Source organism: Ostrinia furnacalis, unplaced genomic scaffold, assembly GCF_004193835.3.
Source record: "Ostrinia furnacalis isolate ACB-3 unplaced genomic scaffold, ASM419383v2 OfSCF5107, whole genome shotgun sequence".
NCBI classification, from domain to species: domain Eukaryota; kingdom Metazoa; phylum Arthropoda; class Insecta; order Lepidoptera; family Crambidae; genus Ostrinia; species Ostrinia furnacalis.
In genome coordinates this window covers 316,414-437,228 of record NW_021135346.1, presented here as the reverse complement: position 1 = coordinate 437,228, position 120,815 = coordinate 316,414, and the positions used below count along the sequence as shown (strand labels likewise).

Below are 120,815 nucleotides of genomic sequence, written 5' to 3'. Positions count from 1 at the left end.
TCGGGCACAACTATCGGCCAACTAAAAATCAACGGTGTGCGCCTACTCTTAGTCGCCTCTTACGACATCCATGGGAAGAGTAGTGGTGGGTTTTCTACTCTTGCGTAGCTGAAAAATATTTTTTCTCCTTTTTACACTGGTTAAAATACTGACTCGATTATTTTTTTTATAGTTTAATGAGTAAAAAGTATAGTTTTTATGTGTGGTTATTTTGGATGATTGTTTTATAGTTGTATTATAGTGTAAATAAATGGTAGAAACATTTATATGATGTCTTTTTATGTTAAATTCCTCTTTATAATATTAGTAGGTATAGATTTTCCTAGTTTTCAAGCAAAGATGGAAGCTTTTTAAATGGTAGGTCAGTGGTAGGTAAGTGGAGGTTTAACCCTTATTCAAATAAAGGTAGATATATTACCACTTCGTTTACTTTTAAAAAAGGATCCTAATATTCGATATGGTAATACTTAAAAATATCGTGGTCACTTATTTATATTTTTAAATATATTTTTTTACTTATCTATGCCATTTTACAACTTTTCAACGTCATTTGTCACTGTCAGGTAATGTCAAAGTCAACCAAACGGTTTTGTTGTGAAAAATTTCAAGTTTTTAGCGCGCAAATTTGGTATTTTTGAAACTTTGTGCAACGAAAATTCTGATAAGTGTTTTTTCGATTCAAATTCCTAAACTATAACATTTATTGTATAATCTCACTTTTAGGCAGCGTCTGCAATTGATTTATTCATATAATTTAGACATTTTAAAGAAGTGGTAAATAGTTTACCACTGTCCGATCCCGTCATGACAAAAGTTTGATGATATATAAAAAAACTGTTGTTTTTTGTATGTGCATAAATAAAACTAAATAAATATTTGGAGAAATTTTAAGTTTTTTTTATATTAACGTTTTGACGTTACCTAATTAGTGAATTGTTAGTTTCAGACTCAAGGTAAGAATAATAATTGTAAGCATAATAACATTAATAACTAATATTAACAATGTGTATTTTTTATAAAAACAATAAATTTTTTTCATTCCCAAAATATTTAGTAAAATGTAGGTAGAACCAAGAGGAAGTCACTAGTCAAGAACCAAAAACAAACCAAGACGGACAATGGTAACTATTTTACCACCAACATTCAATAATTGGTAGTCATGAATGGATAATGGTAAATTATTTACCACCCAAAAAACTACCCCTTCCCCTATTTTTTTATTAATTTTGATCAAAAATATGAAATAAGTGACCCACAATTACCCAAAATCCACTTCAACTTTGTAAAAAAAATGCATACCAGCTCGCATTTGAATAAGGGTTAATAGAAGGTCAGTCAGTGCCTGAGGTATGCTGCGGCACGGGGAGTGCTTTTGTAAAGTCAAAAATCAGCGAGACTTTGTAATTTTTTTGAAGTAAAGTAAAAATAATTTTGAAGTAATGCAAAAGTAACTAAAAATATCCAAATTCGAAATCGCTCCGCTTCGTCTCTAACGTCGCTGTTTAGGGACATAACGAAGCTATTTCGATATTGAATCTGTCACGAATAGTCCAGTCATTTAAGCTTAAATTAGGTAAGAATCTCGGAATTAGAGATACCCAGCTGTAAGTCTGTAAATACTTGTATATTGACACCCTAAAAGTTGTCTCAAAACCTACATATGGTAGGGTGTAAGCAACTATTAAATTTTAAGGTCAAAGGTCACAAAAATCGGTTTTTTGCGCTTTTTTTGGAAATATCTCATTTCCTATGGGTTTTTTGCTATTTGTATTTATTATCAATATTGTAGAATACTAAATTCTCTACAAATTTTGTTTATGTTTCTATAAGACATTTTGAAGTAGTATGACCATATTGAGGATATATCTGGGACTTTCTGTGGGACCTTACTTATCTAATTTTGCATAATGTTTTCTACGGCCGTTTACTGTAATCAATCCATATCCAAATCCGTCTGTCAACTGCCAAATTAAAATCTGTTTTCTATCAAATATCCACAGTTTTCGATGCCTTTACACTTTCTTAATGTTGTAATTCATCTTAAAACAAAAACATCGAAAACCTTTTTTCATAATCATATTAAGTGCACTTTATCAAGACACACTGTTTAAACGTAAATCAGTCTTTGTCGTCCTGAGAAAAATAAATAAAAGGTTACCCTACTTAGAAAGAGAGAGCCTGCCCACAGAGAGCGAGATAGTGATACATAGGTTGTGCTTCAAGTAGGTATTCTAAGCCTGGCCTCCATTTTATCTTTAGCTTCATGGATACGACTTAATGTCAAAAGTGACAGATGTCATCAAAATGACATTCGTCCACCATGATGGTTTTTGTGGTTGAGTATTGCTATTTTCTTAACAATCTTTTGTTTTAAGCGAATAAACTAAGCTATTTAAAAGAAATTGAATAATAAGAAACTGTTGTACATTTAAAAGCCCTTCTTTTTGGTAGGTGTACAGGTTGTGGGCCTAGGCTCCATACATTTTGGGACAACTCCTTTAATAGTTGCTTACACCCTACCATAAGTAGGTTTTGAGACAACTTTTAGGGTGTCAATATACACGTATTTACAGACTTACAGCTGGGTATCTCGAATTCCGAGGTGAACTTACTATAATGACTGGACTAGAATGTAACGTTGGAGGCATTCAAAAAGTGACATAGCGAAGCGATTTCGATTTTGAATCCAATGTAGATTCCTCCAATGCTAGGTACATTTGATTCGATTCGTTTACAAAGAGTGACAGCAAAGCGATTTCGATATCGAATCTGGCACGAATGTAGCTTAGGAGGCACATAGACAGAAGTGCGCTAAGACACTTTCGTCGAGCGATTTCGATACCTATTCAATCTGTCACGAATGTAGCGTTAGAGTCACATACAAAAAGTGACAGCGAAGCGATTTCGATGTTGATGATTGAACACCGAAATCGCTCGTAACAGATGTCACGGATGTAGCTTTGGAGGCACATAGACAAAAGAGACATGTTGAAGCGATTTCTATTATATTGAGTCTGTCACGAACGTAGCTTTGGAGGCAGATACAAAAAAGTGACAGCGAAGCGATTTCGATATTCAATCTGTCACAAATATAGGGTTGTCTTTTAAAATAAAACAAAATCTATTGCAAACTAAGTAGTTAGGTAAGTATATTTAATTAGTAATTCACAAAAATGGCGGCTGCACGCACACCTGCCTCAGATATTTAGTACATCCAAGCACCGGCGGCAGCGGCGGCAGGAGCGGCGTGGTCAACGCAGCCGGCACCGACACACCGCAACCGCACGCGGTGACCGCGGGCGAGCGTAGCTAGTGCAGCTGCTGTTCTTAGTCGTTTAAAGTTACTAGCATTGTGACAAAGCGACATAGCGAAGCGATTTCGATATTGAATCGAATGCAGAATTGGAGGTAGGTACCTAATTAAAAAAAGTGACATCGAAGCGATTTCGATGTTGAGTCTGTCACGAATGTAGCGCTGGAAGCAGATACAAAAAGTGTCTTGGCGAAGCGATTTCGATGTTGAAATGTAAACATCGAAATCGCTCGTGACAGATGGCACGCTCACGAATGTAGCGTTAGAGAGACAGACAAAAATCACAACAAAGCGATTTCGATATTCAATCTGTCACGAATGTAGCGTTGGAGGCACACACAGCGAAGCGATTTCGATGTTGAATCTGTCAGTAATGTAGCATTGTATTTTGTTAATATTCTAACTAGGCCTAGGTAAAAATAAAACAAAACTCTTGCAACTTATGTATAAGAAATAGGTATATTTTAGTGTATAATTCACAAGAATGGCGGCTGAACGCACACCTGCCTCAAATACTTGGTACACCCAAGCACCGGCGGCAGCGGCGGCAGGAGCGGCGTGGTCAACGCAGCCGGGACCGACACACCGCAACCGCACGCGTTGACCGCGGGCGAGCGTAGCTAGTGCCGCCGCTGTTCTTTGTCATTTAAAGTTACTAGCATAGGGACAAATGTCGAAGCGTTCAATGTAGATTCCTCCAATGCTACTTTTGATTCGATTCGTTTACAAAAAGAGACATATCGAAGCGATAGCGATGTTGAAAAGTCAACATCGAAATCGCTCGTGACAGATGTCACGCTCACGAATGTAGCGTTCTAACGAACGCTACGTACTACTTATTACACTTCGTTGTAATTTACGAACGAAGCGATTTCGATATTCAATCTGTCACGAATGTAGCGTTGGAGGCACACACAGCGAAGCGATTTCGATGTTGAATCTGTCAGTAATGTAGCATTGTATTTTGTTAATATTCTAACTAGGCCTAGGTAAAAATAAAACAAAACTCTTGCAACTTATGTATAAGAAATAGGTATATTTTAGTGTATAATTCACAAGAATGGCGGCTGAACGCACACCTGCCTCAAATACTTGGTACACCCAAGCACCGGCGGCAGCGGCGGCAGGAGCGGCGTGGTCAACGCCGCCGGGACCGACACACCGCAACCGCACGCGGTGACCGCGGGCGAGCGCAGCTAGTGCAACAGTTCTTTGTCATTTAAAGTTACTAGCATAGGGACAAATGTCGAAGCGTTCAATGTAGATTCCTCCAATGCTACTTTTGATTCGATTCGTTTACAAAAAGAGACATAATCGAAGCGATAGCGATGTTGAAAAGTCAACATCGAAATCGCTCGTGACAGATGTCACGCTCACGAATGTAGCGTTCTAACGCTACGTACCTACCTACTACTTATTATACTTCGTTGTGATTTACGAACGAAGCGATTTCGTTATTCAATCTGTCACGAATGTAGCGTTGGAGGCACACACAGCGAAGCGATTTCGATGTTGAATCTGTCAGTAATGTAGCATTGTATTTTGTTAATATTCTAACTAGGCCTAGGGAAAAATAAAACAAAACTCTTGCAACTTATGTATAAGAAATAGGTATATTTTAGTGTATAATTCACAAGAACGGCGGCTGAACGCACACCTGCCTCAAATACTTAGTACACCCAAGCACCGGCGGCAGCGGCGGCAGGAGCGGCGTCGTCAACGCAGCCGGCACCGACACACCGCAACCGCACGCGTTGACCGCAGGCACGGTTGCGGGCGCGCGGTACGCTGCGGTAGGAAGTGTACCGCAGGAGGCACAGGTGGGGAGACCGCAACCGCAGGCTGGGGTTATCACTGGGCTGACGCTGGTTGGGATTCTGGAATAGGAGGGAATTAATTTTAGGACATAGAAATGAAACGGCAGGGCCAGTTGTCTTCGTCACCATCTCACTGTTCACTCTGTACTGTTTTTGCAGTACACTTACCGTTTAGTAGTAGGTAAAGTAGGTAGGTACGTGTTTTATAAGGCTCTTTGTCATGGAGCCATCCCGTTTTTGCAGGATCCCGTTTATTGTTTTAATATTAACATTCAAACAGTCCGGTCAAAAACAGGACCCAGTTTAATTACAAGTTTGCACCTGTACCACGAAAAATCGCTCCTGCAAAAACCGGGATACCGTGTGCAGACACACACGTCACCAGTCCATTTGTATTGCAGGATCCTGCAAACCAGGATTGCTATTCGAAAGAGCCCATAATCAACTTGACATAAGTTCCTATTTTGTAGTATAAAAGGGTTTTATTCAACCCACCTGCAATCCAGTCCGCAGCCACAAGACACCGGCCCGCGGTCACAGGTGAGGGCAGTACGTCGCACATCGAGCACTGGCGGCAGGACTTCTACCAGCGGGTTGTACGCTAGCGGCAGGACTAGGAGATGACTGTTTTCTACTGGTTTCGGTACACTTGCGCGAAAGACACTAGAGCGAAAAGCCATTTGCGCGCACGGACACTTGCGCGAAAAGACATGAGCGCGAATGGACGTTTGCGCGAAGACACTAGCGCGAAAAGACATGAGTGCGAAAGACACTAACGTGAAAGACATAAGCGCGAAAGACACTAGCGCGAAAGACATAAGCGCGAAAGACACTAGCGCGAAAAGAAATTAGCGCGAAAGACACTAGCGCGAAAGACATAAGCGCGAAAGACACTAGCGCGAAAATACATGAACGCGAAAGACACTAGCGCGAAAAGACATGAGTGCGAAAGACACTAACGCGAAAGACATGAGCGCGAAAGACACTAACGCGAAAAGAAATGAGCGCGAAAGACACTATCACAAGAGACATTTGCGTGAAGACACTAGTATGACGAAGATAATAGTAAGACTATAGTTCCTGAAAGACTGAAGCGATTTCGATTTTCTTTTCTCGCTTGTACTCGTATCTTGGAAACGGTGCGTCCTAGCACAAAAATAACATCAAATTCACAAAACTAAGTAGATTGTCCTGGGAAAGGCTTATTCCACTCGACATAAGAAAGTGAGCAAAAATGATTATTATTATAATAATAAGAGCTTATTCCTTATTCAAACCACCTGCAGTCTAGTCCGCAGCCACAAGACATCGGCCCGCGGTCACAGGTGAGGGCAGTACGTGCTTGCACATCGAGCACTGGCGGCAGGACTTCTATTATAGGGTTGTACGCTAGCGGCAGGACTAGATGACTGTTTGCTATTGGTTTCGGTACACTTGCGCGAAAGACACTAGCGGGAAAAGACATGAGCGCGAAAGACACTAACGCGAAAGACATAAGCGCGAAAGACACTAACGCGAAAGACATAAGCGCGAAAGACACTAACGCGAAAGACATAAGCGCGAAAGACACTAGCGCGAAAAGAAATGAGCGCGAAAGACACTATCACAAATTGTATCACAAGAGACATTTGCGTGAAGACACTAGTATGACGAAGATAATAGTAGTTCCTGAAAGACTGTAGCGATTTCAATTTTCTTCTCTCGCTTGTATCTTGGAAACGGTACGTCTTAGCACAAAAATTGCATCAAATTCGCAAAACTAGGTTGTCCTGGGAAAGGCATTCCACTCGACAAGAGCTTATTCCTAATTCAACCCACCTGCAGTCTAGTCCGCAGCCACAAGACACCGGCCCGCGGTCACAGGTGAGGGCAGTACGTGCTTGCACATCGAGCAATGGCGGCAGGACTTCTATTATAGGGTTGTACGCTAGCGGTAGGGCAGGAGATACCACTGGCGGCAGCAGAACTGCTGCTTTGGCTTGCATCTGTCAAAAAGAATAAATTAAGCCCGAACCTTACTGGCCAGCGCGTGAGAAGTATATTATATGTAGGTCGAAACATCCATTTCAAATTGACACCATCGTTTTTATGAATATTTTCAATCATCATTAGAGGCTCGTGCTCCTGGCAGTGGAGAAACGGGACTATTCCCACCTCTCGTTCCCACCACTGCAACTCCTGTGTAGCCAGGATCTACAGCTTGACCGCCACAAAAACCCAACCAATGAAGGTCAAGTTTGTCCCAGGGGAAAGTTAAACTGTCCTAATCTAATCTAACAGTGTAGAGTCCTGGCAGTGGAGAGTAATGCCCTTATTTACAAACATTACTATGAGGTCTCACAGTTTGCGTGGACGCACAGGGTCACACACGACGGACCAAACAGAGCTCTCGTTTACGAATACTAGTGTAAGTTTTTAAGAAGCGTCTTTTAAAAAAATGTGATTTCATATTATTAGGGAATAGTATCAAATAGTCGAAATCTTACACTCGCTAAACCAATGCAGAGAAACACAAATATCAATCGGCACGTCATTTTCTTTCTAACTAAACAACAAATTACTAAATTAAACCTAATTCCAAAAGTATTACCAGTTATATACCTCAGATAATAAAATGTTACGACAAACTTAAGAATTTGTGGCCCATATCGAATATTGGGAAAGTTGTTTATCAAATTGAATCAGTAGTTTGAAGCAATATTATTAGTGACTTAACTACTAGGTTCCTACTTCTGAAGTTCTGAGGGTCTAAGTTCAATTTCCAGGCGAGACACGCTATGTAAAACAAAATACCTAATAGGTATCCCAACCTGTTTAAGGCATGCATGTAAGATAAGTATACAGGGTGGAAACGTTAAGTGACCTCACTCGATTATTTCTAAACTATATAAGATATCGAAAAACTGATTACTGATTCTGAAAGTACTTCACAAGCTCTTTCAAACGGTACCAATAATAGGTTACAGAATAAACTGGATCTATCCGAAACTTGAATGTTTCCAGCTTCCATACATTTAGTAACCACATAATATTAAAAACTATACAAGATATTAAAAAACTGGTTACTGATCCTGAAAGTGCTTCACGAGCTCTATCCAACGGTACCAATATAATAGGTTACAAAATAAACTGGATCCATTCGAAAATTCTTAGCCTTATTGTATTATTATCGAAAGGAATAGTTACTTCTTCTTCTTGTCAAGTCGACAACAAACCTATACGGTGTCAGCCCAAAACTCCGCTACAAGAGTGGCGTTGTCAGTATCCTTCATTATTTCTGCCTGCGTGCTGTTGCTTAGGCAGGCACACAGGGCACGACATCATGTGCATCATGTCGACTGGGGAACAAAACCACACTTGCACTCCAAGTTTGAGCCATCTAAGAATCACCACCTGAACAGATTGTCCTCAATAACGTTACGTGTAACGTGTTTATAGGGCACTTAAAGTTGACGATTGGCTCATAAAGTGTGAGACCAGTAAATGAGTTAATCTTTTCCGTAATATGTTTTTCACACATGTTTATATGTAAATAAATATCTTTATCTTTTATCTTTATCCGCTATAGAGGTGTATCATTTTTTGAGAACCTAACCACCGCGGTATCGTACCTACAATTTGGTTACCTACAGAACTAAAAAGATAAACTTAGGCACTACTTACTGATACCATTGATACAAGAACTTGAATTCCCAGTATTATAATCTAACTTATGTAATGTGAACATTTTATTTACAAACGATAAATATCTATATCGATACAAATAGATTTACATAAACTTATTACATTTTGATTACGTTATAAGTATTATAAAAGGTAGGTTACTGTATCTATCGTGTCATTAAATTTTGATAAACGGTAAGTACCTACATAGTTGATAATATTTTCTACAATATTGTGAAAAATATTTTTTTAGAAGTTTAATGCTAATTTTACGGCATTTACTATAGAACTTTTGTTTCAAAGTACTTAAATCAATTTTAACTAAAAACCCGACTAAGACCTTTCTGCGATATGATGGTTCTGCTTTTTAATTAGGTATTCGGGATATTAAAGTTATGCATGAAGATTATACTGATTAACAAAATTATTAGTTTTGAATGTATGCCAAATTAGTGTATGCCTAACGATTTTCTACGTATAGAAGATTATGCTATCCGTTGTTATGCATAGTAAAAAATTATGATTTAAAAAGTTCTGCGAAAAAAGGTAGAACCAGTACGAGGGACTAACGTAACTAGTAATTTGTGCTATTTAAAAATGTATCTTACGCTTAAAAAGGTTACTCTAGCATCTGAATTCATAAAAAACCTAATAATAGAATATCTTTTTTTTTTCAGTTAATATGGGCCGGCTATGCACCATCATATTCACACTGGTAGCAGCAACACTATCCACCACAATGGCGGCGTGCCCTAGAGCCAACTCGAAACTTCTAGACGATATCCTCTCTCCTGCCAACGCCGAGAGAGCCTTACAAATCCTTCGATTAGCAGCCGCAGGCGCAAGAGCTACCCCAAGCAATACTGGCTTCAATTTACTGGAAGACATAGTAGCTTCTAGGTACTTGCCTAGTACAGTATTGCCAGCGAAACCTCTAGTGCAAGAACTCCGAAGAATACCACTACCACGACGTCAGCCAGTGGTAGAAGTCGCACCAGCGTATACCCAAGAAGTTTATCCGCCGGTGGTGGCGCCAACAGTGGTTCAAGAGAGAGTGTATCCCGCCATGCCAATACCGCAACCGTGCGCGGTGGCGACGGCAACTCCTGTCGCGCCAGAAGTGTATCCTTCCGCGCCAGTGCCAATGGTCAATCCGTTCCTGCCAGCCGCGTCTCCTGTTTCCGCCATTGCACCGCCCACTTCAAGTCTGCTCCCGCCAATGGACCCGACTCAAGTTCGGAGTCACTTCTTGAGAAAGATACCGATTCCGCCGCCATCTTTGTAGTTTGTAGTTTCTTTATTTGTTGAGTTTGACTATTTATGTATTATGATTATAGTCTTTGGTTGTAATTTTACCAGCATTTTATTGCCCTGAAAGGTTTTTATGACTTACCTAAGTATTTTTTTCAAAGCCTTCATAGACCCGAACAAAATTATTTCAAATATGTACAGTCAGCGTCTAAAGTAGACAAAAAATTCGCAACACGTCTTTGTTACAGTTGGATTAAGGTTGTGTTGTCTTTGGTCACTTTGGATGTCATAGATTTATTTGATGCTGACTGTAAGTACTTCTAAGAATTTCTAGGTCGTTTGACTATGTTTATAAAATCAATACAAGGTGGACCTGATAAGGGTAGCAGGAAGGTGCTGGATGCAGGCCGCTACCAACCGTGCGATGTGGAAGTCATTGGGGGAGACCTGTGTTCAGCAGTGGACGTTCTATGGCTGAAATGATGAATGATTATAAAATCTACCAAGGATTAGAATTAGACTGAAATTCAACTGTACTTCCAGCATTTTCAGGATAGTTTCTTTTGAAACATTTATCTACACTTATCCAACTTCTAACTCCTCCTATGTTCTTCTGATTAAGTTCGTTGCGGTTAATTACAGTTTAACTTTTCCCCGGGACAAACTTGACCTTCACTGGTTGCGTTTTTATTAGAGGTCAAGCTGTAGATCCTGGCTACACAGGAGTTGCAGCGGTGGGAACGAGAGGTGGGAATAGTCCCGTACTTATTTAACTCATATGAGTGTGGTGAAAATTACCTTTCCACGTGCCACAATTTCAAAATATCTTGAGAAACAATTTTATCAAAATACCTGCTCAATTTCGAACCAAGTGGGTTTCGTAAATACTTTTAAAAGAATTTAGCAATAATTAGGTCAGTAGGAAAATTCTACGAAGTACATAAATAGGGCCAAATAATTGAAACATCAGTCTGTTTGTTTGGTTTCAACAATATGTTGTTGAAGATAGTGTTTATTGTAGTAATAGCCACTGTAAGTATGAAATGTATTTTTTAACTTGAGTATGAGCCAAGTGTGTAGAGTCGTAGTTTTCTTGCAATAAGCCATAAGTCAGACTAGGACCATGGTCTTACGCCCGTATTCACAAACATTACTATGAGGTCTCACTGCGCGTGGACGCACAGAGTGACACACGAACCAGTCACAGAGCTCTATTCAACGCTGTGCGTTCGTTTTGCTACTTCACTTAAGCAAGCATCGTTTGTGAATACGGCCGTTAGTATCTAAGCCAAGTAAAGAGTCGTGATTTTCTTGGAATGAGCCATCTAGGACTATGGTCTTTTTTGACGTCAGGAAATGCTTTGCTCATATCCACTGGTCGATGGGGACGGCCAGTGGGTTATGTGGGACTTTCCCCGCCTAGCCACTAAAGGCGGGGCCTACCCACTAAAACTCGACGGTTTCCACCAGAGCCCAAAGAAACGGAGCCGCGAGTTATTGTCCTGGTTGGACATTCGTCCGCAGCTCCGCCTCAGGCTAGAGGCTCGCTCACGAGCGAGCCACTCTGGCTTCGAGGGAACCCGCAATACTCTCCTCCAGTTATTTTTTATAGAGGTTTTCTCCTCGCGGCCCTGGTACAACAGGACCCCCGGCCCGCCGTAGCGGGTTACGGTCTGCTCTATGCCGCTGCTCGGTCAGCTCTGCTGATCAGAGAAGTACCGAGAGCGGCCCTCCAAAGAATGGGTTCGGGCAAACGCCCCGCCAGCCCCCAACTGTGGGGGTTTTTAAAGATTTCCCCTGCATCTTGGCCCGGGCAAATGCCTCGACGGTCCCCGGCCCACTCAATTGTGGGTTACGGGTTGCCCAACAGGCCCGCCGAGTTAACGAGACCTGCCGCGCAGGTGAGAAGTTAGCCGCCCGCACAGACCACGCGGACCGGACGTTGCCCAGGGTGCACCACGAGGAGGTCCCTCACCATCGCACCCCATGGTCATAGTCTGACTTGGCTCATTTGGCGAAATAATGTCTAGGTCGTTCAGCCCAGACAATAACTCGCAGTTCCGTCCCAAAGATTTTGGAGAACACCGTTAGATTTAAGTGAGTAGGCCATGCCCATCTGGCAGGGAGAGCCTCACATAACCCACAGGTTCCTCCGGGCCAGTGGGTATGCAATTATTCGAAATGCTGACCACAGTTATAACGCTTGTTCTCAGCGAGTCACACCGAGTACCTACTTAACTCTGTTACTCAGTGGGAATATTTTTCCCAACGATCGAGTCACACACGTTCAGACAAAATTATGTATTAGTTCATAATTTCGTTTTAGTTTGTAGTTTTTTTGTGCAATCTTTCTCCAGTTGAATGCTAAGATATACAATATCAATCTGGTATTAAAATACCTACCTACTTCTTTAGTAACATCAAAAGATTATCAATACTAAACATGTGTAAATCCACTTTGATTTAGATTAAAGAATTAGCTCGTCATCGGGTACCATTGCCCTTAGCTAGACAATAAACTCTACAATACGAGGTATTAAAAAACAGTTTTTGTTTGTGGTCTAGCACAGCGGTTCTCAATCTTTAGGGCCCGTAACTAAGTCCTGACAAGACTGAGAGAAATCAGGAATTCCAAGAAAACTACGAGTCTACTACACACTTTAGTCTTATTTTAAAGATTAGAGACGAAGAGAAGTTGGCATCTTTATTGCTCACCACACAAAGCTTTCAAAATCATAAATCAAAATCAAAATTATCTTTATTTATGTATTACTAATTAAATTAGTAGGTACTTACAAATCGCCAAATGCTCTTAAGGAGCCTATACCTGTCTCATTCTATTTTGCCCTACCAGCACTTTATGTGCCAATGCAAATATTCCCGCTAACTCCTCCAGCTGAGTGAAGTATTATACTTGTTACTTTAACAATCCCCTTCAGATACACCAACAATTATAGTCCAGCGATCGATGGGGATCGAACATAGCATTCCTTCAATATACAGTCAGTCTGACACAGTGGGGCTCTGGTCGCCCCATTAACTAAGTTAAAAAAGTTTGAGCATCGCTCGTTTCTCATAAAGTAGGGGTTAAAAGTACGCACTATTCACCTTTGACCTTTCGACTATTGACACGACCTTTGCAACCTTACCAAGCGTTATATTGAACATCAAATTCAGCAAAATAAATAAAAACCCACGCACAGTAATGTAAATAAACTCTGAAAAATCAAATCACGCCCACATTTACGAGTATCCATCCATTATCTACCATCTACAGCAGGGGTGGCCAAACTTTTTACCTGCAAGGTCTACTTATACTCGAAAATATTTCTTTCCTTATATTAATATTTCTGTCCTTCAGTCAAGATTATTTATTGGTCGTATCGAGCAGTCTGGAAATTCTGGAATGCATTCTCTCAGCGGTCGCAGGTTTTTTATACATAAGTACACAGGTGGCCCGCGCCCCCCTTTAAAGGTCTTTGCGCCTCCCCTAGGGGGCGCGCCCCTCACTTTGGGAACCAATGGTTTAGAAAAAGTAAAATAAAATGTCACTTTAAGAAAACGTTTTGCTATATCATTTTACTGTGACATCGACTCTACAGTGACCGTGAAATTAAATGCAATATTATGAATCAGCAATGACATTGAAATATCTGGGTCAAGTTTCTGAAAGCTTAGCATTTTGCATTTCTGCACAACAATGGAAATATTCACGTACTTATGTAATCGACATGTTTATGCATGACTTACGATCCCTTACGATCAAGTGATTTATGAGTATCAACTAAACGTTCAATCCACTTATTTCTATCTGGACAAATTTTAATGGCCTATCAATACTCGCCACCGGGGGTAGAAAAACTTTAAGGGACTCGACTCTACTACCCTCGCCTATGTAATACAGTAGGTAGACTAAGAGCTAGTGAACGCCAGACCTACTTTATTTCAAAAAATGCTGAAAGTTTGTCAGCGCATGCTCCCAACATAGGTAAGAACGTTACGCCCGTATTCACAAACGATACTTGCTTAAGTGAAGCAGCAAATCGAACGCACAGCGTTAAATAGAGCTCTGTGATTGGTTCGTGTGTGTCCCTGTGGGTCCACGCGCACTGTGAGACTTCATAGTAATATTTGTGAATACGAGCGTTAGTCAACAGGGTCAGATGCCCATCCTAGAGAGAGAACTACAGAGAAAATTTAATGATATACCACGTTCTTGCAACTCACGATGGCGAGTGAGCTTTACTTGTGTGTGTACATGTACAGTCGCGGAATGAAAAGGTTCGTCACCTTAGTGTCGGTTTTCGCTTGCACTAGGTATTATAATAGTCAAACCTGCCAACATAACAGTGCAAGAAACAGTGCTGCTAACATTTAAATAAATAATATGACGTTTGCTAACGAATAAGGTTTTGCTTGTTTATTTTTCTATCCCATCAGTGCAATGCAATGACAATGATGACATTGACCAATTGACAATAGTTTTTTTTTATTTAATAGAAATAATAATGGCAGGTTGAACCAACAAAAAGGTTTTAGTTTATCAATCATAATAATCTTCTTGACAAGATAAATCGTCAAACAACTGATCTGAATAATTTTGAACTTTACTGACGAACAGTTAAAGATTATTTTCTCTAACTCGAGATTATTCTGTAACATAGTTTCAAAAGGTAATATGTGCTCGCGATTCGTTGAAGGAATCAATCTGAAAACTGACGAACCTTTTCATTCCGTGACTGTACATGCACAGAACGATAGTGTAATGTCTATCAAAACTTTTAAAAAGACGAACAGTAGCGAGCCACCACACATGTAAAGCTCACTCGCCTTCGTGAATTGCTACAACTCATCATCATCATCATCTCAGACATAGGACGTCCACTGCTGAACATAGGCGACGACATCATAAAGGTAGCAGGAAGGCGCTGGACGCAGGCCGCTACTAACCGGGCAACATGGAAAGCATTGGGGGTGGCCTATGTTCAGCAACAACTATACTTAGTTTATTTTTATTTTTACAGGCACAATGTCAGCTGCTCACCATCCCACCTCTACCAATACCACCACCAGCGATCTCAGCATCAGCAGCGGCTTCAGCTTCAGCTTCGATAATTGAAGATATTTACCCACCAGTTTACCCGCCCTTTAATTATCCGTTCCCAAATTATCCCCAACCTACCCCCATTAATCAACCCTCTAAACCTTCTCCCCGCTCACAGTATCTTCTACCACCTCCTCAGCCAGTATTTGTTGACCAGCCATCAGAAATCTCGGTTTCATCGGTAGCTTCAGCTTCAATAGTTGAACAAATAGCGCCGCCAGTTTACCCCCCATTTAATTACCCCATCCCAAATTACCTCCAATCTGCCCCTGTCGTTACACAGCCCCCAAAACCACGTTTACCGTTTCCCCAAAATCAGTCACCAGAAATCTCAGTTTCATCGGTCGCTACAGCTTCGGTAGTTGAAGAAATAGCGCCGCCAGTTTACCCTCCGTTTAATTACCCCATCCCTAGTTACCCTAATAATTCCCCACCCATCATTGCACAACCCCCAAAGCCATACTTACCATTGCCCTATCCTTCACCACCAAAAACTGTTCAGCCGCCACCAGAAATCATACTCTCATCGGTCGCCACCTCTACAATAATTGAAGAAATAGCCCCGCCACCGTTTATTTATCCCACCCCAAATTATCCCCCTCCTTCCCCACCTATCGTTGTTAACCCCCCAAAACCGTTTCCCTACATACCTAAACCAAAACCTTTACCAATACCTCATCCAGTGGTTGTTAACCCGCCTCATCCAGTAGTTGTAACCCCGCCTGCCATAGAAATATTGCCGCCAGTGCCGCAAATTATCCCGCCAGTGGTTGTGCCAGAAATACCGCTGCCAGTGACGTGCCCGTATCTTTCTGCATTTGCATCGCCGTTTCTGCCAATTCTGCCACCAGCTTGCACTGAGTGTTGTCGTTGCCAGCATTTGAGGAAGATTCCCATCGCCCCACCAATGATTTAATTAATTTTGATCAGATTGTTTTATTAAATAATAATAAATAAATAAATAATAGCAAAAAAAAAACATTTTCAGCGGCTTCTGCACTAAGCTAAGGCTTGTATCGCAGCTGCCAAATAACACAACTAAAAAGTAAATTACAGTAGCAGTCAGACGAACAGTTTTACTTTTATTCTAGTGGCAAAATGATATGGGTAATATGAAATGTTGTTTTTTTATTTAACATCCATTGTTTAAAACATTGGGTGTCGCAAAATTACTCAGAGAAGATATTTTGAAATAAAATTATTATGACCTTTATTCAAGCTTTTTATTATTTTCCATAATTTAATTTCTCATTTCATTAATGAAGCCCACTGCTGGACGTAAGCCTGACTAAGAACATGATAGCTTGATTCATTCAACTTTTGCCAACCGTCTTGTCTGTCTTGATCGTCAGGTCATCAAACAGTATCTTATCAAAATTAAATAATGCAATAATGATGTAAGAATATTGAAATTTATCATTATTGGGACATGAATTTCAGATTGGTAATATTGTCAAACACTTTACATAATATTAATAAGACAAGATATTACATTAACTTTTATGTAATCGTAGATAAAAAATATTCAAAAAGGTAAAACAAGTTTATAAATTTTATTTAAAAGCAGTAGTAGATAGGTACCATAGTTTATTCTAGTAAAACAATGAAGGAGAATATAATTTATTGTTTTATAATAAATATTATATTGTTATCGGTAAGTGGTCGTAAAATTAACGTTATTTTTTAAAGATTACTTACTCCAATATACCTAAATTTAATACTTAGTTGTTGTTTACGAGTAGTACTTAAATTTTTCTATAAATCATGCATCGATTACAGCTCACATCTGCCGAATACTATGAGTACTCCAAAAGCGTCAAAAGGTACTACAAGAACTATCCAGAGATGACGTCATCTGCCTCCACGACTACAAATATCTACAGCACAAGCCCCCCACCTAACCCCCCTATGGCATATGCCAGTCCTGCCCCAAGTCAAAACGCACCAAATCCAGTGGTAGTTAAAGGGGCATACGCTACTCAAAATCCGTATGGGAGCCAGCCAGTCGTGTACCCGCCAAAGAGTGAATTTGCCCCGCCAAGCCATAGTTACCCTGCCCCGCCAAACGCTGGTTACTTGCCCCCGCCAAACGCTTACGTGGCCCCGCCAAACGCTTACGTGGCCCCGCCAAGCAATGCATTTGCCCCGCCAGTCACGCCGCCAAACGCTCTGGCATTCCCACCGCCAGTGCCAGTGCCGCCACCTATACCACCTCGCACTCCTGCTTCTCAGTCGAACTCTAGGTATAATAGGAATATGAAAATTCCTCCTCCTTTTGTCTAAGTTGTTTATTATTGTAAATTATACTTATTTATTGAAGTTTTTATGAGTTTCATTTTTTAGAAAGAGATGACGATATTATAGGGTTACTTAACCTAAGTTGAAGTTAACATTATAATACTTATATTGAATTAGTAACAAAGTCTTTATAATTTATAAACTACGTTTATTTGATAAATACTTGATAGTATGAAGTTGTAGAAGATCTCTTAGCAAAATGGTTCTTATTGGAGCCATGTAAAGCCATTTTAACTATTGGCAGAACATTTTTAACCATCGTAAAAAAGAAGACTTTAGATGCAGTTTTAGATGCAGCTAAAACACTGTAAATATTGTAAACAAAAACTAATCTGAACCTGAATTTTGACTAGATTGAGGCTTTTTGGGGTGAATTTCAACATTTAAAGCAATCATAAAAATAAGAATCTATGACTGAAATTGAAAAATCTTGAGCGAGTTTCGAGCATTATAATACGAACCCTAAATTCGTGATTGCTTCCTCGAATCAAAATCTATACCTACCAAGACATTACATCGTTTAACTCCACTGAAATGCAAACTTAATTTCGTTCAATTGCCAACTGTTTATTCCAAACAAGTTTCTAATTGTAATCAAGCACTAGTCTATAACTCGAGCAATGACCTTCTTTCCACATCGATTGGCTCAGCTTTCAGCAAGGACGCCCAAGGTCGCCCTTCGCTTGAAGGACGCTCGTGTTGTATCCAGGGCCTTAGCTAGGGGGTGGGGGGCATTATAGAGATTGCCCTCCTAAAAGAATATACCTACTAATTTCATAATAGAGCCAATGCTCTAATAATAAAATGTTATAATGACTATAATATAATCTTAATGTTTCTTTCTTTCTTTCTAAAATTGCCGTACCCCTCAATTACCATCGAATATGTTAGTTAATACAGTAAATTCATAATTTGATGTTTAAAAAAAACTATACTCGTAGAGCAGAGATTTTAAATAACTTAGGATTAAGCAATGAATCATGTAATTCTTTCGGAAGGTTATTTCATTGCGTCAAATGATTAAGTAATAATTACCCTCCTCCCCTTTTTACTGGTTGTTTCCCACCCTCCAACTAAGCTCGCATATGCTGAGCCTCATCCTTTTGCCTCTTTTGTTTTTTAATGTAATTTTTTTTGTTTATATTTCTATGTTTGTAAAGCATGTAAAAACGAGCCTATAAAGTATTATCTTATCTTATCTTATCTTAATAGTTAGTTAGCTACGTGGTGATAATAACACATGGTAATCCATACTTACTAAATAATAAATTAGCTCTATCTGTCTGTGAACCTGGATGAAAATTTGGTATAGAAATAGACCGAGAGCTGAAAAAAACATAGAATAGCTTTTTCCTTTTTTTTAAAGGGGACACGTGTGCGATAAACTAAAGTTTTTCTGTGACAGACTGATATTCATGAGTTTGAAGTGAAGCCGTGATTTTTGCTACTTGCCTCATTTTTGTTGTAACGACCGCTACCTTATTTTAATTTCGTCCTGGCTACGGCCCTGTTTCAGCCGAGGTTTCACGTGCTAGCGTTTCCCCAGGTACGTTTAAAAATAGATCTGACGTCAGTTCAAAGGTTTATAAAGAAACTGTTTTCTTTATAAAAGTAATTTGAATGGTACCTATCATGTTGAAAATAATGAGGGTTCTTGGGAAAATAAATAGTATTTTTTTATATTCTCGTCAGTCTTATAAAACTGTGATTGTTTAATTAATGTTCTAATTTAATTTGATGAGGACAAAGTAAGGTTTAATAACCTATAGGTAGTCGCAAACCACTTAGAAACAATATCTGTTACAAAAATGTAAACTTAACTAAGTAACAATTTAAGCTATTTTATGAGCCAAATATTGGTTTTCAAACAAAAAATATCATAATCGGTCCATTATTTTAGTTGCCCGTTCGCTTTAACAAAATGTTCTCTAGCATAGACATCTACATTTTTAATAGAAGTAATTTCGAAAAACTTTCCTACATTTCAATATTATTACTAGTACAGATAGATACTATCTCTATCAGTACAGATGGTAATTTCACAATAAATCACAATGTGAGTGATCGTGTTTCTCAAAATAAAGTAAAAGATAATTTCGCGATTCAGTTATAATAACACGTTCAAATGATAGAAGATATCTTACTATCGATTTAAATAATCGAGATAAATAAAGTTTAATCGATAAAGTTTACATAAAACAGTTATCGGATTTAAAAACTTCTCAGTCTTTGATATATCCCAATGGGGAGATTATTGAGTTGAAACCCAATATGGCGACTATTCAGCCATATTTTTTGCTGATGCAGTTGTTGTTTGTGCAGGTAAGCTTCATTTTTGATTTACCTAATACCTACAAAGTGTTTTAATTTTATTAGACTGAATTGCATCACCTTAACTTGATTCGTAACTAAGTAGAATAACTTTAACCGGTGTTTTTGTATTGAGTTTAACTTTAACCGGTGTTTTGCACACTATAGATAGTGACGTACCGGAATACACGCGGGCGAAGAGCAGTAAATATTTAAACTTTTATAATTTCCCAAGGCTGTCTGGTCTGTCTTTCTGTTACCATAAGCGTACTCTATCATAATAATATTCACAATAATAGTTATGAGATAGTTTGAGACTCAGGGAAAAACTAAAGAAAATCAGGTCTATTTTCATCTCTCATTCCCACCGCTGCGACTCCACCTGTGTAGCAGCTTGACCGCTAATAAAAACCCACCAGTGAAGGTTAATGAAGTTTGTCCCGGGGGAGAGTTAAACTGCCATTTTACCCGAAACGAAATTAATCAGAAGAACATAAGAGAAGGATCAGATACTTAAGTAGTTTTTATCCTGGTTTGTTTATTCCACAGAATGTGTTCAGCCAAATCGTGCCAATCGGCAATGGCTGCTTCTGCCAGAAGCCACCGGTGCCTCAGAACCAGGTGATCAATCTTCAGATCCCAAATCCTGGCTGCAACTGCCAAAATAATCTGCCATACAACGTGCCAGTCAACTTCAACAACGTGCCAATCAACAATTTTCCAGTCAACCAGCTGCCAGTTGTGAATGGCATAATAAACAACGGTGTCCAACTCAACAAGAGACCTCAATATCCTAATATACCAAACTTTAACTTGCCAATGGGTAGCTTACCAATTATCAATAATTTGCCTGTTAACAATGTACCGGTTTACAACAATATGCCAGTGGCCAACGTGCCAGTATTCAACAACTTGCTGATTGGCAATAATCTGCCAGTCAACAACATACCGCCAAACGGTCTCCAAATTAACAGACTGCCAGCGTTTAACAATATCAACATTGGCAATAATATGCCAGTAAGAAATAATCTGCCAATGCCGAATACTTTTATTCCTGGCATGCCAGTGGCAAATAACATTCCTGTAAACTGCTTAAACGGTAATGGGTTGGTAAATCTACAAAATTGTATACAAGTGCCGAACGCAGTAAATCTACCAATCCCAAATAATATACAATTTAAAAACATCAATCCACCACAGAATTTCAACGTCCAACCCGTGAACAATTTGGTATTTGGCCCGCCAAGCAACTTCCAAATCCCCAATTTACCTATTGGCCAGCCAAACAGTATTCAATTCACGGACGTGCCAAGCGGAATTCAACTGAACCAGTTGCCAATGCCAAATGGGTTCAATCAGCAAAATTATCAAAATGGACAGATAAATAGTGATTGTTCTTGTAACCAGCCAAGTATGCCAGTTGTAGTCGAGAATGGCTTGGCCAATCAGCCAAACAGTGGGCCAATAGTATCGATGAATGGACTACAGCTTGGCGGGCTTGGCGGACTTGGCAATTTACCGCTGTTTAATGGCCTGCCAGTAATTGGCGTGCAAGAAAGCGTTGTGAATCTGAACCCGCAGTGTAATTGCCAGAATTAATTTACGTTAAGCAACTATTTATTTTAATAAATATTTAATTTATTTGAATTATTGTTTTATTAACCACCTCTTCAGATATTTTACCGGATATTATATGGGGAAGCTTAGATAACTTAATCTAGCTAGGTAGGTACTTGAAAGATCTTCGAAATTGGCAAAACTTTTTCAGGTTGTACTTACAAGTAACTAAATTGGTTAACATTTTAATTACCTAGCCTCATTGTGTAAAGAAATATCTATTAGAATTTCTTAGATTATTCTAATTCAATTGAAAATATATTTCTCAAATGTATGGTGCATGTGTCGCAACTGAATTGTAGCTGATTGAAATGTTGTAAAGTAAATTCGAGGAAAGGCAACTAATCTTTTTCTATGTAGGTAGTGTAGTAAGTTCAATTCCAGGAAAGGCATACTAATCTTCCTTATATAAAAATGAATTGCTGTAAGTTAGTCTTGCTAAAACTTGAGAATGGGTGGGTCGATTTAGGTGTTTTATTTTTGTAAAGCTTGTCGTAGTCCAGGGTTTCATCAACATTATCATTTCAGCCACAGGACGTCCACTGCTGAACATAGGCCTCCCCCAATGATTTCCACAATGGCCGGTTGGTGGCGGCCTACATCCAGCGCCTTCCCGCTACCTTTATCAGGTCGTAGGTCCACTTCGAGGGTGGGCGTCCCACGCTGCGTTTTCCACTCCAAAACCTTGCTGCCCCATCGGCCGTCAGTTCTGCGTACTATGTGCCCTGCCTATTGCCACTTCAGCTTGCTAATCGGTCGGGCTATGTCAGTGTGCTATGGAACGGGCTATGCTCGGTGTTTCTTTACGAGATCAAATCAGAAATGAGGAGATCCGTAAACGAAGAGTCACAGGGAAGGTTTATGATGAAAAAAATTTATTTGCAGTAATATTATGTAGGTGAGATACAGGCCAAGAGCTTCCTCGTTGTGGATAAAAAAATAAATAAAAAAAATCAACACTGATATAAAGTTCACATGGTTCATTTGCAGTCAGAAATGATATTAAACTATGGTTAAAGTGGACCAACGACCTCACAAAGGTAGCTTGAAAGCGCTAGATGCAGGCCGCTACCAACCGGTCATTATGAAAATCATTTGGGGAGGCCTATATTCAGCAGTGGACGTCTTGTGGCTGAAATGATGATGATGAAACTACGGTCTTTGTTTTAAATTAGTTAACAGAGCAAAAATAAAGAAATAGAATGATGAGAAAACAATACAATCAGGTCGTCAGCCTATCGTGCAGGTGGCCATAGATGTTAAGTACTATCGTTCGTTCGTTCGTTACAGCCAAATGACGTCCGCTGCAGGACAAAGGCCTCCCCCAAGGATTTCCATAACGGCCGCGGCCTACCGACCCGCACCAAATCGTCGGTCCACCAAGTCAAATGCTACTATAAGTCAGTAAATACTACAATACTGATTAGGAGGAATTTACGTTATGGTGCAATATCGGATAGAGGCTTATGAAATTGTTTACAATGTGTAGTAGAAAAAACTGCATAATAAGCACGTTTGATGACACTATCTTGTGGCTTGTATCAGTTTTATAAAGGTATGCTGACACGATACATTAATATTAAAGTTACAAAATACAAAGAAAATACTTAAATAAAATTGACCCATATTGACAATAAATCCCTAAAATGTGATAGGCTTTGGATATAGGTTTTACATTATCATTTTAACTAGTTTCATTTAAAAAATATAATAATATTGCTTGATTATTCTTTTTTATTTTAACTCCTAAGGTTTGCTTCTTCACACCGTCTTGCCAAAGAGTAGGGAAATATAAATAAATAAATAAATAAAGTCCTTTATTGCTTCTACACCTTACTTAGCTAGTTACAATAATGTTGTTGATTGATTGACATAGAATAAGGAAGCAATTGGAGGTGGCTCAGCTAATGCTGTCTGAAAATTATTCTGTGACTCAGGCTGCATAAATATAGGCTAAATCTTTTGTTTCTGGTAAATTAGATGTCGTTATTTTATGTGGAATAAATGAACTGATGGCGAAAGTTAGCTATCCCCCGGGACTACTCAACCTTCACTGGTTGGGTTTTATTTGAGGCCAAGTTGTAGATCCTGGCTACACAGGAGTTTCAGCGGTGGAAAAGTGTGCTGGTATAAGTTCATTTGGAAGTTTTTGGAATATCTACAAAAATATACTTTCTAATAGTTATCTAGCACAAAAAATAATGATGCGTGAGCAGAGGGCATAATACTAAAACCCACAATTAAATTAATCCATTCAATTAATCTGGGTCACGTTTTCTCTGTAAACTGAAACTTAGAGTATATAAATGCTTGTATTTCATCAGCAATTCTAGTAATTGCGTATTAATCAACAATGTTTCGTATTCCATTCATTTTATTTTTGATCGGTGGGTCAATGGTAAGAATATTAAAATCGGGTCATTTGGTTTCTCTCTCTAATTTACTAGAGACAAATAGAGGATTTGACCTATTTTTTCCACAATGGTCAGAATAGATGGGAAACTCATACTATCATACGATAGACAGATAAGTATGTCTGTCCAATATTTTGTCACGCCTATACCAATCTTGATGAATTCATTTGGATGAAGATAATAGAGAAAGAAGGACCTATATGAAAGAAGAATTTTTAAAATACCTAGTCAATAAATAAAATAATAATAACTAGCTTTCCGCCCGCGGCTTCGCCCGCGTGGAATTTTGTCTGTCACAGAAAAACTTTATCGCGCGCGTCCCTGTTCCAAAAACCGGGATAAAAACTGATAATGAATAAACTCGGGACTCAAACTATATCTATGCCAAATTTCATCAAAATCGGTTCAGAGGTTTAGACGTGAAAGCAAGACAGACAGACAGACAGAGTTACTTTCGCATTTATAATATTAGTATACTCGTAGATAGTATATATTTATAGTAAGGAATCTGAAAAATAAAATTCATGAAGTAAAAACAAGAGTTACCCAAAGTTTTACCTTCATGAGGTCTTCTGCCCACCTTGTGGGTAGAGTAAACGTCCTGTGGCTGGCCTCATCATCTTATGATAATGAAGCTTTTGCCTTCCAATAATTTAATTACAATTTGAAAATAATAAATATCTTGAAATAATCAAACTGCGTAAGGCGGGAATTGAACCGACGACCTTACGCTTGCCGGGCGACGGCTCTTCCTTCCAACTGAGCTACTTAGACACTGGATGAATTAATTAAATTTGTAACCAAAAACTAATCACCATATTTTCAGATCATGTCCAAGGCTGATCTCCTGGGATCCCTGCCAGTCGATCCTCTGTCCATCGTCAGTTCAGTATCGGACAACCTGCCTGTCGGCGATGCTCTGGACTCGGTTACTGGTCTGACTGAAATAGTGGGCTCTCCTACGCAGGTAGGGCGAATGATTATGAGATATTTAATAGATACGGGACTATTTCCACCTCTCTTTCCCACCCCTGCAACTCCTGTGTAGCCAGGATCTACCTACAGCTTGACCGCCAATAAAAACCCAACCAGTGAAGGTCAAGTTTGTCCCGGGGGAAAGTTAAACTGGCATTGGACCCGCAACGAAATTAATCAGAAGAACATAGGAGGAGTTCGAAGTTAAGGTTCGACTTCCCTCCGTTGCAAAGCGGATGACAGGTAACCTTCATGAAAAGATAGATATGTAATAGACAGATTTGACAAAGAAAACATGTAAAGGCATTTTAGCATCATCATCATCAGGTCATTTAGTCTCCAACACAGGAAGGCGACCCTCCCGATCTGAGAGGGTCTCCAAGGCCAGGACCAGAGGCAAATAGAGGAATTTTTTTTATCCACGAGGAAGCTCTTGGCCTGTATTTCACCTGATGGTAAGTGATGATCAGGCGGAAGGTGGACCCGGGACCTCTGCGTCTGAAGTAGGTGGTCTTACCACTTATTTCTCCTATTCTCTTCTCCTCTCCTGGATTGAAAAGGCAAGGCTCAATTTTTTTTTAACTTCTCTACAATTTTTTTTTCTTTAAGAATTTGATAACGTAGTAAACCTTGGGGGAGGCCTTTGTTCAGCAGTGGACGTCATTTGACTGAAACGTGCGATAGAGATAGATAGACCAAAGGAAAAACATACAATTTTTTTTAAATAACACGTGCACGATAAAGTGTTTTTGTGACGTAGGCGAGCAAAAGCTTGTTTTCTATACAAAAATAGAGATTTCTTCGCAGTTGACAGGTTAAATTTGACTTTGACAGGTACTTGAAGTGGTGGGAAATCTGCCTGTAGCAGGAGGGGTGGTGGACAAAGTCACCAAGGTGACGAAGGTGGACCCGAAGACCTTGATCAGAACGTTGAAGCTCCTAGCACTCCTAGGGCAGCTGTAGAAGGGAATAAAGAACTTTCAGACTTGAGGACATTTTTGAATAAAGGTTATTTTAAGTAAGCGATTTGTTTTATTTTTACACTAGCGGCCGCCTGCGATTTCGTACGCGTGGATCCCGTTTTACCCCCTTCATCTATCTTACGCGGTTTAGATTTTATCATACAAATGTTTTTCCCGCTAACTCCCGTTCCCGTGGGAATTTTGCAATATCCTGTTGCAACTAAGCTTTAAATTTACTAAGGTACCTGCATGCCAAATTTCAAGCGTCTAACTTAAGTGGTTTAGATTTTTCATAGAAAAGAATTTTCCCGCTAATTCCAGTTCCCGTGGGAATTTCGAGAATTCCTTTCTTAGTGCACCTCTACGGTACCTAAGCTACGTCCCTTCCAAATTTCAAGTGCCTACGTTTAGCCGTTGAGGCTGTGCGTTGATATGTCAGTCAGTCAGTCAGTCAGTCAGTTTCTCCTTTTATATGTTTAGATTTAGATTGTAATTTGACGGAACCACTGGATGGAGGACGTAGTGTGTGGCTTGCACACACCACGTCCCCATTATGTAGACCGACCATCTGGTGAAGGTCGCGGGAAGTGAATAAATAAATAAGTAAATAAATATGTACCTGGACGGGCAACGCAGCAAGGGAGGGCTTTGTCCAGCAGTGGACATCATTTGGCTGAAACAAACAAACGAGATAGATAGGCCGAAAGAAAAACATAAAAATTTTTTTTTCACAAACATAACTATGAGGTCTCCCATTGCGCGTGGACGCACAGTGTGACCATTCAATCACAGAGCTCTATTCAAGGCTTGAATACGGGCGTCAGATTTTGAGAACGGTTTTGAATAATGGTATTAAATTAAGAGAATTTGTTTTATTTGTAGGTATATGGATGTAATTGGATAAATACAGACATCGAGTTAACTGCGCACCTGGTAGCAGTGACGTCAATGACAATATGAGAATACTCTTTGTTTTTGGTCTATCAAAATTATTATTATATGCGTCATACACATAGTTCTATGATAGCACAATTTATATAAAATGGTCAACATACTACATCTCAAGTTAATCTAATTTGAACATGGGTTACTCAACTGTTATTATTTTACTTTTATGTGGCTACAAGGTAAGTAATTATAAATTAATTTGTCCCTTCTTTTCCTTCTGTTTTTCTTACGCAAAAATTACTGAACGGATTTTGATGAAACTTTACAGTATTATTGTTTATACGGTATAGGGTATAATTTCATATGATCTGTGATGAATTTAATTTCACGCGGGTGAAGTCGTGGAAAAAAGCTCTACATATTGTATATTATTACGCTTTCACGCCTAAAGCCTACCTACTCAACCGATTTTGATGAAACTTTGTATACAGATAGTTTGAGTCCCGGGAAAGGACATAGACTAGTTTATACCCAGTTTTTGAAACAAGGAAACTCGCGATAAAATTTTTATGTGACAGATAAAGTTTCACGCGGGAAATCATAAAATTTAGTTTTGAGTTTAATCATTATTTTATTTTCAGGTAGCTTCATTCTCATACCCATTAATTACTAACCAGCGTTTGACAGTAATAACTCAAGAAGAACTAATAAAAAGAAGGGTTCACACGTTGCAAAGTCTGGCAACTGTCAGTCAACCAGTCAACCCAAGAATACAATACTGGCCGTTGCCAAGTCTGGCATTCCCGACGTACCCAAAACTGGAATTGCCAGAAGTGACAACATTGACGGTGCCAAGGTTGCCAGAAGTGAGGCCAGTAACGGTGCCAAGGTTGCCAGAAGTGAACAGGAATGTGAAGTACCCTGAATTGCCGGTGCTGAAACAACTGCCAGCAAGTTTGACGGTGGGTGAAAAGGTAATAAATATTTTAACTTTAAAAATTCGATTTTTTTTCCTTTAGGGCTTTTTCCCACGATGACATCCCGTCTTTGGCAGCTACTTTTTCCCGTCCAGTGTCACGCCAAAACCGATTCGTTCGAATTAGGGATTCAGTCTTGTCATTATAAATAATAATAAAATAATAAAAACGTTTATTTGAACCAAAAGTTACATTATGCATGTATTACTATGCAAAAGTTACAAAAAGTGGCATGATAATCGGGGGTCCCATGACTACTAAACTAGGTTAGAACCTGTATCTTAGTAGTCAGTGATTCCTCAACTAAGATTTAAATACAATGACTTGGTCCGATATCATTATACTGGACCAGTAAAAATGGGATTCCATCCATTATTTGCTTCCCGCGTAGAAAATCCCGTACCTGCAAAACACGATATAACTGTCGTGTGAACACAGTGTATGAAATCCAGTTTTGCGGAATCCAGTAATGCAGGATCCCACAACTAGATGCCATGGGCAAGGGCCTTTAATAAAACCTCAAGTATAAAATTTTCGACTTCTACAACCTTATTGAGGTATAATAAAGAATATTTTCTTCCTCTGCTAAACAAATCTTCTACATTTTCCAGAAAGAGACCAAAATAACTCCTCCAAGGATAGGAGCGGCATCCTCAAGCTTGCAAGGCTTGCTGAACGCTGCCATATCGAGGAACAAGCTGCAAGTTCAAACCACAGATTACAGCAAAGAAGAAGTCTGGAACCACTTTAAAGGTCTCCAAGATAGAGCTTCACAGTATCTTATAAAGTAATATAGAAATAAATACAAAAGGTAAGGGAACATTTTAAGCAATCTAAGGGCCGGTTCCACCAAGGCATAGCGGAGCGGAGCAGAGCGAAGCAAAAAGAAGCAGAGCGAGGCTGAGCGAAGAAGTGTTTGTTGGCTTCGTGGCGCAGAGCGGAGACGAAAAGGGGAAATAATGAAATCTATTTATTTACAGATACAGAAAATTGTATGGTATGGTGGTGAATTTTAGAAAAAAAAAACGAAAATCTTTGAATGCAGTTTTTATACCAAAAATAAATCAATGTTTTCTTTGAGTAAAATTTTTATCTACAGTATTAAGAGTAAGTACTTTCCCTCCAGGTGGCATTACGAAATTCCACACTGTTTAAGTTCGTCTGATTGGTTCTTCAATACACTTTTACGCTCCGCTCCGCTTTGGTGGAAACCAGCCTTAGACTTATCACCCAGCGAGCAAAAAGTCCTTGATTCATATTCCAACTGGAGCAATTGATTTTTTCAACCGAAAAAGCTTCTGAAACGTCTATTTTGAAAGAAATCAACATTAAGTAACAGAACTTACACGGAAATTAGTTACTATCTCAAACTAAATGTCACGTAACGTTCTTACATAACAATGATTGCTTATCAATTTGTATAAAAGGTAGTTATTTAATAATTCTATGATTATTTTCTAAGTTCATTTCTCATCATGTTGTTTATTATTTCTCTTGCAAGTGTGTTTGCTTGTCAGGTAAATTATTGTTTTTGTTTTTGTTTTTGTCCTAATTTTAGTGCTGTAGTACTGTAGTACTAAGCGAGACGTGCTATATTTTGACCTAGTGTTAAAAATAGACCAATACTTATAATTGCTATTGTTATTAACACTTTGAGTTACAAAATAATTTTTGGATTAGTTACCTTTAATAATGTGTAAATGGACTTATTATTATTATATAATTCAATCGTCACATCTTTAAATAGAATTTGAGTATCTTTCATCGTAAAACTGCGACTCAGTTAAACCTATTTTCTTTCTAAAACTGTCTTCTTTCTTTTCAGCTTTCGTCAGCTCAAATACTGTCTCTAGGACTTCAAAATGGACAATTTTCAGCACCAGTACTGCAAAACGTCAATCAAAATGTTCAACGAACGATAACTGTGCCAAGTAACAGCATTATACTGCAAAATAGCGGTATTAACAACTATGCCAGCAATCTCAACACCATTGGCAATATCAATTCAGGCATTGGCACCATCAGCACCGGGATTGGCAACGCCAATTCACTGAATTCGCTACAGTTGAGCAACGTGCCAGTGGCTTCAAATATTCAACTGGTGAAGAACCTGCCAGTTACTGGCGTTGTTGCTAATAATATTGGAAGCAGCAATATTATTACTGTGCCAAACAATTTGGTTGCTACGAATGTTGGTTCCAACTTTGGCAGCAACATAATTAGCGCCAATGTCGGAAACAATTTGGTTGGTGCCAATATTGGAAGTAATTTAGTTGGCGCCAATATAATCAACACCAACTTGGGGTCTAACGTAAATAATGGCAACTGGGTTAACGCCAATGTGCCAGTAAACTTGGCAAATGGCTTCAACATCAACACTGGCACGTTTGCGATTGGTAACACTGGTTTGGCCAATATTTTGCCAAGCGGACATACTTGTGGCATCCAAATATTAGGCGATGCTTTGCAAGTTGGTGGCGCCGTAGACGTGAATGGTCAACTACCCTTCTACACGACTGTCAGTGTAAATGGTGTCCTGCCTTCAAGTGGTGTCGGAGTGGTTAACTGTGGTTGTGGTGGCCAAGGATCATAATTTAATTTAAACTTGTGATAGTAATTTATTAAAATAAATGTCTAAAAAAATATTTGTTTTGACTTTTATTTTCATCTGAATCTCTGAAACGGAAGTCTCTTGGGATCTAGGCTCCGCTTTAAAACCGGGCAATCTGTGTTTATTTATTTATTTATTTATTTATTAACACCAACAAGACATACACCATTTTAGACAATATTATACATGCTTACATACTATATTATGCTTACATTATTATACGTGTTGGTGTACAACTGACGTCATAGGTTTTTAATGTTGTAAAAAGTATGTCAATTGAGTGTTGATGTCAACCACCTCAGTATACTAGAAACTTCATCAACTTTGCCTCCACCAATCAATTGACGTACTTTTTATAACTATCAAAACGAGACTCTCCCATAGATTTTCACTATTTTGTCAACTTAATCAAACTAGTTTTTTCAATTACAATGCTACCAAAAATCTTAATTTACAGGTAATTTAAAATTGGTTAACGCCCGTATTCACAAACATTACTATGAGGTCGCACAGTGCGCGTGGACGCACAGGGTGACACACGAACCAATCACAGAGCTCTATTCAACGCTGTGCCTCCAATTTGCTGCTTCACTTAAGCAAGCATCGTTTGTGAATACGGGCGTAAGTTTTTAAGACTAGAATGAAGTGCCTTTTAAAAAAAGTTGTTTAAAAAAGAGTGGTGGCAAATTCCCAATTACATAATTTGATACCACGCAGCGTAAAACTGAATCAGTCGACTAGCTAGACGTAACGTTTTCAAAGAAAAGTATTATGAAGTAAGGATGCTAAATAATGCATTAGTATTTAGAGACTAGAGTGAACGAACGAACGAACTCTATCGGACTTACTCGCACCTACTTATTTGACTAGGAAGGAATACCGAGTCTGTCCTGTAATTTCTTTCTGTAAACAAAGGTATTTTTTCCCGAAGTGATGGTAGGTAAAACTAATGTAGAATTTGAATTCGAATACATAGCTAGGCAGCACGTTGGGGCAGAATCAGAATAGTTCTCGAGTGGCGACCACGGGCTGGAAGAGCCTGGATGCGGGCAGCGCAGGACCGTTCATTGTGGAAACCCTTGGAGGACGCCTTTGTCCAGCAGTAGACGTCACTTGGCTGAAACGAACGAACATAGCAAGACAAAACGGGTAATGTCAACATAATAATTATTGTGATAATAAATTCGTGCCTGATACAACTATGTAAGTTTATTTTTCCAACAGTGCGTGACTTTGGGTACTGGACTTCTATGCCAGAGACCGCAGGTTTGCACAATACAAGGTGTTAAGTAAATGGGACTAGTGTCAGCTTATAAACCCATTCACCTAACACCACCCTATATGTATAACATTTATTATGTGCATTATGCATAAAATTTGTTTATATTGATCTGGGTGTTTTCTTCGTAATTTTATAGCAAAAGTTTCAGGTAATTTCAAAACATGATGTCACTTTATAAACTCGATCGCCTCCAGAGCTATCGTATTTTCCCTCTTCTTCTTCTTTTATTGATGGCAATCAAATCTCTGGGTCTTATTTGTGCCAATGCTAAATTCACTACCATCCGCTTAGCAATGGAGGGAAGTCGAACCTTAATTTCGAACTCCTCATGTTCTTCTGATTAATTTCGTTGCGGGTCCAATGACAGTTTAACTTTCTCTCGGGACAAACTTGACCTTCACTGGATGGGTTTTATTGGCGGTCAAGCTGTAGATCCTGGCTACACAGAAGTTGCAGCGGTGGGAACGAGAGGTGGGAACAATCCCTACCCTCTACGGAATCTTATTTTCCCTCAGCAGTTAGCACTAATGTAGAGTAAGTTACTCGCCCGTATTCTCAAACATTACTATGAGGTCTCACAGTGCGCGTGGACGCACAGGGTGACACACGAACCAATCACAGAGCTCTATTCAACGCTGTGCGTTCGATTTTCTGCTTCACTGCGTGACCTGATTTTATTTTTTAACAGTCTTTTCATTTAAAATGCTGCAAAAATTAAAAATTTAACTGTTTTTTTTTTCAAAACTAGTGTCAAAAGCAAGAAGCGAATTTCATTGTTATTTAGGTTTCTGGGTGAGACTTGCTTACACCTCCAGTCTGATCATCACCTTCCAATGCAGATGTATGAAATGCAGACCAAGAGCTTCTACAATGGGGGTAAAAAAGGTGTTTTTAAAAACCGTAGCTTATTTCTTCCAATCAAATAGCTGAGGTGATGGATTTTCCATGGTATTTTATAATAAGTTTTCTAATATTTAAACGGTAAAAGTAAAACAAAAAATATAAATAACAAGCGTTTTAATTTAATGAAATATTCGATAAATCACAGCAACACTTACAAATACACATGTTCACACCAAAATAATTCAAAACAAACAATTAATTAAAATAATTAATTAGTACACCCACATATATCGCTGGCTACGGAGACAGTGCCTTCTGCTGGGATATAGCCTTCAAAAGTGACGTAGCCAATGATTGGCAGCTCGCCAGTGTAACCTATATTGGCATCATTCACTAATTCTATCTCCCCTAGTTTGAAATTGGAGATGCCAGAAACTGGCAGGTTGCCAAGTGAAATAGTGTTCGATCCGCCAATAAAGCTGTTGCTGCCAACGGTGCCAGCAGCCAAACCTGCTCCACCGCCAATCGCCAAGTTAGTGGATCCCACATTGCCAATGTTGGCTCCAACAAAGTTGCTGCCAGCGCCAACAGTGCCAGCGGCTAAACCTGCTCCGCCTCCAATCGCTAAGTTACTGGATCCCGCATTGCCAGTGTTGGCTCCAACAAAGTTGCTGCCAGCGCCAACAGTGCCAGCGGCCAAACCTGCTCCACCGCCAATCGCCACGTTACTAGCTCCTGTATTTCCAAAGCTGTTAACAAGGCCACTGGCCAAGCTGCCACCAAAACCGCTCGCACTGGCACTGGCACCACTACTGGCTAAACCAACAATACTGGCTCCAGCGTTATTTTTGGCGTTATTCGCAGCCAAGCTATTGCCAATCTTCGCCGCCAAACTCTTGGCGTCCGCTCCACCATAGCTGCCAATGTTGATATTGTTGGAGACACTGTTGCCAGAGATTTTGCTGCTTGAGGCGAGGCTGGAGGATTTTCCCAGAGAAACTTGTGCGAAACCCTGGAAGAATAAACACAATTAATTTGACTTGCCACCACTCATTAAAAAATTAAGCGTGGTACCTATTGCAATCCATAACATTATTTGATTTCCGAAACTACTGAACTGATTTGAAAAAATTTTTCACCATTAGAATCCTACATTACTTCTGATGAACATAGGCGGTACGAACTTCGCCGGAGTAGCTAGTGTAGAAAAAATATTTACCTGAGCAAAACTCAAAGCGACGCAGACTGCAAAAACAAAACTTGCCATTGTCATTGTTATTCTATCCAAAATAAACAATGCAAATAAAATGCTTCGACCGACTTTTATACATTTAATTACATAATTAATTATACGTTATCACACAAAACTACATAAAATAGTTACATTAGTTACATAATAAAGATAATTACAATTATTGCAAACATTATGATTGTATTTTCTTAGAAAAAGACCGCTCGGTGTGGAAATCCTTGAAAGAGGCACATCTAGTTTAACATTTTGGCATCTTAAACAGTTATAATAATAGTGGTTATGCAATAAAAATGTAAAGTCTAATGTGCTCATCCTCATAACTGAGAAATATTACAAACTAGTGGCCGCCCGCGACTTTGTACGCGTGGATCCCGTTTTACCCACCTTAGGGGTTGAATTTTGCAAAATCCCGTCTTAGTGAGCCCCTACGTTCTAAAAGGAACCCCCATGCAAAATTTGAAACTTCTAGCACTTGTCGTTTCTGAGATTTCCTGATGAGAGAGTGAGTCAGTGACTTTTCGCTTTTTATACTTTTGCCAATTTGACATGGATGGATATTGCAGACTTGAATCAACTCGATTGCCTCAAGAAATTTTCATGCATCAGAAGGTGTAGTGGACAGCCGCTCGGGCGGGCAAAATTGACGAAATACCTTTTAATTAATTCAAATAGGTTTATTTTCATCAAAAATGCCCAGACGGCTATCAAAACTAAATCCACAAACTTAAAAACAAAAAGAATACAAAAAAAAACAAAATTTCAAAAAAAGGTTGGTATACCTATTGGTTCCCAACATCCTCCCCTCCTGTGGCGAAGCCTCATACTCTAGGGGTGCATCGACAAGTGGATCAGCCTGGTCAAAGGCCGACGGAGACAGCCCCCAGATGTGGACACTGCCACACGAATGATGCCTTCACGACCAGGAAAAACTCTGGTGACTTGGCCACGGGGCCAAGTACACCTGGGCAGTGATGGGTCCACAACTAGGAGCAGATGACGGCCAATGAGCGTTGACTTCTGGTGGAAGAGCCACGAGGCAAGAGGGACGGCAAATACTCCATCAGATTCACCTCTCCTTCAGTTCCAGAAATCTAATTGCTTTTTCAAACACATCTCTTCTCCCCCCATCTTTTCTTAAAGGTTATCAAACCTTTGTTTGTCACCTGTCATCCGCTTTGCAATGGAGGGAAGTCGAACCTTAATTTCGCTCCTCTTAATGTTCTTCTGATTAATTTCGTTGCGGCAGTTTAAATTAGCGACAGCTTAACTTTCTCCCGGGACAAACTTGACCTTCATTGGTTGGGTTTTTATGGCAGTCAAGCTGTAGATCCTGGCTACACAGGAGTTGCAGCGGTGGGAACGAGAGGTGGGAATAGTCCCGTAAACACATCTTTTCTCTCCACTTTGATGTAAACCGGGTCTAAGTCATCAGTGTGTTTGATGTTACTTAAACTTCATTTAAAAATAACATAACAATTCCAGTAGTAACTTTGTGTAACTCCGTTCTAAGAATTACGTTGTTACATAAATGATAAAAGTGTTCTAATTTTCTACAAACTAACAATATTGATAAAGTTTGTTACAAAATGATACAATGAAATGTATAAAATAGTGCACCTGTTTTGGTATCATTATCACTTTACAGTTGAATTTAATTCAAACATCATGTCTTCTTTTGCATTCTTATTCCTCTGCATTCAGGCCTGCCTGATCCAGGTAAGAACTTAAATAATACCAAGGTTTAAGAGTCCATGGATAACAATTTGTACGCAAATTCAAAGACACCGCTCACTTAAATCGAAACACTTCCCTTGTTTCGCCTTGTTTGTCCTTTTGAGAGGACCTTTTTAGAGATCCTAATAAGAGAAAACCTCCAGGCATAATCCAAAATTAGTAATAAACACCACATCACGCTTTGAGTGATTTAAGTGATTGAGCCTTCTCATGAGGCCCAAAGCACTTTGCCATGAGAAATGCTTTTAGTATCTACAAATGGCCAGGTTCAATAGTAACCCTTGACACGAAAAAAATAAAAAGAAAGACTAAAATGAGTGCCGTGACGTCCCCGATTTGTTATGCGCAATTTTGAGGCCCTGTAACTTCTTTATTTGTAGAGATATTTTCATGATTATTTCACAATAATAATTATTATTGGTTTTAGTTATATTTTCAAGTTTTATTAATAGAAAAAAAAATAGAAACTTCTCCATTAAAACAATTTCGTATCATTTCAGAATGCCTTCTCCCAAATAATCTCGCGAGGTTACAACCCCATGGACGTTGAAGTCGACGCTCTCAGCTACGGAATCTCTGGAGGCCTCAGCGGCTATGGAGTCGGCGCCTCTGGATACGGACTTGGCAGCACCAACGTAGGACTTGGCGGCGCCAGCGCGATCGGACTTGGCAGTGCTAACATTGGCGGCGCCAGCAGAATCGGTCTTGGCAGCGCTAACGCCATCGGACTTGGCAGTGCTAACGTTGGTGGCGCCAGCAGAATCGGACTTGGCAGCGCTAACGCTATCGGACTTGGCAATGTGAACGCCGGCGGCTGGTCTGCGGGCACCGTTGGCAGCGGCTTCACTGGCGGATACGCCCCCTCAGACGTTGCCGCCGTTGCCGCTCTGCCAGTCTCTGGCCCGTACGGCGGTACTGGCTACGGAGAGATGGCCGTTGGAGGCGACTTTGGCGCGGCTGGCAATGCCATCGTGACCGGCCAGCTGCCAGTGCTTGGTGCGGTGTCGTTCAATGGCAACATCCCCGCCAGTGGCGTCGTGTCCATCGCTGGCAACTGCCCCTGCGGTGGTGTGCAGTTGTAAGCCATAGCTTACCAATGAAAATATTATGTTTTGTTTGTTAAATAAAGTTATAGTTTTGTATTATTTTTGTAGTCTTAATTACCTGATAATGATAAACGAAATTGGACAGTGCGTCGATCGTTTAGAAAGGTTTCAAAATGAAAAACTATTTTTTTTTCTAATAGTCAATCTTTGACTTAAATTGTATTTTCAACATAAATACTTATAATCCTGGTTCCTTAACTAAGGACACCTTCATTAATAGCATTTGTAATCAAATCAAACCATTAGAACTGTGTTATTAATTTGTGTCGTATTGGCTAGGTCAGGGCTTACCAAAGTTATTTTTACTATGATGCCTTGGGAATTTAGAATTTTATGCGATGAAAAAATATAAAAATAAATATTAAAATGTATTCTAAAAGTCTTTAGACTTTTGTTTTTCGATGAATTAATGGAACTCAGTAATATTTCCACATAATTATATATGACAAGAATTTTTTTTATTAAAATGTTAAAATGTCAAGGTTTATAAATGCACTTACAGCTTTCTCGTACAACTAGCTACGCCCGCGACCTCCTCCTACGAGTGTAAATCGTTTGAATGATCCTATTGGTCGTAGCATGATAATATGTATTTCTATAGCCTATAGGCTTCATCGATGTGTCGAATGTGCTATCCAATACATGCAATAAAGACCGTAAGTTCATGCTAAGGCACGCAAAACTGCCAAAAATGCCAATTGAATATTAAGTTTAGGGAATAGAGGCCGTACTAGCAAGCGCAGCGTGCGACGTCCACCCTCGACACCTTCGAGGTGGATAAATAATCGATCCTGGATGCCTATTTTCCGTCTAGCCAATGAATGTTTAAGGTTATATGGGACTCTCCCTGCCAGAAAGGTGGGTCCTTCCCACTAAAACCCAATCGTATCCTAAATGACATGAAGCTGTTGATGATTCCTTTAGAATTTGTTGAAACTGGTGTGTTCATTCCTTAGCGACTTTACAAATTAAAGTTAACAAACAAAGATTTATACAGTACTACTAGAAATGCTGTGCTAAGCTAAGAAATTAATCTAGCTGATTAAGTTGTCTAAAGCTATCATTATATTATTTAACATTTAGTCAATAGTCAGCGAGAGAGAGCATTAAAATGTGCTGCGAAGCCCACGAAGATTGTAGTGTATAGTGTGAACGTAGGCTGCTCTTCCACCAAGTATGTGCTCAGCTGAGATTCCAAGGCTATGCTTGACTAGTTCCAGTAGCATCACATCGTTATCTAGCTTCGCTCAGTGTAACTCTACACATACAAAACATGATGTCAAGCCATGTTGCTTTCAAGGGATGTGTTGCAAGAAATATACGAGAGACGCAAGTAGGAACTGGGAACAGTGGGAACAATCTAAAAAGTGGAAACTCGAGGAAAAGTTACTTTGAACTCGCTGCAAGCAGTCAGAATCAACAGAGACCTCTCGTGAAGATGAGAACCATTTTTGTGTTGCGGCAGTTGGAGGTAAGTTAGCCAGTTCCACTGTGGTCTGTGACTGAGGATTCTGAGTGAAGCTCACTTCCACCTTCGGCCTGATCATCACTTTCCATCTGATCAGGCTTCGTTGTGAATAATAAAAAAGTTATTTATGTTTTGAAATTAACCATGGATGATGTTAAACACCTACTGAAACCTCAAATGCTGTAAATTTTAAATAAATAAATATACCAGGTATACAATAATAAGTAAATACAATACAATAATAAATAAATAAATAAATAATAAATAAATAAATTCTTTATTGAATAACTTATTGACAGTTTTTAACAATAGGCTAATATTAAACTATAATATGTAAAAGTACATACGTGCCTGAACTAAGAATTATAATTCCTGTATCTCAGGCAAAAAAAAAGGCTTACATTACTTTATTAATAGAACTATTTCTAGCAAAATATATAATCTAATATTTATACATAATAATATATAATTAAAAATTAAAATAATTAAGCTAAGTATATAAATTTTAATATAATAGGATATAATATACATAATATACCAAAACTAAATCCTGCCAAAAAAAGTAGCCCTAAGTGCAATAATTTAGATGAAAATATAAGTATAATGAATAATAAGTATTAAATAAGTATATTAATAATAAAAACAGATTAAAATAAATTTGATAATTAATAATCATAGAATAATTAATGCAACAAATCTAAAAATCTTCCTCTCTCCTAAAATGCAGTGCCCGACAGGGTCCATAATTGTATCTTACCTTACCAATAACACCTTTTGTAAACATTATGGAAGCAATAAACTATTGAGTATTGAGTATTGAGTATTGATTAATACTAGAACTAGCGGCCACCCGCGACTTCGTACGCGTGGATCCCGTTTTACCCCCTTAGGGGTGGAGTTTTGTAAAATCCTTTCTGAACGGATGCCCACGTCTAACATCTACCTGCATGCCAAATTTCAACCCGATCCGTCCAGTGATTTGGGCTGTGCGTTGATAGATCATTATCTTCACCTTAAAGGCCGGCAACGCACCTGTAACGCCCCTGGGTCTGCGGGTGTCTATGGGCGACGGTAATCACTTACCATCAGTGATCCGTCTGCTCGTTTGCCTCCTGTCACATAAAAAAAATGTCAGTCAGTCCTACCTACCTTTGAGCTATTTAGATTCCGAAACACTCACTAAACTTTCAGGAAATACAGGATTACTTACCTATAAGTTTATTTTTATATCCCCAAAGTACTAAGTCTCCTCATCCATTAAAAGTTGTGGTAAGTGTAAAAAGGTATCATCTTTTCATTACAACTTTGAAAAACAGAGAGTTTGGTTCACATTTATATTTAAGTGTGCTGTGGTTTTCTGAATAAAGAAAAATAAATAAAGTGGTAATAGTGTCAATTAATTTCTTAGGTATATTTCGTACTAATGAAACTATGTTATAATGTGTTGTTTTTCAAGAATCTCCTGATTTTGAACATGAGTATTGGTGTGAGAAAGTCAATCATCGAGATGTACTTATAGAGAACTAGCTGCCCGCCCCAGCTTCACACGGTTGCAATAGAATTTCCCGGCTTTTCTGTTCTAAAATATGCATGTTTTATACTTATAAACCTATCTTGAGTTTTGACTAAGTTTTGAGTCACTCTATCTATTAAAAAAAACCGCATCAAAAGCCGTTGCGTACTCCTAAAGATCTAAGCATACGTAGGGACAAACAGCGGAAAGCGACTTTGTTTTATACTATGTAGTGACTAGACTTTGTGTCATCAGCATCACTAGTTACAGGTGAAATTATTAAATAATAAAAGACAGAAACTTCAATTTACAGAATCTTTAATTGGTAGTCAAGTTTGTACTTAGAGCTGCACGCCACCGCAGGGGCAGTTGCCAGCGATGGACACGACGCCACTGGCGGGGATGTTGCCATTGAACGACACCGCGCCAAGCACTGGCAGCTGGCCGGTCACGATGGCGGTACCACCGGCGTTGAAATCGCCTCCGACGGCCAATCCTCCGTAGCCAGTACCGCCGTACGGGCCGGAGACTGGCAGAGCGGCAACGGCGGCAACGTCTGAGGGCGCGTATCCGCCAGTGAAGCCGCTGCCAACGTTGCCTGCTGACCAGCCACCAGCGTTGATGCTGCCAAGTCCGATGGCGTTGGCGCTGCCAAGTCCAATTGCGTTGGCGCCACCAAGACCGATAATGTTTCCGCCACCAATGTTAGCGCTGCCAAGTCCGATAGCGCTGGCGCCTCCAAGTCCGACGTTGGCGCTGCCATAACCGATTGCGCTGGCGCCGCCAAGTCCGATGTTGGCGCTGCCAAGTCCGTATCCAGAGGCGCCGACTCCGTAGCCGCTGAGGCCTCCAGAGATTCCGTAGCTGAGAGCGTCGACTTCAACGTCCATGGGGTTGTAGTAGCCTAACACTTGCGAGAAGGCATTCTGGAACAAAATAATTATTTGTTTAGTAATGTAGGAATAAAATACATTTTGTCAATCAATGTTCATTTCTTCCATTAGCTTTGAAGTCCTCATAATATTTTTTCTCTACCTCATCAAAAATTTGTTTGACACACAAGGACTGTAAACATTATTGCCACTTTATTAGAATGAGTCTTTCGCTGCAGTAATGAGTAAAAGTGGTGGATTGAGCCAAAAAATGCAAGTAAGTACATATTTTGCCAATAAGGATTCAAAACAGAGAGTTAGCTCTCAATATTCAAATTACATTTTTGATGATTATAGGATAAACTAATATTTAAAATTTTCTGTACCTGGATCAGGCAAGCCTGGATGCAGAGGAGTAGGAAAGAGAAGGAAGACATGTTTAATTCGAATCGAAAATTCTGAATGACAATAGGTTTGTAGGGCACGGTATTTATACATAATTGTTGAAATAACATGCTATCATACTTTCGTAATTTTCACTGTACAAGCTTCATTATCAAATCACGTAGCAGTGTCGTAGCTACTTGGTTTAGTTTCTGGTTAAGTATCTTTAACAATTGTAAAAATAATGTGGTACAACTTATGCAAATATGATAAGAAAACGTTGGTAAATTAAGTTTATATCAAAAATAATTAGTATATAAACTGCTGTGGATGATACAGAAACCATTATCGTCTTGTCAACCAAGTAAAAACAAAGATGGCAGCTAAAATTACTTTTGTCTGTGCTTTAGCACTCTTCGGACAGGTAAATTAACTTCATTTCAATAGGCTAACACTTGTTTCGACTTCTTGAGTGTTTTTTACGGTATCATCAAAATATGTATTTATAGTCTCAAACTAAATTAAACATGTACCGTAAGTACTACAGATCAAATATACACAACAACTTTTTTTTGTAAATAATATTGGTTGGTACTTAAATATAAAAACACACTGATTCAAAAATTCATCTCACCTCTGACCTAGTAAAATTTTCAATCACAACTCACAAAATGTTTTATTTCAGGCTGTCGTAGCCCAGTACTACCCGTCGGGCTCTTACGTCTCTGGCAACTCCATTGTTGACACCGACATCTTCATCAACGGTGGCGGCAGTGCCTATGCCTCTGGCAGTGCTTACGCCTCTGGCTCTGGCAGTGCTTATGGCTCTGGCAGCGCTTATGCCTCTGGCTCTGGCCTCGCTGTTGGCGGCGGCAGTGCTTACGGCTCTGGGCTCGCTGTGGGTGGACTTGGCCTTTCAAGCGGTCTTGGACTCTCAAGCGGACTTGGCCTCTCAAGTGGACTTGGCCTGTCCAACAACCTTGGCACCATCGGCGTGACTGCCCCTGCTACCATTCAGATTGGCAGCGGAAATTCTGGCTACAGCGTCGTGTCTGGCGGTCCTTTGGCTGTCACTGCCATCTCCCCCATCGGTCCCAGCGGTCTTGCCGTCGCTTCTGAGAACGCCATCGAAGGAAACCTGCTGGTGACCGGTCAGTTGCCGTTCCTGAGCGCTGTGGCCTTCGAAGGCGCCCTGCCCACTGCTGGGTCTGGTGTGGCCACTTGTGGATGCGGCAGTGGACAGGTTGGCATCGTTAGCGAAGGTTTCGGCCGCCCCTCCATCTACTACTGAAGTAGTGGTGACTTCAAATGAAGAATAAATGATTGTGGATACCATACATAACCTTCTCTTTTAATTTACCATCATTTTTAGCTTTCCCTGTGCTGATTTTAAACTCAAATTTCTGATTCATTTCATTGAAGTTCAAAGACAATTCTGGTCTATGGAAAAAAAACAGTTATATTATGATGATACTTTGAAATGAAATGCTCTTTGATGACACCATATAAAAAGGAACACAGTTCATGATAACGACACGTATTATGTGAGAATGATTCACTGGGTCTGGGTCACTACGTCATAATCGTCTAATAAACAATACCCAGTTATTTTTGTTGACGAAGCATAATGTATTTGCGATTTCTTGGTCAGCAGCATGCACAAAACAAACGGCACAATATTTATGTATGTGATAAAAGTTAGTTGCACATAAAGGAAACAAAAGACAAACTTAATGCCATACCTATGGCGTTTTCTCCCAGTCAACCTTTGGATTGAACAAAAAAAAAATAAAAAATATTACGAACGTGTCGCCAAAATTGATTCATTTTGGACGATGCGGAAAAGAGACAATTGCTCAATGGCACAGATTACTAATCATGTATGCCAGGGGTGGCCAAACTTTTGATCTGTGACCTACTATGCTCGAAAATTCAAAAAACCCTCCACTAAAGTGCTTTTGTACAGGTCCTTGGTCCGCTCTGATCTCGAATATTGCAGTCAGATCTGGTCTCCACATTACGATGTTCACATAAATGTTCAGAAACGTTTTTTGTGGCATTTTTCATACCAGACTAGAAAGGCAAAAGAGCTGCCCTCTTATGGAGAGCGACTGGCCTACTTCAAACTGCACAGCTTGCGGGAGCGGAGGATGCTCTTGGATCGTATGCTATTGTACAAACTCGTCAACGGAGCCGTCGATTGTCCCTCACTTTTGAGCTCACTTAATTTTAACGTACCGCTTAAGCTTCCACGTTCCTGCAAGTATGTCCCATTCGCAACAAAATGTAGTAAAACCAATCTGGGTTACCACGCCACCATGAGCAGACTGCAGAGGGAGTACAACAGACTGTGCAATGCATGTGACGTCGACATTTTTTATCATAAACCATTGAAATTCAGGCGCGCTGTGCTGAGGTCCCTTACAGCCACAGCAAATACGTAAATAATGTATAAGAAAATTATTCATGATGTTCATTAGGTACATTTCAAATTTTCACTGTGTTCATATTATCTCTTAGTTTTTATATTTGCAACTGTCTACATTGCATGCCGTGGCAGCCTTTAATTAAGACAGCACTTAATTTTAAGCACTTTTAGTTATAGTAATTTCATGTATGCGTGTTTGTCTTGTTGGTTGTCCTAATAAATAAAATAAATAAATAAATACATAAAATATTTCTTGCGGTCGGCTGCAAGAAGAATGAAATAAAACATTTTTCATTTTCAATCATTCTGTTCAGTTTATTTAACTTTCGCGGGCTACCAAAATAGTCTTCGCGGTCGATCGGTAAACCGCGGTCGACCTCTTGGCCATCACTGATGTATGCCAATGCACAATGGTGTCAGCTTCGGACTGGCCGAAATAGAACGCAGGCTCGAACCCCGTCAACCCTGGACTATTGTGAACCCACTCGTAATACATAAAGATAATTAAGTTCTAAGCTCTCGTGAGTCAACTCACTGGCCGGCCATGGTCCTATAGCTTATGCTGAGTAAAGTTCTTTTCCATGTTATACTTTACTCTAGCACTAATTTGTATTGTCTTAATTTTGTCTTTTACTGTCATTGTTCCTTATTGTTGTTCTTTGTAATGTTTGGTAATTTTAGTAATTAATATTTTAACCTATGTACTTAATAAACACAGAAAACGCGATGGTAACTAATTAATGTGTCAAGAAATAGTTACGTATTACGTTTTGAAACAAAAATAAAGGTGTTATGCAAGTGTTATTTAAAGAGCAAATTAATTACAGAGATGCTCATTGTCAACATAATTAACATAAAATGTCTAAGATCCAAAGCTCACGATGCGTTGAGTGGAAGTCAGCTTAACAGAAGAGTGAAATAATAAATCTAAAAGATACACTATAAACATAAAGGATAATATGCTTCCGAATAATAAACAGAGGCTACAATTCATATAATGTTTATTTCATGGTAAGTTTCAAGTATGAATGTTTTAGTTTTGTTGTTTTTACAACTTAACGCCACCGCAGGGGCAGTTTCCAGCAATGGACACGACGCCACTGGCGGGGATGTTGCCATTGAACGACACCGCACCAAGCACTGGCAGCTGGCCGGTCACGATGGCGGTACCAGCAGCACCGAAGTCGCCAGCGGCACCCAGGGTACCGTAGCCAGTACCGCCGTACGGGCCAGAGACTGGCAGAGCGGCAACGGCGGCAACGTCTGAGGGGGCGTATCCGCCAGTGAAGCCGCTGCCAACGTTGCCTGCAGACCAGCCACCAGCGTTGATGCTGCCAAGTCCGATGGCGTTGGCGCTGCCAAGTCCGATGGCTTTGGCGCTGCCAAGTCCAATTGCGTTAGCGCTTCCAAGTCCGATTGCGTTGGCGCCACCAAGACCGATTACGTTTCCACCACCAATGTTAGCGCTTCCAAGTCCGATGGCACTGGCGCCGCCAAGTCCGACATTGGCGCTGCCATAACCGATTGCGCTGGCACCGCCAAGTCCGATGTTGGCGCTGCCAAGTCCGTATCCAGAGGCGCCGACTCCGTAGCCGCTGAGGCCTCCGGAGATTCCGTAGCTGAGAGCGTCGACTTCAACGTCCATGGGGTTGTAGTAGCCTAACACTTGCGAGAAGGCATTCTGGAATAAAACAATATTATTTGTTTGGTAATGAAAGTTTAGGATTAAAATAAATTTTGACAATCAATGTCCATTTCCTTCATTAGCTTTGAAGCCCTAAACTTTTTCTTCTTCTTGTCGTGTTGACAACCAACCTATACAGTGTCAGTGTCCTCTTAATAATTTTTTTAAACATCAACAAAAAATGGTTGGAAACACTAGGACTGTACAAGTTTTTGCCACTTTATTAGGCTGAATTTAAGCCGCCGCAGTAATGAGCAAAAGTGGTGGATAGATCCAAACAATGCTTTCGCCAATAAGGATTCAAAATGGAGACAGGTCTCAATACATAATGTAAATTACCATTGATGATATTATAGGAAAAAGTCATATTTAAAATTTTCTGTACCTGGATCAGGCAAGCCTGGATGCAGAGGAGAACGAAAGAGAATGAATACATGTTTAATTCGGATTCTGAATTTTGAATGGCAATAGGTTTGTAGGGCACGGTATTTATACATATTTTTGAAATAACACACTATCATACTTTCGTAATTTTTACTGTACGCATCATTATCAAATCACGTAGCAGTGTCGTAGCTACTTGGTTTAGTTTCTGGTTAAGTATCTTTAACATTTGTAAAAATAATGTGGTACAACTTATGCAAATATGATAAGAAAATGTTGGTAAATTATAAGTTTATATCAAAATTAAGTAGTATATAAACTGCTGTGGATGATACAGAAACCATTATCGTCTTGTCAACCAAGGAAAAACAAAGATGGCAGCTAAAATAACTTTTGTCTGTGCTTTGGCACTCTTCGGGCAGGTAAATTAACTTCGTTTAATAAGCTAACACATGTTTCGAGTTCCTAGATGAGTTCACGGTATCATCAAAATAATTATAGTCTCAAACTAAGTAAAACTTGTACCATAAGTACTACAGATCTAATATACACAACTACTTTTTGTAAATCATAAAATATTGGTTGGTAGTATATTTAGACAACACACTGATCAATTCATCTCAACTTCGTTCGTCGTAGCCAAATTTTCAATCACTTTAAGGAAACTGACGAAATATTTTATTTCAGGCTGTCGTAGCCCAGTACTACCCGTCTGGTTCCTACGTCACTGGCAACTCCATTGTTGACAACGACATCTTCATCAACGGTGCCGGCAGTGCTTATGCCTCTGGCAGTGCTTACGCCTCTGGCTCTGGCAGTGCTTATGGCTCTGGCAGCGCTTATGCCTCTGGCTCTGGCCTCGCTGTAGGCGGCGGCAGTGCTTACGGCTCTGGGCTCGCTGTGGGTGGACTTGGCCTTTCAAGCGGACTTGGTCTCTCAAGCGGACTTGGCCTCTCAAGCGGACTGAGCCTTTCCAATAACCTTGGCACCATCGGCGTCGCCGCTCCTGCCATCAGCAGCGCCACTCTTGGCGGACTCTCAAGCTACAACATCGTGTCTGGCGGTCCTTTGGCTGTCACCGCCATCTCCCCCATCGGTCCCAGCGGTCTTGCCGTCGCTTCTGAGAACGCCATCGAAGGAAACCTGCTGGTGACCGGTCAGCTGCCGTTCCTGAGCGCTGTGGCCTTCGAAGGCGCCCTGCCCACTGCTGGGTCTGGTGTGGCCACTTGTGGATGCGGCAGTGGACAGGTCGGCATCGTCAGCGAAGGTTTCGGTCGCCCCAGCATCTACTACTGAAGTGGTGGTGACTTCAACTGAAGCAAATAAAGAATTTATGACTTTGGATATCATACATACATTTTCTTTTAAATAACTGGCATTTTTAGAGTTACCTTTCCCGATTCTGAACTGCAACCTCGTACTACCTTCTTTGAATTCTAATTTTACACATTTAACTTCTAGTTAACTACAATTTCATGAAAAGTTCAAGTGCAGTTCTAGTCTAAGGAAAAAATAACAGTTTTCTTTCTTATGGAATGCAAAGGCTTCTTTATTTTTGAAATGCTCTTTGATGATACCCTAAAAAAATTGGCCAAGTTCGTATCGTGCCACGCGCAGTATAGGGTTCCATAGTTGTCCGTCGTTACCACAATATATTTCAGAAGCAAGCAATTACCTCATCTAAAGTCACTTTTCATATTTTCTTCTTTGGATTTTTTATGAGTTATGAAATTTTATAATACATGAGTTAAACGACTATTACTCTTCAACTAATCAATATATATCTTAACCGTTATAGTTTTCCTTGAAAGTTCATAAAAAGAACTATTATTGTGAATTTTTCCAGATTTTTCAAGCCAACAGCTTAGTTTTTAGAGGGGGGGACTCGAACAAAAATTGGCACTTTAAACTTAAATATTTTACAAACGGATCCATAAACCGAGAACTAGTCTTAGAAACCCCTAAGCAAGTTTAAAAGACCTATCCAACAATAACCCACACGACACGATGGGGTAGAAGACGAAAAAAAATCATCCCCACTTTACATAAAATGGTTTTCCAAATTTTATTGTACCACTTTGTCGCCGTGATTATTATACATACCCCCACAAAATTACAGCTCTCTAGTGTCAATAGTTTCCAAGCAAAACCTCGGACGGATAGACAGACAGAATCGAAACTATAAGGGTTCCTTGTCAGGACTACGGAACCCTAAAAAGGAACACAGTTCAAGATACGTATATGACTGTGAAAATGATTGACCGGTAATATAGTAATTGATTACTCGTAAGAACTGGCAAAGCTCTCCCTTCAACTTATTGGAAAGAAGTCCTGAAGTTTTTAAATGGGGCAGACTACACAACACAATGTTAATAGCATTGTTGTGTTTCGGCAGATAAAGTAAGTTGAAAGTTCCTCTGTAGTTGAGGATTCCAGGTGAAGCTCGCTTCCACCTTCGGCCTGATCTTCACTTTCTATCAGGTGAGATAAGGGTTTCCTCGTTGTAGATGAAAAAATAGATGTGGAGGCTACGGGATTTACTGGGCATAAAGTACTTCAGACCGGCACACTACATTAGATTTAAAATTTTGTAAGAGATAGAATCAGTTAGTAATGCCCTAAAGTAGATAAAATAATAAATTAATAAAAAAGACTACTATAAATTATGCAGAGTTTTTTGAACCAAGGAAAATGGCTTGTCCTGGAGGCTATGTGAGGCTCCAACCCATCAAAAACTTTGGGTGTTCTTTCTGCCGCTTAGTGGTCGGCGCCACAATGACACAATACAACTAAAAAATAAAATAATATAAATTATAACAAAAGGGAATGAAACATACGTACTTACTTGAATACTAAAACACTAATGACTACATAATCGTGTAATGTAAACAATACCCAGTTATTATTGTCGACAAAGCATAGTTAATGAACCTACCTAAGGTATTTGCAATTTTATTTGTCAGCATGCACAACACAAACTGCTAATGGTACAATATTTCTGTATGAAATAAAAGTTAGTTGCACATAAAAGAAGGGACAATATTATTTGATCCTCTAAAAACTAATTGATCTTTTTTGTATGTGCACTTTTAAAAATAAATGATGTTTTTTATTATATTTTATCTTTATATTAATTATTGGGTCTATATTAGTTGATCTACGGATAAATTATGAATGATCTTCATTAAAGGTAACATAATATTTATTTTTAACATACTCTTTTAATATTTGGTAAACAAAAATAATATTTGATCCTCTTTTTTAGTTATTGATCTTTAATTTTGTTAATTTGATGATTTTTATATCAAGTTTGCCTTTTAATATTGATCACCTAATAAATACATTTCAATCTATGTATAACTTAACTTTAAAATATATTTGATCTAACAAAAAATATTATTGGTTAATATTTTTAATTAAAAAATATCTTTCAATTTACGCGGTACTTTGTGGTTGAGTGACAATCGTCGGTCATTGGTTACTGAGTTGGCCAAGGGCTTAGCGGCCAATAAGCAAGCAGAATGGTACATTGCCATGTTTGTTTAAATTACAAGCTTTGCTTAGTTTGGGACTAGAGGCGCTATGTAAAATAATTTCTTACTTCTGACATCCCTGAACCCGACATCATAATTTTTACCTCTTTATTTTTTTCAAATCGCAAGGTTTATTTTCTCTTAGTATACCGATCTCGACCGTGATCAGTGACCATAAAGTCATCTGTCAACGGGTCGATTAGACCCGATAAAATCACTAAACGATATTTGTTTACTTTTAGTGCGACATCGGGTCGTAAGGTAACTTATTAAATCAGATAAGTTTTTTTTTCCAAATATTTACTGTGTTTGACGAACAATTGCAAAACAATATTTTTCTTTCGTACTACTGAAAAGACCGAATATATCCATCCCGCACCAACGCATCCAGCACCTAAGGTCAATTCGACCCGATAACGCAGTGTGAACGTGTTAAGTATGCTTTTTTAATAAAAAAAAAACCTTGAACATCAAATGTCTTTAAATAGTTTCCATCCTTTGACTACAACTTAATAAAAATAAGTACCATAACATAATTATTTTGAAGATTATTTGTTATAGACAAAAAATAATTTATACAAATCGAACTATTTAAAAAAGTATCACAATATTGAATTTTTGGTGCTCATTTCTTTTATTTTTGAGGACCAACAAGTAACGATCAGATATAATTTTTACATCTCAAATTTTTTTTGCGTAGTTCAAAAGAGGTTAAAATATCGATCGATTTCATTTATTTTATGTCTCAAAGAAAGAGGATCAATCATTAAAATAGATGACCATTTAGATTTTTTTATTTGCCGTTTTCGCTAATTTAAAAAGATCATTTAAATACATGCCATAAAAGAAACAAAAGGGAGCTGAATGCCATGCCAATGGCGTTTTCTCTCAGTCAACTTGTGTACAAAAGCCAATTTTTTAACGTGTTATAAAATTTTATGAATTAGGTATTTTATCTGCTTAATCTTAATGTATAAAGAAATAAAAAAGATTATGTATTTTCAAACAAAAATAATGTTGTAATATTATTATGTAAATTATTCTTTGAAATACAACCTAATCACAGTGATGTTCATGTAGATATAACATAAAAAATATACCTTAGTCAGTAGCTAGCGAATTGCTGAATTTCATGCATCGAATTGCTGAATGTCAGCTTGAGTTTGGTAGAAAAGTGAAATAAAAGTCAAAGTAGATGTAAATGTGCTTTCGAATAATAAACAGATGCTTTAATTCATATAATGTTTATTTCATGGTAAGTTTCAAGTATCGATGTTTTTGTTTTGTTGTTTTTACAACTGTACGCCACCGCAAGGGCAGTTGCCAGCGATGGACACGACGCCACTGGCGGGGATGTTGCCGTTGAAGGACACCGCGCCAAGCACTGGCAGCTGGCCGGTCACGATGGCGGTACCAGCAGCACCGAAGTCGCCAGCGGCACCCAGGGTACCGTAGCCAGTACCGCCATACGGGCCAGAGACTGGCAGAGCGGCAACAGCGGCAACGTCTGAGGGGGCGTATCCGCCAGTGAAGCCGCTGCCAACGTTGCCTGCTGACCAGCCACCAGCGTTGATGCTGCCAAGTCCGATGGCATTGGCGCTGCCAAGTCCGATGGCGTTGGCGCTGCCAAGTCCAATTGCGTTAGCGCTTCCAAGTCCGATTGCGTTGGCGCCACCAAGACCGATTACGTTTCCGCCACCAATGTTAGCACTGCCAAGTCCGATGGCGCTGGCGCCGCCAAGTCCGACATTGGCGCTGCCATAACCGATTGCGCTGGCGCCGCCAAGTCCGACGTTGGCGCTGCCGAGTCCGTATCCAGAGGCGCCAACTCCGTAGCCGCTGAGGCCTCCGGAGATTCCGTAGCTGAGAGCGTCGACTTCAATGTCTATGGGGTTGAGGTAGCCTAGAGGCAGCACTTGCGAGAAGGCATTCTGAAACAAATCAATAGTATTTGTTTAGTAATAAAAAATGTGATCCTATGCCTTAATCCATTCATCCATGGTCCATCAATTGGAAGAATGCATTCTGGAAAATAATGGTTAGTTAATTAATGATACGTGTTTCAGCCAGACATAGCTCGCAGAATTTCTAAAATCAAGTGGCAGTGGGCGGGGCACATAGCTCGTAGAGACGATGGCCGTTGGGGCAGGAAAGTTCTCGAGTGGCGACCACGGGCTGGAAAACGTAGCGTGGGCAGACCTCCTACTAGGTGGACCGACGATCTGGTAAAGGTCGCGGGAAGAGCCTGGATGCGGGCAGCGCAGGACCGTTCATTGTGGAAAACCTTGGGGGAGGCCTTTGTCCAGCAGTGGACGTCATTTGGCTGAAACGAACGAACGAACGAACGTGTTTCAGACGGGATAAAAAAGTGAGCGATGGTCAGTAAAAATCGGAGATGCTTACAAGTTTCTTACGGTACTTCCAAGATTTTTATGTAATTATTGGCTTGAATAACTAATGCGATGATGATGGTGAAACGAGCTTTCCCAGAAAATGCCTGATGCCTCTCGTGCCTTGAAGTCCTTATGGTTTTATAATTTTGGGAACACAAGACTGAGACATCTTCTTTAACAATTGTTTTAAAAAAATTGGCTCAAAATTATTTTGTCTTCTTACCTGGATCAGGCAAGCCTGGATGCAGAGAAGTAAGAATGCGAAGGAGTTCATGATTGTTTCAAATGCTGGATTTTGAATGTCTTAAAGTTTCCCTAACACAGTATTTATAGAGGTACCACTGCCAATTTTGAAATTTGAAATTATCGCGTAAATTCTTATGAATACGATAGCCACATTGTATCAATAAAATTGCTTTGCTTGTCTTCTTTAATTGCATTATCAAAAGGTAGACATACATTTTTCACAACTCGAAACAACATTGCTTATTTCAGGGTCAACGTTATCAAAGTAGGTCGCAACTTTTTAGCTTTACATAAAAAATTCTAGGAAAAATATAAATGTCAAACAGAATGGTGCAACTTTTTGGTGTTATGATAACAAAATAATGTAAGTTTTAACGTAGTTGTAGTGATAGTCTCATAGCACAAAAAAGTATATAAACTGCTGGGGTCATTTCAGAAGACATTCTTGTTTTGTCAATCAAGGAATAGCAAAGATGGCAGCTAAAATTACCTTCGTCTGTGCTTTAGCACTCTTCGGCCAGGTAAATTAAATTGATAGTTTCTTTCTTTAAAACTACTGTAATTTAAATATTATAAAATATAAATAGTATGTAAATAATATTTTCCATGTTATAAAAAATATATTTATCTTTATTTCAGGCTGCCTTCGCCCAGTACTACCCGTCTGGATCTTACGTCACTGGCAACTCCATTGTCGACAACGACATCTTCATCAACGGTGCCGGCAGTGCTTATGCCTCTGGTAGTGCTTACGCCTCTGGCTCTGGCAGTGCTTATGGCTCTGGCAGCGCTTATGCCTCTGGCTCTGGCAGTGCTTATGGCTCTGGCAATGCTTACGCCTCTGGCTCTGGCCTCGCTGTTGGCGGCGGCAGTGCTTACGGCTCTGGGCTTGCTGTGGGTGGACTTGGCCTTTCAAGCGGTCTTGGACTCTCAAGCGGACTTGGCCTTTCAAGTGGACTTGGCCTGTCCAACAACCTTGGCACCATCGGCGTGACTGCCCCTGCTACCATTCAGGTTGGCGGTAATTCAGGCTACAGCGTCGTGTCTGGCGGTCCTTTGGCTGTCACTGCCATCTCCCCCATCGGTCCCAGCGGTCTTGCCGTCGCTTCTGAGAACGCAATCGAAGGAAACCTGCTGGTGACCGGTCAGCTGCCGTTCCTGAGCGCTGTGGCTTTCGAAGGTGCCCTGCCCACTGCTGGGTCTGGTGTGGCCACTTGTGGATGCGGCAGTGGACAGGTCGGCATCGTCAGCGAAGGTTTCGGACGCCCCTCCATCTACTACTGAAGTGGTGGTGATATGAAGTACCTATATAAAATAAAGAATTTTGTGGACTATGCATTCTTAATCTTTTCATTCAACAAAAAATTGTTTTAGCATGTTTTTTAATCCTGCCCCCCTAGACAAAACGCACTTTTTGATCGAATCGAAAATCGAATCCGTCAAAACTCCATACAAAAAACGGGCTTTTCGACCACTTTTCGACTGGTTTGCGATTATAATTTGCACTTTGAAAATTATAAATAACTTGAAAAAATCGAACTGCCTAAGGCGGGAATTGAACCCACGACCTTCCGCTTGCCGGGCGACTGCTCTTCCAACTGAGCTACTTAGACACTGGATGAACCCGTCGAAATTTTCAAGTGTAATACGCTGTTACGGCCAGCGTTTGTTTCATCAATGTTGAGTATACCTACCCTACATCTAACAGAAATATTGTTGCAAACATTTAACTGTCAGTTAAGATGAAACAGCTCTTTTTACATAGTTATTTAATTTTTAGCGTTAAGAGTCGCATCTCAAACTAATTTGAAAATTATAAATAACTTGAAAAAATCGAACTGCCTAAGGCGGGAATTGAACCCACGAATTGAATTTGCACTTTGTCTAGACCCACTGAAATCTTATTTTCTGTCAATTCTGACTGCTTGCAGCGATTTCAAAGTAACATTTCCTCGAGTTTGCACTTTTTAGATAGTTCCTACTTGCGTCTCTTATATTTCTTGCAACACATCCCTTGAAAGCAACATAGCTTGTCATCATGTTTTGTATGTGTAGAATAACACTGAGTGAAGCTAGATAACGATGTGATGCTACTGGAACTAGTCAAGCATATTATCCTTGGAACATAGCTGAGCACATACTTGGTGGAAGAGCAGCCTACGTTCACACTATATACTACAATCTTCGGGGGCCTCGCAGCACATTTTAACGCTGACTATTGACCAAATGTTAAATATTTATGATAGTTAACCGCCCGTATTCACAAACGATACCTATTATATTATGTGAAGCAGCAACGTTATGCGAAATAAGACATTTCTCAATGCGTTCCGTATGGCAAGCCTTTCAATTCATAAACAATACACCGCGCGGTTGACAGCGCGCGAAAGACGTTCCGATTTGATAGGTCTGCTATGACCTGTCCTTAGGAGAGAGCTAGGTAGTAAGACTTACATTCCCTCCCTGATTGATGACTCTTGATTTATTTTATCTGTTCTTGTCAAACTGAAGATAATCGGATTCCGATAGTTTAATATGCTGAATCACATTGAATACATCGATTAATCCCAGACGTTCTTGTTTTTACATAATATGAATTAATATTTTCTATGACAAAATAACTACGATGCAGCAGTTTCAATAGACGAGTGTTTTGAAACGTAATGAAATACCCACGTGTTTCAATTGACACCATCATTTCAGCCAATGGCATTTCACTGCTGAAAGATAAACGTTTTAATTGAAATAAAATAATATAATTAAACATTAAACCATCTTATTTTATTTTTTTATTTAAACTTTTGCACATAAATGGTACAGTGGCGGACTTAATGCCAGGTGGCATTCTCTGTCAGTCAACCACAGGTCAATTAGAGAGACTAAGGCGGTGCTAAAATATGACGGTTTGTACATAAGAATACATATTAATAAAATATGATAGACATACACATCTCTAAATATGTATATACAGGGTGTTAGGTAAATGGGTATATGAGCCGACACTAGCCCATGTTAACATGGGCATATAAATGGTATGGTGAAGTCAGAAAATTGATATCTTCGTTTTAATTATTTAAATTTTCATACAAATCGGATTTTATAAAATTTATTTAGTATGAAAATTTTAAAAATTAAAATGATGATATCAAATATCATGGGCTAGTGTCGGCTCATATACCCATTTACCTAACACCCTGTATAACTCAAAGGTGACTGGCTGACTGACTGACATAGTGATCTATCAACGCACAGCCCAAACCACTGGACAGATCGGGCTGAAATTTGGCATTCAGGTAGATGTTATGACGTAGGCATCCGCTAAGAAAGGATTTTAGGAAACTTCACCCCTAAGGGGGTAAAACGGGATCCACGCGTACAAAGTCGCGGGCGGCCGCTAGTCGATACATAACAATACGGGCGTCCTTATAATAATTGCGCAGAGCCTTTTTATTTAAATGTAAATTTTGAAATTGCTTTTCGCAAACTTCATTTAAAGAAATCAAAACTGCCTACCTACTCAAAAATATTTCTATGTCCTTAAGTGAGAGACAAAGTTGCTTGCAGCACTTAATCGTTGGTTAACAAAGATAACCTGTTTCTTTAGGTAACACTAGCGGCCGCTCGCGACTTCGTACGCGTGGATCCCGTTTTACCGCTTCTATCTTACGCGGTTTAGATTTTTTCATACAAATGGTTTTTCCCGCTAACTCCCGTTCCCGTGGGAATTTTGCAATATCCTGATGTTACTAAGCTTTTAGTTTACTAAGGTACCTGCATGCCAAATTTCAAGCGTCTAACTTAAGAGGTTTAGATTTTTCATACAAAAGGATTTCACCGCTAATTTCCGTTCCCGTGGGAATTCTTAAGTATACTATAACCTGCCTAGGAGTATGAAAAATAATTGTACCAAGTTTCGTTAAAATCCGTCAAGTAGTTTTTGTTTCTATAAGGAACATACAAACAGACAGACAGCCAAAAATTTTACTGATTGCATTTTTTGCATCAGTATCTATCACTAATCACCCCCTGATAGTTATTTTGAAAATATGCTACAGATTTATTATAAGTATAGATTATGGATTCCATGTAAAGCTTTTTTCCTCCCTTCCACCTAGAAAGCTTGTTTCACCTTCGGGCTTCGGCCATTCCGATAGGTGAAATGAAAGCCGAAAGCGTGTGGTTAAAAAAGAATAATAACTTAACCAAAACCTAAAGAATGAGCTTTTTATCCTTTTGCTTTTGTTTTAAAACAGTAATTCAAATCACAATGTTAAAGCAACAAATAATGAATTCATTAATCAAGGTGGATTGTGGAATATTTGACAGCTTTAATCAATGCGTCTTGGAAATTAAATAGGTAATTGACGTCGAAAAATTATTCAACACTTCTCGGAAAAAAACTACTGACATCATAACACTGTTATGCACTACCACAGAATAAGTAATAGTACAGGTACAGAAGGATTACTCCGCAAGACGATTTAAATAAATGCGAGTCTTGCTACGACGCGATACAGTGGAATTCAGCTCGCACAGCACTACGTACCTACAATTTTATTCACCTACAAGTTTTGTCTCTTTCTATCGCGTGCCTCTGAACTCTTCTTACGCTGTTAGGGTTGCTGTCTAGTGAAAAAATAATTAATCTACTTATTTGTAATGAGGTACAGTTGCTTCTGGCTACATAAATCGCTGTTCACGCATTTAATTTTAATATATGGGTACCAAAAGAAGTGCCTAGATTCCAATCAAGAATTTTGTAGCGTTGGACCTGTTTATTTCATATTTTGAGTGTTCAAATAGTCAGTTGTTTGACGAGACGTGTAAAAGCTCACATTTTCGTCACGAATGGCGATTCGACTATGCTGGTCAGTTTCCCTTATTAAACTGAAGACTTTTGGAAAAAAAGTGGCTGTTTACTATTAAGAATTAACCATTCTAAATTTCTCTAGTAACGTTTCTGTCATATAATCGGATATTTCGGAAAAATAGGCAACCGTAAGTTTTAAAGTGTTCCGAGCGTATGGGACTTTTGTTGGAAATGGTTCATCTTAAAACACCTCCATAGTCGATAGCTGTTTATTTTCAGGATCATTATGCATAGATCCTTAATTCGTCAACTGTCACAATTTTAAAAACGGCTTTTAAAGCTTTTTAAACGTATTTATCAAACATTTTCAAGGACTAAACGACTCAAGCGTCCTATTGAGCGTTTGAACATTTTTGGGACATCCAGCGAGTAAAAAACGTATTAACCATAATATGGTCATACAATATTTTATTACTGCTAGTGGAATTAATGCCTAGGATTATCTCAATCCTACGATATATCACATGACGAGGTTTCTGTTCCATTTTTCTGACAACATCAATGTTTTCCGCCACTATTAGTCATTTTGGACGACTTTCGCAAAGTTCACTGGTGAGCCAATGACATACAATATTATTTGTTAAACTAGCGTTTTACAATGGTAAAGGACAGATCTTTATCACCAAAAGATAAATTTAGCTGACCGCTTCAGTTTTGTATTGATTAACCACGTCGAAAGTCATAATAAATCTTCGCGCGAAAATTTCCGCAAGTCAATTCCATGTTTTTGTAGTCACGATAATTTTCAATTCAATGTTAATAATACAAAACGTGCTCAAATGATAAAAAGTTTTGAATAAGGTTGTAGGCAAAAATGTCAAACTTTTCATTAAAAGTATCAGATGTCGTCTAACAACACGTTATGTTGTCGAGGCTCACAACTTAAATAGTGCCCTAGGTATAATACCCGCCGGCGGGGCACTTCGCTGTAGGTAATTATCGGATGTACCGCGCGGAGTGAGCCAGGCCTGGCACTACCAACAATGGTTTAATGCGAAATATTATGTAACTGCAACCATTGTAGACGGAGGAATTGAGGTTTTAAAAACAAGCCACCATAAACTGAGCCTGGGCATCTAATGTTATAATAATTTCCTAGCCCACAATAAAAGTACAGAAACACAAAGTTCAATTCACTCAATCTTTAATTCATTGTCAATTTTGTTTTTACAGCTGCACGCCACCGCAGGGGCAGTTTCCAGCGATGGACACAACGCCACTGGCGGGGATGTTGCCATTGAACGACACCGCACCAAGCACTGGCAGCTGGCCCGTCACGATGGCGGTACCACCAGCGTTGAAGTCGCCTCCGACGGCCAACTCTCCGTAGCCAGTACCGCCGTACGGGCCAGAGACTGGCAGAGCGGCAACGGCGGCGACGTCTGAGGGCGCGTATCCGCCAGTGAAGCCGCTGCCAACGTTGCCTGCGGACCAGCCACCAGCGTTGATGCTGCCAAGTCCGATTGCGTTGGCACTGCCAAGTCCGATTGCGTTGGCGCCACCAAGACCGATTATGTTTCCGCCACCAATATTAGCGCTGCCAAGTCCGATGGCGCTGGCGCCGCCAAGTCCGACATTGGCGCTGCCATAACCGATAGCGCTGGCGCCGCCAAGTCCAACATTAGCGCTGCCAAGTCCGTATCCTGAGGCACCCACTCCGTAGCCGCTGAGGCCTCCGGAGATTCCGTAGCTGAGAGCGTCGACTTCAACGTCCATGGGGTTGTAGTAGCCTAGCACTTGCGAGAAGGCATTCTGGAACAAAACATCATTTCTTTAGTAATTAAAAACCTTATGCCTAAAACATGGTCCTAAAAACTTTTTTAATTGAAAAATTAAATTGGTTGGCTTGAGACTTGAAGGGCTTTAATCAATGAACTTTAAAGTAAGAGATAGAGAGAGAGTATGTATTGTTATCTTAAATATTATTTAGACTTAATTTTCTTGCAAAAAATCTAAAAAACAATTTACCCCCTTACTAATATAAAGTTACACAGTTGTTGAACACTGTTTTAAAATGACATTTCCATACTAAACGTCACTTTAAAACACTGTTCAACGAGCGTGTAAGTTTTATTAGTAAGGAAGTTAATTTCTGAATAAATATTTTAATTTGATAATAGTTACTGCGATACAGAGTTTTAACTAACTACTTTATAACTGAAACTAGAAAATTTTTTTTTAGATAATAGGCTAATTAAAAACTAGAATTACCTGGATCAGGCAAGCCTGAATGCAGAGGAGTAAGAAAGAGAAGGAAGACATGTTTACTTCAAATATCAAATTTTGAATGCTAAATTGTTTTTAGGGCACACTATTTATACGACTTGAAGTTTCATTTTGAAATGGCACACTATCATACTTTCGTAAGTTACACACTATCAACATGTACTCGCATGTTGGTACTACTTCGATAACTCTAACTGTTGAATTGTTTGTCTTTCTTAATTACCTTATGAAAAATAATGATATTAGAAATTTTGAAACTTTTTTCATATCACTTAATATGGGGCACACGTTTTTCAAGTGATAGACAGGAAAGTAGTATATAAACTGCGATGGGTAATAAGAAAATCATTCTTGTTTTGTCAACCAAGGAATAACAAAGATGGCAGCTAAAATCACTTTCGTCTGTGCTTTGGCACTCTTCGGCCAGGTAAATAAAATGCTCTGACTAATACACAAACATTTCAAACCAGAAGGAACTCTGCTTACAATAATACATAATAATTATGAAAACTTAATTTTATTCTTTTTTTTTCAGGCTGCCTACGCCCAGTACTTCCCGTCTGGATCTTACGTCTCTAGCAACTCCATTGTTGACAACGACATCTTCATCAACGGTGCCGGCAGTGCTTATGCCTCTGGCAGTGCTTACGCCTCTGGCTCTGGCAGCGCTTATGGCTCTGGCAGCGCTTATGCCTCTGGCTCTGGCCTCGCTGTTGGCGGCGGCAGTGCTTACGGCTCCGGTCTCGCTGTGGGTGGACTTGGCCTTTCAAGCGGACTTGGTCTCTCAAGCGGACTTGGCCTCTCAAGCGGACTTGGCCTCTCAAGCGGACTGAGCCTTTCCAACAACCTTGGCACCATTGGCGTCGCCGCTCCTGCCATCAGCAGCGCCACTCTTGGCGGACTCTCAAGCTACAACATCGTGTCTGGAGGTCCTTTGGCTGTCACTGCCATCTCCCCCATCGGTCCCAGCGGTCTTGCCGTCGCTTCTGAGAACGCCATCGAAGGAAACCTGCTGGTGACTGGTCAGCTGCCGTTCCTGAGCGCTGTGGCCTTCGAAGGCGCCCTGCCCACTGCTGGGTCTGGCGTGGCCACTTGTGGATGCGGCAGTGGACAGGTCGGCATCGTCAGCGAAGGTTTCGGCCGCCCCTCCATCTACTACTGAAGTGGTAGTGATTTGAATTACAAATAAAGAAATTATGGACTATACATAGAGTTTTAATTTTACTAAGTCTTATCCGATCTTTTTCTTTTAATTGTATTTAATTTAAACTCTTTATACCTACGCCTCCTGGTTAATTTCATTACGAGTTTAAAGACCTTGCCTTAACCTTTTATTTGGGATACAAAAGTTAACTTTTAAATTAATGCAGTGTTACTAATAATTTTATTTTAAGAAATAACAACAAAATATGAAAGGAGATCTTTTAGTTTATTTTGGTAAAAACTGAAAACCAACTAATTTTATTAAAAATCTTGTCTTTACCAGGACTCGAAGGCCTGTTTCCTATATCAAATTTCATTATTAAAGCCTATTTCCAGTTTTTGAAACAGCTTTCGTCACTAAACACTAAAAAACGCGTCATCCTTCAACAGTAGGTACACAACTTTTATGAAAACGTCTGAATAAGCGCAATTTCTTGCACTGCTTCTACTCAATTAGACAAGACAATTAGTTCCGAAACCCAAGAATATTTTTAAGCAAACTGTTAAGATTTCGGCTTTTTGCTGATAAGACAATTTAATTTTTTTGAAAAAATATTAAAAATACCTATAAATACTAGACATCACACGCTTACTTACATAGTAAGCGAATATGAATGAATGTGATACAAATACCTAACTTAGTTTATTTTATTGTTACTCGTATTTAAAACAATCAACTCGCTCAAGACTCTACATAATGAATTTTATTGATGGCAACGCATAAATTGCAATCATCAGAAATACACAGCAGCATTGTGCTTGATTAACATTCTTTACGGTTATTTTTAACATGTTTTCGTGTCATACAGTTTACCTACCGTTTATTGTAGCTAGCATTTACTGCAGAAAAAACCTACTAAAGTTCTTCTTTTTTTATCGTGGGTTGAGCTTTAATACTTTACGGTGAAACGATAGACGAATAAATCTTTTACATACTGTTGTGCCCAAGGTCAGCTGGGAGAGAATGCCACATCGCTGCATTAAGCTTTTTGTACTGATCATTTTTATGTGTTTGCAATAAAGTCTTTAAATAAAATTAAATAATATAAAGCAAAGTCACACTTCTCTGTATGTTCAGATCTTTGAAACTACTCAACGTATTTTAATGCAGTTTTCAACAATCGATAGAGTGATTCAAGAGGAAGGTTTTAACACCCGAATCCAGGGCGGGTCACTAGCAAATAATAAAATAAAACTGAAGGGCTAAGCACTACATTTATTGAGGGAGTATCTAAAGGTCAACTAAAATGAGTTATTAAATCGCTTTTACTTAAAACTTAACCGTCTTTTTCTAATTATGGTGTGAAAATGCATCTAACCTTAAAACATAGTTATTAAGATCAAATTGTTACTCACAAAATAATATGGACTGTTTTTGTCTGAAAATAAATCATTTTAATTTTTATTTATTTTATTTAAAAAACGGCACCCTATTACTAAGATTTCGCTACTGTATCTCATTTAACGTGATAGATGAAGCTACACCTGTGGCTACACCGCAAGCGCATCCATGACAGTTGTTCACAGATGATGTTACTAATTTCTGTCGCAGCTCTAGCAATAATTACTAAAAAAATACAAAAAGAAAATAGATAATGCTCCCATAACGCGATTTTTGTAAATACCTACTTCTTGTCGTTAAAGTTTTAAAAGATCTTTCTAAATTGTTTATTATTGGCATTTTCAATATTTACAAAAATGAAAATGGCAAAAAAATTACCTACTTACTCGTAAAATGGTTAAAAAATAATCAAAGTATTCAGTTGTATATTCTTTATTGTCTTTATCATAGCATCCCACTTCAGTAGTAGACGCGGCCGAAACCTTCGCTGACGATGCCGACCTGTCCGCTGCCGCATCCACAAGTGGCCACACCAGACCCAGCAGTGGGCAGGGCGCCTTCGAAGGCCACAGCGCTCAGGAACGGCAGCTGACCGGTCACCAGCAGGTTTCCTTCGATGGCGTTCTCAGAAGCGACGGCAAGACCAGTGGGACCGATGGGGGAGATGGCAGTGACAGACAAAGGACCGCCAGACACGACGCTGTATCCAGAATTACCGCCAACCTGAATGGTAGCAGGGGCAGTCACGCCAATGGCGCCAAGGTTGTTGGAAAGGCTCAGTCCGCTTGAGAGGCCAAGACCGCTTGAGAGACCAAGTCCGCTTGAAAGGCCAAGTCCACCCACAGCGAGCCCAGAGCCGTAAGCACTGCCGCCGCCTACAGCGAGGCCAGAGCCAGAGGCGTAAGCATTGCCAGAGCCATAAGCACTGCCAGAGCCAGAGGCGTAAGCACTGCCAGAGGCAGATGCATAAGCACTGCCGGCGCCGTTGATGAAGATGTCGTTGTCGACAATCGAGTTGCCAGTGACGTAAGAACCAGATGGGTAGTACTGGGCGAAGGCAACCTGTAATAAATTAGAATAATAATTAATTTTATTAAAACTTCATGAATTTTAAGTATAACCAGAAAACTTTTAATTGTTTACTGGACTTTGCAAGTGCTTTTCGCTGTTTTGCTGTCTCTACTGATGACAATTTTATTGTTTATAATATTAATTAACGGCTGAAAATATATTTTCATTGCCAAAATTGTTTAAAGGAAAACAAATGACTTCTAGCTCTAGTTTTTAGTATTTTGTTTACAGTAGTTTTTTAATTGACAAGAAAATATGCAACACTTTAAAAATATCTAGTGATTTTTGTTTAAATTTTAATTACCTGGCCAAAAAGTGCCAAAGCACAGACGAATGCAATTTTAGCTGCCATGTTAATTATTGTATTGATTGACAAAACAAGAATGATTTCTGTTGCATCGACAGTGGTTTATATACGAACCACCAACTTTGTTATCAACCTACAATGTTGCTCCAATTGTAATGCAATTAAAAATTGGTTCATGTTTTCTTTAGGAATACACCCTCAAACTGTTTTATCAAAATTAATAATAATTAAAAGACCTGAAATAGTGTCACTTCCTGGAAAATTATTGTGGCGCCACTGTCGCGTGGCAGATAAGGAACACACGATAAAGCGTGCCATTTCATAACAAAGAACTAAAGTTGTATAAATACTAGGTCCAAGAATCCAAATGATATTCAAAATTCAGTATTTGAAACAATCATGTCTTCCTTCACTTTCTTGCTCCTCTGCATCCAGGCTTGCCTGATCCAGGTAAGTACTTTGTCTAATTTAATTCTCTTTTTAAACTTTTTCTATGAAAACTTTCTTTAAAATTGGGTAGCTTGTATCTGGTCAATTATTACAAATCGCAACTTCTTTGAAGCACTTTTTTAGACCTGGAAATCCAATCAGAAACATTAAAAGAAAGAAAGATACATTTATTACAATGGACATCACACAAATACAGGCAATTATATAGACATGACATGACAGTGGCACATAATAATGGAAGACGAAAAAATAAAAACAAGAGCAAACTGAGCAGTGCCACCCATTCACCATTTTTTTTTCAGAATGCCTTCTCGCAAGTGCTAGGCTACTACAACCCCATGGACGTTGAAGTCGACGCTCTCAGCTACGGAATCTCTGGAGGTCTCAGCGGTTACGGAGTCGGCGCCTCTGGATACGGACTTGGCAGCGCCAACATCGGACTTGGCGGCGCCAGCGCAATCGGTTATGGCAGCGCCAATGTCGGACTTGGCGGCGCCAGCGCCATCGGACTTGGCAGCGCTAACATCGGACTTGGCGGAGGCGCTATCGGACTTGGTAGTGCTAACATTGGCGGCGGCAACTTAGTCAGTCTTGGCAACGCCAACGCAATCGGACTTGGCAGCATCAACGCTGGTGGCTGGTCAGCAGGCAACGTTGGCAGCGGCTTCACTGGCGGATACGCCCCCTCAGACGTTGCCGCCGTTGCCGCTCTGCCAGTCTCTGGCCCGTACGGCGGTACTGGCTACGGAGAATTGGCCGTCGGAGGCGATTTCAACGCCGGTGGTACCGCCATCGTGACCGGCCAGCTGCCAGTGCTTGGTGCGGTGTCGTTCAATGGCAACATCCCCGCCAGTGGCGTCGTGTCCATCGCTGGCAACTGCCCCTGCGGTGGCGTGAGACTGTAAGGAGGGAATTGAATGAATCAATTAACTGAAGAGCTTACCTGATGATAAATAAAGACAATTTGAATCAATATCCTGGTGTATTATATTGAATATTTCCCTTCATTTTACCTAAAGAGAACTGTTTTCTATACTAACTTGTAACTTAAAAGAGCAAAAATTACACATGTAAACACGCTTTTGTGTCCAATAGTGGATCCTATCCAAGATCCTCAGGCACAGTCGGAGGCCATGTCGCCTCCGAGGCAACGGAGAGACATTTCTTTCGCAGCTTCAATTTAGAGTGCATAGTGCCAGTGCCACTAATCATCTCAGTCACAGGACGTCCACTGCTGAACATAGGCCTCCCCCAATGCTCTCCATGTTGCCGGGCTGGTAGCGGCCTGAAGAGGTGACTTTACCTTGAATTTGAATTTACTTCTGACCACCTGGATTCGTTGCAGCCAAATGACGTCCACTTATGGATAAAGGCCTCCCCCAAGGATTTCCATAACGACCGGTACTGCGGCACTGCGCTGCCCTCATCAAGGTACTTCCTACCTTCACCAGATCATCGGTCCACCTAGTAGGATTCGCCCTATAGTATTACAGTAACTACACAGTCGTTATACCACCATCGCAAATAATCATTTTATATTCAAACTAGCTCTTGCTCTCGGTTTCGCTTGCGTGAATTTCTTTCTGTCATAGAAAGTTTTTAAGACTGATTTATCATAAAATACGCATGTGGATTTTTAAACAAATAGCGGCCGACCACCTTCGCGTCTCGTACGCGTGAACCCCGTTTGACCCCCTTAGAGGTTGAATTTTGCAAAATCCCGTCTTAGTGAGCACCTACGTTCTAAAAAGAACTCCAATGCAAAATTTGAGACTCCTAGCACTTGTAATTTCTGAGATTTATGTGTGTGTGATTTATGTGTATGAGTGAGTAAATTCGTGATGAGTGAGTAAATAACAAAAACTAGACTGAAAAAAAAAGGTTTAAAAACGATATTATTCATTCATTATTTCTTTCACGACATCTTCATAGATGCTTTATATTAATTATAAATTAAAATAATTACCTGTTATCCTATCTTCTACCAGTATTCCAAAAGGCATCTATTGATCCTCCAGCTTATTCGTAAACACGTAACAGACAGACAAAGTTACTCTTGCGTTTACAATAGGTGTGAATTCTTTTCACTACCAATGGTTTCAAATTCTTGATGATTTAGCATCAATGTCGTCGACTGCTGACCGAGTATAAAGAGTATCGGTCAGCAGTTCAGCACTCAGCTGTTAGGTTTCTATGTCAAGGTCACTGTATACAATTACTCGTACAATCTTTATTTAGACGCATTCATCTTTCGTCTATACTAATAAAGAAGATAGGTTTGTGAGTTTGTTACATGAGTAATATGCTTTTATATGGTACTAGCTGACCCGGCGAACTTCGTACCGCCTTAGCGTAGAGATTTTCTTTATATTTTTTTCCGTAAAAACCTTGTACAGAGTATTAGAAAACTACAAAAAAAAAATCAGCCAAATCGGTCAAGCCGTTTTCATGTTATGTCGTGACAACGGAAAACGGGTTTCATTTTTATATATTTAGATAACGCAAGTCTAACTATTACGGTGACCTTTGCGACCTGACCTAATTCTACTTACGATGTACTATAAAAGCTTATTTTTATGTACATATAGTATTTGTACATTTGATACAGTCAGACAGCTTTTTCAGTTTTAACTCCTTGCCAGACAATATTTTGAGGGCAGCTGCCAAAGCCACGATGATCCAAACTTCATGATGCACCAACATTCTAACCTATATTGGGAGCATACGCTGCCCTGAAACTTTTAGCTTTTATAAAATGACGTAGGTCTGGAGTTCACTAGATCTTAGTCTATTATCCTATTGTCGCCCTAAAGCATTATTCTTGAGTGACAGTGCAACCGACTAAAAATCAAGCAGGTGAATAAAAGCCTTGTGTTATATTATAAGCCGTATGTTTTCCTAATAAAATAAAAATAAAATAAAAGCTATGTTAGGTAAGGAAAACATAAGAGCCTAAAGATATTGCCGATTCAAAGATTCCTGGTTCAATCCCTGAGTCTAATTGCGGTAAACCCGCTTCTAACAGGCATAAACATTAATTATTTAACTTTCTTAGAGGGGTAAAAATAATGATCAGTTTGAGGTACCTAAGCTACGTTAGTTCCAAACCAATGTATGTGTCACCGGAAAATAACAAGACTCGTAAGTTGATCAATTTTCTAGGTAGTTGATCAACTCTCGTAAAATAATAAACGGCAGTTGAAATGTACTATTTAACGCATTGAATTTTAGCTAATTGGTCAACTTACGGTACCTAGCCGTAATTTAATAATTAACTAAATTGCAACAAGTAAAATCATCCACAAATGGGCCAATCGTTGCCCAGTGTACTATTTGACGGTACACTATTATCCGTCACTTAATACACTTTTCTCTGATTGGTCGACAGCATTAATTATAAGCATTTAGCAACTGTTTATTCATAGAGTTATAAACACTTAGATATGTTGTTTTAATATTTATATTTTAGAGATAGGGATATTAAAGTTCGTATGTGCTATATACTTAAATAAATGAAAAATGTTTAAAAAAATATATTGGGAGCTCAGAGTTTTATTATTGTAAGTTATATTAATAATAAGTATTAGGTATAATCAGTTTAATCATCATCAACATCACAAAAGGTCCAAACACACACAGCCCAAACCACTGGGCGATGCTAAAATTTGGCATGCAGGTAGATGTTATGACGACGTAGGCATCCGCTAAGAAAGGATATTACGAAACCCCACCCCTAAGGGGGTAAAATAGAATCCACGCGTACGAAGTCGCGGGCGGCCGCTAGTTACTAAATAAAACTGTTTCATAATATGCAGTTGCTCTTTATTTCTTTCACTTTAAATCTTCGCTTCAGTAGTAGATGTTAGGACGGCCGAAACCTTCACTGGTGATGCCGACCTGTCCGCTACCACATCCACAAGTGGCCACGCCAGACCCAGCAGTGGGCAGGGCGCCTTCGAAGGCCACAGCGCTCAGGAACGGCAGCTGACCGGTCACCAGCAGGTTTCCTTCGATGGCATTTTCAGAAGCGACGGCAAGGCCGGTGGGACCGATGGGGGAGATGGCGGTGACGAGAAGTGGGGTGACGGCCACGCTTCTTCCACCTCCAACAACAATGCCGCTAGCTCCAGCACCTAAAACAATGAAGAATAACAATAAATTGATGATCGACCTGCTAGGTCCTCCCAATAGGAATACACCTACCATGTAAACTAAAGATTTTCTAAATGTGCAGCCCATTGCATGAGTTCCTAGCGAGGTTTTATTTTAGCAACCCACAGGGGCTTCTCACAGGTAAAATGTTTTTAACATACTCGTATAAACTTTCCTCTTGTCCTCCTCCCTCCCTCTCCCTTCTATCACTCTATATATTACTGAAAACTTCACAAAAATCCGTTGCGTAGTTTCAAAGATATAAGCGCAGACAGCAGAACGCCTGTTCTAATGTAGAATTTATTTAAGTTACTAAATTAAAAAGAAAATTACCAGCTGCAGAGCCAGAATATCCTACAGTACCGGCTCCCAATCCAAGTCCAGCCGAGCCATAACCGCTCGCCAAGCCAAGTCCGCTGGCCAAGCCAAGTCCACTGGCCAAGCCAACACCGCTCGCCAAGCCAGAGCCATAGGCCAAGCCTCCGCCCAGACTGGTAGCACTGGCACTGGCACTAGCAGAGGCACTGGCAGAGCCGCCACCGCTGATGATGATTTCCGGGATGTACTGCCCAAAGACAGCCTGGAAAGAAACCATAAAAATTTTAATCAAAGGGAATGTTTCTGTCATTAGGAGATACTGAAAATCTGACTGTGGAACTGTAACCATTTCTCTTGCCATATTTTATAATACTACCTACTTGCTACGTGACTATTCCCACCTCTCGTTCCCACCACTGCAACTCCTGTGTAGCCAGGATCTACAGCTTGACCGCCAATGAAAACCCAACTAGTGAAGGTCAAGTTTGTCCCGGGGGAAAGTTAAACTGTGTGTTTGTGAACAAACTACTTGCAAGTTTTTTTTGCAACATCGCTTCATCGCTTAAAAATAAAAATGTTTTGACTTTTCGGGGCAAGATCGGTATAATACATAGAAGAACGAGATGTTGATATGCTGGATTGGAGTAAGCATCGCTTTTAAGACGTCAACAGAGGAACAGTCAAAAAAGGATATGAATCAAGTTTGAATTCGTGAAGTTTACGTGCTTATTCACAAACATTACTATGAATGAGGTCTCACATTGCGCGTGGCGTGGACGCACAGGGTGACACACGAACCAGTCACAGAGCTCTATTCAACGCTGTGCGTTCGTTTTTCTGCTTGACAAGCAAGCATCGTTTGTGAATAAGGGAGTTATAGTTACAAGAATCCCTCATCATCATTATCAACAGCCCTTTACAGTCCGCTGCTGGACTATGAGCCTCCTCTACTATAACTAGTGGAGGGTTTCCTAAGGAACTTTAAGGATGGCTCAATAGACTCTTGTACAAACTAGAAAAATATTGTAAGTTGACACCATAATAATTCCATTACCTGCACCAAAAGTGCTGAAGCGCAAAGAACGAAAGCAACTTTGGAAGACATGTTGATAAAATTGAATGATGTTCCGTGACACTTTGACCTACATTTTATAGTATAAAGTATAGATTATTTCGCAACAACTCAACGTGGAACGGCCGATATCTCCAGTTAGGAAATGAAGAAAACTATTATCTTTTTTAAACGTTTGGATTTTTTACGCAATGACAAAAGGCTTGGTGGACCGACGACATCGTAAAGGTAGCAGGGAAGCGCTAGCCGCAGGCCGCTACCAATCGATTAACATGGAAAGCAGTGGCCTATGTTCAGCAGTGGACGTCCTATAGCTGAAATGATGATGATGATGATTATGATGATGATGAAAAGGCTTTAGGTATGGAGGATGAATTATTTATTGGCCCACAGGATGAGATCTTTTTCAGTGATAAAGCTGTCTAACTTTCTGGTTCTTACTACCTTATTTTTATCTAGCAAGCTAGCTAGAAATAGAATACAGTAACTAAGTGGTTCCGGACATCATTCTGTAAATTAAAACTTACAAAATTCTCACTCTTTTTATAACAGTGGTGACTGAGTTTGTTGCGGCGCTTCTTCTCAGCACTTGCCAAATGTTGGTCTCGAAGCGCTGGTAGGGTAAAAAGATTATGAGACATGTAGAGGCTCCTTAAGAGCAAAATGACGATTTGTAAGAACTATTTATTAGTCTAAACAAATAAAGAAATTTTGACTTTGACTTTTGACTTTGACTTTGACTTTGAAACAATATCTATAGCATAAATATAAATTCGGCTAGACAATTTTTACGTATTTCTGTCATCAATAACTTTTATTTTGGATCTTGCAGATGTAGTTTTACAAGTTTATGTAGTGTTTGTTTTCGCAAAAGTTGTGTTTTTGCTTGCACGTGAATTGAAAGTATGTTATTCACCGCCTGATGACGTAGTCAGATTGTTGTCTAACTACCTAAAGTGCCAAAATACTGTATTCTCAATGTGATAAGTTTACAAAATACTTTTACTTGAATCAAAAGTCAAATAAGCCCAATTATTTTTAGTTTTATTTAAAATCTAGCGGCCGCTTGCGACTTTGTACGCGTGGATCCCGATTTACCCCTTAGGGGTGGAGTTTCGTAAGATTCTTTCTTAGCTCCTACGTCATAACATCTATTTTACTTGCATGCCAAATTTCAGCCCCATTCGTCCAGTGGTTTGGGCTGTGCGTTCATACATCACCATGTCATATATATTTAGATTTCTACTTTAGTGTCAAAGAAATACCTAAATACCCAATGTGTAGCAATTTCAACTATACCGCTTTATAAAATAGCTAATAGACCGGCAGATGGGAAATTTAGACATAACTATAGGATCCCATTGGCACTCTCTGTGGGTGCATCATCATCATCATAATTTCAGCCACAGGACGTCCACTGCTAAACATAGACCTCCCCCAATGATTTCCACATCGCCCGGTTGGTAGCGGCCTGCATCCAGCACCTTCCTGCTACCTTTATGAGATCATCAGTCCACCTTGTGGGGTGGGCGTACTTAAAACGCCCTAAAATCTAGCTTCAGCTATGAATATTCTTGAAGTAAGTATATCGAGCGTTCGAATTATCCTTGAAACATAATACGTGCGACTTCACGTGTTCATTGAAAGATAAACAGGTCAAGCAGGTGAAATTTCGAAACCAATATCTCAGTACTTCAATGTTGTATAAAAACGAACTGTAGCCAACAGGAAAGCATTCTGAAATCATCAGCAACGAATAACCATGTCTTCTTACGCCTTCCTCCTGATCTGCATTCAGGCTTGCCTGATCCAGGTAAATACTTGAAAACTGTTACAATTCCATCAATTAAAGGGTGACAGGGAAACTATTTAGGATCTATTCTTTGAAAGGGTTTATACTAGAGCAAAAAATTAGGGCCAAACCAGGGGCAAAACTGGACCCCGATTGTGGTAATAATTTTCAACTGCAACGCGACTGGAACACAGACGAAATTCAGCAGTTTATACAAATCCATATCGCGGTATTATAGTTTTGATCGTAGCAAAATCTTTCTTATTAGAACTACACACTATGCCATGTTATTTAACTTTAATTCCTCCGAATCTTATGCATATCAATTGTCCAAAGACATTTATATTATGATCTCTACAAAATGCATTTTTATTCCAGAACGCCTTCTCCCAATACGCGGTCGCCAACGGCTATGGCTACAGTAACGTTGACATTGACATTGACATCGATGCCACAGCTCTTGCCCAGGCTCTTGGCTACGGAAACGCCCAGGCTCTTGGCTACGGCAGCGCTCAGGCACTTGGCTACGGAAACGCTCAGGCACTTGGCTACGGAAGCGCAGAGGCTCTTGGCTACGGCAGTGCCCAAGCCTACGGCAGTGCTCAGGCCTACGGAAGCGCCCAGGCACTTGGCTATGGCAGCGCTGAAGCTCTTGGCTATGGCAGTGCCCAAGCCTACGGCAGTGCTCAAGCTGTAGGAGGCGCTCAGGCTTTGGGCTACGGCAGTGCTCAAGTCATTGGTGATGCTCAGATCTACGGACTTAGCGATGCACAGATATATGGAGTAGGCGCTGCTCAGGCCAGCGGTTACGGTGCTGGTCAGGTCATAACTGGTGCCCCAGTCAACGTTGGTTACACCGGCTCCAGTCTATACGGTTCAGGAATCGCCGACGTGGCTGCTGTAGCGACTCTGCCTGTCGCTGGACCTTACGGCGGCACTGGCTACGGAGATTTGGCGGTCGGCGGCTCACTGCAGGCTGGTGGCACTGCCATCGTGACTGGCCAGCTGCCAGTGCTTGGCGCGGTGTCGTTCAACGGCTACATCCCCGCCAGTGGCGTCGTGTCCATCGCTGGCAATTGCGGATGCGCTGGACCTAAACTGTGAATGATCTCTGATTAATAAATATAAATTTACTTTACCTATACGTTTTGTTTTTGTTTAAACACCCAAACTGTTTTCGCTATCAAGAACTAGGGCGCTATGCTATTGTGTAACAAAATATCGAGCATTTCCAATGTTGACAATCTACAGTTCTTTATAATATTCACTAGATTTTTTTATGCATAACAAGGCAGGTATTTGACCACAATCGCACCTGATGTTAAGTCATTAAGTGGGATGGAGTCTAGGATGGTACATAATTATATCTGCCCTGTAAGCGCCTATTCACTCTCACCTTGAAAAGACCTGGATTATACTGAGAGTTAGTCTTAATAATTGCAAAAGTTAAACATTTGGATCACGACAAAGGATTATGATTCATCATGTTAAAGGCAATACATCATATTCACAATATTTGTATTCATCACAATCTGTTTGGTACCATTGCATTGCTGCAATATTAACTCACTCGTGGTAACTACGTGAGTAAAGCTTAATCAATATGAATATTTAGCAATATTCACTCTTAACGATATAAACTTCTCGGATATGGTCAAATGGAGTGTCAATTATACAAAAAAGACAAACATTCGATGTTTTAATTAATAATTAGGTACCTACCTACGTAAATAGCTATTACAAACTGAAATGAAAATCACGTTATATTTTTTTTTTGGTACTTAAGTACTAATATATTAATGTTCAAAATTAAAGATTTTTTGTAAACGTCCCCCTACACCTTGGATCGGGATAGCAAGCAAGAAGCAATGAAAGAAACTTAGTCAACTAAGTCCACTGTTTTACAAAAAATTGGAGAAACCTTTTTGTCATCTGTCATCCGGGGGTAGCTCCATCCATCGCTTCGGATCTCCTAGCTTTATTATTAGTAAATAAATCTAAGATAAAACTTAATACTTCTCAAAACCAGCCCATGTTGTCCTGAAGTAGTGAAGGGCAATTAAGCTATGTTCGGGACGAAGAAGAGCCCCAAAAAGGATATCTTCATTCTAATTTAAATTTGTTTTTTTCGGGGTCCTTAAATCGTTCCATTATCAAAAATCAAAAATCAAAATCAAAATCAAAATCATCTTTATTTGTTTAGACTAATTAAATTAGTTCTTGCAAATCGTCAAATGCTCTTAAGGAGCCTATACATGTCTCATTCTTTTTTTTGCCCTACCAGCGCTTCGAGACAAACATTTGGCAAGTGCTGAGAAGAAGCGCCGCAACAAACTCAGTCACCACTGTCTGCCGGTTTAAAAATATAAAAAAATATAAAAAAGTAGGAAGTTACATACATTCAGAAGCAAGTTACTTACCACGCGCTCCCGTTGATAGAAGGTGGCCTTTAAGACGCCCATCTAGCACGAGACCGCGTGGCAGTTTTGAATATATTTCTTTAGTGCCGTGCTAATTTCTAGGTTAATTGTTGCGTTTTGATACATATATTTTATGTCAGGTATATCTTTCCTTGACCAGTCCCCGAAGGCAGCGCCTGTTCACAGACATGACGTGTGAACCAGCCATCGCTTCACTCGACCATATTATAGGGAATGTAACGACCCGCCTCACACGCCACTACCCCAGAGACATTTTAGTGAGCATGACAAGTCTAAGATATCCTTCTGGCTAAGTGCCAGATATAAAACTATTTAGGAGACAAGGCAAGAAAACTCTAGAGAGAAAAGCAAGGCACCATAACAAAACCGTGTGGTAGTTTTAAATAAATTGTATATACTTATATTTAGTGCCGTGCCACTGTCTAAGTTGATTGTTAATTGTTATGTTAAGAAATTTAAGGTAGGTATATCTTGTCTTGACCAGTCCCCGAAGGCAGCGCCTGTTCACAGACATGACGTGTGAACCAGCCATCGCTTCACTCGACCATATTGTAGGGAATGTAGCGACCCGCCTCACTCTCACTCAATCACATTCTAATAAAACCATCATTGATATTTCATTAATTTAATATTTTATTTTGTTTTTACTTTTACATCGCTAAGGTATTATTTAAATTAAATAAAGTACTTAATTTCAGGCACTACATAAGTTTTTTAATTCAAATTCATTTATTTCACAGAAATACACTATTATTAATAGTTTATTAATAGAAAATACGGCTGTCTGGAAGGTTAGGGTTATTAAAAAAATTTAACTTGCTTATCGCCACAACCGCAAGAAGCCCCATAAGCTGTATCAGACACCGCTCTCAATCCAGATGGAGTGATCGGAGACACGCTGAAGACCGTCAAGGGAGAGCCAGCTTTCAGAACAGACCCAGAGCTAGCACTGCCAAACCCAAGAACGCCAGAATTCAAAGCGCCGATCCCAGAATTTAATCCGCCAACCCCAGAGTTCAATATGCTAATTCTAGCAGACAATGCTGGATTTATTCCGAGCCTTTGGGCAAGCACCGCCTGAAAATATTTTTATACAGTAACGAGGATAATAGACTACTTTTTCGGAAATAAGTATCCAAGTAGGTACTTTACTCCCGCGGTCAGTAAGACAAATGACGGCTTAGGCCTCAGCCTCGAACTTAGCGGGCAGCGGGGCGGCGGCGGCGGCGGCGCGGGAGCGGGGCGGGCAACGCAGACCCGTTCTCGAAATAAGCGGGCAGCTCGCGCGGCGCTTTAGCGGCGAAGTGTTGTGATCGGGGTTGTGTTGTCGAGATATTTTCTTTTTATTCGCAAACGAAATGTCTGAACACATACGGCGACAATTTTATTTCGATTCAAATTTATTCCTAACGCTCGATTTATTGTGAGCAAAAGAAGGAGTGCGCTGCCCTCTCGTTACCCGCTCCCTCGCCGCTGCCCGCTCGTTGCCCGCTCCGGCGCCGCTGCCGCGCCGCTGTTTTCGAGAACCGGTCTATTTGATTTCACGCGTAAGATCCTGTCGCTGCCGCGCCGCCGCCGCTCCCGCCCCGCTGCCCGCTAAGTTCGAGGCTGAGGCCTTAGTGTGACTTTACATTTTTTTTTTATTAGTAATTTGTTGTTACACAAATTACTAATACTCCCGTTAGCCCCTCGTACTAAGCTAAATATGCTTGTGTCACGAGTGAGCTCACCACAATAGTCGAGCGGCGGCGGGGACCGAACCCGCGTTCCCCGGATCACGAGTCGGCCAGTCCGACCCCTTCACCGTTCGGCTATCGTGGCTTCAAAACAAATCTGTACATCAAACGTCGACACTAGTGAGCGCGTTTAATAAATCTATGAAGATTTTAGTTCATGAAAATATCCGCTAGGATCTTACGCAGTCACTAGTGAAGAGGTTTGATGTAACTCACACTAAGCCCTCTGAAGTTCGCATACTTGTGCCTTAGTCGGGTTTTATGACATCGACGGGAATACCTAGGAAAATCTAGCACAAAATGTAGTTACCATGAGTTTAAATAAGTCTGACATCACTGCTGTAATTTTTTGTAAACTCATAGCTTACGCAAAAAAAATAGAAGATGAGTACAAAAGTCGAATAAAATTCAATATAATTTACCTTAAACAAGACCAGCGCGAAAACGTAATAAAATCTCTTCTCCATGTTGCACAATAAATAGTGACATATTTGTGCACGTTTGGTCCTTTTATAGGTTTCTAAGAAACGATTAGGTTCAAGTCACACAATGCGATAGCTGCACTTTCAAGGCAATGCACATTTTAATGTTAAACAAAGAAATACTGATTTCCCATAAATTTATTAATAAAAGTTATTTCAATTTTTTTTTTACTCCAGCTTAGCCACACTATTCTTATTTATTACTGTTCCTAACGAACTTATGATTAACACTTTATGCTAGTATGTTGTTCACAATATTTTTCCCAGCCGGACCCACCGAGGCAGTAAGGTATGCCTGCTCAGGGTGGGTCGGAGGTCAGGGTTATTTCGTTAGGTATTGATCAGAAATTGTATTGAATTAGAACAGAAATGTTTGGAAGTATTAAGTTTTGCAGACCTCTGGAGGTATTTTATTAGTTGTCGAATTCTATTACCTACTTGAACAAATGTTTATGAGAAGGTTTCTGGTGTATACCTGCCTGATGTCCAGTGATGATACAGTGTTGTGTTTTGACATAGATCCGTCCTGTGTGGACAAACCCTTACAAGTTAGCGAACAAAAAACAAACTACATTATGTTGAAATATTGATACGAATTCACCTTGAATTTGCTTCACACAAAGCAAACTACGTTATTCACTATCTACCAGATGACAAACAGAAACAAAAACATAAAGAGAAAATCAAACATTTATTTACATGTACAATAATCAACAAAACTTAGTACAATATGCCTCGACCTCTAGCGAAGCCTTCGCTGGTGATGCCAACGGTGCCACTGCCACAACCGCAAGTGGCCACGCCAGAGCCAGTCGTTGGCAGGCCACCTTCGAACGCCACAGCGCTCAAGTAAGGCAACTGGCCGTTCACAGTCAAGATTCCTTCGATAGCATTCTCAGTGGCAACAGCCAAACCACTCGGGCCGATTGGCGAAATAGCAGTCACGATCAAAGGTCCACCAGAAGCTACGGTAAGACCAGATCCTCCAACGTTGATCAAGTTTGAGCCAGAGTTGGCGAGGCCAGAGCCAACTATGCCGCTGGATAAGCCACTGCTGCCAAGCAAACTGCCGCTGTATAAGCTACTACTGCCAAATCCGCTAGCTAAGCCACTGCCGCCTAAGTTGATGGTGCCATAGCTTGGTGCGGCACTGCCGATCACAATGTTGTCGACGAGGGAGTTTCCAGAAAGTCTTGAAATGGATTGGGCAATCGATGCCTGGAAACAAAAAATATTATTTAATTTTGGCTACCCTGCCTTAGGAGAGTGTAGGCCAAATCGTCCTCTACCCTTTGGTTAGTTGGAGAGGGTAGAGTTCTTACAGTGGAGAGAGACCTGGTGATCAACCATTCGTTCATCCTTGGTTCAACATTTTAGGGCTTGAATCTATTTCTTTTTTAATGACAAACATAGTAATTCCGTAAGGTTTTTCTTCTTTTAAAGATCGGAATCTTTATTACAATGTGGGGAGTGTAGGGTAAATTAGTGAGGATCGTGCTCTGAATATTTAATGACCTGATGATGATGATGATAATGATGAAGAAACCATCAGGTAAGTAATAATAATTTTCATACCTGGATGAGAAGAGCCTGAGCGCAAATAACAAGAAGAGCTTTAGCTGCCATTTTTGTTTATTTAATTAAATGAATCATTTTGAACACAATATTTATACAAAACATTGTTTGCTATCGACTCGTTACATAACGAAAGAGTGTAACTATCTGAGGTAATTGACAAATTTTGTTTGGCCGAGTTTCCAAATTCTAGAAATGTGATGTAATGCAGGCAGAACTTCAGTGTTGATTTGGGCAAAGAAGATTCTAATAACACAAACATAAGGTGCATATTAAATCGAGTTAGGCATACCTGTCTTTACAAATGAATTTGACATCAGTAGGTATATTACTTTCATGAGAAATGTTTATGTAATTTTCTTGAAAAAAGTCATATTGTAAAATGGTTCATAATTTATCAGGTAGTTACACACAACAATATCATTACATACAAGCCTCTATGTATGTTAGACTATGTATTACATTTAGGTACGAGTATGTACCGTATTGATAAGCAAATAAAGTTATTTTTTGTTTTTCCATGACACCTGTGGGACATCCTCAATTTCATCATCATCATCATCTCAGCCATAGGACGTCCACTGCTGAATATAGGCTTCCTTCAATGCTTTCCATGTTGCCCGGTTGGTAGCGGCCTGCGTCCAGCGCCTTCATGCTACCTTTATGATGTCGTCGGTCCACCTTGTGGGTGGACGTCCCACGCCGCAATCCTCCATTTGCCTCTGGTAAATTAGAGAGGATCATAATCCTGCAGTGGAGACTAACTGACCTTATGAGGATTCGGACAACTCAGTTATTTAAAAAATCTTGAAAATTTAATATACTTGAATATACCCCATCGAGCTAACTGCGCAAAAAAAGAATGAGACATGACTCCTTAAGAGCATTTGACGATTTGCAAGAACTAATTTAATTAGTCTAAACAAATAAAGAAAATTTTGATTTGATTTTGAATCGCGGGAACGCACTCTCCCTCGCACTTACCGCGCACCGCCCCGCATTCGCTCCATCCGTACCTACTAGAACGCCGATGCGTCTTTCCAATCTATACATAGCCAGAACGCAAGGGTGTGAAACTAATCGAGTATAGTTTGGAATATACTTTTTTTACTAAGCTCCTCCAAACTATACACTGCCAGTACGCAAAAACCCGTGTATAGTTTGTAGTGACGTAGGTAAATGATCGTATTCCGTAATATACATAGCCAGTACGCATACGGACTGATCATGCGTGACGTAAAATGTTGGAATGAGTGCGCTATTACAATATGTGAGTATGTAGTTGTATTATTCGACATTTTGATTTATTGACCTCTCTTTCTATTACATGGTAATTAATATCCGCGTATCTTCTTTAAACACTGAATCATCTTTCGGCACGTGCCGTTATTTTGATAGAGGGTTTTTAGTTAAAAATGCCGAAAGGCATTAAGTCCGCCTTATGTACACTGTTTTATGTGCATACAAGTTTAAAATAAATATAAGTAGGTAGTAATAAAATAAAATAAATGTAAAAAATAAATGAACATAATAAATTTATTGTTTTATTAAAATTAGTAAAGGAAGCACGACAAATAGTGTGTTACACACACGTTTAAAAAATAATCTTCTCTTAACTCACTAGAAATAGACTATCTTAAAAAATTTGATAAGCATGTAATTTTTTTTTACTTCTGCTTCGTTCGCTACGCTACTCAGCCAGGGATGTCCTAAAGTAGATCCCGTCAAATTATCGATAAAGTGATGTATTTTAATTATTATGGTGCAGTAGCAAAATGAGCGAGGAATAAGAATTCAGAATGTAACGACAGACTTAAAAGATAAATTTTCCTAGTTCAATTTTTGTGTCTTATAAATATATTCAAATCATTTCCTATTACGTTGAACTTTTTTATGTTAAGTTTTTTATTAATAGCTTTTATTTAACTTTCACTATTCGTTTGTACGTATAAATGTAAATTTTCAAAACTTGCAAACGATTTTTCGACCATACGTAGATCCAGACAATTAAATTGCAGTAATAATTTCAGGCCTATTATTTAACATAATTTTAAAGGAAATGGAAAACTCTTTTAGACAGAGCTCAATACTTATCTAAAATAGCAAACAAAATAGTATTTGTAAAATATCGATACTCCTTTTATAAAGTGTATTACCCCAACATTCATTCTATCGCCGAGATCATTGAATTATGAACCTTAAATCATTTGCAATAGATAATCAATTTAATCTATTAAATTTTTAGTGACATCTACTGTAGAGTAGCGGAATTATTACTTCGGAATTTGTAATTTGCCCAGTGATTTTCAACTATGGTCCTTATTACTTTGCATTAGATGTTGTATACACTGAATCATGTGTTTAGTGTCACCTAGTGATGAGTAGCAGTACAATAATGTAAGTAAAACGAGATTTTAGCTTTAAATCATATTGCCTTTTGATAAGGTTGGATTTCAATTGATTTGTGACATGCGCTCTTTCGAAAGGCCAGACCAGTGCAACGAATGACAGACAATAATCTAAGTGTTCTTCTCTGCTGTGGTTTCTGCATAATTAATTTTATAAAAAGTGGTAAATATAAGTGAAGCTCATCAATATGAGATGATGATTTTCAGGACTTAAGATAAAACATGAAAAATGATAATATGTGCCTATAAAATTTGAGGGTTGCCCTCGATTTCCTAGGATCCCATTATCAGACCCTGACTTGGTGACAATGGGACCACCTCAAGAGTATACCCTATCGAACAAAAAAATTTTTTGAAAGTCGGTTCATAATTGACGGAGTTCTGCGGTAACGTACATACAGAAAAATCGAATTGAAAACCTTTTTTTTAAGTTGGTTAAAAACTACTTACAAGTGTTAAAAAAATAGTTTCATATTGATTCAGTAAAATAATAATGTGTTACATGAAATACATTTCACTTTAAATAGAATTCCATATTTTAGGTACTACATCAAAATCAAACTAAATTCATAATATTATTTATGTCAAGTGTAAGTAGTGTAGTATAGTTTGGATCGAAGCCGCAAGCATCCACAATGCGAACTATACACAGCCAGTACGCAAAATTCGTGTATAGTTTGTAGGAACAGATTTACAAAGGAGCACTCCAAAATATACACGAGCAGTTTCCTATGGGTGCGTTCTGGCCATGTATAGAACGGAAAGACGCAACGCCGATGTGACGTCACGGCAGCGCAGTTAACTCAACCAGATTGTACGTAACATCGCACAAAGATTTAATCCTTCTTGTAAATTATCTCTTGCCAATCTAATAAACTGAATCATTTATCCTTATCAATATTACATACATCATACAACTGACACAATTTTTAATTTCATAACTCACTACTACTAGGAAGTTTATTTATTAATCATTAGGTAATTATTTCATAACGTCGAGAAAGCGTTGATATAAATTACTGTTAAGTATTTTTTTCACCATTCTAACATCAATTCTTCAAGTGTGTGTTTTAGTTTTTCTAAAAAAATCAACAAAATGTCTCCTTTCAAGGTCCTTTTCATCTGCATTCAAGCTTGTCTTCTCCAGGTAAAATAATATCTGCATCAATCTATTCTATTGTTAAGAGTTTGTTTGTTTACTTGAACGCGCTAATCCCAGAAACTACTAGTCCGATTTGAAAAATTATGTTTGTGTTCGATAGCCCATTTATGGAACACAAACATAATCGGCTTTTAGGCCACCCTACGACTAGTCCCTTACTGGAACAGTAAAGAAAAATGTTGCACAAACGGGAAATATTACGGGTAATATTATATTACGGGAATTACAAATACATTCCTCCCCAGTCCATCTGGCCTGGCGATTAGGAGGAGCTAAATCTCCATTTGAGTCTCTAGTAAATTAGAGTGGGTTATTCTCCTATCAATAATGACAATGATTAATTTTTAACTTTCTTTTCCAGATGGCCTACACCCAAGTCATCACTGGCATTAACAACGCCGGTGGCTGGTCCGCAGGCAGCGTTAACAGCGGCTTCACTGGCGGCTACGCGCCCTCAGACGTCGCCGCCGTTGCCGCCCTGCCAGTCTCTGGCCCGTACGGCGGTACTGGCACTGGCGAGATGACCGTAGCGGGCGAGGTGCAAGCGACCGGCCAAACTATTGTGACAGGCCAAGTGCCAGTCATTGGCACGGTGTCCTTCAGTGGCAGCATCCCAGCCAGTGGCGTTGTGTCCATCGCTGGCAACTGTGGATGTGCTAATGCTCTATAAGATTTTGTTGAATAGTAAATAAATTGTTGATTTTTGGTATCTACATAATCATTTCATTTAAACACAACCCTTTGTTATTCCACGATAAATTCTTTTAAAAAATGAGATTCTAAAACCTACAATCTACTTATTAGTACATTCAAAGTCCTGAAAAAATCGATATTGGAAGTATTTTTTGATAATTCCAAACCTAAATTCCTGTTAACTCCTCAAATTAATCTGAACATAAATGCCTTTCTTTTTAATAATTAGTACAAAGACTTTAATGAGTGACTACCTATTTATGCATAAAATCAAATCCCACTAGAAACATTTTCATGCAAAATGTTGCCAAGACGAACCGTATTATTCGCACTATGAAAGGTTATCAGATCATTCAGATCTCATGTAGAGTCAAGCTTTTAACTCTCATGCCCTAACTCTACACCTTAATCAAAATAATATGTATCATGCGTTCTCACAGTACGAGTAGACTAAGAGCTAAAGAGCCAAAGAGCGCTGCAAGTGGCTGCAACTGACCCGCAATGCTTCTGACCCCCGCGTTTGGTCTGTGGAAGCCTTTAATGGCGCGTAAATTTTTCTATTTGTATTTGTTTTTTATTTATTTTACTAAAACCGAAAATACCAAATATCCCGGTTTTTGTGAAATGAATACCGGTATTAATTAAACCTAAAAAATATATGTATAAAGCTCGATTACCACTGACTCACTGACTCACTCACTGATCAGGGGTATTTTTGGGGTATTTAGAGGGGAGAGGGGTAAAATTGTTAGTGTTTGTTTTAAACTAGATTTTTCGACTGCCAGATTTACTGGATTTTTTGAACCAAAATTAATTAAACCTAAATTTAACCCGGTATTCCGGTATTTTCGAAATTAGGTATCCCGGTTTGCGGCCCCTTAAGCTCCATACCTACGTTGTTTTATAAAAGCTGACAGTTTTCTGGCGTATGCTCGCAACATAGGTAAGACGGTTGGTGCATCATGAAGTTTGGGTCATTGTGACTTTGGGTAGCTGCCAACACTGTGTAGGTTTTTTGTCGACAGGACAAGAAGAAGAAGTTGGGATGGAAGCATGCGCTGACAAACTTTCAGCTTTTATAAAAATAATGATGTAAAGTAGGGCCAACGAGAAGCGATACCAAATGGAAACAAACCCAATGTCATGGGTGAACCCGTCTAACTTTGACATATTTTGGCGGGAGAACGAGACATTACGACAAATACACAAGATGGAAAGAGACAGAATATAATATTGTCAACTCGACAGTCAAATCGACCTTTTGTATCGCTCTGCTAGTTGGCCGTACTTTAGGTCTGGCGTTCACTAGTCTTAATCTAGAGCAATTTAGTATGAAAATAGTTTTTCGTGGGATTTCATTTATTTTTGTAATACTGGGAAAATCCATACCAACTTCCATCCCTTTTTCTCGCAGCTTCGTCCATGTACCTACTGTGTTAATTTAGTTTAGTTTATCACAGAAAAACTTTAGTATGTTCCCCTTTCAAAATTAATTCAGTCAGTTTAAAAAAGCGTAATAACACAAAAATTGTTTCCTGTGATTTTTTCTGTTACTACCTACCTATTTCATATTGACGCGTTTTCTTAAAATATGGCTACACTTTTTCTCTAAAATCTTTGTTTTTGATTTATACCTATCTAGATTTTCATTTTTTATTGGTCACTAAAATACATATAATTTACTCGTACAGACAACTGCACATCAGTATACACTTTTTATGCAAAAATGTTTTACCCCCTCAGCGGTGGAGTTTCGTAAAATCCTTTCTTAGCGGATGCCTAAGTCATAACATCTACCTGCATGCCAAAGTTCAGCCCGATCCGTCCAGTGGTTTGGGCTGTGCGTTGATAGATCTATGTCAGTCAGTCAGTCAGTCACCTTTGAGTTAGATGAAGATGATTACAACTAAATAAGATGCTGCTAAATAAAATTTTTTCAGCCTCTCATACTGCTCCTAGACATTGATCCTATAATAATTATCTCTTGAGAGTTATATTATAAAATTCACTCGTCTCTATCTTTCCTCTTTCTCTTAATAAATCTTTTATCTTTCTCTCTTTTTTTCCTTCCATCAAGGTTTAACACAGGAAGGTATTAAGGTGTATTTTAATCAAAACATAAAAATAAACTTCAACAATTTTATTCACAAATCAACAAATTACTATTAAGCTTACAATCTACGGCCAATTCTGCCAGCGTTGGCTGGCTGAATGGCAGGGAGGCCTTCGCTCACGATGCCAACCTCTCCATTGCCGCAACCGCAAGTGGCCACGCCCGAGCCAGAAGTCGGCAAGGCGCCTTCGAAGGCCACAGCGCTCAAGTAAGGCAACTGGCCACTCACAGTCAAGATTCCTTCGATTGCGTGCTCTGAAGCAACCGCCAAGCCACTGGGTCCAATAGGCGAGATACTGGTCACGAGCAGTGGGCCTCCTGAGGCTACAGTAAGACTTTGCGGTCCAGAAACGGAGCTGCCAATGCCAGAAATGCCGCTTCCAATGGAGCTACCAGATGCGCCAGCGTTCAAAATGGCGCCGAAGCCGCTGCCGAACCCGTATGCGTTAGAAACGCCGCTGCCAAACGCCGAGTTGCCAGTTACTATTTGGGAGAACGCAGCCTGAAAAGAAACAGTTTTGCATATAAAATATCACATTGAAATCTTGGGTTGATTGTTGAGCTTATTCTAAGAGTCTAAGAATGTCCAACATCTTTGATCTTAATCTAAGCCTGTGGCCATAACAACGATGTTAACGGTGTTATTCTGTTTCGTCAGTTAAAGGTAAGATAGCCAGTTCCTTTGTGTTTGAGAATTCCAGGTGAAGCTCGTTTCCACCATAGGCCTGATTACCACTTTGAGACGCAGACCAAGAGTAACTTTTATATGTTTTAAATAGTAATAGTAGTAGGATTAATATGTAAAATAACTTTTCTTTTTCTAGTCAAAATATTTACCTGAATAAGAAGAGCTTGAGCGCAAAGAACCAGCACAATTTTAGCTGCCATTTTGAAGTTTTTGTTTTAACAAAGCAAGCTTCAATTGTAATATGATTTTTGCAGAAACACCTATGGTTTTTATACAAATGATTTAACACATTTCACAAAATAATACAACGAATATTATCATAAGTTTCATCAGTACTGCTGACATAATTTCTTAGTATTCAATTATAGTTATTACGTGACCTATACTCGTACGTAACAAAATTAAACTTAGGTTTTAAACGATCTTGTAGCGACAAGGAAAATTTCTTGGACTCCTTGGGTTTTTGTTGGCTGTTAAGCTATAAACATAGGCTACACTGGAGTTGCATCGATGGCAACAAGAGGTGGAGTCCTTGACAGAGACCAATTAATTGGTAAAAGCAGCACAAGCATGTTTACCCGAAATCATGGAGTGTCACCATAAAGTTGACAGACTCCCTATGTGCACCTCGCTGGAATGCGTTTCTCCCTCCCACTTACCCACATAGCTCAACGACTTCGCCCCGTTCGTACCAGAGAGTCGATGTGACGTCACGGCTGCCAGGTGTGCAGTTAACTCGACCGGGTTGTGGGAGGCTTCGTAGATGTTTGTTATAAAAATACCTAGCATCTATTTACTCCAGATGACACAGCTTTACATTTAGCTTGATGTGCTATCATCTGACAAGATGATCACCAGTCTTCATCATCATCATCATTTCAGAAACAGGACGTCCACTGCTGAACATAGGCCTCGCCTAATGATTTCCACATCACCCGGCTGCATCCAGCTCCTTCCTTAATGATGTCGTAGGTCCACCTTGTGGGACGTCCCACACTGCTTTTTCCGGTACGTGGTCTCCACTTCAGAACCTTGCTGCCCCATCGACATCACCTGCTGTCTCAATCAATTTTTTCCGCAAGAAATAGAGTAAAATTGCCAGAAAACAGGATTTTCTTCAGTAAAAAAAATATTTTTTTTATGATGTTATTGACATTTTATTCTATACCGTTTAAACAAATAAAACTAAAAATACTGCATTTGTGAACACTAAAATGCATAATAAATTACGAAATAAAGAAAATTAGATAATAAAGCAACCTCGCACCACAAGTAAATATTTCTCAGTTAAATTACTCCAGAACTATTAAATTTCGGATTTTTTAAAATATCACGTGAGATTAGGGGGTGGGGGAGGGGGTCAGGCAAAATCTCACCAAATCTCACCAAGGGGGGCGGGGGGGTTAAAAAATAGCCAAAATTGTCTCACGTAATTAATGGACGCCCCCTTATCAGTTAAAATCTAATCTTTATCTAATCAATACAAGTAACTACGTAATAACAAAAACGTGTAAGCAGAATGCATCGTATGTGAAAATTCCTACACGTGATCATTATCACCATTGTCAGCAATTCCAACGCTTATGTAAGCTATTGACTGTATTTTATGTAATACATGAACTTGACATTGTGTGTCAATTATTATAACGTAATGTTTTAATATAAAAACCTTGACTGGGTTTGATTTAATTATAATCATTCTTGTGTTGACAAGAACAATACAAACTTTACAAATAAAAATTTATATTTGTATCCAAAACAAAATGGCCTTCAAATACGTCATTGTTTGTGCTTCAGCACTTCTCCTCCAGGTAAACAAAATTAGTTATTACTTTCATTTGTTTTCATCTATGTGATGATTCATCGGTCTCCACTTTGATCACCCAGGTGATCAAGTCATCAGTGACACTGGTGTCTTTTGATCACCCATGGATAAAATCACTTAGGTGATCAAAGGACACCAAAGTGTCTCCTGGAGTCCACTTTGGCGACCTCTTCGACTCCTAGCAGTCTTGGGCTGGTGCACCCAAAGATTAATCCACATATGTATAAAGCATAATTTACTATTTTAACATTGTCAAGCATAGTAATAAATTAACTTTTATTTATTTACAGTCTGTGTGCGGTCAAATCCTGAGCGCCAGCTCTCTTGGCAGTGGAACCGTCAGCTACGGTTCTGGAAGTGCCTACGCCAGCAGTGGTGCAGTCAGCTCACTGGGATCTGGAATCGTCAGCGGCAACTCTCTTGGCTCTGGCTTGGTCAGCGGTGGCTCTCTTGGCTCTGGCATCGTCTCCGGTGGCTCTTTGGTCAGTGGCGGCTCCCTCAGCTCTGGCCTTGTCAGCGGCGGTTCTTCTGGCTTAGTCAGCGGTGGCTCTCTTGGCTCTGGCATCGTCTCCGGTGGCTCTTTAGTCAGCGGTGGCTCCCTCAGCTCTGGCTTGGTCAGCGGTGGCTCTCTTGGCTCTGGCTTGGTCAGCGGTGGTTCTCTTGGCTCTGGCATCGTCTCCGGTGGCTCTTTGGTCAGCGGTGGCTCCCTCGGCTCTGGCGTTGTCACCGGTAGCTCTCTCGGTTCTGGCTACACCGTGGCTACTGCCCCCTTAACAGTGACCAGCATCTCTCCCATCGCTCCTAGCGGTCTGGCAGTTGCTTCTGAGAACGTCATCGAAGGAATTCTCACTGTCAACGGTCAACTGCCGTTCTTGAGCGCTGTGGCCTTCGAAGGCGCCCTGCCCACTTCTGGCTCAGGCGTGGCCACTTGCGGCTGCGGCAGTGGCGATGTGGCCATCACCAGTGAAGGCCTGCCCCAGAACTTGGGCATCCGTTACTAGAAAGTAATAATGTTGATTGTTAATAAATGCGTAAGTTGTAAATAATTATGGTATTTTCTTTTGATATCCAACCAACCCAATTAGACATTATAACTTAATTAAATTAAAATCAAAAATATTTTATGCAGTTTGGAGCAACACATATTTAACCATAGAAAAATTGAAAATCTATTTAGTTTACGGATCTCCTCATTCCGATCTCGTAAAGAAACACCGAGCATAGCCCTCTTCATAGCACCAATAGCACGCTGTGCAACTTTGAGCTTCTGTATTTTATTGGCTTTATTAATATAAAGCCTATAGTGAGAGGCCACGTTTCCGAGCCATATTAAAGTCATCACTGGTAACACTCATTGATTGTGGACTTTCGTCTTCAGGCACTAAGGTATTTTGGACGAAAAGATGTTGCGTAGTTTCCAAAATACGTAGTATATTTAAGAAAAACACAACTCTGCCCATGTAAACTAAAGTTCAATACGTAGTTAGTACATTTTTGTAATATACATAAGTCCGGATTTTACTTGTTTGTCAACTCGCGCGTGTGTCAAACTCGCGAATTAGATTTTCCCTAGGTATTTTAGGTATTTTTTGTCGTCAACTCTCACGTCTTGTAAAGTACCTAAAGTATTTAAAGGATGGTGCCAGGGTCTGGACCAAGTGCTGCCCAGAATCAACCCATAGTGCATTTTGTTCCTCAGGCCAATACTAATGTGTAAACCGAAGCGCATTGAAATCTATCCCTGGACTTAAGAGAAAAAAAGAGTTTTGTTTTGAATTATTTACATACAAAATATCATCGATGTATACGTACTACGCATAAGATTTCGCGATTTTGGCATTAAATAACCCACGCTTTATTGATCTTAACCATACTGCATCCGTACACCTTACTTTAGTGCGACTTAGACATTCTTTATAAGCGATCTAGTGCTGTTGTAGTAGTTTGGTTAGTTGACAGAAATCATTATTTCCAAAATGAAGCTAGAAGTTTTAGTTCTCTATCCTTGCGAAAAATCAATTTATTGGTGTATTACAATCGATTACTGAAGTTACTGTTAGCTAAAACTTCTTGCTTCATTTTGGAAATAATGATTTCTGTCAACTTACCAAACTACTGCAACAGCGCTAGATCGCTTATGAAGAATATCTAAGTAGCTCTAAAGTAAGGTGTACGGATGCAGTATGGTTAAATTCAACATAGCGAGGGTTATTTAATGCCAAAATCGTGAAATCTTATGCGTAGTACGTATATATCGATGATATTTTGTATGTAAATAATTCAAAACAACTCTTTTTTCTCTTAACTCCAGGGATAGATTTCAGTGCGCTTCGGTTTACACATTAGTATTGGCTTGAGGAACAAAATGCACTATGGTTTCATTCTGGGCAGCACTTGGTCCAACTTCCATACATGGATTGGCACTGTCCTTTCATTGAACTTGAAGTACTGTAACGTAACGAGTTAACGACCCGCATGTCATCGCACTTAGTGAACTTGAATAATTATGTATTACGAGTATTAGGTATGTATTTTGATAGAAATTAATAGAATAGAAACTATCTAGCACTTACTATGTAGTTAGTGTAAGGTTATGTTTTATGTAAATATTATAACCCCCTTACTAATAAAAAGTTAGGTACGTACATGCTTGCTGAACACTGTTTTAAAATGGCATTTCCATGCTGAAAGTCACTTTAAAACACTGTCGACGAGCGTGTAATTTTTATTAGCAAGAAGGTACTAGAAGGTAAGTAACGGGACTATTCCCACCGCTGCAACTCCTTCGTAGCCAGGATCTACAGCTTGACCGCCAATAACCCAACCAGTGAAGGTCAAGTTTGTCCCGAGGGAAAGTTAAACTGTCATTGGATCCGCAACGAAATTTATCAGAAGGACGTAGGAAGAGTTCGAAGTTAAGGTTCGACTCCTCCAGTGCAAAGCGGATGGCTCTATGTCATCATCATCATCATCATTTCAGCCATAGGACGTCCACTGCTGAATATAGGCCTCCCCTAATGCTTTCCACGTTGATCGATTGGTAGCAGCCTGCGTCCAGCGCTTCCCTGCTACCTTTACGATGTAAGTCAACATAATGATGCGCAAAGATATTCTGTATGGATTTTTTCAGACCATAAGCTATAAGTGCCATGATTAAAAGTGGGTATGGCTGTGCTACTGACAATCCTAAAGACCTAGACATTAGATCTAGTCAGTGCTATAACTAGGGCAGTAGAAGCAGGGTCCAGGCACAGGTTAGGATGGGGCGAAAAAAAGACCTGACGACTGCTGACTGGGTAGTACCTAAAGGACACATGAAATGTTAAGGAAGCCCCTTTGTGCCATTTTTGCTGTTTGGATCGTGATACGCACTATCGAGACTCTAGCAGTAAGTACTTTTTTTGCGCTCATCTGCAATCAGTCTCAAACTATAAGCAGATTTGTTCCATGCAGTTTTAACATGTTTAAGGTCCCCAGCAAGATACTCCTCATTCACCATCTGTCACCAAGTACATTGTGGTGCTTCAGTCGTTTAGTGTAGCTGATGGTTGCCAATGCAGTAGCCAATTGATTTGGATGATTTTCCAGTCGCGTTTTATATTTATTCCTTGTCAGCTTTAGCTCCTCCCTAACAGTTTTCATGCACAGTACCTCTAGCATGAACAACTTTCGTCTTCGAATCGTTTGCGTATTCGATAAAATTCGATAATCAATCTTCGAATTAAACGATAACGTGACAATTTTGATTCTCAAAATAAGTTTCGTGCAACCACATCTCATACTAAGTTTACTTTACGACACGTTCACAAGGGCGCTGTTGTAGTTTTCTTACTAAATCTTTTGATGGCGATTCGAGTACGCAAACGATTTGAACTCGACAGTTTTTCGTGCTAGCCGTACAGTACTTAGCGTAGAATTTGTTGTTCCTCTATCTCATTCGATTTCGGCTTTTCCTTTCTACAAACTAAAAGAATTTTCTTTGCAACCGGAAAGAAAATGGTCAAATAAAGGGCATCTCATTTTAAGAATGCCTAGTTGCAAGCCAGCATAATAATTATACATAGTTAGGTAGGTTCTGACGAGTATGAAATTGTGATAAAGGAAAAGTATTTTCAACATAATACACAGAAATTCAAATACAAATTATATTTATTTACAATAAAGCTATTTACAGCTGCACGCCACCACAGGGGCAGTTGCCAGCGATGGACACGACGCCACTGGCGGGGATGTTGCCATTGAAAGACACCGCGCCAAGCACTGGCAGCTGGCCAGTCACGATGGCAGTACCATACGCTCCAAGATCACCACCCACAGCCAACTCTCCGTAGCCAGTACCGCCGTACGGGCCAGAGACTGGCAGAGCGGCAACGGCGGCAACGTCTGAGGGCGCGTATCCGCCAGTGAAGCCGCTGCCAACGTTGCCTGCGGACCAGCCACCAGCGTTGATGCTGCCAAGTCCGATTGCATTGGCACTGCCAAGACCGATTGCATTAGCACTGCCAAGACCGATTGCATTAGCGTTGCCAAGACCGATTAAGTTTCCGCCACCAATGTTAGCGCTTCCCAATCCAATCGCATTGGCGCCACCAGAACTAGCGCTTCCGTAACCAACAGCGCTGGCGCTGCCACTTGCGCTGGCACTGCCATAGCCAATTGCGCTGGCGCCGCCAAGCCCGTAGCCAGAGGAGCCAAGGCCATAACCGATGAGGCCAGCAGCTCCCGAGCTAAGAGCGTTCACTTCGATCTCTGGGCGGCCATAAATGCTCGTCAATTGGGCGAAGGCATTCTGGAAATAATGGAAATAGTTTATCAATAATAGTCCACTGTTGATTGTGCTCATCGAGCTAAATACAATGGATCTTATCTCATCGTAATACAGGCTATTTTGCAAAAAAAAATTACAGTCTGATGTACTGTCGTCCGTACATCGAGAAATGAAGACAAATCATCATCAATAAAGGACTTTCATCAAGAACATGATTTTCAGATGATGAAGAATACGAGTACGATGACCGTTGGATGTAATCCTCCTTCCAAAGATCATCATTGAGAGTCCAAGAACGATCTCCCGTTTATTTTATCTAGGTACTACCATCATCATCATCATTTTCAGCCATAGGGCGTCCACTGCTGAACATAAGCCTCCCCGGATGATTTCCATGTTAACCTGTTGGTAGCGACCTGCTACCTTTATGATGATAAGCTACTACAGCTATCTTCTTAAATTCGTTAGTTACATTTGTTTTTAAAAAGGCCTTAGTATGGTGCCCTTAGAGAGTCCTTACTATACTGATGGCTACTTAAGATAAATACCATGCCTTGCGAGAGACCTTATTAGACTAATTACTGCTGAATAATACCATACCTGGATGAGGAAAGCCTCGATGCAGAGGACCAAGAAAGAGAAGGAAGCCATTGCTGTACCAATTGCTGAACTGGAGTGATTCTCCGAAAGACACACCGACCTATTTATATTAATTTGTTATTTTGCAACCAAAATTGGAACAACGTGATTTTGCTCGAACAAACTTATCGCTAAAATGTCTGCGTTCGTGTATTGAAGTAATGTACCGTTCAAAACTTGGGTAAGTAGTCTTCAATGCTGTTATCAGTGTCAAAACGTTGCAATTACTTTCAAAAACTGTTACCTTGTGATAATGAAAATTTAGTTTTGGACAATTTGAGGATGTGACAATCCTTTGGGGACGTTTTACTGCGTTTATAATTTGACATGGAGAGTTTTGCCTCTCACTTCTTGTATGTGTATGCTTAAATTTTATCAAGTTACTTAGACCTCCAGTTTGAAGAGACTGCGGGTAGAGAGGTCATAGTACATCTCAATATCGAAATAAAAGCCTCGGATTTCAAGTGTGTTATCAAACAACAATAACGTAATTCAATTCATGCGATGAATCGGCAAGGCCTTCAATGTCTTACTTAAACTGAAAAGAATACAACTGGTTTGACTGTAACAGAATGCCGGTGTGCAGTAAATCTTTGCTAAGTAAATAATTTTCTAAATCACTTTTCCGATTTTTATAATATGGATCCCAGGATCATCGCTTCAAGGTGAGTCTAACCTTCTACACTAATATTATAAAGAGAAAAGATGTGTTTGTTTGTATTGAATAGGCTCCGAAACTCTACTACTACACAACGATCAGTCTTGAGCGGATACATTAGAAAAAAATAATGAACCTTCGACCTTTGCCTAAGAGAAAAGGATTGGTCACGCGGCCACAAGTCATTTACGTCTGCCACGTGACCAACCCTTAAAGGTTAACGCCCAATTATCTGGGCTGCTCGTTGAATAAACAAAATTTGTAAACCCTTTGTAGGGTTATTCCGTATTCGACTCTCGACAACTCAACCTATTTCTTCACTCATCCCAAATTAATATAAATCTAGCTCTACCCATTACATAATTTCGTTATTCTACCCAAATGCATTCCTTACTCAACCCAAAGTAAATATACCAAAAATAAGTATGGATAGCAAAACAACGTTTACTGTTTTTTCAGAAATTTAGTAATGATAAACACATACTAGTATGTAAATTTATTTATAATTAAATAAAAAAAATAAAAAACATCACCTACATGAAAAAATTATAGATAGAGTACATTTATGTTTATTAACTAAAATATATCAAAAATTTTATTTTATTTTAAGGTAAATACATAAACAAATTAAGAGGCTCAAAACTTATACCGCGGGATTAGCTGTCCACATGTGTTTGAGATTGCGTCTATCATAGTTTAGAAAATAGTAATGGAAAATGTCAAAAGTCGTAGGTTCTGAAATTGCGTAGCTAGATGGCGATGTGCTTCGTTAAATCGCGATATCATTTGATTTTTTCCTGGCTATTTAAGTTAAAACGTTAAGGTTCAATATACTTGATTCGCTTCGCATCGCTCGCACGGTACGGACGTGCGCTCCGCCTAGCCCGCCCGCTCCCATGCGCTGCGCTCCGAGTTCCTCGAGCTTATCGCCCTCGCTCTGCGAGTCTTGTTTCTGTGGTGTTTTGTCACAATTACGTGGCTTGCCCGCGGCTGCGCTTGGGATACCTAACGGTGATAACGAACAAGCGTAGTTAAACGCCTTTCTAAAGGCGGTTCGGTTCGATTGGGAGCGACCGACAGTGCCTTTTTCAAGGCGCTGAAATTTCCTGCCGCCGCCGGTATATTAGGCTGTGAACCTTGGCCTCCTGGAAGGCACGTTTGAGAGGGTGAGGCGTTCCTCCTCGCCCTTGAGACACTCGGTTTCACAGTCTTTTCACTGCCGGGCGTGACCCCCCTACCCCTCCCTACTTTCCATCCCTGAAGGAGCGTATCCCTGGTTGTTTTTGCGACCGGGGCCCTCCTGAAGGACTGCTAGGAGTAGGTACTCACCCTACGTCGCGGCGTTGCTACGTTGCGGCGTAGTTACATTGGTTAGGGCACACTTTTCCCACTCACCCCGCACGGTTTACACCGACTGTGCGGGACTTACACACCGCTATAACCACCGAGTTTCTTGCCGGCTCTTCTCGGTGGTTGCGACTTGCGAACCGGCGTAGATTCACGCGTCGCGAAACTCAACTCCATGCCATGGACACGGAGGAACTCTTAAAGTTCCTCCGGGCCACTCACCCGGAGGTCCTCTCCGGGTTTAAAGCCCACATACGGGCAAAGTCCCTCGCAAGCTCCGTCTATGAGGAGCCTGCTTCCCCTTCATGTCCCGAGGACGCCATGTGCGATCCGAACTCGGCCCCGCTACCAATCCCGCTCACGAACGAGAACTCTATTATCATAGAGCACCAATCCCATGCCCCCAGTAGGGACATGGAGTGCGATGTTCCCGTCTTGGACGCCGACGACGATGGCTTCACCACCGTCAGTCGTTCGAAGAGGACCCGCAAATCCGCGGCCACTCCCCCTCCTTCCCCCCCTGCGAAGGCGCTGAAGGCCAACTCGGGCCTCTCTCAGCCCTCGCAATCTTCCCAGCCCTCCGGCTCGCAGTCGAGCACCGGACGGACTGCCAGAGTCCCCCCGGTCTTTGTCCAGGACAAGGCGTCCTGGAACAAGATTTCCGGCGCGCTCAAGGAGCGCCACATCAATTTCTCGCACGCTAAGTCGTGCAATGTAGGCATTAAGGTGTCCTTGTCCACCTCGGACGAGCACCGAGCCCTAACCCGCTTCCTAGATGAGAACCGTATCGGTTATCATACTTTTCCCCGTGAGGAGGAAAGGGAGCTGCGGGTTGTTATCCGTGGCATTCCCAAGGAGCTAGACTCCGCCTCCATCTTGGCCGACCTCAAGGCACAAAACTTTCCCGTCAAACAGGTTCATCGGCTGTACAGGACTCGTACACGCGAGCCATTTGACCTTGTCCAAGTAGTCTTGGACTATTCCAACGAAGCGAAATCGATTTTCAATCTGAAAACGGTTTGCTTCATCTCCGGGCTCAAAGTTGAGCCACCCCGAAAGCGCGGCGCTCCCGGCCAGTGCCACCGCTGTCAACATTACGGGCACGCTGCCCGTAATTGTCACGCCCGTCCTAGGTGCGTCAAGTGCCTAGGCGATCACGGCACAGCCGACTGTGTCCGTGACAAGGCCACAGCCACCGAACCACCGAGCTGCATACTGTGTGGTAGCCAGGGTCATCCTGCGAATTATCGCGGTTGTCCCCGGGCCCCACGCACTCAGCCGCGTGCCCCCATCCCCTCTGCCCCCAGGCAGATCAATGCTACTCGCAACTTTGCGGTAGCAAGTGAGGCTCCTAGCCTCCGTTTAAATGGCATAAGTTTTGTAGCTGTACAAAGAACTTAGTACCTGTACCAACCCTTCATACAAAGTGGTTGTTCAACAATGAAAGTGATTTTTTTTATTGTCCTGCATATTATAAATTATATAAAATAAGTAAACGATATGTTTTAATTAATAAACCGTTATTATCTTGCTAAAAAGTTGATAAATTTGCAAAAATGCATTGGATAATTACCATGTTTCATTGCGCTACCGTTATCCACATTTTTTTTTCTAAGTCCGAGCTTTACCTGAGAACCAAGTGACGTACACTAATCTTGGGAGCCGCGCGGGTCAGCTTATATGAGAATTATTGAAGAAATGCTGTCCATCGGCTCAATACAGAGGTTTAAACATAGGTCTGACTCGCGGTCATCATTGTCCGACGCGGCCCGAACGGAAAGTTAAAGTGTCGCCCATCATTGTCCCCCATGGCCCGAACGGAACAGTGCCATTTTTAGGCTGGCAGCGAAGGTGTTAAGCACGCCAACTACTCCACAACACAGTAGCTCGTTACACCGTACTCGCCGGCGAGTACGAGGCCCTGCTTTCCATTTCGGACGGTACAGACATGTACCGGGCCGGTTCCCCCCTATCCGTCCCCCGGACACGGCCTGAGCCGAGGTCCGAGCCTACCGTGGCGCCCTCAGGCCGCGTCCGTAGTCCCCTCGATCGGGCCCACTTAGAGTGAGCCCGCCGTAGGCTGGACTTTGGTCCAACACCGCGGTGGGCAACCCTCTAATTGGGTTCGCCACTGATCGGGCGCCTTATGCGCTCGATACGGCCCGATCGCGAACGTCGGTCTGCGACCGACGTTCGCGACGCACGCGCACCGACGATCGCCTAACGGCTAGAGTACCTTCTGTACTCGCCACTCTGCCCGGTGAAGCTGGAAAAGCTCCTCAAGCTACCAGCGCGCGTCCCTTCAAAAAAAAAAAAAAAAAAAAATCAATATACTTCACTTTACTTGGATCAGTGTTTCATTTTACAACCATGGTCCGAGCTTTTGGGGACACTGTACAACATGAATACTTTTATTATTTTTCTTTTGTCATTTTATTCAAGAAGCGGTATGAGCTTGAAAAAAAAAAGATAAAACACATTGTATTATTTAAATTTTTGGACATTTATGAACAAGTGTCTGAGGAAAAAATTATACGCCATAGCTTGGTTATACTGATTTAATAAAAAATTACAGTCGTTTGATTTATAGTAGATTTATAGTGGATTTATAGTAGATTTTAACTAGTCATTATTTGATTTGTGTCCTTTTGTGAAAAACGTTTTCCAAATATATTATTGTATCAGAACTCCTGCAGTTTTATTTAATAGAGCGATCTTAACACAAAAGTTAACTGAGCTTTAATTTCTAAAAAATATATTTTTATTCTGACCGTGCATAAAAATCTTATATTTTTGAAGTGGCTTTAAAATGGGTTGAGCTAGGAATGTTTTTGGGGTGAATAAGGAACATGAAATTAAAAATTTGTTGTGGGTAGAGTAAGGAACAAAATTGGGTTGAGTAAGGAAAAAATAATGAGTGGGTTGAGTTGTCGTGGGTCGAATACGGAATAACCCAATTTGTAATCGAATACCAAAATCAAACGATACAAAACTTAATTCAAACGTGTGATTGTTTTTATCAAAATTAGGACCAATGAATCTGCTTAGAGCCAAACTTGAGTCATTAATCATCTTCATCAGCCAAAGCCAAAAGCCATACGCTGCTAAATATGCGCCTTATTCAATAGGTACGCACCAAATTGATGTCATCATCATCATTTCAGCTGGACGTCCACTGCTGAACATAGGCCTCCAGCCTCCACTAATGATTTGAATGATTTCCATATCGCCCGGTTGGTGGCGGCCTGCATCCAGCGCCTTTCATTTGGAGATTTAAAGTTTGTCTTAAAAACGTGCCCAAACAAAATTGATAAAGTTATTTGTTGGTATAAATACTACACCCCCAAAAAATATTACACCATTCTAAAGTTGCGTACTTGAAGAAACTACACCAAAATGGCAACCAAATATTTTATCGTGGCGGTTGCTATTATTCAGATATTTAGTTTTATAATCATTTACAAACTGATAAAATAAATATTCTATCTATGTTCGATTTAAAACTAATTATACACATACTAGCGTTCGCCCGCGACTTCGTACGCGTGGATCCCGTTTTACCGCCTTAGGAGAGGAGTTTCGTAAAATTCCGTCTTAGTGAGCACCTACGTTCTAAAAGGAGTTCCATGCTAAATTTGAGGCTCCTAGCACTTGTAGTTTCTGAGATTTCGTGATGAGTGAGTCAGTGACCTTTCGCTTTTATGTAGATTGGTATTGTAATTTGACTTTGACAAGATAATTTTGACGGTATCGTTCTGGACAGAGTTGAAACTATGGATTTCTTTTCAGGCTGTCGTAGGTCAGTACATAAGTGGCAGCTCTGGCTATAGTGCGGCTGGATTTGGCGCTGCCAGTGCCAGTCTAGGAGGTGCCAGTATTGGCTTAGGAGGTGCCAGTGTTGGTTTAGGAGGTGCCAGTCCTGGCGTAGGCAGAGGCATTGGTTTGTCGAACAGACTTGGCGTATCCAGCGGTCTCGGTTTATCAGGGAGGCGCATTGGCACATCCTCGTCTACTCCTAGTTTGACCGTCGCCTCTGGTGGCCCCCTGCTGGTCACTGCTATCTCCCCCATCGGTCCCAGCGGTCTTGCCGTCGCTTCTGAGAACGCCATCCAAGGAAACCTGCTGGTGACCGGTCAGCTGCCATTCCGATCCGTGACCGGTGAGCGCTGTGGCCTTCTGTTCAGGCACACATGCTTTCAATGAGCACGGTACGATTGCGCGGGACCTATTTAAATCTGCCGCCAACTCCGTCCCGCCAAAACTTACACGGCGAGCGCGCGCGACTACAGCAGCGCCGCGCTCCACGACGGCAAACGAACGAAAACTATGCAACGCGCTCTCTCGCGTTTGGGCCGGCATCGCGAGTGCCACGCTTATTGTGTGCTCCAACGGAAATGTGAAATTGGTGACTTTTTGGAAATGTTTTGTGTGTGAGGCCTCCACCGTACTTTGCTTGTAGTTAGTGACTCAAGTGAACCACCGAAGACACCGGGCGAAGCCCTAACTACCGGCCGGCGGCGTCCTACAGAGTACCTACCAGCAGCGCGGCGGCAGACAAGGTACCTGTTCGATTGTTTCTGTGTTTTGTTGATTGTGTTGTGCCTAGACGACACTGGGGAACTCATATTCGGATAAGCTATCGAAGTAGTTAACACCTTCGAAGGCGCCCTGCCCACTGCTGGGTCTGGTGTTGCCACTTGTGGATGCGGTAGCGGAAAGGTTGGCATCACTAGCGAGGGTTTTGGCCGTCGTAACATCTACTACTGACGTGGTATTATGTATTAAAGAACTTTAATTGAATTTGTGCTTTCTGTTTTTTCTTCCCTTAAATGTCATTGACCTTACATGCCTAGATCATTCATTACGCAGTTTTAACATTTTTGTTTTGTAAACATCATTTTTTGTAACAAGTAAAAGACTGACAGTGGTGACTGATTTGTTTCCGCCTATTATTCTCAGTAGTGTAAGTGATTTGAAAAGTTGAAAAGCTACATAATATTTATGCCATGTCTATGAGCCCTATACATAATTATGTATAGATAGGTGCCTATATGGATGTTCGGGTTGACTCACTAGTCAAATTACGTACTTTTTCGTTCGTTCGTTTCAGCCAAATGACGTCCACTCCTGAACAAAGGCCTCCTCCAAGGTTTTCCACAATGCACGGTCCTGCGCTGCCCGCATCCAGGCTCTTCCCGCGACCTTTACCAGATCGTCGGTCCACCTAGTAGGAGACCTGCCCACGCTACGTCTTCCAGCCCGTGGTCGCCACTCGAGAACTTTTCTGCCCCAACGGCCATCGTCTCTACGAGCTATGTGCCCCGCCCACTACCAGTTGATTTTAGCAATTCTGCGAGCTATGTCGGTCACTTTGGTTCTCCTGCGGATCTCCACATATTTATTAATTCTTAAGTTTCTAAGAATCTAATTGTGCAGCTAATAGAAAACAAACCCAATGTTTAAAGCTCTAAAAAGTTTTTTAGAAGTTGTATATTGGAATAATCAGTGTTAGTGCTACATAGGTAGCATGACCTCATGATGGGGTACTAGTTTTAGTGAAGTGTGCACTAATATGAGTAGCAGTGTTTTAAAAAATAAATCAAAATCCAAACATTATATCAAACGCCATTTATTCCACATCATTTATTCCTTTCTTTTTGAACCTCAAAGATTCAGACCAAGTCGTCCTGCCGCATTCAAGGACAATCCCAGTCCCCCATTGAGTAGCCCATAGTTGTACCCAGGGTTCTGGACAGGGGTGAAGCTTGGGACACCAGCACCACTGCTGGCATAACTGGTGGCTGAACTGGTGGCGAAGGATTGGGCTGGTTTGGTGGAGAAACGGCTGAGGTCCTGGTTCAGCATGTTCTTCACGCAAGGGCAGGTGGCGAAGACTGTCTGGAATAGTAAAATATGGTTAGGATGTTCTAAATTTATAGTATAACTCAAAGGTGACTGACTGACTGAGTGATCTATCAACGCACAGATCAAACCACTGGACAGATAAGGCTGAACTTTGGCATGCAGGTAGATGTTATGACGTAGGCATCCGCTAAGAAAGGATTATACGAAACTCCACCCCTAAGGGGGTAAAAAGGGGTCCACGCGTACGAAGTTACGGGCGGCGGCTAGTGTATGATAAAGTATGTATAATAAAGTGGATGAGGGATACCCAAAATATAAATCGCGCCTGACATAAAATCTGTTAGGTTTTGAGTGTTCTCTATGTAAAATAATATTATTATAATCACAGTGTTTATAAAAAGTACCGGGACGTCCACTAATGAGGTGAACCGACGACATCATAAAGGTAGCAGGAAGGCGCTGGATGCAGGCCGCACTACCGGCTAATATAGAAATCATTGGGGAAGGTAAATATTATGTTCAGGATGTCTTCAGCCTGAAATGATGACGATGATGAAAAAAATATGTCAGCTGCCTGATTCCCTTAGTATTTACAACCAAAGGGATTGCTACCATGTACCTTAATTTCGAGTTTCCAACAACTTGCAACAGTGCCGAAATATCGGAAACTCGAAATTAAGGTACATGATAGCAATCCGTCAATAATAATAATTATGTTAGTGACTACGAAAGTTTAAAATATTCTACCTGTGACAGGCACACTAAAGAGAGTGCTACAAAAATAAAAGTCTTCATTTTAATTGTTCCACTAATCAACTAAAACTAAACAATCAGGTCAAAGGTATAAAAAGAGGCCATTTTGAAACAATGACACACATTTTGTAATATAAATGGGTTAGTTACGTGATGAAATCTATACTATTACTTATTACTAATATTATAAATGCGAAAGTAACTCTGTCTGTCTGTCTGTGTCGCTTTCACGCCTAAACCACAGAACCGATTTTAATGAAATTTGGCATAGAGATAGTTTGAGTCCCGGGAAAGGACATAGGATAGTTTTTATCCCGGTTTTTGAAACAGGACGCGCGCGATAAAGTTTTTCTGTCACAGACAAAATTCCACGCGGGCGAAGCCGCGAGTTAGCTATAACTTGGAAATATCAAGTACAAAATGGTAATTGTGGTGTTATTTTGTGGCAATAAGCAAAAACACGTGACTCGTAACGTACGTTGGTGAGTCGACACGTCTGATCGGAAAGCATGTGTAAATTCATCAGGAACATGACACATTATACTTATTCTCGTGACACGTGAGTAGTGACTACTTGTTCACGAGCTACGAATTTACTTTCAATGACGTCTCTATTTTACCATCTCAATTTACTTTTATTACATACATACACGACATAGCCCGACGGATCAGCAAGCTGAAGTGGCAATGGGCAGGGCACATAGTACGCAGAACTGACGGCCGATGGGGCAGAAAGGTTCTGGAATGGAGGCCGCGTACCGGAAAACGCAGCGTGGGACGTCCACCTACAAGGTGGACCGACGACATCGTAAAGGTAGCAGGGAAACGCTGGACGCAGGCCGCTACCAATCGATCAACATGGAAAGCATTGGGGGAGGCCTATGTTCAGCAGTGGACGTCCTATGGCTGAAATGATGATGATGATGAAAGAATGTATTGTGTACGTGTAGTTTTGTTCCCAGTCCCAAACTAAGCAGAGTTTACGTACCTATATGTATACTAGGTACATACATTGGACATATAACGGATATAAACACAAACATACTTGTATCACAAAAAGAAAAGTATTTGTATACATTTTTTGTACAAATAGATTTATGTTCAAATTGTATTGTGGGTTTTATTTTTACCTTCATTTTACCTTCACATCACATTTGGTGGTTAGGTTATAACAGTTTGTAATTACCTAGAACATTTAAATTTTTAAGTATGTTTTTAACAGCAAAATAAAATTAACTCACTGATGCCAAAAGTGTACTAGACCGGAGTCCAAAAGTATCTAAAGAAGTAGGTTAAATTATTGGTAAAAAAATATACAAAAAGCATCATTCGTGACGAGACTAATGCATGAAAATTGCATGAAGCTTTTTATATAAAATATACTTAGGTTCCTTTTTTGTATTATTTTGTATTTAAAAAAATGGCCACTCACGCGCCATTTCCTCGTAATTTTCAAGAATTTCAGGATATCGAGTTTTGCTATTTTTGTCACCCCTCCCGTGCACATCGGGCCTCCCATACCTCAAACACTGACTAAGTTATATGCGCATTCTAGGTGAAGCGAAGTGACAATGGGCAGGGCATAAAGTACGCAGAACTGACGGCCGATGGGGCAGCAAAAGTTTCTGGAGTGGAGGCCGCTACCAACCGGGCAAGATGGAGTTCATTGGGATTTGGGAGAGGCCTATGTTCAGCAGTGGACGTCCTATGGCTGATGTGGCGACATCTACGATACGCCACTATAAACTAGTGTCCCAACAGATGGCGCTGCCGCGCTGTTACGACCTCACTATGGCATACTCCACCTCGTGTACAATCCTGAATCGCGGTGTCGGAGTTTTCTACCCTTTTTTTTTTTTTTCGCTGGTAAAAATGCATTGAGTTGCATACCCGCCGCTGTGGTCAGGCGGCGGGTTATGTGGGGCTCTCCCCTCCAGAAGGAAGGGGCCTACCCACTAAAAATCCACCATCTCCGTCTCGCTGAGCACAGGTGGGAGCCGGTGTAGCGAGGCCTTTCCCGACATGTTCCACCTATGCGCAGACCGTCTGCTATGCGTGCAGAGTCCATCTTCGACCACGCCATCTTTTATTTTACAGTGACAGTTTTTTGCACTGCCACTGACCACTCGGAGATATACAACTATACATATACAAACCCTGCCAAGTTCTATTATAGACAAACCAAGATGGTGTAAATTGGACCTTGGTCCCCGAGCACAACACCCGCTCGGAAGGAAGCACTAACACCTTAGCTTCCTTATTGTGAATGACCATCATATCCCACAGCTGAAATGATGATGTTGATTGTCTAGTTTTCTTGGTGCATTCTGGGCACGTGACTTGGGCCCCTCAAAACAAAAGTTTGAGAATCATCAACTAGCAATTTACAAGTATGCCCTTGACACCTAGTTTCCAAAACGAGACAACTTCGTCACCGAATCGCTTAAAACCAGTACAGTAGACGCATGCCTTTTGATAAGGTTGTACTTTTGAAACAAAAAACTAGTGTGAAAAAAAATTTGGATTTACTATAAGTAAGTAAGTTTGATTATCTTGTATTATTAAAATTGGAGTACTTTTGTTCCCTTTTGATAAGTTTATACGAAAACTAGTGTAAAGTTTTTGAATAAAAAAACCGAATGCAAAACCTAGGCGCAGACCACCGATTTTTAGTTGGCCGATAGTTGGGCCCGATTTCAATTTGTATGAAGAATCGGCCGATACCAAATCGGTGTAATATGCGCACTTCCATACATGCCCATACATTAACTGCCCGACTAAACTATAATAAATCGGTGGTCTGCGCTTAGGAAAAAACTGACTCCAAAAAATCCACTAAAAAGTTGAAAAAGTTTTTTTATTTAATAGCACAAATATTATGACCACGATTGATATTTTTGGAGTCGGTGCCGGTGAAAGTACGTTTCTTGAGCTAGGCATTTGGCAGACTGGACTCGATTTCAGTCAAGTATAATTATTTAAAATGGGAGCAAACATAGCCCTCACCGACTACAGACCTTATATCGGCCGATAGTTTGGTCGTTTTCTAATTTGTATAAAAATCGGCCGATACCAAATCGTTGTAATGTGCGTGCTTTTAAAATTCAAATATTTTATTCAGTACATAGGCCCTTTCCAGGGCACTTATACACGTCCCAAATATAGCTTGCCCTACCACCACTTCGGGACAACATATGGGCTGGTGCTGGCAGTCACCTTTGTCAGCCTCTTTTTCAATAAAATACAGTAAATCTGGGGGCACGGCAGTGCCCCCACCAAGTCGAGCACGGCCGTACCATCCTTTTCTCGAAGCAATTCAGGCCATTTTCGACCGCCTGTAACTTCGTTCTGGATAAAACTAGAAGGCTGAATTTTCATTAGCTATGCAGGCATTGTAAAGACACGGTATATTTCAAATTTCATTCAATTTGAACCAGTAGTTTAAGAATTATAACGGGTCAAAGTTACTTAATTTTGTCACTCACTGACTCACTGACTGACTCACTGACTGACTCACCGATCATCAAAACTCTAAGGCACTTCTAGCAGACCTAGAAGCTTCAAATTTGGAATATAAGTAGTGTTTGGTGTATGAATCAAGGAAAAACTAAAATATTTGGGGGCACGGTAGTGCAACCGCCAAGTCGAGTAAAATTTTTCATTTTCGGTCCAGTTTTCTAGATACATAACTGCTGTCTACAAAATACAAAAAGAAATGAGATCTGGGGGCACGGTAGTGCAACCGCCAAATCGAGTAAAATTTTTCAATTTCGGTCCAGTTTTCTAGATACATAACTGCTGTCTACAAAATACAAAAAGAAATGAGATCCCATCAAAAACAATACTTGTCAAAAAAACCAAGTCTCGCAACTCAGTTGTTCTACGGTAAAAAGTTGTGAGATCCATGTAATACCAAGTCCAGGCCAGGAAATCTTTAACGTTTTACATAAATATATTGACTTGGCCATCGCATGAAAACACGTGTAAATTAAATTATTTAGTGCGATGGCCAAGTCAATAATTTATGTAAAACGTTAAAGATTTCCTGGCCTGGACTTGGTATTACATGGATCTCACAACTTTTTACCGTAGAACAACTGAGTTGCGAGACTTGGTTTTTTTGACAAGTATTGTTTTTGATGGGATTATAGTTTACATGACACTTGATGACACGCAATAAGTGCGAGCTAGGCTTACCTGCCTAGCTCGCCAATCCACGCACTCTTGTCATTTAAATAATCGTTTACTTTAGAGTATAATTTTTTTATAAGGATTTTTGAATTTATGAGATTGTGGTATTTTATCAAACATTTTAACACTATTCCCCAAGAATGACCTACCTACTTTATGTAGTCTGACTGAGATTTGGAACGGCAAGTTTATTTTTATTTTTCTTATTAATTAAAGTTATGAGAATCACTTTTTTAGGGTTCCGTAGCCAAATGGCAAAAAACGGAACCCTTAGGCCTTTTTCACACGTCGTAGTGTATGGGCATGGTACGTAGCTTTCACATGTTCCGTGCCCATACATTTCACCACCGGGTACCCGGCGCCGGTTAGCCGGCGTCTGTCTGTCCGTCCATCCGTCTGTCCGTCCGTATGTCACAGCCATTTTTTTCCGAAACTATAAGAGCTATACTGTTGAAACTTGGTAGGTAGATGTATTCTGTAAACCGCATTAAGATTTTGATGCAAAAATAAAAAAATAATAATAAATATTGGGGGCTCCCCATACTTAGAACTGAAACTCAAAAAATGTTTTTTCATCAAACACATACGTGTGGGGTATCTATGGATAGGTCTTCAAAAATGATATCGAGGTTTCTAAAATAATTCTTTTCTAAACCGAATAGTTTGCGTGACAGACGCTTCCAAAGTGGAAAAAAGGCGGTCCCCCCCCTCTAACTTCTAAAATAAGAAAATGAAAAATCTAAAAAAAACATATGATGTACATTACTATAAAAACTACCAACGAAAATTGTTTTGAACGAGATCTAATAAGTTGTTTTTTTTAATACCTCGTAAATCGTAAACCGCTTATTACCGCGTAATCTTTCATACAAATAACTTAAATTAAAAAAATAATAATTTTAATTTCATAAATCAATGGTACGGAACCCTTTGTGCGTGAGTCCGACACGCACTTGGCCGGTTTTTTTTCGTAAATTGATGGCAGTTTTCTATTTGTTTTTTTTTTTCTTTAATTTGTAGGTATTTCGCAAATTACTAATAGTCCCGTTAGCCCCTCATACCTACTAAGCTTAAAATATGCTTGTATCACGAGTGAGCTCACCACAATAGTCGAGCGGCAGTGGGGTTCGAACCCGCGTTCCTCGGATATTGAGTCCGACCTCTTCACCATCTACATCATCATCATTTCAGCCATAGGACGTCCACTGCTGAATATAGGCCTCCCCCAATGATTTTCACAAAGGCCTGTTAGTAGCGGCCTACATTCAGCGCCTTCCTGCTACCTTTATGATGTCGTCGGTCCACCTTGTGGGTAGACGTCCTACGTTGCGCTTTCCGGTACGTGGCCTCTACTCCAGAACCTTGCTGCCTCATCGGCCGTCAGTTCTGCGTACCTACTATGTGCCCTGCCCATTGCCACTTCAGCTTGCTAATCGTCGGGCTATGTCAGCGACGTGAGTTCGTTTACGGATCTCCTCATTTCTGATTCGATCTCGTAAAGAAACACCGAGCATAACCCTCTTCATAGCACGCTGTGCAACTTTGAGCTTATTTATTAAATAAGTCCCATAGTGAGGCGTCCGGCTATCGTGGCTTCAAATTTTTAATTTTTTTTTCGTAATTTCAGAATGGACAAATACATCTACCATCGGGTTATAGGCACGTCAGTCACTTTGACATGGTTGGCTCTATCCACGTTGTACACACACATAGAGATGGATAAACACCTGCCGACCCATCCGGAACTACAGGTGTTTAAAGATTTAAGTGCCCGGTACAATACTGTGTGGAATGCTGTGAGTATAAAAATAATCCCAAAGAAGCACACTTATCAACCCGGAAACGGATCGTAACCGTATCAACGTGAGGCGGTCAGTATTATTTGTGTGAACTACATACTGTAACGCACACTTATCCGCACCGTAACGTAAACGCCTCGCCTCGCGGTTGACAGCGCGCGAAAGACGATGACAGCTTGTGACAAGCGATACGGTGTTGATCCCTTTCCGAGTTGATAAGTCTGCTATGACCTTAACACGCACATCCCGTTTGCAGTCCCGCAAAAAACCGATCCGTTCGAATTTGTAATTCGAATTTCAATCAGGGATGTTATGGATATCCGTAACCGTAACCGAAACTTTCGGATATCCGAAATAAAAAAATATCCGTAACCGTAACCGAAACCGGTATAATATTATTCCTATATCCGTAACCGTATCCACAACCGAAACTACATAATATCCATCCTAATTTCAATCACACGTCATAATGTTCACACGACAGTTCAGTTTTGCGTGATCCTGCACCACTAATCCAGCGAAACTGGATTGCCTTGGGAACGAACCCCTATGAATATACAGGGTTATTTGTAAAACACTAGTACCCTCGCAGGACTAGGTAGGTTCCATATAGGGTGTAGAGTTGTAGATATCCGCTAAGACAGGATTTTACGAAACTCCATCCCTAAGGGGGTAAAACGGGGTCCACGCGTACGAAGTCGCGGGCGGCCGCTAGTAATCATTATAATGTTGATATTTATCAGAAAATTGTGATAAATGTCAACAAGAATTTAAAACACACAGGCTTGTTTTTCCGTTGTGTAAAGGTACACAAATATTTTTACTATTCATTTTGTACGTTTTTACTATTCTTCTTTCTTGTACGCTGTTAAGTAGTTATTATTATGACACTCGCTTTATTATTGTTTTTTCTTATTATTAGTTGCCCCGGAATTAGTATGTTCATGAATTCTAATGATTTAGTTATTTTTCTTTTGTTTTACGCTTGTTTGTGTAAAAAAATATAACAATAGACGTCATATTTACGATTTTAAAATTTGATTGTCGACTATTTATTATTGGCGCTTTGACGCACTCAATATACAATTTTCGGATGTATTTATACATAAAATATGTAAAGTATACATGTATACTTATGTAACATGATCAGTTCAAACTTTATTATCACGATAAGCACGTATTCATCAATTTGAAACCGTTTTACATTTTTTTTAAATATTTTTGGACAATTTCACACAGCGCCATCGAGTCCCAAAGTAAGCAATTAATATGCTTGTGTTATGGGTGCTAGCTTGACGGATATAATACTTATATACTTTTTTTTATTAAATACATACATAGTATACATAGTACCGCCAAACAAATTTCTTTTCTGCTCAACCCAAAGGTAAACTGGTCGAGAATGTTTTAATGCATTAAGTTCGCCTTATGTACAAATTTATTTTGGCATTAAAGTTTAAATAAATAAATAACACCCAGACCCGTCACAGAAATTAAAATTAATCATTTCAATTTCTGCCCGGCCGGATATCGAACCCGGGACCTCTCGGCATAGTAGTCCGTTCTGAACCACTACACCAAACGGCTTTGCTTTTCAATTTTAAAAATACATAATAACTTATTTTGTTGCAGGTTTTCTTGAATATTTATGGTGTAGTGTCTCTAATATGTGACCTGGCTCAAATAAAGGGAGGTGACAAGGAAGTGCCTCATGGTGTAAAGAAATTCCGGTTCAAATGGTTCCACGAAGTCGTGTTCCCTCAGATGGTGGTAAGAATTCATCATCATCATCATTATAATAAATACATCACCTTGGTCAAATGATAAAGACTGAGAAAGATTTTGAAAGAAAGAAAGACATTTTGGAACAAACGAAATGTCCTATGATGGTAGAGTCGCACGTCGAAGTCGGTCTTCAGCCTTAAACTTCGGCCTACAAGCAGCTACAATTTAGACTAGGCGCAGACCACCGATTTTTAGTTGGCCGATAGTTGTGCCCGATTTTAAATTGTGTGAAGAATCGGCCAAATCGAATCGGTGTAATGTGCGCACTTCCATACATGCCCATACTGATCAACTGCCCGATTAAACTATCGGCCGACGAAAAATCGATGTTCGCGCCTAGGCTTGTCTGAAAAGAGATTCTTTTGTTATCAACGGACTACGGGGTTACTCTGAAAAACGTTGTCCAAATTTTCGAATGTTGCCATCCTTCTCTCGCAAAGCGAGATGAGCATGAGCGACAGTGACAAATAGACTCGAAACTATATAAACAGCGTTTCGGAGTAGCCCTGCTGATGACAGTTCACTTTTTAATTTTTTCTTTTTTCTTTCAGGCCATGAGCATCTTCTGGCCAGTATATTTTTTCGACAGGGAGTTAGTGTTCCCAGCTGTAGTTGATATACTTATGCCCCCATTTGGAAACTTTGTATTCCATGGACTACCGATCCTTTACGTCTTCTGGGAACTGATACATTTACCCGAAGACCAGCCGAAAAATAGGAGTGACATTAAGAAAATTTACTCTATTTCGATCAACGCTTGGTTTGTGTTTCTGTAAGTATTCATGAATTTATTACGACAATTTTATGCAACTTACTATTTTATTTATTTTGCCAATGGTCCGTGACCCTCACTCGGCATGGGGCACACTGAAAACCAGCGCCGTGGCCTTCGTCACCGTGGGCCACGGCATATGCTGAGTGGGGTCCCGTTGCAGTGTGCATCTTGTTGGTGAATGGGTGGCACTGCTCAGTTTACTCTTGTTTTTATTTTTACTTCTTCCATTATTATGTGCCACTGTCATGTCTATGTAATTGCCTGTATTTGTGTGATGTCCATTATAGGTAATAAATGTATCTTTCTTTCTTTCTTTCTATTAAAGAAGCATTAAATTACGCAAGACCGGTCGTTGTGAAAATCCTTGGGGGAAGCCTTTGTCCAGCAGTGGACGTCATTTGGCTGAAACGAACGAAAGAAAGTAGAGAGGGTGTACGCTCCTATGCTGAAAAAAAACTACAGGAATAGCCTGAGGTGTAGAAGCGGCACGGGAGAGGTGACATTGACATTGACGTGACCGAACATACACATCTGAAGATCTGAAGTCTCGCTGACGTTTAGCCGTCACAAAAATACCTCCCGAGCCGTTCCCATACAGGCACTGACTCAAGGCCTATAATCAAAATCCAATTTTCTTTAGTTAAGTTGGTCAGGTAGACCGACGACCTCATAAAAGCAGCTGGAAGGCGCTGGATGCAGGCCGCTACCAACCGGCCATTGTGGAAATCCTTGGAAGAGGCCTATGTTCAGCAGTGGACGTCCTATGGCTGAAATGATGATAATGAAGTAAATTAATGAATGTTTTCAGGACGCTCTACACCAAGTACGTGGACCTAGGAGTATGGATGTATGAGTTGCTGACATTTTTCGAAGACTCCATGGTCTTCCCGTTTATGTTCACAATCGTAGGATTGCTGTCATACATCGCTTTCAACGCCCAATGGATCATCAAAGATTTTGTATGGAAACTGAGAAAATTCGAGAAACTCACCGTTAAAGACATTCATTTTTTCAAAAGCGTTTACAAAATCTACATACAGAGAGAATACAAAGACAATTAAATTAATTATAATACAATTACATTTTAAGTGCGGGTATGTTTAAATAATCCTGTTGTTTAGTTTTACTTGTTATTTTATTTTGTAAGGATGTACTTGCTTCAAATAAATACTTTTCCTATTCTATCTTTATTTCTTTCTGTTTACTATACCTGGTTGGGCCTATGTCCAACTTTCTTCTCTTCCTTTTCTTCGGTGGCTCCAACTCTCAAATTATCTAGCTGCATGAGATGGTTTCCCACTAATCTGTTTATCGGATTCGGGGCCAGCACCTTCGCAGGAGCCAACCTTCGCGAAAAACCTCTATGGAAAATTAAGAAAAAACTCTATGTTGTCTTGGAACGTCTGTCAACTAAGTCAATGTGAAAAATCCGCAGAATATTTGCTGAAGATATTGAAATAATCAAAACCGCAAGAAATATCGACGGGTCGACCCTCGAAGCCTGGTCTCCGTCTTCTGATCCGCAGGTTGGTGGTTTCCGTTTTATGCAGCTGTATTTTTGAGTTGTTTGGAGTCACCAGCCGACCCCCGCATCATCTTTCTTCCCCGCAATTTTTTTATTCCTGGTGTGGCTATTTACACGCCACACCAACACCTACCTACTTATCTAAGATTTCAACTACACTCGCAAGCAAAAGTGGAATCGTCCTATTTGTTCCGAGAAATCGTATGTAAGAACTAAATCATATTAGTATACCTACTTTGTAAACTTATGTAACTAAAGTGTATTTTTCTGGAAATATTTTTTTTCTATTCTATTCTATTCTAAAGGGCTAACGGGACTATTAGTAATAGGCTAGTTTCCTAAAAAATTTTTTTTAGTCCGTCATGTTTAATATCAAAAAATATTAGACACGTATATTTTTATTTGTCAATCTAACAAATAATTACATAGTTATGGTGCGTTGAAGTTCCGCACGACGTCACAACGTGCGGCACTTTTATGCACGCATTGAACTTTGGCGCGCTTTATCTCTTTAAATTTTCATTAGTTTGAAAAATTGAATAATACGTGTAGAGTATTTTTGGATAAGTAACTGACGGACTAATTAAAACTCTTGCTTTTTGACCCAGGAAACATCCCTATTTATGCATAAAGAAATCTACATCCCAACTATCCCAATCCCAATCCCAACTAATATTATAANATCTAAACCGCGTAAGATAGAAGCTTGAAATTTGGCATGCAGGTACCTTAGTAAACTTAAAGCTTAGTTACTACAGGATATTGCAAAATTCCCACGGGAACGGGAGTTAGCGGGAAAAAAAATTGTATGAAAAAATCTGAACCGCGTAAGATAGATGAAGGTGATGGATAAAACGAGATCCACGCGTACGAAGTCGCGGGCGGCCGCTAGAGATGGGTTTCCACCCGGGTAAAAACCCACATGAGGGTAAAAACCCAATAAAAACCCGTTTCATTCCACCCGTGGGTGTTTACACCGGGTGAAAACAAATAATTTTATAATTATTTCAATTGGTATCTTTTCTTTATTTTTATTGAATTTTTCTCATTTAAGTTTATTGATTAATAAGTAATAAGTCAAATTTAACACTAATATGCATTTATATTGTGGCCAAATCGTAAAATTGATCACGTTATGATGATGTGACCAATTATTTTATAAAATGGTGTTATTTCAAGAATCGTTGAACCGATTTAAAAGAAATTTAGTAGGAACACAATAATTTGTGATCATGGCAAGGACATGGAGGGGGGGATGCCAAAGATGCCAAACTCTCTCTTTGATGACATTACGGTATAAAGTTACAAATAACAACACCAACTACAAAGTACTTCTGCTTAAAAACTTGAAATCGACCGCCCTTTCGCCACTGTAACGCATTGTAACGTTTTTCAAGACCTCCTCTCCCCCCAGATTGCATTACGTGATGAATGATGANTTTATCCCGGTTTTTGAAACAGGGACGCGCGCGATAAAGTTTTTCTGTGACAGACAAAATTCCACGCGGGCGAAGCCGCGGGCGGAAAGCTAGTAATATCTATAAAAGCTAAAGGTCGCTGACTCACTCATCACGAAATCTCAGAAACTACGTAAGTGCTAGGAGTCTCAATTGCATGGAGATAGGAGGTTCCTTTTAGAACGTAGCCTGTGCTCACAAAGACAGGATTTTGCAAAATTCAACCCCTAAGGGGGTAAAACGGGACCCACGCGTACGAAGTCGCGGACAGCCGTTAGTTGCTAATATAATCTTTTAAAAAACAACTAGGTGAACTATAATTTTGCTGGTATTTTGTCAATTCACGCAAAGAGCACCTGAACCGAATGCAATTTCGAATTCAAATTGCAAAATGCATTTGTTCACAAATAAATAATCAGTGTTACCAGAACTTCGCCGAATCGTTACCAATATTATGTTAGTTATTACAAAAACTGTGATAATATTACCCTACTGCAGATAAGAAGAAAATGTTCATGCTTATAAAAAGAGCCGGTATCTATGTCAGTGTCAGTCATATCTAATCCAAGATGGCGTATAAAGTACTTGCGTTGATCTGCCTTCAAGCTGTTTTGTTACAGGTAAGAAAAAAAAACAATATAAACAAAGAAAAGATAAATTAATCAGCTTTATATTTTAGTATATTTTATGATGAATTAAGAAGTATTTAAAAATATTAAAGAATAAAAAACAACGAAATTATGGCAAGAAGCATTTTATATTATAAGTCGATCCTTTAACTTCGAATTCCTTTTATTATTTTCTAATTATTTCGTTGCGGTCCCAACAACTTTCCCATGGGACAAACTCTGCCTTCACTGGTTGGGTTTCATTGACATTTTATCGGTACCACGTGATAATAACCACTGCAACTCCTGTGTAGCCAGGATCTACAGCTTGACCGCCAACAACCCAACCAGTGAAGGTCAAGTTAGTCCCGGGAGAAAGTACTGTCATTGGACCCGCAACGAAATTAATCAGAAGAACATAGGCGTTCGAAGTTAAGCTTCAACCACACCAACGCGTGCAGAACGCCATCGCCGGCGTGATCACGGCGCGATCGAAGGCCAATGACAGGTCGCGTGAACTGTCATAGGTCGCGCGACCTGTCATTGGCTTTTGATCGCGCCAGCGACCTCGATCTGCACGCTTTAAGGTTTTTTTGTTACTAATGATTTATCATTTTCTTCCAGCAAGCTTTAAGCTTCCCCACATCGAAAAGCTCAAACGTACCAGTAACCACCAGCGTGGTTCCCAGCACAGTCCTATCTGGTACCGCATCTCAGCTGGTAGCTCCTGGCTTCTCGCCCAACTGGCCTGCCAGTGCCCAAAACGTGCCATTGGTCACCGAGATTCTCCCAAGTCTGCAGCTAGGAGAGATGTCAGTGGACGGGGAAATGCCAGTGGGTGGTATGATCAAGATCTCTGGCACGTTCCCAGTTTTCGGCAATATCGCAGTAGATGGCTCTGTGCCCTCACATGGTACCGCTTATGTGGACACCGCTAATGTGTTCGCTAACGAGTGCGCTTGTTTTAATTAGGTTTTAGTTAATAAATGTTTTGTTGAATTTATGACTGGATTTCTTTTTACCTTTTAATGCATCCTTGCATGTCCTACTACAAAAACCCATTCCAACTAAACACGGGACTATTCCCACCTCTCGTTCCCACTGCTGCAACTCCTGTGTAGCCAGGATCTACAGCTTGACCGCCTACAACCCAACCAGTGAAGGTCAAGTGTGTCCCGGGGGAAAGTCTCAAAGAATATCTCAAGCAATGATAGCCCAATAATGTCGGTGTACTGGTCAGATAGAGATCCGAGGAACGCGGGTTCGAACTCCGCCGCCGCTGGACTGATGTGGTAAACTCGTAGCACAAGCAATAAAGCAGGGTTTCCTTAAGTGGAGGGCGCGCCCCCCAGGGGAGGCGCTAAGACCTTTAAAGGGAGATGAGGGCCATCTGTATAGTTAAGTATTAAAAACCTACGACCACTGAGATAATACATTCCAGACTGCTCGATACGACCAATTTATGCGAAAGTAACTCTGTCTGTCTGTCTGTATGTTCAATTAAGAATTAGTGATAAAATGATACCCAGGCTCAGGGAAAGGAAAGCGATTTAATAAAAGGATTAAACGAAAATACAGGATCACAGGGATATAGAAGAGATGACAAGTTGACATATTAAGGTAAAATATAAAAGTATAAACCATAAACTATCAAAAGAGGCCGTTCGTAACAGTCTGTCTGTCTGGCTTTCACGCCTAAACCACTGAACCGATTTTGATGAAATTTGGTATAGAGATAGTTTGAGTCCCGGGAAAGGATAAAATTCCACACAGGCGAAGCCGCGGGCGGAAAGCTAGTAAATAATACGTGGAGCTGTACCCGAGTGGAGGGGGGCACGGATTTTTTTAATGGTCGAAAGGGGGCGCGTTTTAAATAGGTTAGGGAACGCCTAGCCTGCACGTTAACGGAAAAATAATAAATACATTTTTCAATGACCTACATCGTTCCGTTGGAACTTTTTGGCTACGGAACTCTATTTTATACCAGAAAAAAAATCAAATTAAAAAAGGTGTTACCTAAGAGAGGCTGACACTGTGGTGACTGAGTTTCTTGCGCTGCTTCCTCTCAGCACTGGCCCATTTAATATTATTGCCCCGAAGCAGTGGTAGGCTTAAAAGTATTATATTAATGTACTTGAATGTGCAAAGGGCTTATAAAAGGCCTATATGCAGAAAATTAACAACTTTTATAGCACATACTTACTTAGTAGTAGTATTATCATACGAGTAAGTGATTCTCTGAAAAATAACTCCTGAAAACGATAATTTTTGACGTTAAACGTTGGTATTTCCATTCCAAGTCTATGAAGATTTATTTTCTACTAGCTTTAGCCCGCGGCTTCACCCGCGTGAAATTTAGTTTGTCACAGATCGTCATAAATTGTAGTTTATTTATGTTATTCTGGGTTATAAACAATAATACTGTAAAGTTTCATCAAAATCCGTTCAATAGTTTTGCGTGAAAGAGTAACAAACATCCAGACATCCATACAAACTTTCGCATTTATAATACACTAGCGGCCGCCCGCGACTTCGTACGCGTGGATCCCGTTTTACCCCCTTTTCCCGAATTTTCTTTGCTATAAACCTCACGGAGCCCGAGACCTTTCCAACGAATGCAAAACCGGAAACGGAGGAAAACCCGACATTTATATAGTAGATATTAGTAGGATAGTCTAAGAACTAGTTATGTGAAACTTCATACTTGTAATTTTCTTGTCCGTGAATTTTCCCACAACAAAATTAAATGCTTGTGTTGCTGTTCTGGACTGATACTAATCCATCAAAACCGAAGTCATTAAATTAAGCCAGTCTTGAGTTTAAAATAAAAGGTACTAATCTGAATTTGTTTTATTTATTTTAACACAATTTAGCTAGGAGTCGGAGTGGTCGCCATGGCCGAAATCAGACGGATGAATAAGAATAAGAATATTTTTATTGATGTAAGTATACTGTAACATTTTATATTAAAACCCTGGCTCCTAAACTAGTGTAAACTGTATCTGTAACTGAATGAATCATCGACCATTTTTCAAGCCTTTTAAGCTCTATAAACTCCTTCCAAAAATGTAGGGTAGGTATATTCTAAGCCGTGTGGCTAGCAGAGAATGTTGGCCAAATCCTCCATTTGCCTCTGGTAAATTAAAGAGGGTCGTGTTCCTGCAGTGGAGACTAGATGACCTGGTGATGATGATTTAGATAGAGACTAAAATTAAATGATCTAATGATGATGATTTAGATAGAAAGGAGACTTAAGTAACAGCGCACAAGAACGTGCCTTATCTTATTAAAATAAAATTACAAGCATTATCACTGATTGTTTCTTTATTTTAGTTTATTACAAAACTATGGCGTAAATACATTACAATACAATTTAAATAATAAATATTATTTTATAATTTAATTGAGTAATTTTGTTTGTTAAGTGAACAATATACTTACATACAATTTTGTCGGATTGAAATATTATGTTAGATAAAATACTAATAACAAAATTAAAATTAAAAAATAAGTAAATATTAACACCAAAAACCAAATAGATAAATAACGCAAAGAGTAAATAATGTATAATACATTTACATAAATAAATAAGTATTATAAACAACATACTGTATACATTTTTGGAAATATCATTTTTTTTTTAATTTTAAGTTTTAATTTGAAATAAAATTTTGATTGAAATAAAAGTAAAACAACAAAAAGTAATTTAAGAAACCAAAGAAATAAAATAAAACAATTGCTAAAGGCACAGTTTTGTAAAAACCGAAGAAACTATTAATTCACTGAATTCACAGGTACAGGGGGTAGTTGTACCCGCAACCACATCCTCCCAAGACTGTAGGGGACGGCACGGGTACGCTGACCACATTGGGGTACCCTAGAGGAAGGGACTCGGCCAAAAGGCTGCTGACGGTCAACAAGGAAAGAGTGTCAGCAAGGTTGTTAGCGACAGAGTTGGGCTGCACCAGCAGTTGTGGGGAGCTCAGGACTTGAGGGGCCAGGACTTGTGGGGCAAGAAGTTGAGGGGCAGCTACGATTTGAGGAGAGGTTATGACTGGGGAAGGAAGGTACGATCCGCAGCCGCAGGGTCCGGGGACCACAGGGGATGGAAGAATTGGCGCCGGGCGCAGAACTTGGGCGTAGGTCTGGAAAGAAATCGTAGATTAGTGACAGTAAAAACATTAGAACTAAAATAACTTAACGATCTAATTTGTAAATTAATGGTGATTCTTCTTGTCGTGTCGACAACAAACCTACACAGCGTCAGCCCAAAACTCCTAACTAAATGAATTAACTAAATTGATGGATGCTTCACTTGCTTTATCATTCGTAAAGCTCACATCCAAGATTCTAATCTAGTGTCATTGTTCCAAAATTGAATTCCAAATGCAAATCCAAATAATGCAAATATTTTACTATTACAGGGAGGGGGTAATTGTACCCTATACCCTGAATCGACCCCTGTACCTTCCATTGCGAGAACAACTACCTAATCTGTATATATATAAGTTTGCCTTAGTTTAAAAAAAAATCTGTTTTTTGTAAATAAAGACGTAACATCTGTATAACACTATAATAATAAAGCATCTATTTACTTTCTTTCACAATCCAATGTTCAGTAAAACAAATTGCTATGCACTATGTGGACAGGGTACGATTTAAGAGAGAACTGGAGTGGCGAGAAACCTGTACTACAGTTGAAGTACCTATTCATTAATAAACAAAATATAGCTATGAATAATAAAATAAAATAATTACCTGGAAGATAGCCACTTGGGCGAGGACAACAATAAGTGCGAAGGATTTCATTTTTTTGGATTTTTTTTTTGTTTTCTTTCCAAGAAACTAGAATTGAATGATGGTTCTAACACTGTTGTATCTATTTATACACATTTGTGACACAACCTCGTATTTCCTCTGTAATAGTAAACCTTAATACAGATAGTATAAAGCCTGCAAATACCAATGGATGATAATGAAAACGTGCGTAAACGAACTCTACGCACAGCTATGTAATGTTTTGTATTATTTCGTTATACACAAATTGATTATTTATGCGTGAGATATGAACTGATAGGCTTAGTAGCTGTGATATGCATACTGTTTAATTTGTTCATGGTTTTACTTAATTTTATATGCTTAAAGTTCAAGTTCTCACAAACCCCATTACAAATTTCACAACAACATCATAACTTCTTGCCCCGTACAACCAAACTGTGGAATTTACTGTCGTCTGCGGTGTTTCCGGACGGATACGACCTGCAAGCTTTCAAGAGGAGAGCGTATCTTCACCTTAAAGGCCGGCAACGCACCTGTAGCGCCCCTGAGACAGCGGGTGTCTATGGGCGAGGGTAATCACTTACCATCAGGTGATCCGTCTGCTCGTTTGCCTCCTGTCACATAAAAAAAACTATCATCATCATTTTTACCAGCACTTGGAGGATTTGACCTACACCCCACACGCTGGCCATAAAGTCGTATTTCATTACATCCAGGTTGTTAGGAACTGGAACGCTACCAACCGGTCAGTATGGAAGTCATTGGGGGAGGCCTATGTTCAGCAGTGGACGTCCAACGGCTTAAAATATTATGACATCCAGAACGATAAGGGGGTAAAAGTGGTTCCAGAACAGTAGAAAACTGTACTAGAACCACTTTTACCCCCTTACTAATAAAAAATATACGCACGTGTTGAACAGTAATATAAAGTGTTATTTTCATACTAATCATCACAAATAGTAAGTGTTCGACACACGTGTAAGTTTTATTAGTTCGTTCGTTTCAGACAAAATGGCGTCGACTGATCGTTGATCTACCTAGTGGGAGGCCTGCCCACACTTTTTTTTTATCCACAACGAGGAAGCTCTTGTCCTGTATCTCACCTGATGGTAAGTGACGATCAGGCCGAAGGTGGAAGCGAGCTGCACCCGGAATCCTCAACCACGGAGGAACTGGCTATCTTACCTCTAACTGCCGGAACACAACAATGCTGTTAACATTGTTGTTATGGCGACAGACTTAGGTAAGATAGTGGTAGCTAGCCAGGCGGACTTAGAACAAGCCCTACCAACCAAACCGAACAGAAAAATCTGCCCCCACTAGGAATCGAACCCGGGACCACTGCGTCTGAAGCAGGTGGTCTAACCAATAAACCGCAAGGCGGTTACGTCTTCCTGCTCTTATACTTTATTTAGTTCCCTGACTTCTGAAGTTATTAGAAATAGAATTATACAGAAGTAGGTAATTGCTACCCTATTTTTAGTAGGTAATCTAAATGATAACAACAATTGCATACATCTTATGTCATCAAAGCGTAATATAACCTTATTTGAAATCGTTACATAACAGATAATATATTTCATACATAAACAAGCGATAGCAATCGATAAAGTTAATGGCATATCGATGGTAAAAAAGATTCGTCGTGTCTCCGTTATACGTCGAAACATGCCAAAAGCAGTTTTGTTTTTTATATTCTGCGTTTTGTTGTGTGTAAGTGGTCTTCTTTTTTATTTCATAAAAGGCTGACGCCCGTATTCAAGTTTACGTATTAAGTGAAGCAGCAAATCAAACGCGCAACGTTGAATAGAGCTCTGTGATTGGTTCATGTGTCACCCTGTGCGTCCACACGCACTGTGAGACCTCGTAGTAATGTTTGTGAATACGGATTAGAGCAGTCGCCCGGCAAGCGGAAGGTCGTGGGTTCGAGTCCCGCCTTGGGCAGTTAGTTTTTTTCAAGTTGTTTATTTAAAATTTGAGAAGCGACTCTATTCGCTAAGAAAATTACCCCTACCTTTTTCATTGCAGGAAGTATCGCCCAAGGTCCCAGTGCGCAAAGAAGATTTACTGAACAAAAAAGCTGCTCTGGCCAAGCAATTCAACCCAACTGTACCAAAATGGGAGGATATAGCCTCAAAACTACACACGAAAGACAAACCAAACCAAAACAAATCGAAAACACTGATGAACATGCTCAAAGTTGTTTCTGCAAAAGAAATAGATATCCCAGCAGCTGACGATGTCAAAAACTCCACAATCGACAATGCTACTCTTAATACCAATAATACTAATAATCAAAATGTTATTAATAACAGTGTAAAGTCCAAACCAGTTTATAATAACCCTTTCATCGCATTCAAACCTCAAAAACATAACAACAATGCAACCGTAGCTAAGACAACCAAAAAGTACGCGGCAAATGAAACAATCGGAGGAAAATTAGCGTATTTCTTAATGAAACACGCTATAAACACTACGAAAGAAACGCCAAATACTCCAGAACTTATAGCCCCTACTATGATCCCAATATTCAAGCCAATGCCCAGTAGCACAAGGAATACAATACCACAACCGCTAGCGAATGAACTGATAAGAAAAGACAACTACGCACCGAAAGAATTGAATCAGCAGCTGTTGGAAAACTTGGACGATGTTGAATTGAACATAAATATATTCAATCCGATGCAAAATAAGGCTGTATTGAATCCACTGCAAGCGACAGAAGATAAACTGAAAGAAAATATTCCAAAAGACCCGCATCTGAAAGTATTTCATCCACAAAACGCTATGAATCAATTTAGCCCACAAAATTCACTTGCAGGTAATGAAAAAGAACACAATTTTATTCCAGCCATCCACAATCCACTGCAAGATGGACAAATGACGCATATTCTAAATGAAAATAAGGCCCCAGAGAGCATACATCTGATCCATCCAAATGATATAATGCTCAATTATGTAGACGCACGCACTAATAATCACCCAGGTGATACAAATCCACACAATAAATTGACAAATATTGATAATCCTATCCATAACATTGCTGACAATAATCAAGCAGCTCACAAAACAGAATTAGCTCAAGGAAATACAGAAAATAATGGAGTTAACCAAGTAAACTTCGAAAATATCCATCCGGGTATGCTTCATCCAGCTCAATTAATTGGAAAACATTATGAATTGAGCATATCGCCTCCACTGCAAAGGAATCCCACACAAGCACGCAATATTGAATTGAATCCAGAGTTTGTTTTGGAAAAATTAAATCCAGACTTTTTAAACGTTCAATACTCTCCAAATCAACATGAAGTTTTGGCCCAGCAAAATAGCTTTGTTAACCAAAATCCCAAAGATTTTCCCAACCCTAGTATGTTTGTAGCCAACCACAATAACCACGTCATCAGAAACGATATTGGAATCAACCAGGACATTTCAAATGGTTTTCCAGTTCATAATAACGGTGTTAATAATCATCCACAGCAGTTCGTCAATGATGATTTTGCAGCCAAACAAAATATCATCACACAAGCTCAATATGCTGTACATCCAAGCCAGATTAACTCTGGAGTCATACCAAGCTCTGAACAAAACCAAGGAGACGGAAATACCAACCTTAGCCCGAAGAATACAGGTTTCAGTTTACCATGCCTAAAAGCATCTGATGTTCTTGAAGACTTAACTTCCACGGCACCCTGCTGTCAAAATCAAAAGGGCAATGCAAAATTGAACTCTGTCACCGAAAACCCAATGTCCAATTTACAATGCGAGAAACCAATCTTGGATGTTAAAGATGAAGATGAATCGGTAGCCATAGTGTTCAAGCCCAAAAATATTTCGTTGCTCAAATTTTACGGTGATTTGCTGAAGAAAATCACTCTTACTGTATTAGTTCCGTATCACATTACTAAACTTACCCCTGAGAACGTAACAAATAACTGAGAAAGATACCTACAAGTCACATTGTCTCAAGCATAAAGTTAAATATTAGGTGATATACTTCCTACCTTTCCGAAGGAATATTAACTTTATGGTCTTAAGTGAGTGTCGTATAGGTATTTTGATAAAAAAGAAAAAGAGAAATGTTAGAATTAGAACCTTATTTATTAATAAATAATTTATGTTTTTTATGAAATTATCTATTTTGTTTTAATTAAGTACATCTTACACTTTGAGAATACACTAACGCCCGTATTCACAAACGGTGCTTTCTTAAGTGAAGCAGCAAATCGATCGCACAGCGTTGAATATAATATAGAGCTCTGTGATTGGTTCGTGTGTCACTCTGTGCGTCCACGCGCACTGTGAGACCTCAAAATAATGTTTGTGAATACGGGCGTAACTTATAAGTATCCATAAAATATCAGATAAGTAATTTGTAAAAGGACTTCAATTTCCATGACAGTGAAATCACAAATAATGTAAATCAAATCAAGTATAGCCATGGCCATAGAAATTCCATAAAAAAGCACTCTCAGCTTTCCAGAATTTGAAATACCATTTGCGGGAAACTTCCTTTCCTCATTCTTGAGATTTCCGGATTTTCTAAAAATAGATAGGTTCCTAGTTATTCAATTTGGGAAGAGCTTTCCGACAAAATATTATGCTACGTATTTTTATA

General features: G+C 40.0%; 19 protein-coding genes across 19 annotated transcripts; 11 read left to right on the top strand and 8 right to left on the bottom strand.

Annotated features, from left to right (window-relative positions):
* The first annotated feature begins 9,475 nt into the window (after window positions 1-9,475).
* LOC114360646 (non-classical arabinogalactan protein 31) lies at window positions 9,476-10,078 on the top strand. Its single transcript, XM_028315399.1, has one exon. The coding sequence runs from the start codon at window positions 9,476-9,478 to the stop codon at window positions 10,076-10,078; it is 603 nt and encodes a 200-aa protein (XP_028171200.1).
* Window positions 10,079-16,912: 6,834 nt separating this feature from the next.
* Window positions 16,913-17,431, top strand: LOC114360633 (extensin-like). The gene has a single exon (XM_028315387.1). It carries the CDS (start codon window positions 16,913-16,915, stop codon window positions 17,429-17,431), a length of 519 nt encoding a protein of 172 aa, XP_028171188.1.
* A 15,162-nt stretch (window positions 17,432-32,593) lies between these two features.
* Window positions 32,594-33,592, bottom strand: LOC114360632 (PE-PGRS family protein PE_PGRS33). The gene is made up of 2 exons (XM_028315386.1): window positions 33,545-33,592; window positions 32,594-33,337 (listed from the first exon to the last, which is right to left on the bottom strand). The coding sequence occupies exons 1-2, from the start codon at window positions 33,590-33,592 to the stop codon at window positions 32,594-32,596; spliced, it is 792 nt and encodes a 263-aa protein (XP_028171187.1).
* A 1,650-nt stretch (window positions 33,593-35,242) lies between these two features.
* Window positions 35,243-36,393, top strand: LOC114360631 (chorion class A protein Ld2/Ld41-like). The gene is made up of 2 exons (XM_028315385.1): window positions 35,243-35,293; window positions 35,812-36,393. Exons 1-2 carry the CDS (start codon window positions 35,243-35,245, stop codon window positions 36,391-36,393), a joined length of 633 nt encoding a protein of 210 aa, XP_028171186.1.
* A 3,341-nt stretch (window positions 36,394-39,734) lies between these two features.
* LOC114360630 (ATP-dependent RNA helicase glh-2) lies at window positions 39,735-40,707 on the bottom strand. Its single transcript, XM_028315384.1, has 2 exons — window positions 40,657-40,707; window positions 39,735-40,324 (listed from the first exon to the last, which is right to left on the bottom strand). Exons 1-2 carry the CDS (start codon window positions 40,705-40,707, stop codon window positions 39,740-39,742), a joined length of 636 nt encoding a protein of 211 aa, XP_028171185.1. The 3' UTR covers window positions 39,735-39,739.
* A 726-nt stretch (window positions 40,708-41,433) lies between these two features.
* LOC114360629 (chorion class CB protein M5H4-like) lies at window positions 41,434-41,945 on the top strand. Its single transcript, XM_028315383.1, has 2 exons — window positions 41,434-41,619; window positions 41,673-41,945. The coding sequence occupies exons 1-2, from the start codon at window positions 41,434-41,436 to the stop codon at window positions 41,943-41,945; spliced, it is 459 nt and encodes a 152-aa protein (XP_028171184.1).
* Window positions 41,946-44,130: 2,185 nt separating this feature from the next.
* On the bottom strand, window positions 44,131-45,202 carry LOC114360628 (chorion class A protein L11-like). Its single transcript, XM_028315382.1, has 2 exons — window positions 45,152-45,202; window positions 44,131-44,763 (listed from the first exon to the last, which is right to left on the bottom strand). The coding sequence occupies exons 1-2, from the start codon at window positions 45,200-45,202 to the stop codon at window positions 44,131-44,133; spliced, it is 684 nt and encodes a 227-aa protein (XP_028171183.1).
* Window positions 45,203-45,524: 322 nt separating this feature from the next.
* On the top strand, window positions 45,525-52,626 carry LOC114360627 (chorion class CB protein M5H4-like). Its single transcript, XM_028315380.1, has 3 exons — window positions 45,525-45,572; window positions 45,838-46,417; window positions 52,578-52,626. Exons 1-3 carry the CDS (start codon window positions 45,525-45,527, stop codon window positions 52,604-52,606), a joined length of 657 nt encoding a protein of 218 aa, XP_028171181.1. The 3' UTR covers window positions 52,607-52,626.
* Window positions 52,627-57,359: 4,733 nt separating this feature from the next.
* On the bottom strand, window positions 57,360-58,454 carry LOC114360626 (acanthoscurrin-2-like). Its single transcript, XM_028315379.1, has 2 exons — window positions 58,404-58,454; window positions 57,360-57,944 (listed from the first exon to the last, which is right to left on the bottom strand). The coding sequence occupies exons 1-2, from the start codon at window positions 58,452-58,454 to the stop codon at window positions 57,360-57,362; spliced, it is 636 nt and encodes a 211-aa protein (XP_028171180.1).
* Window positions 58,455-58,797: 343 nt separating this feature from the next.
* Window positions 58,798-59,603, top strand: LOC114360625 (chorion class CB protein M5H4-like). Its single transcript, XM_028315378.1, has 2 exons — window positions 58,798-58,845; window positions 58,954-59,603. Exons 1-2 carry the CDS (start codon window positions 58,798-58,800, stop codon window positions 59,578-59,580), a joined length of 675 nt encoding a protein of 224 aa, XP_028171179.1. The 3' UTR covers window positions 59,581-59,603.
* A 1,796-nt stretch (window positions 59,604-61,399) lies between these two features.
* Window positions 61,400-62,391, bottom strand: LOC114360644 (chorion class CB protein M5H4-like). The gene is made up of 2 exons (XM_028315398.1): window positions 62,339-62,391; window positions 61,400-62,025 (listed from the first exon to the last, which is right to left on the bottom strand). The coding sequence occupies exons 1-2, from the start codon at window positions 62,384-62,386 to the stop codon at window positions 61,423-61,425; spliced, it is 651 nt and encodes a 216-aa protein (XP_028171199.1). The 5' UTR covers window positions 62,387-62,391; the 3' UTR covers window positions 61,400-61,422.
* Window positions 62,392-62,735: 344 nt separating this feature from the next.
* Window positions 62,736-71,229, top strand: LOC114360623 (fibroin heavy chain-like). The gene is made up of 4 exons (XM_028315377.1): window positions 62,736-62,791; window positions 63,094-63,694; window positions 66,645-66,829; window positions 70,504-71,229. The coding sequence occupies exons 1-4, from the start codon at window positions 62,741-62,743 to the stop codon at window positions 71,227-71,229; spliced, it is 1,563 nt and encodes a 520-aa protein (XP_028171178.1). The 5' UTR covers window positions 62,736-62,740.
* A 4,275-nt stretch (window positions 71,230-75,504) lies between these two features.
* LOC114360622 (chorion class B protein M2410-like) lies at window positions 75,505-76,410 on the bottom strand. Its single transcript, XM_028315376.1, has 2 exons — window positions 76,360-76,410; window positions 75,505-76,002 (listed from the first exon to the last, which is right to left on the bottom strand). The coding sequence occupies exons 1-2, from the start codon at window positions 76,408-76,410 to the stop codon at window positions 75,505-75,507; spliced, it is 549 nt and encodes a 182-aa protein (XP_028171177.1).
* A 3,453-nt stretch (window positions 76,411-79,863) lies between these two features.
* On the top strand, window positions 79,864-80,599 carry LOC114360621 (chorion class CA protein ERA.1-like). The gene is made up of 2 exons (XM_028315375.1): window positions 79,864-79,914; window positions 80,291-80,599. Exons 1-2 carry the CDS (start codon window positions 79,864-79,866, stop codon window positions 80,597-80,599), a joined length of 360 nt encoding a protein of 119 aa, XP_028171176.1.
* Window positions 80,600-82,793: 2,194 nt separating this feature from the next.
* Window positions 82,794-83,623, bottom strand: LOC114360620 (chorion class CB protein M5H4-like). The gene is made up of 2 exons (XM_028315374.1): window positions 83,573-83,623; window positions 82,794-83,237 (listed from the first exon to the last, which is right to left on the bottom strand). Exons 1-2 carry the CDS (start codon window positions 83,621-83,623, stop codon window positions 82,794-82,796), a joined length of 495 nt encoding a protein of 164 aa, XP_028171175.1.
* A 1,563-nt stretch (window positions 83,624-85,186) lies between these two features.
* LOC114360619 (acanthoscurrin-2-like) lies at window positions 85,187-86,271 on the top strand. Its single transcript, XM_028315373.1, has 2 exons — window positions 85,187-85,234; window positions 85,539-86,271. The coding sequence occupies exons 1-2, from the start codon at window positions 85,187-85,189 to the stop codon at window positions 86,247-86,249; spliced, it is 759 nt and encodes a 252-aa protein (XP_028171174.1). The 3' UTR covers window positions 86,250-86,271.
* Window positions 86,272-89,416: 3,145 nt separating this feature from the next.
* On the bottom strand, window positions 89,417-90,667 carry LOC114360618 (chorion class A protein Ld2/Ld41-like). The gene is made up of 2 exons (XM_028315372.1): window positions 90,617-90,667; window positions 89,417-90,037 (listed from the first exon to the last, which is right to left on the bottom strand). Exons 1-2 carry the CDS (start codon window positions 90,665-90,667, stop codon window positions 89,417-89,419), a joined length of 672 nt encoding a protein of 223 aa, XP_028171173.1.
* An 11,077-nt stretch (window positions 90,668-101,744) lies between these two features.
* Window positions 101,745-108,918, top strand: LOC114360641 (androgen-dependent TFPI-regulating protein-like). The gene is made up of 5 exons (XM_028315395.1): window positions 101,745-101,812; window positions 105,097-105,265; window positions 106,901-107,038; window positions 107,605-107,825; window positions 108,637-108,918. Exons 2-5 carry the CDS (start codon window positions 105,098-105,100, stop codon window positions 108,887-108,889), a joined length of 780 nt encoding a protein of 259 aa, XP_028171196.1. The 5' UTR covers window positions 101,745-101,812; window position 105,097; the 3' UTR covers window positions 108,890-108,918.
* A 2,328-nt stretch (window positions 108,919-111,246) lies between these two features.
* LOC114360617 (uncharacterized) lies at window positions 111,247-112,390 on the top strand. Its single transcript, XM_028315371.1, has 2 exons — window positions 111,247-111,430; window positions 112,043-112,390. Exons 1-2 carry the CDS (start codon window positions 111,380-111,382, stop codon window positions 112,388-112,390), a joined length of 399 nt encoding a protein of 132 aa, XP_028171172.1. The 5' UTR covers window positions 111,247-111,379.
* The last annotated feature ends 8,425 nt before the right edge of the window (window positions 112,391-120,815 follow it).

Excerpts from the sequence above, each read along its gene's own strand:
- LOC114360646 (XM_028315399.1), top strand. The coding sequence starts at position 9,476 with ATGGGCCGGCTATGCACCATCATATTCACACTGGTAGCAGCAACACTA.
- LOC114360633 (XM_028315387.1), top strand. The coding sequence starts at position 16,913 with ATGCATCGATTACAGCTCACATCTGCCGAATACTATGAGTACTCCAAA.
- LOC114360632 (XM_028315386.1), bottom strand. The coding sequence starts at position 33,592 with ATGGCAAGTTTTGTTTTTGCAGTCTGCGTCGCTTTGAGTTTTGCTCAG. Across the intron at positions 33,338-33,544 it reads TCGCTTTGAGTTTTGCTCAG|GGTTTCGCACAAGTTTCTCT; the intron begins GTAAATATTTTT and ends TTATTCTTCCAG.
- LOC114360631 (XM_028315385.1), top strand. The coding sequence starts at position 35,243 with ATGTCTTCTTTTGCATTCTTATTCCTCTGCATTCAGGCCTGCCTGATC. Across the intron at positions 35,294-35,811 it reads TTCAGGCCTGCCTGATCCAG|AATGCCTTCTCCCAAATAAT; the intron begins GTAAGAACTTAA and ends GTATCATTTCAG.
- LOC114360630 (XM_028315384.1), bottom strand. The coding sequence starts at position 40,707 with ATGTCTTCCTTCTCTTTCCTACTCCTCTGCATCCAGGCTTGCCTGATC. Across the intron at positions 40,325-40,656 it reads TCCAGGCTTGCCTGATCCAG|AATGCCTTCTCGCAAGTGTT; the intron begins GTACAGAAAATT and ends ATTTTGTTCCAG.
- LOC114360629 (XM_028315383.1), top strand. The coding sequence starts at position 41,434 with ATGCCTCTGGCAGTGCTTACGCCTCTGGCTCTGGCAGTGCTTATGGCT. Across the intron at positions 41,620-41,672 it reads TGGCCTCTCAAGTGGACTTG|ATTGGCAGCGGAAATTCTGG; the intron begins GCCTGTCCAACA and ends GCTACCATTCAG.
- LOC114360628 (XM_028315382.1), bottom strand. The coding sequence starts at position 45,202 with ATGTATTCATTCTCTTTCGTTCTCCTCTGCATCCAGGCTTGCCTGATC. Across the intron at positions 44,764-45,151 it reads TCCAGGCTTGCCTGATCCAG|AATGCCTTCTCGCAAGTGTT; the intron begins GTACAGAAAATT and ends GTTTTATTCCAG.
- LOC114360627 (XM_028315380.1), top strand. The coding sequence starts at position 45,525 with ATGGCAGCTAAAATAACTTTTGTCTGTGCTTTGGCACTCTTCGGGCAG. Across the intron at positions 45,573-45,837 it reads CTTTGGCACTCTTCGGGCAG|GCTGTCGTAGCCCAGTACTA; the intron begins GTAAATTAACTT and ends ATTTTATTTCAG. Across the intron at positions 46,418-52,577 it reads GGTCGGCATCGTCAGCGAAG|GTTTCGGACGCCCCTCCATC; the intron begins GTTTCGGTCGCC and ends TCGTCAGCGAAG.
- LOC114360626 (XM_028315379.1), bottom strand. The coding sequence starts at position 58,454 with ATGTCTTCCTTCTCTTTCTTACTCCTCTGCATTCAGGCTTGCCTGATC. Across the intron at positions 57,945-58,403 it reads TTCAGGCTTGCCTGATCCAG|AATGCCTTCTCGCAAGTGCT; the intron begins GTAATTCTAGTT and ends GTTTTGTTCCAG.
- LOC114360625 (XM_028315378.1), top strand. The coding sequence starts at position 58,798 with ATGGCAGCTAAAATCACTTTCGTCTGTGCTTTGGCACTCTTCGGCCAG. Across the intron at positions 58,846-58,953 it reads CTTTGGCACTCTTCGGCCAG|GCTGCCTACGCCCAGTACTT; the intron begins GTAAATAAAATG and ends TTTTTTTTTCAG.
- LOC114360644 (XM_028315398.1), bottom strand. The coding sequence starts at position 62,386 with ATGGCAGCTAAAATTGCATTCGTCTGTGCTTTGGCACTTTTTGGCCAG. Across the intron at positions 62,026-62,338 it reads CTTTGGCACTTTTTGGCCAG|GTTGCCTTCGCCCAGTACTA; the intron begins GTAATTAAAATT and ends AATTTATTACAG.
- LOC114360623 (XM_028315377.1), top strand. The coding sequence starts at position 62,741 with ATGTCTTCCTTCACTTTCTTGCTCCTCTGCATCCAGGCTTGCCTGATC. Across the intron at positions 62,792-63,093 it reads TCCAGGCTTGCCTGATCCAG|AATGCCTTCTCGCAAGTGCT; the intron begins GTAAGTACTTTG and ends TTTTTTTTTCAG. Across the intron at positions 66,830-70,503 it reads TTTTCAGAAGCGACGGCAAG|AACGCCTTCTCCCAATACGC; the intron begins GCCGGTGGGACC and ends TTTTTATTCCAG.
- LOC114360622 (XM_028315376.1), bottom strand. The coding sequence starts at position 76,410 with ATGGCAGCTAAAGCTCTTCTTGTTATTTGCGCTCAGGCTCTTCTCATC. Across the intron at positions 76,003-76,359 it reads CTCAGGCTCTTCTCATCCAG|GCATCGATTGCCCAATCCAT; the intron begins GTATGAAAATTA and ends TTTTGTTTCCAG.
- LOC114360621 (XM_028315375.1), top strand. The coding sequence starts at position 79,864 with ATGTCTCCTTTCAAGGTCCTTTTCATCTGCATTCAAGCTTGTCTTCTC. Across the intron at positions 79,915-80,290 it reads TTCAAGCTTGTCTTCTCCAG|ATGGCCTACACCCAAGTCAT; the intron begins GTAAAATAATAT and ends TTTCTTTTCCAG.
- LOC114360620 (XM_028315374.1), bottom strand. The coding sequence starts at position 83,623 with ATGGCAGCTAAAATTGTGCTGGTTCTTTGCGCTCAAGCTCTTCTTATT. Across the intron at positions 83,238-83,572 it reads CTCAAGCTCTTCTTATTCAG|GCTGCGTTCTCCCAAATAGT; the intron begins GTAAATATTTTG and ends GTTTCTTTTCAG.
- LOC114360619 (XM_028315373.1), top strand. The coding sequence starts at position 85,187 with ATGGCCTTCAAATACGTCATTGTTTGTGCTTCAGCACTTCTCCTCCAG. Across the intron at positions 85,235-85,538 it reads CTTCAGCACTTCTCCTCCAG|TCTGTGTGCGGTCAAATCCT; the intron begins GTAAACAAAATT and ends ATTTATTTACAG.
- LOC114360618 (XM_028315372.1), bottom strand. The coding sequence starts at position 90,667 with ATGGCTTCCTTCTCTTTCTTGGTCCTCTGCATCGAGGCTTTCCTCATC. Across the intron at positions 90,038-90,616 it reads TCGAGGCTTTCCTCATCCAG|AATGCCTTCGCCCAATTGAC; the intron begins GTATGGTATTAT and ends CATTATTTCCAG.
- LOC114360641 (XM_028315395.1), top strand. The coding sequence starts at position 105,098 with ATGGACAAATACATCTACCATCGGGTTATAGGCACGTCAGTCACTTTG. Across the intron at positions 105,266-106,900 it reads ACAATACTGTGTGGAATGCT|GTTTTCTTGAATATTTATGG; the intron begins GTGAGTATAAAA and ends ATTTTGTTGCAG. Across the intron at positions 107,039-107,604 it reads TCGTGTTCCCTCAGATGGTG|GCCATGAGCATCTTCTGGCC; the intron begins GTAAGAATTCAT and ends TTTTTCTTTCAG.
- LOC114360617 (XM_028315371.1), top strand. The coding sequence starts at position 111,380 with ATGGCGTATAAAGTACTTGCGTTGATCTGCCTTCAAGCTGTTTTGTTA. Across the intron at positions 111,431-112,042 it reads TTCAAGCTGTTTTGTTACAG|CAAGCTTTAAGCTTCCCCAC; the intron begins GTAAGAAAAAAA and ends ATTTTCTTCCAG.